This window comes from Bufo bufo, chromosome 5, assembly GCF_905171765.1.
Source record: "Bufo bufo chromosome 5, aBufBuf1.1, whole genome shotgun sequence".
NCBI classification, from domain to species: domain Eukaryota; kingdom Metazoa; phylum Chordata; class Amphibia; order Anura; family Bufonidae; genus Bufo; species Bufo bufo.
Window position 1 is genome coordinate 232285725 of NC_053393.1, and position 144179 is coordinate 232429903.

A 144179-nucleotide genomic window follows, 5' to 3' on the forward strand; every position below is an offset into this window, starting at 1 on the left:
AAAACAAACAAGACCCACCATACCAACCAGAAATAGGTTTGAGACATTGGCGCAGCAGCCTTTTTTAGACGGGACTCCACCACACCATTCACCAAGATTAAAACCCAGACATCCACGATCACCAGAGCACAACAGGAGAGCACAAACACCTCAGAGACACCAATACAATTTGAGACATCACAACCGTCACTAAGACAGGAGGAGTCATATTATTCACCTCACCAGACACGTTCACTAGGACAGAGAGATCACCAGAGAACACCACCAACATACACTCAAAGGGAAACTCAGAAACAATCACATCACAACCATCAATTAGGAACAATAAGACACGAAGGGGAAGGAAAAAGAAGGATTCACAGATAAACACAGACAATACGGAACAAGATAATATCATTAATTTAAGTAACACTATACTAACACCAGCACAAAGTTCCCTGCTGAATAAAGGATTGAAATTTGCACCCAGTGCACAACTAAATAAATTCAACACCTATATTGGGATTCAGAAATTTATTAGGAATATATGCCTAAAAAAATACTTTATTAAAAACCCGACCTCTACAACTTTACAAAGAGAGGAAAGTTTTAAACATACAAATTTGAGAAACAAATCGAAGAAATTCCCCAGAAATGAAATTGGCCCAGAAATGGGGAGCTTTCAGAAGAGTGTAGAAGCCGATCTCAGGAAAATAAAAGAAAAACAATTTAATAGAAAAAAATCTATCAAACAAAGAAGTGTCTGCGATTAGGGAACTACAAAAAAATTATACCATTACGATTCGCCCCGCAGACAAAGGGGGGGGGGGGGGCATCGTAGTTTTGGATACCGCAAAATATACACAGGAGTGCTTTAGACAACTCTCTGACAGTATGACATATAAAAGACTTGAAACAGATCCAACAAAGAAATTTTGTGACAAGTTAGGAGAATACTGCCAGAGAGGAGCCCAGATGGGCATTTTGTCACAACAGGAATCTGATTACATTATGGGGACGCCTGGAAGACTCCCGGTCTTTTACTGCCTCCCTAAGGTACATAAGGACATGGAGAGTCCTCCGGGCCGCCCCATAGTGTCAGGTATTGGCTCCCTAACATCTAATCTCTCAAGGTATATAGATACGTGGCTACAACCTATAGTGAAAACCACGACATCGTACATGAGAGATACTACCCAAATTATTGAAGTATTGGAAGGATTGACCGTGGGAGAGGACTGGATTATGAACACTCTGGATGTCCAGTCCCTCTACACGGTAATAGACCATGAAGCTGGGATAAGAGCTATTAAAGCACAACTAGAGAGTAACAAAGAAATGAAGACGCAGCAATTAGATTTTATTTTAGAGGGGATTGAACACATCTTGCAGCACAACTATTTTTATTTTGAAGGAAGTTTTTATCTACAGACTAGAGGAACCGCCATGGGCACCAGGTTTGCCCCCCACTATGCAAACCTGTTCCTACCACAATGGGAGCGGGAAGCTATCGATTTGCATAGAGGGGGCGACCTGGTGCTCTGGCGGCGATATATAGACGATGTCATCTTAATTTGGAAAGGAGATCATGTAAGTCTCAATAGGTTCATATTAAAACTAAACAAAAATAACCTAAATTTGGTTTTTATCCAAAGTACTAACATTACAGAAACCGAATTTTTAGATTTGTTAATTACGAAAGTAGGTGAAAAATATATATGCAAGACATATCAGAAACTCTCTGCCAGGAATTCATTCATTTTACACTCAAGCTGCCACTTGCCAAACTGGTTATTGAATGTACCCTTCGGACAGTTCCGTAGATTAAAACGGAACTGTACCGAAGAGTCTCAGTTTGAAGTGGAAGCTATGCATCTGAGAGATAAATTCCTGGCCAAACAATATCCGACAAAATACTAGAAGGTTCATTAGAAAAGGTAAGGAAATTACCAAGGAGCTCACTACTGACCGTAAAAACAGCGCAGAATAATGATACAGAATCTCAATTTAGGATAATTCTTCCCTATATAGCACAAAGGAGAAAAGTGGAAGAGATTATCAAACGCCATTGGCACCACCTACTGCAGGACAAAGTCATAGGTAGAATAATACCTTCGAGACCACAAATAATATACACGAGGGTGCCTAATCTGGGTATAAAAGTGGCCCCTTCTATCAAGATTACAAAGACGAAAATATCAAATGCTGGTAGGTTGACTAATCTAAAAGGTTTCTACAAGTGTGGACAGTGCATCTGTTGTAAAACCACTAAAATCCCAAGAAATACTAAGAAGGTGCCCTCTACCCAAAATTCCTTCATGTGGGAGATAGAGCACTTTCTCACATGTAACTCAGTTAGTGTGATTTACCTAGTCCAATGTCCGTGTTCAAGACAATATAGTGGACGGACTAAAAGAGCCTTGAGAGTGAGGATATCAGAACATATTTCTAATATTAAGAAAGGATACTTAAAACACTCACTCTCAAGGCACTTTAAAGAAGTCCACGGGCAAGACCCCACAGGATTGTTTTTCGTGGCCCTAGAAAAGATCGACAAACACTGGAGAGGTGGAAACCACATTGAACGGATGTCAAGGGCAGAATCCAAGCAAATTTATAATTTTGGAAGCTTGATGCCAGCCGGTTTGAATGCGGAACTGGAAATTTTTGGCTTTTTATAGATCTGGGCGGTGTGCCCCTCACTCAATCGGGGATCACATGCTTGGCCGTTTATCGGCGCTGTGACCCCCTCTTGATGATGGGCCCACCTCCCCATTCGCTATCCATATTATATCTAATTGCTCTGAATAAATAGAATAACACGAGATGAGATTGAAGATGATGTCTTTTATGAATTAATATTTACTTCCGTCTTATACATAGAATTTTACATGGGAATTTTTATATTTTTTTATATTTTGTATATAATTTGCATATTTTAGAATTAAAAGCAATCAAGTAGTCTCTTATCTTTTAGCACTAGTACTTATTATAGCACTGTGGTGAGAATGCAGCAAAAAACGCATGTGCAGTTTAAAAACCGCATCTAAAACGCACAAAAACCGCAACGTATGAAAAAGACATTCCAGTCCAGATCTTGCAGACTACCTGTGGAGATATAAAAGGAGGTGACGTATTAGCAGGGATGCAGCCACTGAGGAAGGGGAGTGAAGTCCCCGAAACGGGTCTGGCGTTATATCCCTGTTTGCAGCAAGAATCCAGACATGATCGAGATTATATAGATCATTTTTCAAATTTGGAGCGCTCCATTCTTTCATCTAACGTGAGTACCTCTCACTGGAATACCGGAACAAAGTTACCTAGTCCCGCGATATCTCTGGGAGACCACGTGACAAACACCAGAGAGCGAGGACGCCGGAAGCGAATACATCTGAGCGGTGCAGTAAGCGGTTCAACGGGACTGCCGGAGACGTACATACACCGGTAAGCGATACTTCCCTGCAACATTTAACACCAAAAGCCACTGAAGGTCGTAGTGCAGTAAGCTGTTCAACGGGACTGCCGGAGACAAACATACACCGGTAAGCGACATTTCCCTGCAGCCTCTAATACCAAAAACCATTGAAGTTCGCTTAATCCCACTGGGTCCGGACTAACATATATTACACACTGCGGACATTGGTACAGGTACAAACGGACTTTGTGATATCTCTCACTTCTACCTAAAGGGACAGTATCCCCAATACGAATTATTTGGACATATATTGCCGTGTTGCAAAGGAACATTGTTGCCAAGTAGATTATTGAGAATATAGTTAGGAGATTTCTCACTTACCATACTGCGTCATATTTAGAGGATCCTTTTTCTGCATATAGGGTCTATTACCAGTGCATTGTACTTTTTATATTTTATCTTTTTTAGGGGTATTTTAATGGTCCAACCGGAGACCGTGTTGTTTTAATTTTATGTTGTATTCATTTTGCTGCTTATACTCCATTGCTGAGCTGGCGGCTAATAAATGTTGTTTGATGTGACCCACATAGTGAGTGCCAGTCGTTTTTCTATTTTATCTACTATTTCTCTGGACTGATTGGGTGATCAGTTTTCGACTAGAGCACCCTTACCTTAAAGAGGAGGGTGGTGAGCTATCCACAATTTTCCAATTTAACACATTTGTTTATTTAGTGTTATATATGGTGGGCTTCTTTATGGGTTCATTGGGGGTATCATTAGGGATCCATTATATTCATCTTTATTTTCATATATTATATTCATATTATTATTTATAGAGTGAGTCACATGGTGCTAGTTGCATAGCTGCTTAGCTGGTCCTCCACCATTCATCATGTGGCTGGTACACTCACCTAAAGAATTATTAGGAACACCTGTTCTATTTCTCATTAATGCAATTATCTAGTCAACCAATCACATGGCAGTTTCTTCAATGCATTTAGGGGTGTGGTCCTGGTCAAGACAATCTCCTGAACTCCAAACTGAATGTCAGAATGGGAAAAAAAGGTGATTTAAGCAATTTTGAGCGTGGCATGGTTGTTGGTGCCAGACGGGCCGGTCTGAGTATTTCACAATCTGCTCAGTTACTGGGATTTTCACGCACAACCATTTCTAGGGTTTACAAAGAATGGTGTGAAAAGGGAAAAACATCCAGTATGCGGCAGTCCTGTGGGCAAAAATGCCTTGTGGATGCTAGAGGTCAGAGGAGAATGGGCCGACTGATTCAAGCTGATAGAAGAGCCACGTTGACTGAAATAACCACTCGTTACAACCGAGGTATGCAGCAAAGCATTTGTGAAGCCACAACACGCACAACCTTGAGGCGGATGGGCTACAACAGCAGAAGACCCCACCGGGTACCACTCATCTCCACTACAAATAGGAAAAAGAGGCTACAATTTGCACAAGCTCACCAAAATTGGGCTGTTGAAGACTGGAAAAATGTTGCCTGGTCTGATGAGTCTCGATTTCTGTTGAGACATTCAAATGGTAGAGTCCGAATTTGGCGTAAACAAAATGAGAACATGTATCCATCCTCTGATGGCTACTTCCAGCAGGATAATGCACCATATCACAAAGCTCGAATCATTTCAAATTGGTTTCTTGAACATGACAATGAGTTCACTGTACTAAAATGGCCCCCACAGTCACCAGATCTCAACCCAATAGAGCATCTTTGGGATGTGGTGGAACGGGAGCTTCGTGCCCTGGATGTGCATCCCTCAAATCTCCATCAACTGCAAGATGCTATCCTATCAATATGGGCCAACATTTCTAAAGAATGCTATCAGCACCTTGTTGAATCAATGCCACGTAGAATTAAGGCAGTTCTGAAGGCAAAAGGGGGTCCAACACCATATTAGTATGGTGTTCCTAATAATTCTTTAGGTGAGTGTATATAGACCTAGTGCTCCGGGCAGGGTCATCCAGTCCTTGGTTGCCATTCATTCTTGGGGGACTTAAAAGAACGGGGGGCTACAGTCCATTGACTGGATGAGCCCTCCCCTTTCCATTTGTTCCTCCTAATAATTTGTGGATAGAACTGCTACTTTTATATTCAGCTTAATCACCATATCACTCCTTTCAAATATATTTTATCCTTGGATGCCACCAATGAATCCCCCATATTTACAGACCCCTCCTTTATTCGCAGCTATTATATCCATCATTTTAGTACATACCGGGGTGGCTGCATATCCCCGTCCAGAGACTCCTGTGGTTAATTCTCTCACTCCGCAAATTCCCTAAGGGTCTCCCATTTGGAGTCTTATTCTATAGTCCAGGTACAGCTCTCCCACAGCATGTACACAGCTGCATCTAAAAAATAAAAATAAAGATAAAAAAATGAGGGTACATAAAAGATGAGGTTACATAAGACATGAGGATACATAAACAAGGGGGTTAAAAAATTTTATATATAAAAGAGCACACACTGCTATTAGCCTGGTGCTTAAGTTACATTAACACACATCCTGATCTAAATTTGGGTTCAGAAGAGAGAGCCCACCTTGAATTCCCTATTAAGGCCTTTTGGCTCCATGGTCTCTAGTTCATAGATCCATCTCAGTTCTTTCCTTTTTAGTAATTTTTCCCTATCTCCACCTCTCCTGAGCGCAGGGACACTATCTATAATTCTGTATCTTAATTGTGAGACGTTATGTCTATATCTCCAAAAATGCTCTGGTACCGGTAACTCTACCTCATCCCCATTATCTTGGTTTTGTTGGCTCTCTTTTTTAGCTAATAGCTTACGTATTGTATATCTATGTTGGTTTATTCTGTTTTTGCAGGGCTGTGTCGTCTCTCCAATATAGAGAAGGCCACACGGGCACTGCAAACTATAGATAACAAAATCCGTATTGCACGTGTAGTAGCCTTTAATGTCATATTTTTTCCCAGTTCTTGGATGGCAGAAGGAGTCGCCCCTGATTAGGCTGCCGCAATTGCAGCAGCCCAAGCATGGGTAACATCCCCTTCTCCCATCCTCTTTCTTCTTAATTTTAACATCAGCTGATGTCAAACTATCACTTAGGTTTTTTGGTCTTTTGTAAGACATTAATGGAGGGGATTGGAACTCTACTACTTCTGGGAAGGACTGTGTCAGGATGTGCCAGTTGTGTCTCAATATATCAGATATCTTTTTGCTCATTTTCGTGTACGTTGACACAAATTGGATTCTACTAACCTTCTGCTCCTCTCTCCTCACCGTTGTAGATAGTAGTAGTTGTTGTCGTTCACTATTTCTAGCTTTCTCAAGGTGACGATCTACCAACTTCCTGGGGTACTTCCTGTCCCTAAATCTTTGTCGCTATTTTTTAGTGTTCATCTGACACTATCCTTCTAGCCCGTAGAAATTGGCTATATGGTAAGGATTCCAAAGTCCTCCTAGGATGTGCATCAAAGCATAGCTTGCTCTCACATTAGTTTGGACATCTGAGACCAATCTTGTTTCCGAATAACTCAATTTCTGACAAAATTTATGTTTTTAGCAGATAGATTTTCCATGGATATGATGTTACTAAATATGGACTACTTTCAAAAAGATCTGTTGAATACAGAAATACAAGGAGAGGGGGACGAAAAAGCCAACACGGAGACAAAGGAGAAGAAGCGGTGAGAATCACACGATCAAAGAGGCCACAAATGGGAACCAGATACCCCAGGAAATGAATGAAGGACTGGACACTACTTTGGTGGTAAATCTCTCTTCCTATGAATTAACTAGGGAGGAGATGTCTCTATTGAACAGAGGACTATCCTTCAGTCCGGAGACTGAGATCGATTGGTGCCAGGTAGAAATGGACCTACATAATTTCTTTAGGCGGATTAAACTGAAAGTATATTTCAGTGAGAATGCATCAACAGGGAATGAGAATGTACATAAGGAAATGTTAACACTCAAAAATGTGGGCCTTTTTCTAAAAAGTGATTTTCAGCCTCGAATATATAATAAGGCTATTGAGACCTTTGTCTCCCTTGTCAGATCGGAAATAGAAAAACTCAAGAGATCCAAAGTGGGTCCGAATATCTCTATCTGACAAGAGGTGAGAAAGTGGCACTGGCGTCATTGAAAAACAGGAAGGAAATTACCATCAAAAGGGCAGACAAGGGAGGAGCCACTGTGGTGATGGATACTGAGAGGTATAAATTAGAAGTAATGAGACAGGTGGAAGACAGGGATGTCTACAAACCCCTTAGCCAAGACCCAAAGTGGGCTATTATACGCAAGATCAGGCTATTGGCGGATAATGCTTTCGCGAATGATCTGATTGACGCAAATTTACATACCTATCTCATACCACAAAACCCAGTGACTCCTCTCTTGTATATTCTCCCGAAAATACATAAAGGGCTAAGGGACTCGCCAGGACGCCCTATAGTGTCAGGCATAGGATCTGTCTTCTCTAATGCAGCTACATTCCTTGATAAAGTTCTAAGATCATATGCAGTGGAAACCAGATCCTATGTGAGGGACACCACAGATTTTTTATATAGAATTGGAACACCAGGATTTGAAGAGGGGGATATACTGGTATCATTTGATGTTACTAGCCTCCATACCAGTATAGACCATGAACTGGGGCTGGAGGCAGTTAAATGGGCCCTGGAAAGATCAGACTTTGGATCTGAAATTAAGTCCTTTTTGGTCTCTCTACTGGAAATTTTACTGTATAGTAATAATTTCTTGTTTGAGGACGTATTTTATGAGCAATGTCGGGGCACCGCGATGGGGTCCAACGTGGCCCCGACATATGCAAATATATACATGTCCAATTTGGAGGAAACATCCAAACTAATGTGAGAGGGTGGATGAGGTATATAGATGACATTTTCCTAATATGGAGTGGTACGGAGACAGATCTACATAACTTCCATGAATATGTCAATCAGCTACATGACCAGCTGAAATTTACAAAGGTTTACTCAGCAGAATCCCTACAATTCTTGGATACATCGGTTTATGTCAGGGAAGGTAAATTGGAAACCGACCTATTCATTAAGCCTACAGATAGGAATAGCATGCTATGCTTTGTGCACATCCTAGGAGGACTTTGGAATCCTTACCATATATCCAATTTCTACGGGCTAGAAGGATAGTGTCAGATGAAAACTTGATAGATGACAGATTGCAAAAAATGGGACAAAGATTTAGGGATAGGAAGTACCCCAGGAAGTTGGTAGATCGTCACCTTGAGAAAGCTAGAAATAGTGATCGACAACAACTACTATCTACAATGGTGAGGAAAGAGGAGCAGAAGGTTAGTAGAATCCCATTTGTGTCAACGTACACGAAAATGAGCAAAAAGATATCTGATATATTGAGACACAACTGGCACATCCTGACACAGTCCTTCCCAAAAGTAGTAGAGTTCCCTCCATTAATGTCTTACAAAAGACCAAAAAACCTAAGTGATAGTTTGACATCAGCTGATGTTAAAATTAAGAAGAAAGAGATGGGAGAAGGGGATGTTACCCATGCTTGGGCTGCTGCAATTGCGGCAGCCTAATCAGGGGCGACTCCTTCTGCCATCCAAGAACTGGGAAAGAATATGACATTAAAGGCTACTACACGTGCAGTACGGATTTTGTTATCTATAGTTTGCAGTGCCCGTGTGGCCTTCTCTATATTGGAGAGACGACACAGCCCTGCAAAAACAGAATAAACCAACATAGATATACAATACGTAAGCTATTAGCTAAAAAAGAGAGCCAACAAAAGCAAGATAATGGGGATGAGGTAGAGCTACCGGTACCAGAGCATTTTTGGAGATATACACATAACGTCTCACAATTAAGATACAGAATTATAGATAGTGTGCATGCGCTCAGGAGGGGTGGAGATAGGGAAAAAATACTAAAAAGGAAAGAACTGAGATGGATCTATGAACTAGAGATCATGGAGCCAAAAGGCCTTAATAGGGAATTTAAGGTGGGCTCTCTCTTCTGAACCCAAATTTAGATCAGGATGTGTGTTAATGTAACTTAAGCACCAGGCTAATAGCCGCGTGTGCTCTTTTATATATAAAATTTTTTAACCCCCTTGTTTATGTATCCTCATGTCTTATGTAACCTTATCTTTTATGTACCCTCATTTTTTTATCTTTATTTTTATTTTTAGAGCTGTAGGGAGAGCTGTACCTGGACTATAGAATAAGACTCCAAATGGGAGACCCTTAGGGAATTTGCGGAGTGAGAGAATTGACCACAGGAGTCTCTGGACGGGGATATGTGGCCACCCCGGTATATACTAAAATGATGGAAATAATAGCTGCGAATAAAGGAGGGGTCTGTAAATATGGGGGATTCATTGGTGGCATCCAAGGATAAAATATATTTGAAAGGAGTGATATGGTGATTAAGCTGAATATAAAAGTAGCAGGTCTATCCACAAATTATTAGGAGGGACAAATTGAAAGAGGAGGGCTCATCCAGTCAATGGACTGTAGCCCCCTGTTCTTTTAAGTCCCCCAACAATAAATGGCAACCAAGGACTGGATGAACCTGTGAGCTGGGGGCTGACCCCCCCGGAGCACTAGGTCTATATACCAGCCACATGATGAATGGTGGAGGACCAGCTAAGCAGCTATGCAACTAGCACCATGTGACTCACTCTATAAATATTAATATGAATATAATATATGAAAATAAAGATGAATATAATGGATCCCTAATGATGCCCCCAATGAACCCATAAAGAAGCCCGCCATATATAACACTAAATAAACAAAAGTCCCATTTGATGATGTACCGGGGGGTCCGCATTATTCCTCTAAGAGATTCCATTAAGAGATCGCTCTGGAACTAAATGAATATCTGATCGCCAGCCTCTATGACGATCTGGCGTCATGTAACCTAGTATCTGGAAGTCAGGTGATAACATGTGACGTGTAACGTCACTAAGAGACCAAGTCACGTGATCGGAAGTACTGGGACATGACAGTATGATTGGATCCGGCTGAAGTGTCGACCAGAAGGGCGGAAGTGATGACATGGCGCATGCGCAAATTGAATAGAGGGACGCCAGTGGCTAAAGAACTAGCGAGAAAGAACGCAGATAAACCCTGGAGATGTAAGTCCAGCGAAGGCTCCTACAGCATGGGGACATGGTATGCAAGGGTTCGAATGTCCATATATGTTTGGAAGGTAAATGAGGATGTAAGATACGGATTGAGGTCTCTAGGAGGTACACAGGGGGTTAATGGGATGGGCCAAGCTGTAACCAATGTGAGGCCTTGGGGTGGTATTTAAATGTTCTCTGTGTCATTGTTATAATGTGAGCTTGATAAAGACCGTTTGGTCGAAACGTCGCTACTGATTTATGTGTAATAAAGTAACTGGAATATATCCATTGGAGTGCCGTGGCTTTACTATTCATTGCTGGCAACTACAGGAACCTCTGGATCGGGATCCAACGCTGTAGGCACCACCACAAACTGGAACTACTTGATAGTGCTGTCTTACTGCTACAGATGTAATTGGATCATCTGGTATTTGTTGATAGACTTGTGTTTGACCACAACAAATGGTTTTTTAAGAGATTTTATCATTTGAACCAATTTGGCTGACATTTTCTGCTCTGGGACACATATGTCCCTATGGTCCTCAACGGACCATACTTTAAAGAAACTCTGCCACTATGCAGAGTTGTTTATCAAATAACTTTGGACAGGTATAGAAGTCATTCAGCCTGTTCTTTATCTGAGCTCTGTGGAACTTTAGGGACCGTGGATAAAAAGCTGTTTTCCAGTTACTGTACAGTTTTACCTCTTGGGACTAAACAGCAACTGATAAAACTGTCATTCAGCATGACACTTAAGATGTACACAGGCATACAGCTAATGCCATGCTAAGCAATAGCAGTGTTAGAAAGTAAAAGATAATTTGTACAGAATAAGTGGGACAAGATAATGTGCTTTACTCCCTTCTGTAACCATCTGAGAAGAAGGGAGGGGGGAGTGAGGAGATGCAGCACAAAGAAATTCTGTATAACTGAAGTCAGTCAGCCATCAGTGAGAAAGGTATGTTTGTTGGACAGTGCTGTCCCATTGCTGTATTATTGAAGTGTGCTATATAGGAGACATTTTCATTACACAAGTATTATTATCTAATTTACAGCAGTACATCAGGAGGCAGCTGAAGGAAAGCATTCACTTCTTCAGCTACATGAAGTGGCAGAGTCACTAACTGTCATAACCCATTTTATTCGCTATTGTTCATCTGTTCTTAGCAAGGCCTCAAACACAATGGCACAGGGTGAACGCTTGTTTACAATACATGAAGAGGATATACAACGGCTGTTGTTTGCCGACCACAGTGATGAAGAGGACCTCACTCTTGATGATGAAGATCAGAGTTTCTTGCTTGAAGCTGTTGACAGTGTTACCCAGGAAGTGATCATAGAGCATCCTGATACTTCATCATCAACTGAACCCAGCTGTAGCACAAACCTAGCTTGTACAGCTCGACCTGTCAAACCTTTGATGTTCTATGGCTTACCGAAACGTAAATGTACACTCCAGACTTCAGCAGTGAACTCAGAAGAAGGAGAGCAACTGCCTCTGCCGAAAAAGTCGCAATCTAGTTCAAAAACTCAGTCAGTGATCACTGGTTTTGACTTTAGGTGGAAAAGGGGAGCAACTAAAGTCATAACAAACACTACTGAATATGACTATGGACAAGTGAACTTGAAATTAGATGACTCTGCAGATATTGATGCTGTTGAAGTCTTTGAACAAGCATCTGATTTCAGCACTTTAGTCTCACTCGTTGTGGAGCAAAGTGAGCTTTATATGAAACAGAAGGGCATTCCATTACAGACAAATGCAGATGAGCTTCGAGCCTTCTTTGGAATATGTCTTGTTATGGGGTATCATGTTCTGCCATCGATCAGAGACTATTGGTCTACTCAGCCAGATCTTCAGGTACCATTTATAGCAAATACAATGAGTCGTGCTCAATTTGAAGCAATTCGCTCTTCTTTGCACTTTGCAAATAATGAGGACATGTTACCTAGAACTCATCCCCAGTGTGATAGAGCTTTCAAAGTTAGTCCATTGATTGAGCACTTCGATGCTTCCAGGTCTGCGAGAAATCCAAGCAAGCAACAGTCGATTGATGAGCACATGATAAAATATAAAGGTCAAAACATCATGAAGCAGTATATCAGAAGCAAGCCTGTGAAATGGGGATTCAAGCTATGGTGCAGATGTGATGCTATCTCAGGCTACCTTTATCAGTTTGACATCTATACTGGACGAAAAACAGACACAGAACATGGCCTTGAAGAGAGTGTCATTGTTATGCTGACAAAACAACTAGAACAGCTATGCTGTCAGGTTTTCATCGACAATTTTTTAAATTCTCCACTGCTGCAATACGAGATGTTGCAGAAAAAGATCTACCTTTGTGGCACAGTTTGTGTGGACAGAAAAAATATTCCCAAAAACTTGAAAGCTGACAAAGAAATGAAACGAGGAGATGTGGATACTGTGAGTGCAAATGGCATCACATGTGTAAAATGAATGGACAATAGATCAGTGACACTGTTGTCAAATTCCCTTACATGCAAAAAGGATGATATGACGCATGCGCTGAGAAGGCAGGCAGGATGTGCAGAAAAGCTGCATATTCCATGTCCAACCATTGTTACTATTTACAACAAGTACATGGGGGGTGTGGACCTGATGGATCAGAAGAAAGTGTCCTATGAGACAGACCGGTAGTCAAAAATAAAGTTGTATTTGAGGATTTTCTTTGACCTCCTAGATTTATATACTAGCAAATGAAGAGAGGCACCCAGAGTACAAAGCAAATACACCACTGGAATATCGGCAGATGATAGCAAGGAGTCTGGTGGGTGGATACTCTAACAGACAAAGAAAAGCTCCGTGAGCGCCAGTCAGAAGTTCACGAAGTGTCCTTCCAGCACCAAAGCCGAAACATTCCATGATTAGAAGCGATAGACGCAAACGATGTGCTCAATGTGCCAAACATGGGAATGAAAATCGCACGGACAGCCTCTGCAACACATGTAACGTGCACCTTTGTTAAACAAAGACACGCAACTGCTTTGCTGACTATCATAGCCTGAACTGTTAGGCTATCACATATTGATATTTTGCATCTTTGCATTTTGAGACAGTTACAGTACCTTGATGCATACGCTTTTGGTTTTGGCTGTTAGCATATGTACATAAATACATGTTATTGTTGAAATTGTTTTGAGCAAGTATCGGGAATAAATGTCAAAATAGTTTAAAAGTAGCAGAATTTGACTCAATTTATTATGACCTTCTTTAGAATTCATTGTAAAATAAATTTCAAGTTCCAGAAACAGACAATGCTTGTAAACCTTGTCTCCCTTGAGGACCATAGGGACACATTTGTCCCGTGTCATAACTCCTCCCCCAAAAATGACACAACTGTGGAAATGGTTTTATTTATTGTTCAAATACATTCTTAAATGGAAAAAAATATAATTATTTTTATATTGATGACAGTAATCTTATGGTCCTCAAACACACATCATCTTGTGAGTGTGAAGGCTCTAGAGGTTGAGAATCAGGGCACAGGATCTCATGTCCCTCTTCAAGAGTGCTTGGGGAGAGGGCCAAATTAAGTGATGGGGGAGAAAATAGCTCCTCGGAACATCCGAGTACCGGATCGCTTGTTTGGCCAGACTCTACATGGTGGGAGGAAGGATGATCAGGGTGAGGATTGTGTTGTTGACCAGACTGTTGGCTACTGAGACTGGACTTGGTGGAAGACAGGGTGGTGCTTAACCCAGTGGAAGCATTATCTGCTGCAATCCAACCGACCACCTGGTCGCACTGGTCTGAATTCAGGAGTGTTGTCTTGCGACGCCCTGCAAACTGAGACATGAAGCTAGGTATCGTGGATGACTGTTTTCCTTGGGGAGTTGCAACGCGCCCTGAGCCGCGGCATTTGCGTGAACCATCAGAATCACGTCCACTTCCCCGTCCCTTAATACTCGCCTTCTTCATATTGACACTGGATGTCACTGATATTTGGATTAAATATAGGCCTCACACACTGTCTAGAAATAAGTGTAGATTTGCTTCTCACTAGTCACAGCAAGCAGAGTTTGAACAATACAGAAACTGACTGTAACTGCAATTTAGATTAAATATAGGCGTCACACACGGCCTAGATATCAGTGCTGATTTGCTTCTCACTGGTCACAGCAAGCAGAGTTTGTATAATAAAGAAACTGACTGCAACTGCAATTTGGATTAAATATAGGCGTCACACACGAAAGAAATCTTGCGTTCGAACAATGTTAGATACTCGATGATGTTCCCGGCGAAACTCAGGATTGAGTGGAAAAGTAAAAACTGGGTTTTCGATAAAGCAGATGCGGTCCAAAGTTGGATTAAAGAAAATATAAGGAGTTGAGGGGCAATTGGGCTGGAGGCCGGCGGGGAGGGGGAAATGCTAAGAGAGAGAACCAGGAGAGAAATCAACCTGGCTCATTCAGGAGGGAATGGGGGAGGGTATTTTCTGTGTTGGGTTAAAGGATAACTGTCACATTTAGACCCTAATTTCAATTTTCATATATGTAGTTACTAATAACATGATATTCCATAATCAGTTACTATTAGACTGACTTACCCCATATTTAATAAGATTCAGCCCTTAGCAACCAGTCTGCATAAAACTGCAATTTCACTATTCAGTTAAGATGGCCGCCACTGCCCTAACTCTGAGGCTAATCCCGCCTGCCCTCACTAGCCATTAACAATAGCCCCCCAAAAGTGTCAGTAACCAGAGCCCTCCCTATAAAGGGTTAATCTCCTGCAGTACAAAGGGGTCCTCTTACCACATGTTGCTTTCATTTATACACTAAGCAGATGGCAGATCTCCCTTCCCTGGTCTGCGCTGGTTCAACTCTGCATTCTCCAAGTCTGCTGAGTGAGGGAGCGTCTGCCAAGCGCAGGGACAGGGAGAAGTGCACACAGCCCAGGCACTGTTATCAGCTGCTGGGGAGGACCTGGCTTTAATCATTTATTTAAAGTCCCTGGCTGTCAGTAATCTGACCTTGCACGCTGCGTGCTTCTGCGTCCTCCGTCCTTCAACAGATAGACGGACCATGCCTAGCAACCCTATTTTAAGCATAGGTAAAAGTAGGCAGTACAGGGAACAAAAATGTGGAATTAAGGGGTAATTGAAAACACAGTGAAAAGTTGAAATAGGGCCACCAAGGTGATATTAATCACCACAATCCAATATTCCAAAAAAAAATAATACAACAGTTATCCTTTAAGTTTTTATTTATTTTTTCTCCTTCCCTGCCTTTCCTCCCCCCCTCCCCCCCCACCCCGCGGGGTATCTTGCTATGTTAGAAGACCGGATGGGCAATTATATAGGTCTTTATGAGAATAATTTCTTGGAATATTAGGGGGTTGAGCAGGGGAGCAAAGAGGGTGGCGGTTTTCGATGCAATACATAGATTTTTACCTGCTATACAAGAGACGCATCTGACAAGCGAAACGATAAAGGGGCTGTGTAGACCATGGATACAGCACTCTTTTCACTCAGTGTATTCATCATACGCAAGAGGCATGAGTGTTTTGATACATCGGGATATTGATATTAAAAGAAGGGAAATAGTTCAAGATCAGGAGGGTCGATATGTTCTGATTGATTGTTTGCTGGAAGGAAGACCATGGATTATAGCTAATGTATATATACCACCACCTTTCAAAATTGAAGTCCTTTTAAAAGCTATGTTATATTGAAATTTCTTTGAAAATTCTAATAAAAAATGATTTTGTTCTAAAAAGCTATGACTTTGTGCTTAAGGTAGGAGAAAAACCACTACTAGTTATAGGAGACTTTAATAATATTATGGATAGTAAAATAGATAGATGTAGGGTTGGTAAGGTTCAAAATGTTTGCACGGGTTCTAAATTAAAAAATATCACGGAAGAAATGGGTTGGATAGATATCTGGAGGGTATTGCATCCTAAATTAAAAAAATACTCATGTTTTTCAAAGACACATAAGAGTTTATCACGGATTGATTTAGTTTTCACAAATAACACAGGTGTATTGGAAATTGAAGGGGTTAAATATGGTCAACGTGGGATCTCGGACCATAACCCAATTATTACAAATATAAAAAATTTTTTTTTACGAGGATGCACATAAATATAGGGTGGATAAATATAATAGGGATACATGTTAAGATTTCAAGAGAGATAGGCATTTTTTTTTAGTTGAATGATGATTCAGCAGCAGTTAAAGGGCTTCTGTCACCCCTCAAAAGTCATTTTAAATTTTTGGGCTAATTAAAATCCTTATAGTGCGATTATTCAATATATAGTGCTCTTACCTCTTTCTGTGGCTTAGTTTCTTTAAAAACCGCACTTTTATAATATGTTAATTACCTCGCTACCTCAAAAAAACGCCCCCTCCTCCTGTTGATTGCGTTCCAAATCTCGCGCCTGCGCCGTAAAGCTCTTCAGTCGGCGCAGGCGCACTGAGAGGAGGCCGCTCGCTCGGCCGCTCCTTCCTCAGTGCGCCTGCGTCGATGACGTCACATCTACACCCGGCGCAGGCGCACTGAGGAAGGAGCGGCCGAGTGAGCGTCCTCCTCTCAGTGCGCCAGCGCCGACTGAAGACCGGTACGGCGCAGGCGTGAGATTTAGAACGCAGACAGAGCCAGCCGGAGGAGGAGAACGCTCGCTGGCCCTGTCAATCAACAGGAGGAGGGGGCGTATTTTTGAAAGGAGGATGCAGCCGCTACCAGCAAGTAACCGCCCTACTTGCTGGTAGCGAGGTAATTAACATATTATAAAAGTGCGGTTTTTAAAGAAACTAAGCCACAGATAAAGGTAAGAGCACTATATATTGAATAATCGCACTATAAGGATTTTAATTAGCCCAAAAATGAAAAATTAATTTTGGGGGGTGACAGAAGCCCTTTAACCACTTAAGGACCACAGGTTTATACCCCCCTAGTGACCAGGCCCTTTTTTACAAATCGGCACTTCACAACTTTAACGGTTTATTGCTCGGTCATGCAACTTGGCATGCAACTTGTGACAAAAATTTTTTTTTTACATGAACTCGCCATGCCCCTCACGGAATACCTTGGGGTTTCTTCTTTCCAAAATGGGGTCACTTGTGGGGTATTTATACTGCCCTGGAATTTTAGGGGCCCTAAAGCGTGAGAAGTAGTTTGGAATTCAAATGCGTAAAAATGCCCTGTGAAATCCTAAAGGTACTCATTGGAATTTGGGTCCCTTTGTGCACCTAGTCTGCAAAAAAGTGTCACACATGTGGTATCGCCGTACTCAGAAGAAGTAGGGCAATGTGTTTTGGGGTGTATTTTTACATATACCCATGCTGGGTGAGAGAAATATCTCTGGAAATTGACAACTTTGTATAAACATTTTTAAAAAGTTGTCATTTACAGAGATATTTCTCACACATAGGATGGGTATTTTTGAAAAGACACCCCAAAACACATTGCCCTACTTCTCCTGAGTACGGAGATACCACATGTGTGACACTTTTTTGCAGCCTAGGTGCGCAAAGGGGCCCAAATTCCAATGAGTACCTTTTAGGAGGGCATTTTTAGACATTTGGATTCCAGACTTTTTCTCACGCTTTAGGACCCCTAAAATGCCAGGGCAGTATAAATATCCCACATGTGACCCCATTTTGGAAAGAAGACACCCCAAGGTATTCCGTGAGGGGCATGGCGAGTTCATAGAAGATTTTTTTTTTTGGCACAAGTTAGCGGAAATAGTTTTTTTATAATTTTTTTCTCACAAAGTCTTCCTTTCCGCTAACTTGTGACAAAAAGTTCAATCTTTCATGGACTCAATATGCCCCTCAGCAAATACCTTAGGGTGTCTTCTTTCCAAAATAGGGTCATTTGTGGGGTGTTTGTACTGCCCTGGCATTTGAGGGTCTCCACAATCATTACATGTATGGCCAGCATTAGGATTTTCTGTTATTCTCCTTATATTGAGCATACAGGTAATGAGATTTTTTTTTCCGTTCAGCCTCTGGGCTGAAAGAAAAAATGAACGGCACAGATTTCTTCATTCGCATCGATCAATGTGGATGAAAAAATCTCTGCCAAAAAATGTGAAAAAAAAAAAAAGAGGCGAAAGGCGTCTGCCAGGACATAGGAGCTCCGCCCAACATCCAAACCCACTTCAACTAGTATGCCCTGGCAAACCCGATTTCTCCATTCACATCAATCGATGTGGATGAATAAATCATTGCCAGAATTTATTTATTTTTTATACAAAGTGTTTGCCAAAGCATATGAACACCACCCCTCAGCTCATAAGCCTCGGCAAACGTATCTTTTTTACTGCAGAGGAGAAATCTTGTCTTGCAGCGCCGCATACACCGACTTTGTGTAATCTGACAGCAGCGCAATGCTTCTGTCAGAATGCACATCAGTGCTGCAGCTGGTTGATCGCTTGGTCCACCTAGAAGCTAAAAAAAAAAAAAAAAAAAACATGCAGCAACGCAATAAATTTATTAACATCAATGTTTATAAACTTTATATAACATTTGAAACAGAACATTAACTTTTTTGCTTACCTGTGATTTTTTAATTTTTTTTTACCTTTAGAGGACAAACCTCTCCTTCCCCATGGGACAATGTGCAAAGCGCAAATTGCCCAGAGAGGTGGCGAAGTACATTATGCACTTTGTCCCAGGTGAAAGGAGAGGTTTGTAGCAGCTCTGTGTGAAAGGGCCCTAAGACCCCTGTGTGCCTGTCCTGTGTCACGCGATCCCTACACTAATAGTGTACCTGTCTGTGGTACTTGCGGAAACACTCCCCTATGCATAGGGCAGGCTGGTCAGGACAGTCAGGACAAAAAACGGTGGTGTCACGCCTTATTCCAGCCCTGCTACAGACACAACATCTTTTTCTTGGGGATTGCTGAGTTGGGGTACCAGGTTAGACACTCGGGAAGTGTCTGTCATGTAGCCGGCTAACTACATCAGGAACTTGGGGCACGGACCCTCCTGGATACAGGAGTTCCGAAATTATCTCTTCCTGGAATTTTAGGAAGGATCCCGTTCTCCCAGCCTTACTGTAGAGAACAAAACTATTATAGACAGCCAATTATATTAAATAAACTGACACCTTCTTATACTAGCGTCTGGTGCGGCGGGACACTAAATAGGGAGCCAACATCTGGTCATTGAAGTCCACCCCTCCAATGTGAAGGTTATAGTCATGGACAGAGAGGGGTTTCTCAATGACTCCAGTTGCCCTTTCAATTTGTACTGTCGTGTCTGCGTGAATGGTGGACAGAAAGTAAACGTCCCTCTTGTCCCCCCACTTCACCGCAAGCAGTTCTTGGTCACACAAGGCAGCCCTCTCCCCCCGTGCAAGTCGGGTATTAACGAGCCGTTGGGGGAAGCCCCGGTGACTAGGTCGCGCGGTGCCACAGCATTGAATTCCGACTATATGTAAGTGCCGAAAGAGGGCCACGCTTGTGTAAAATTTGTCCACCTATAAGTGGTACCCCTTGTGGAGTAAGGGTGACACCAAGTCCCAGACAATCTTGCCACCGCTCCCCAGGTAGTCAGGGCATCCAACCGGCTCCAGTTTTGAGTCTTTTCCCTCATAGACCCTAAAACGATATGTATAGCCTGTGGCCCTTTCACAGAGCTTATACAGTTTGACCCCATACCGGGCGCGCTTGCTGGGGATGTACTGTTTGATGCCAAGGCGCCCGGTAAAATGTACAAGGGACTCGTCTATGCAGATGTTCTGATTGGGGGTATACACATCTGCAAACCTGGATGACAAACGGTCTATGAGGGGCCGAATTTTGTGGAGCCGGTCATAAGCAGGGTGGCCTCTTGGATGACAGGTTTTATTGTCAGTGAAATGCATAAAGCGCATGATGCCCTCAAAACTTGCCCTGGACATAGCAGCAGAGAACATGGGCATGTAATGTATTGGGTCTTTAGACCAATAGGACCGCAATACATTTTTTTTTGTTAGACCCATTGTCACCGCCAGCTCTCTGAGAAGATCTGGCAGACGTTCTTCTGTACCTCTTGCATAATGTTCTTTGTTTTGGTTTCACTTTGTCATCTCCTTTCCTTCTCCCAGCTGTCACCTATTTACACTAATTGCCTCCCTTTATATTCCCTCCCATACTGCCTCACTTTGCAGTTTATACTACTTCCTGGATTGAAGAGTGTTCACTGCTGGAGACTTCGGTTACTGCTTGTTCAGATAAGTCCTTTCATGTATTGTGTTTCCTTGCTGGCTTGATTCTAGGTGACCCTGACTCCCTCCGTATTAAGTGCAGGGAGCCGGTGGTCGTGTCCCCTCACTATTATAGGGTTTTCAGGTGTCACACAGTCTAGGTACGAGGGCATGCAATCGTCTACCTCTGAGACCCTTGTATGTGCTTAGCAGTCAGGGTGAGCTCTTAGGGTTTTATAGGGGTCACCTTTATGCTCCTTAGTTTGGGATCAAGCCAGTCGGATGTTTATCCATAACTTCCAGCTATCTGCAACATCATCCGTGACACTCATGCTGAGGATAAGGCCCAAAAATATTTTACATTCGGAAACTGTGACTGGTTTCCACTGGAAAGGCTGGGCATAGAAGCTTTTCGGATTGGCGGTTATATACTGTGTGGCGTAGCGGTTGGTTTCTGCCACAACAAAGTCATAGAGATCCGCGGTGAAGAACAGCTCAAAAAACTCAAGGGCTGATCCTAAATTAGCTTTCTCCACGCGAACTCCAGACTGGGCGGTGAAAGGGGGCAATACGGGTGTGGCGGAAGCAGGGGATTGCCAATTTGGGTTTGCAAGCACCTCTGGGAGACTAAGGGCTCTACGGGCCTGTGAACATGGTGGCTGCAACGGGGGAGTTACTGCACGTGCCACCGTACCAGCTTGAACTGCCCTTCTGGTGCTTGCCACTTCACCAGGTAATACGGCAGTGCTGGTAGAAGGTACAGGATGTGCTGCGCTGCTGGTGTATGCTGCACCATAAAAAATATCAGCTCTAGCACCACTCTGCTGCAAATAAGGCTCATCACGCGGGGTATGCAGAACACTGACATTAGGTCAGGTACGCCTGACCATAGCAGTGACCTTAACCTCGTCATCTTCACTAGCGGTTAGAGTGCCACTGCTGTCTACAGGTTCATATTCTGAACCACTGGATTCAGCGGGTGAGGCGTCCATCGCTTTCATCCATCACGGCCAGAATCCTGTAGGCCTCTTCAGCCGAATACCCATTTTTTGACATTTTGGGCTAACAAAATTTAGGGGGTATTCCTCTGAGACTACCCTGGAAAAAGAGCACACCTGCTTAGTAAAAAGGAGTGCTTGCGAAGTAAAGCTGCGATCGCTAATAAAGATCCAAAAAGCTCAAAAGTGATCTTTATAGCGCCGCAGTGATTTTACGGTGTTTTTGCCGTGATCAGAAAAAAAATATTCTGTCACTGCGGTGGGGCGGACTGAACGCAAGTGTGGGCACAAGATCAGGCCTGATCGGGCGAACACTGCGTTTTTTGTAGAGCCTAAGGTGACCTTAATGTACTGATATAGACCTTATTGCGATCAGTATTGATCACTTACAGATACTATATAGTACTAGTGCTGATTAGCGACAGCGATGACGCTAATCAGCGACTAATCAGTGACTGCAGTGCGGTGGGCTGGGCGCTAACTACCTAACAAGTAGCTAAGTAACTGGCGGTGATAAGGGACCCTTACAGGGGGGTGATCAATGACAGGGGGGTGACAGAGGGGTGATCAGGGAGTCTGTATGGGGTGATCAGGGGTTAATAAGGGGTTAATAAGTGACAGGGGGGTGTAATGTGTGTGTGTGTGTGGTGTTTGGTGCTACTTACAGAGCTGCCTGTGTCCTCTGGTGGTCGATCCAAGCAAAAGGGACCACCAGAGGAGCAGGTAGAAGGTATATCAGACGCTATTTACAAAATAGCGTCTGATATACCTATTTGATTGGTTATTTTAAAAATCTACAGCCTGCCAGCCAATGATCAGCGCTGGCAGACTGTAGTTCAACTTGTGAACTGCGCAATCCTGTGAAAACGCGCTCCTGTGAGCGCGCGTTCACAGGAAATCTCAGGTCTCACGATATGACGCCAATAGGCATCGCTGAGACCTGAGAGCGCTGCCGTCCGGACGCCTATCGGCGTTACAGTGGCGGCAAGTGGTTAATATAGTTTGGGAGGCTGCGAAGGCCTATATGAGAGGGATTTTTATAAAGAACACGGCAATATACAAGAACGGGATAAGGGAAAAAATAATTTAACTGCAACAAGAGGTGGAAAAGTATGAGGATAATTATATTAAAAATCCTACAGAAAGTACCGTATTTTTCGCCCTATAAGACGCACCGGCCCATAAGACGCACCTAGGTTTTTGGGGAGGAAAATAAGATTTTTTTTTTTTAACCAAAAGGTGGGTTTGGAACTAATGGTGGTCTGTGGATGGCACTATTACTGGGGATCTGTGGATGGCACTATTTTGGGGGATCTGTGAAGGACACTGTTATGAGGGATCTGTGGATGACGCACTGTTATGGGGGGATCTGTGGATGACGCACTGTTATGGGGGATCTGTGGATGATGCACTGGTATGGGGGGATCTGTGGACGACGCACTGGTATGGGGGATCTGTGGATGACGCATTGTTATGGGGGATCTGTGACGGACACTTACGGGGGGGGGATCTGTGACAGACACTGTTACAGGGGGGATCTGTGGCTGACACTGTTATGGGGGATCTGTGGATGGCACTGTTATGGGGGATCTGTGGATGGCACTGTTATGGGGGATCTGTGGATGGCACTGTTATGGGGGATCTGTGGGTGGCACTGCTATGGGGGATCTGTGGGTGGCACTGTAACATATGTACCATCAACAGACACCCCACCTCATAACAGTGCCATCCACAGACCATAACAGTGCCATCCACAGACCACCCAGCCCTTAACAGTGCCTTCCACAGATGTTCCCCATAAAACTGTCATCCACAGATTCCCCCCGCCTTTCCCCTTCCCCCCCCCCCCCCGGCTCCAGTGCTGCAGTATACAAATAAAAGTGATTAAACATGCCCCCTCCCTCCTAATATTACCGTACATCCTTACAGCTTCTGTACAACACAGGCAGGCAGGCCGGGCGGCCGGCGCGTCACTCACTGACGTCATGTGCCTGCGCCGCCTGCTTCATTCATAAAGTAGGCGGCGCAGGCACGTGACATCAGGGAGTTACGCTGCCGCCGGCCCAGCCTGCCTGCCTGCATTCTACAGAAGCTGTTAGGGTGTACGGTAATATTAAAAGTGGGGGGGCATGTTTAATCACTTTTAATTGAATTACACATTTTATATTTGTATAGTGCAGCACTGGAGCGGCGGGGCCGGAGTACAGTGACTGCACCGCCCCGCCGCAATTGCCGGCCCCCAGCTCTTCCTCCCAGTCCCTCCCCGCTTGCTCATACATCGCACCCTGCGATGTAAAAAATTTCAGCATTCGCCCCATAAGATGCAGGGGCATTTCCCCCCATTTTAGGGGGGAAAAAAGTGTGTCTTATGGGGCGAAAAATACGGTAACTATGAGGTCTGGATAGAGAAAGCTTCAAAACTGGAAGATGAGTGACTTTTAATAGCAGAACAACAGAAAGAAAATTATGTGAGGGACAACTATATTTATGCGCATATACCAGGTAAAAAGTTAGTGGCCCTAGTAGCGACGCAGAAAAAAAAAAATATTATATACATTGCCTAGTAGACAATTTAGGAAATAAAATTACTGAACACATGCCGAAAAGAGAATTGCTTCAAGAATACTTTAAAGGTATATACAATACAAAGATAAATAAGAACTCGGCGCAAATTCAACAGTTTTTGGAGTTAATAACTACCTCTATGCTAACAGCAGAGCAAAGTGAGAAACTAGAGAACCCCTTGAATGCCCTGGAAGTGGACAAAATACTATCTAGTATCACGAAAAATAAATTCCCAGGAACAGACGGCATTCCGTTTGAGGTCTATGCTCAATATAAAGAAATATTAATTCCGAAATTATTGACAATGTGGAACAATTTGAGAAAGATAGGGAAATTGCCAGACTCACTGAGAGAGGCATTAATTACATTGATTTTAAAACCGGGGAAACCCTTCCGGACTCATATCGCCCCATTTCATTAATTAATACTGACAATAAGATATTGGCAAAAATTTGGGCAACTAGACTTAGAAGTGTGGTGTCGGGTCTGGTACATGAGGATCAGAGGGGCTTCATGTCGGGCAAGACCACAACGGATAATGTCATGTGTTATTTTGTGAACACCCAGCTTGAGCCCGAAAATTGTAGTGAACGACTGATTGTTACATTGGATGCCTCAAAGGCGTTTGATACTGCAGAATGGCCCTTCTTGATGGCAACACTGAAAAAGAGGGGACTTTCAGCAAAAGTGATATTGAATCGGGAATATTCTGATAACATACACATCCGTAGGGGGGTTAGACAGCGATGCCCTCTCTCCCCCCTGCTCTTTGCTATAGCTATGGAGGCGTTAGCGGATATGATCAGGCAAGATGCAGCAATTGAGGGCTTCAGGTTTGGTGAACATGAGTAAAAAATTTCTTTATATGCGGATGACATTTGTAGGCTCACACAGATCTTTGACAAAGATTTTTCAGGTCTTTGACCAATATGGAGAATATTCAGGGCTTAGGATAAATTGGGCTAAGTCAGCATGCGTCCCGATTGATCCTCTGAATGATTTTATTCCAGGTCCACTGGAAATTGTGAAGAATAACAAACCATTTAAATATTTAGGTATTCAAATAACCCCGAACCCCAAGGATTATATTCAACTGAATGTGACCCCAAAGATAAAAGAAATAAAGAAAAAGATAGAGGTATGGAAAAGATTGTATGTCTCGATGGCAGGTCGTATCTCTCTGGTGAAAATGTGCCTGCTACCATCCCTTAACTATGTCCTATGGAATTCACCGATAATAATCCCCCAAAAAATATTTAAAATAATAACTAGCATATTAATTGATTTGATCTGGCGAGGAAAAAAACCAAGGATAAAAGCACAAATATTGTGTAGTCATGAGAGGGAGGGCGGACTATCAGTTCCAGATGTGGAACTTTATTTTATTTCCAGCCAAATAAAAAGATATCTATGGTTGCAGGAATAAATAAAAGACTAGAGAAATGTAATATATTTCAATTAATTGAAGCTGGAATCTTGGGACAACAGAGTAGTAACAAGATACTGCTCTTTGAGCTGATGGACATGGTATGGAGACAGGCAAGGAAATTGTGGAACCAGGTGGGACTCCATGTGGAAACCATACTGTGGGGTAATATCCATTTTACCGATCTGATGCTAATTGAGCAGTCAGTGTGGTGGAAACATGGAGTCTATAAACTGGGCCAGATATGGAAGCAAGGTGACATAATAACATATGAAGATTTCAAAAAGGAGTATAAATTGGGTAATCTAGAAGTGAGCTTTTTCTATTTACAGTTAAAATGTGCATTACACAGGTTGGTAGGGAAAACCACGCAAATAAAGACCCTTTCGCAGCTGTTGCTTAATATATCTAGATTAACGGCAGGGGGGAAGCTAGTGTCAAAAATTTATGAATGTTTGTTGCATCAAAATACTTAGGGAAGAGCAACTTCTAGTCTATTGCAAAAATGGAGAGAGGTTATAAATCCCCAGCAAAAAGAGTTCTGGGTATCAGCAATACAGCAAAAAAACAGGGTCTCAAAGAACTTTTCACATAGGATCACCCAATTTTATATACTAAACCGTCTCTATTATTCCCCCGAGAAACTTATGAAATATTATAAACACAAAGTATTTAGTTGTTTAAAATGTGGGGAAATAGGGGTGGATGATGTCCACATACTATGGATGTGAGAGGGGACCCTGTGGCCACTGCCACCAATAATTAAAACTGGGGGGGCTTGGGTGGGGGGGGCGCACTGCGCCACCAATGTTTTTAATACTGGGGTGGGGGGCACACTGCGCCACCAATGTTTTTAATACTGGGGTGGGGGTGGGGGGCGCACTGCGCCACCAATGATTAATACTGGGGGGCTTGGGGGGGCACACTGCGCCACCAATGAACATAAATCTCTCATTTATTCATATACAGGAGACGGGAGCTGGCTGCAGAATCACATAGCCGGCTCCCGACCTCTATGAGCAGTAGCTGCGATCCGCGGCACCTGAGGGGTTAACTACCGCGGATTGCAGCTACCGCTATGTCATTCTGCAGCCAGCTCCCGCCTCCTGTTCAATTTGAATGAATGAGTAAGTTAACATCATTGGTGGCGCAGTGACCAAAGTCCCTCCCCTCCTCTTCCCATCCGTCTCTTCATTGGCGGCAGCGGCAGCAGCATCATACGTTATCGGAATATCGGCAAAATAGATGCCGATACCGATAACGGTCAAAATCCTGAATATCGGCCGATAATATCGGTAAAACCGATAATCGGTCGATCCCTAGCTTATAATACCTAATAAGTTTGAGTTCTGTGTATTGGGAGTGATGGATAAAATGGATACCCCTCAACATCAAGAAATTGCATCCAAACTCCTTTTTCAGGCAAGGAAATGTATTATGGGACATTGGGAAAATAAAGCTACCCCCTCGCTTAAAGAATGGGAGAGGCGCACTAAAAATTTACTTACTAGAGAAGAATTCCATCTGGTAAATATCCAAAAGAAAAATAGATTTGCAAAACTATGGAAGTTATGGTTAATGCAAGCCTTTTTTCTGATATTCTCAGTTTTTTTCTGGTTACATTCCTCATCTGAGTGTTGGGTCCCCGGGGGGTGGCGAGTGAGAGAACGCAGGGAGATATTATAGAGGTTTTTTTTGTTTTTTTGTTTTCTACAGAAAATAATAAAATGGGGAGGGGGGGGGGTGATATATATATACTTGCAATTTTAAATGTGATACAATGTTTTGTAAAATGTAAGAAAATATATAATAAAGATTATAAAAAAATAAAAAAAAGAAGTTGGAGAGTAAGGGCTCTTTCACACTTGCGTTGTCCGGATCCGGCGTGTACTCCATTTGCCGGAATTACACGCTGGATCCGGAAAAACGCAAGTGAACTGAAAGCATTTGAAGACGGATCCGTCTTCAAAATGCGTTCAGTGTTACTATGGCACCCAGGACGCTATTAAAGTCCTGGTGTCCATAGTAGTAGTGGGGAGCGGGGGAGCAGTATACTTACAGTCCGTGCGGCTCCCGGGGCGCTCCAGAATGACGTCAGAGCGCCCCATGTGCATGGATGACGTGTCCATGCGATCACGTCATCCATGAGCGTGGGGCGCCCTGACGTCACTCTGGAGCGCCCGGGGAGCCGCACGGACGGTAAGTATACTGCTCCCCCGCTCCCCACTACACTTTACCATGGCTGCCAGGACTTTAGCGTCTTGGCAGCCATGGTAACTATTCAGAAAAAGCTAAACGTCGGATCCGGCAATGCGCCAAAACGACGTTTAGCTTAAGGCCGGATCCGGATTAATGCCTTTCAATGGGCATTAATTCCGGATCCGGCCTTGTGGCAAGTGTTCCGGATTTTTGGCCGGAGCAAAAAGCTCAGCATGCTGCGGTATTTTCTCCGGCCAAAAAAACTTTCCATTCCGGAACTGAAGGCATCCTGAGGCATCCTGATGCATCCTGAACGGATTTCTCTCTATTCAGAATGCATGGGGATAATCCTGATCAGGATACTTCCGGCATAGAGCCCTGACGACGGAACTCTATGCCGGAAGAAAAGAACGCAAGTGTGAAAGGGCCCTAATCCGTTCAGGATGCATCAGGATGTCTTCAGTTCAGTCTTTTTGACTGATCAGGCTTTACAGAAAACCGTAGCATGTTGTATTTTTACCTCCAGCCAAAAATCCTGAACACTTTGACTGAACGCTGGATCCGGCCTTTTTTCCTATTGACTTGCATTAACGCCGGATCCAGCGCTGTGTGTTCCGTCAAACCGGATCCGGCTTTTGCATGTTAAACCCGAAAAATGTGAAAAAAAATTTAAAGTCCATAAATGGCGGATCCGTTTTTTCCAATGCATTTTTTCATTTTGAGCAAAATCCTGATCAGGATTCAAATGTAATACGTTTTCACACGTTTTTCCGGATCCGGCGGGCAGTTCCGGTGTCGGAATTGAACGCCGGATTCAAACAACGCTAGTGTGAAAGTAGCCTAACTCTACAGCTAAGAGAATGGATTACCTATGACTCTTGGTGCGCTGCAAAGTTATTTACACGGTGCTAAATTGTAACAGTCTGTAGTTCAGCAGTCTTCTACGCTGTCCCTTCACTCTTCCTGCAATCTCCCCGCACTCTCCCTCTCCAATATTGTCCTAAACTCTATGTTAAGAGTTTGCAGCAACACTGTCCCTAGTGCATGTGTAACACCCCAGAGTGGTGTTACCACTCCTGCACCATGCTACTGTCTTTAATTGGGCTAACACAGTGTCATCTTATGTATTGCTGCTCAGGTCCCATACACTGTGAATTCCTAATCTGTTTGCAACTGTTATGTTCATGTAAAATGCCTGGCTCACCAGCAGGTGGCAGCAAATAGTGCAGAGCTATTGTTAGAGAAAATGGAACTTACCATTCCATTCTAACCCCCCTCTGTACGGAAGTGGGCTAGCCCTACTTCCTAAAAGAAGGGTGGGGACCAGTTAGTTCCAGTTTAGATCTTCGCTAGACATGGTAAGGGTGTGCAGGGGCACATCTCTGCTGGACATGCACACACCAGCCAGAGCACCATAAGCTCTGCTGGCCATGGAGGCCAAAGCTTGAAGCTTTAGGAGCCAGGTGGAAAGTTTCCTTGGCATAACCTAGAGTCAGACTATGGGTAAGAAGTGCAGCATACAGAAGAAGCTGAGTTATACAGCCAGCCTGTCAATACAGCAGAGTCAGAGAGAAACAGTTATAGCAGAGTTGAGTTTGCCTGCCAGTTTAATGCTAAAGCCTGCTGGAACCAAGACAAAGCCTGTAAACTGTTTGATGAAACATTTATTCAAGTAAAGCTGCCATTGAACTTCATCTCAAGGTCTGGACTCTGGCCATTGGTCTGGCCATTTTAGGCCGAAACATACCACTCGGCATTTCCTACACCGGGGACGCGACATAAAGAGCCCTGGGGCGCGGCGGCCAGTTGCACATGAGCATTTTGTCACGTCTCTCCCTATGCTCAAATTACAGGGAAATGGTGGTGACCACACTGGATCACGGTTTTATAGGGCTCTTCCTAGCAGAGGATGGCTACCTGAGGATTGGCTGGCTGCACGGCATTATGGGTAATATTACGTTCCCCACCTTGTCTCCTCTACACTTACTTTCACTTTCTAACATGTGAAGCCGCTATTTTAGGAAAACTGATTTGTTACCGAAGCGCGAAGAAATTCGGATTGATTTAGAATTGAAGTTTTCCTAAACTTAAGACCGAATTCAGCTTCAGAAGCTTCGGTTCACTCAACACTAGTTATGTCTCCTAATACAGTTCTATACCTAATGATTTCAAATATTAGTTTTGATCTAATGATTGCAGATAAATTACATGGAGCACCTTTTAGTCCAAGCATATACAGTATAAACTACAACAAGGTGTAGCTTTATTTTATACAATGGCTTTTTGATGAGGGATAAGAACAAATGCTACACTTAAAGTGCTACTGAGCTTTCACAAAAGTTTTGATATGTCATAGAGATATGTGAAAGGTTTTGATTGGTGAGAGTTTGAGTGTTGAGACCCCCATCAATCGTTAGAACGAGGAGAGAGAAGCACTCACATAGTACGTTGCCTCTCCTTGCTGCAGGAGACAGCCTCAAAAGAAAGTCAATGGGCCTGTCTTGATTCCATTTTCTGCAGTGAATATAGAGAGAAAATTATGTGAGCTTGCAGTGTCCTGAAACACACTGCTTAATGCTGTGATTGTGTTTCATGTAAACTGTCCTTGTAAATATGCTCTCATAAAGTTGCATAGGGAGGGGAAGTTCTAACAAGCCTCCCAGGGCTAACTCCGCCCTACACAGAGTGTGTTCAGAAAGCAGGAAGAAGAAGGTCGGTGTGTGATGCCTGAGGACAACCTGCACCTCAGTTTCCATCTTGGAGGGTTACAAAACCTCCATAGTTATTTCTATGTACCAGCCCATAGAAGGGAAAAGATCACAGTATCTCCAGACAACTCAGAGAGGTAATGAAGATATTGACAAAGGAAGGTAACTGTTGTGTATATGACTCCAGCCTCCTTTGCATTAGGTGGAGATATCTCAAGCTATCAGCTACCCACCATACTTAAAGACAAAAGGATCATTTGTCTGAATATAGTATTCCTATGAAAGAAAACTGAAGTATAGCATTATACAGTAGAATAAAAACAGCATTAACCGCCAATTTGGAGCATTAAGAGAGAGAAAGACTAATTGTCATAAAGGACTTTGCACCATGCAACTTCGGAGAACTAATGAGAATCATTGTAAAAGCTGCTCTGATGTGAATGACTTTTCATACATTGATAACCTGTGGATCAGCTTCAGTAAAATACCAGGAGTTTATTTAAGATTCTAGTCTCTTTATTCCATATCATCTTAACTACTACTCTCAACATTTGCACCTAACGGTGCTGGCGTCACGAACCAGGGGCCCAGCCACAAGCACCCAAAACATCACCACCATCAAGGGCACCTTAACCAACATCTAACTGGTTTTCCCTGCAACAGAGAGTGCCCCTGAAGATATCGTGCTGTCTTCGCATCCACTGCGCTGCCGACCCCAAGGGACAACGAAACCGTGAGTACTACTATCCTCTGCACCTCATTCACTATGCTCACGCCCGAAATAATCCTTAGGGAGCCATGGCACGCTGCATGATTTGGTGGATAATCCTTAGGGAGCCCTGGCACGCTGCAAGCTCTTCTGTCTTCTAGCAATTGTTGGGAGTCTCAGCACTCAGATCACCACCAATGTCACTATGACATATCCAGTTTTTTGGAAAACTCAGTGACCTCTTAAAAGGAGACAACACATGGTATCTTCCTGCAAAAAAGAACTGAGTGTTACTTACTAGACAGAGCCCGACTGGAAGAACTTCAGTGGCCGCGCGGGATCTGTCAGGTAAGTAACGTTCACTTATTTTTTGGATGAAACCAGGCAACCTCTTTAAGCATCATACACATTATATAATATTAATGTCAGCCAAACCTGTCAATTTCAGCAGGACCAGCTAACAGTCTAAAATGCATGGGGGACCTCGTGAATCTCCCACGACAATTGCAAGGATTTCAACATCCTTGATACTATTGATCTCAGAGCAGATAAGCCAACAACAGAAGTGTATGGCAGCAGCTTATTCCTCTCTCCCTATTCAGAACACATGCACACTTAGCCAGGTATCAGGAAGAATAGCTGTCGGTCGATCAAACATTCATCTGACAATTATGTAATGTGCATGGCCAGAGTTAGACAAAAAAAATGAGAAGTGACATAGCTTTGTGTATGTAGGCTGAGGAAACAGGTGTTAGAGTAGTTCCCCTTTAAATAAATATTCGAGCCTGTTTATCTCGTGTTCCAAATCCACAAAGATTTACAGTGAATTGATAACTGTATGACGAGAAGCAGATACACCACAAAGATATCCTCCCCCCACCGGGCCCAGTCACAGTCGGTGTGATCTGCGACCGCGATTGTTACGCCCCTGTCTCCTGCTCATTATCCCCCACCACTGAACTATCGCACAAACTGGCCCTAACTGACCTAATCCACCCTTCTGCGAGATAGAATGTACTGGCGTAACCCTCTCTCTGGTTGATTAGAAACAATGGTTTGTACGAATACAAATGGCTTTTCTACCAGGTAGCTTGCGACCCATTTATTTTATGAAAACATGCAAAAAGGTAGCAAATTATCATTATTCACATCATGCAGTGACAAAACATTGCCAATCAATATAAAATGTGTGCATATATTATTTACGTAAACAAACTGGAAGTAACTCCCTTATATAGCTTATCTCCTACAAGTGGCGTAACTAGAGTGTTATGGGCCCCTGTGCAAACTTGCAAACTTTGTATTGCCCCCCCCCCCATTTATGCAAAGAGGCGGCAATTTATTTATTTTTTTACACTAAGTCCAATGCATGGCAACACTCACCCAGTCCTAACTAATAAAATCTGGTCCTACCTAATTCCAGTGTGTCGTTGGCGTTGGTGTGATGTCCACTAGATCCATCAAAAGGTCCCTGTGGTGATAGAGAAAATAATAATAATCACATAAGGAAGGGATGGCGACTGCCCCTGTGAAATCACCAGCAGGGGGCGCTGTGCTGGCCTGTAAGACTGAGCCATGCGAATGTATAGCAGGGTAAGTGCTACCACACAGTACTAATGCTCACAATGTGGCCCTTCACAGTAATTAAGCCCACCTTGTGGCCCCTTCACAAAAGTTATGTCCTCCTTGTGGCCCTTTACAGCAGTTATACCCACCTTTGTTCCTGTCACAGTAGTTATGCCCACTTTTGTGCCCCCTCACAGTAGTTATGCCCACTTTTGTGCCCCCTCACAGTAGTTATGCCCAGATATGTGTCCCCTCACAGTAGTAATGCCCAGATATGTGCCCCCTCACAGTAGTAATGCCCAGATATGTGCCCACTCACAGTCGTTATGCCAGATATGTGCCCCCTCACAGTGGTTATGACCAGATATGTGCCCCCCTCACAGTAGTTATGCCAGATTATGTGGCCCCTCACAGTAGCTATGCCCAGTTATGTGCTCCCTTAGTAAAGATGCCCACTTTTGTGCCCCCTCACTCTAGTTGTGGCCTCCCTTTTGCCTCCAGTCTGCAGCTTTATGAAAAAAACAACAACACATGCTTACCTTCTTCCCTGATGATGCGCTCCCACACTCACATCGCGCTCCTGGCTGTGCTGGAGGCCGATTCCCGGGCTTCCAGCGCTCCTCCCACAGCCAGCAGCGCGATGTGTAGATTCTCAGAAGAAAAGTGAAGCAGGGAGCGGAGAGGGCTCCCTTCTTCACTCTGGAGACAACAGCCCGGCAGTGACAAGAACTGCTGGGTGAGTACACTCGCCCCCCCCCCTTACCTCTGCACTCCCTCTTGTCTCTGCGCCCGGGATGCATATTATACATGTTTGAAGAGTGCTCTTAAGGGGCCTGGCATTGTCACTGACTTCATCCCGGGCCCCATCAGAGCGCACCCATTACATGCGAGTGCAGAGGGCCTCCTCCCCCCACCGGGCCCAGTCGCAATCGCACCCTCTGCGACCGCGATCATTACGCCCCTGTCTCCTGCTCATTATCCCCCACCACTGAACTATCGCACTAACTGACCTAATCCACCCTTCTGCGAGATAGGGTTACGCCAGTACATTCTTTCTCTGGTTCATTAGAAACAATGGTTTTCATAGCCTTTAAAGGAATAGGTAGATTACATTTCAAAGAGAAGGAAATAAAACGGGTTTATTCATTTTGGGAAAAAAAGATGGCTTAGGGGAGATCTAATTAAAATGTACATGAATATGCAGCTGTCCGCAGGGGAGGCATGTGGCAGGACGCATGGGAGCTGGTATACTCACGGTAGATTTGGTCCTCAGTGAAGGGAGGGTGCACCCTGACTCCCTTGGGGCACACCCTGATTTTGGGGGGTTCTTCTGCCTGGTGATGGTTTGCGGTGCCTTTGGTGGGTGTCAGGGGTGCAAGGAAGAATACCTGAGTGGAGCGTGATGCAAGGCAATGCTGTACTGTGACAATGCAAGTGAGGCCACTTTTGCAACGAATAACAATTCTTTACTGAAGGTGGCAGCAAAATGCAAATGTACATACTCACAGTAATTATCACAAGTTCAAATGATGCATGATGCCTTACACCGGCTGCAATTTCTACAGTTCACAGTTCTGTCAGCTGCAAAGATGGAGTCAACGTTCGAGTATCTGTACTTTCTCTCTTTCAGCAGGCCACAACTGGATGGCAGTCCCTGCATAACTAAGTGCTGGGGCTTAAAGCGGTTGTCCGGGTTCAGAGCTAAACTGGGACATACCTCCATTTTCACCCAGGCAGCCCCCCTGACTTGAGCATCAAGGCAGTTCATGCTGCGATGCTCTCCTTTGGCCTGCGCTAAATCGCGCAGGGAAAAGGCAGGAAGCCCGGTGACGTCACCTGCACTGATGGGCGGGCTTTAGCGCTACCCTAGCCAGTAAAACGGCTAGGGCAGCGCTAAAGCACGCCCATCAGAGCATGTGACGTCACCGAACACACTGCCGGGCGGAAGCCTCTGCCCGGCAGTGTGTTATTGTAAACAAAAGAGCCAGTGACCTACATGATGTAGCGCAGGGCAAGGGAGCGCATCGGAGCATGAGATGCTCTGATGCTAACATCAGGGGGGCTGCCTGGGTGAAAATATGGGTATGTCCGGGTTTAAAACTGAACCCGGACAACCCCTTCAAGAGGCAAAAGCTGAGGAGAAAACAATAAACGTATACACGGTTAAAACACTAGGGTACAAAAAGTAAGGTAAAACAAAGTCAGGTTAGAAGCTGAGGTCAGGAATACCAGATTAGAGGAGGGGAGTAAATACCAAGCCGAGGTCAACACTAGGAGAGTACGTCAGAAGCCAAATCATAATCCACAAACAAAGTGAGATTTCCAAGCCATGTCCGAATATAAAATCGGAATGAGTAGCAAGTGAGGTTCAGAGAAACACTAATCTCAGGGGGTCCAGCGTGCCATGTGACCTGGCGCTGATGTCATCATGCCCGGGTCACTAGCACTAGATTCTCACATGGCCCGATGTTGACGTCACCATGCATGGGATGCATTACACCTAGCCATGTCCTATGGGGAGGGTGTATTAGCCCCACCTAGCAGCTATAACTATGACCAATTAACTCCTTTGTAGCTTAGCTTCTAGAAAGAAAATGCATGTGCCACATATGAAAGCAAATTTTTTATCCTTTTAGCAGTGTAGCACTGCCATATTGAAAATGTACAGTACACAGATCGGTCTAATGCTATTTTTATTCCTGGTTCTATAATGATAAAAGGGGCCTCCTCTATGTCTAGAGAAAATATGTTTTTATCCATCATCATCATAGCCAGGAAATCAGAGCAGGGAGACTATAGAACTGTCTATTTTTCCAAAACAAAAAAACACTCACCACTTTGAGCAGATCACTCTACATCACTCGACACATTAAAGCTGGTGGCCGTCGGCAGGCACTACATCCAGATACATAAAGAATTCCAGCACTTCATAAAATCATAGATCCTTTGTTCAGTATCCTTAAAACACCAGAAATTGTGGACTGTTTCTTACTTTTAGTGTAGTGTTGGAATTTTTTTTATACTTTTTGAACATAGGGTTTTTCCTACCTCAGGATCATCACAACAGGATTACAAGTTGGACTTGATGTCACGGCTGAGGATGGGGGAAATCCTCAGCCGTGCGATGCCAGATGATGTTATGGCTGCTAGGCCAGGACAACAGGATTAGGGAGCAGGTCACCTCCTACAGCATCCCTAACCTGACCCTAACTCCTATCTGCATGGGCCGACCTTAATGGTAGGAGGACCCATGCGCAGGAACCTCGGATCCCTGACTTACCCTCCGTCCGGTCCCTGGGCTAAGGAGCAGGGTAAGACAACCCACTCCTCCTAGGCACGGAGGAGCAGGAGTCTCAATGGCCAAGCGGCTGGAAAAGGGGGAACATAAACAGCTCTATGGATATGGCAGGTGAACAGGGAGTTCCACCTACCTGCCACAGCCTTGCTGACTGGATCCCTGTGCTGGCAGGGTGCAGATCACAACGCATCCCCACACAGGGACCCAGATCCATAGCTGCACAAAATCACAAGGAAACATCAAATAGACATCACACATAACTAGACATAAACTTAAATGTGACATTATGGTTATGACCACAGGGGTGGCTCTCACTGGCAGGTATAAAACACAGGAGGCTGCTACAGCTAAGCATGGCTGAAGCAACCAGCAGCCCTGGGAAAACAGTGAGGCTATATAGGCCAAGAAGCCACACCCCACAGTCGGACACACCCAGTGAAACACAAACACACTGGGAAGGGAGTTAACCCTTCCAGCACCAAAGAAGGGAAACACACACTTAAAAGGAGAAGTGTCCAAACAACACCCACACTGTGGCTGTTGCCGCAGGCAACGACATGGGTGGCAACCGTGTCCTGGGAGTCAGCCCGAAGGCTGGGACACTGCCACCACATGTACACATCACCAAACGTTGCCACGGGCAACCACAGTGCAGGAAAGAATGTCAGTGCACAGCACACATAACTCAGAGTGTACACAGACATACAACGGGCATAACATACACACACACACCTAACATAGAGGTTGCTAGGTGTAACCGCATGAAGATTGCCGCCAGCTGCCTAGCACCAGCTCAGGCTGCTCTACAGCGGCAATACCAAAACTACAACGTGTTGCCCGCGGCAACCACAAGTGAGGCAGCACACAAGCGGCCCTCACCTGTGGTTGAACACCAGAACCAAACCGCAGGCAACCGCTTGCGGTAGAGGAGTCGCGGTCATAGCCATGGCCGTGACACTTGATGGATCTGTGACTTTTTTTTTTGACATGATCAATTTTTTTAACTATGTAACTATTTTCTGCAAGAAATCTGACATGAGTGAACATACCCATAAAGCACAAACTTTGTACGTTCATCACTATTGACATTATTTATGTACTCCATAGAACTGCAATATGTTTTAGTATAGGAGCAATGGTGGTATTGCCGTTACACCTAGAAACTAAGCTTTCTCTGCAACTGCTGTGCCCTCTCCACTTTGATTGAAAGGGCCAGACAATAGTGATCACAGTTCAAAGTGATCACTCAGTTGCAGAGACAGCAGAGCCTCTAGGAATAATGGCAACGCCCCCGTTGCTCCTAGAGGGTCATTTGCATATATTAAAACTTCATTTTTCTCAGCAATACAGACGCATATGAACATGGGACCAACCCAAATGCCTTTGGCTGCTAAGCGCACATGCAATAGGTCAGCCAGTTTCATAGGTACAAAGCTACTGACAGATGCACTTTAAACAAGCCAAGGCTGGGGGGCCTGCAGCTAATTAGAGCTAGACCCAGCTGGAGCAGGAACAAGTAGCCACAGCCCTGAGTGAGACACTGAGAGGGGTCATGAAGTTGAGAGGCTTGTGTAAAGCCTGCTGAAGTGATGCCTCTCCCATTGGTTTAAACAACGTACTGCTCCCAACGTGAACACCACGATGAGCTGCTTGCTATTGCTATGTTCACATAGATCCGTTCAGAGATCCGGCAGGCTGTTCCAGCACAGAGCTGCCTGCTGGATCCTCTTCGTCCACGCCAGATCCCCATTGACTGTAATCAGGTCAGGTGGTGATCCGTTCGATTTGTGGCATGAATGCCCGGTTTCGGCCAGACAAAAACCATTGCATGCAATGTTTTATGTCCAGCAGACAGCCAGCATTTGCGCCGGATCTCCAAAACAGAGTTGTGAAGACAGCCTATGCCTCCATGCTTTATCTCTCTTTATATTACCTATGCTGTAATTGCAGATGATGACTACATGTATTTCGTACTACTAATAAACAATAAGGGGCATAATCATGGTCTGCACGTTCTTAAGAAGAATGTTTCCTTGAAAGTTCACCGTTATTGCCTGCATTCTAATTGATACAATGATTGTTCTGTTCCTTTTAGCCTGTGATCAAGGAGTATTACATCACCGCATTCACTGAGTGCCCCTCCTCTTGCAGATACTCAGCAAAACCCAAAGAGGGAGGGGAATGGGTAAAGCAGCTGACTGAGAGAGGTGGTGATGATGGAGAGCGGACAAGTGCAAGGCTTATGCAGCTTCATAATGCAGGCCCTACTGCTGCTGTTAGCTATCAATCAAGCAACTACTAAAGGTATTTTTGTATCAATACCATCTACTCCATGCCAGGCACCCTTGCAGTGGGAAGGCAGGACAGTAGTGTATGATCATAACACTGGTAAAAACACCAGGGCAACTGTCAGTTATGATGCCCAAATGCAAAGAATCCGGATCTTGGAGGAGAGAAAGAGCCTTGTGCCCTGCAAACGGTAGGTTTTATTACAACACAGCAACCTACAATAGCAGGTTTAACTGCTCCTAAAATTATGGTTGTCTTTTTATTGTTATCTGTATAATTCCTAATTTTTGACTGGTTTTAGTCAGCAGTTTATCAGTTGTCACAGTCATTATTCCATTGGTTGACACATTAACCAGTTCCACTATAAAATGTAGATATCATGTGCTAATGTACTTGTAATGTAAAACTCTCTGTGCTTTACTGTTGTCGAGATTTTTTATAGATGTTAGGCCTGTGATGACTGGAGCTGTCTTGAAAGCAAAACTGGCATCAAATGCTCAAATGACAGTGGGCTAATTCCCCTAATAGGACATTTTCAAGTAATGTAAGAAGGTTCTTCTTTTCTTCTTGACAAAAAAGAGTGCCATGGAATCAACCCTTTTAAATGGATCTCTGTGTTCCAACAGGTCCGTATTACCTAAAAGTACTCCATGTGAGAAACTTTATTCTCTCCTGCCATGAAGCATGATTTATTTGTCCTCTTGGTGAAAATTCATAGGAACATAGAGATGAGCAAATCAATTCTACACAAGTCAAATCTGTTTTAAATTTTCCCAAAAATTCCAGTGAATCCAAACTGTGTGATTCATTTGGTAGGAACAGATCAAAATGGCAGCCACCATTTTACAGATCAGAAGACAGAGAAGGCATCTGCCACCAAAAAGGGATCATTTTTGGACCATTCATGTGTTTACCCATAGCCATATGTGTCACTTTGACATTACTAAGGGTACTTTCACGCTAGCGTTTAAGTTTTCCGGTATTGGGTTCCTTCACGGGGGCTCAATACTGGAAAAAATGCTTCAGTTTTGTCCCCATTCATTGTCAATGGGGACAAAACTGAACAGAACGGAACGCTCCAAAATGCATTCCGTTCCGTTTAGTTGCGTTCCCAGACCGGAGAGCAAACGGCAACATGTTTTATTTTGCTTTCTGTCCTGGGATGCGGAGCAAGACGGATCCGGCATTACCCCCCAATGCAAGTCAATGGGGACGGATCCATTTTCTCTTCCACAATCTGCCACAATAAAAAACGGTTCCGTCCCCCATTGACTTTCAATGGAGTTAATGACGGAATCCGTCTTGGCAATGTTAAAGATATGTTAAACATAATAGAACCGGATCCGTTCATAACGGATGCAGATGGTTGTATTATCAGTAACGGAAGCGTTTTTTCTGGACACTGCCGGATCCAGCAAAAACGCTAGTGTGAAAATAGCCTAATGCTGTCTTGGCGTCAAAGAGCTTGAAAGGGCTTGGATTCAGTCCTACGAGCCCTAAAAGTGTCATACATGACTTTTTAGGGCAACTGGGGCACTTTCAAATCAGACTAAATTTATTCAGACCGAATTAAATCTGAAGGCCGATTCAATTTAGTCAGACCAAAAACCAATTTTGGGAAATTCACTCATCTCTACACACAGTTTATAGAAAACTATCATACCATATTATGGATTACACAATACAGTCATTTTTATAAATCCTTACACTTAGTTTATGAGGTCTAGCGTCACAAAAGAGTTGTTCTCCTATTCTAATTTCTGTCTATGTGGGCCTTCATTATTCTGATTGTGCTTACTTAATGGAGCTGTACAATCCTCCCAGAAAATGAGCTAAGACCAGGAAACTGTCCAGGTCACCATGCTTCAACTCCCCCCTTACCGCAATATCAGCTGTTTAAAGGGAGTCTTTTACCTAAACTGACCATTATAGAACATTTACACCATGATCTGCATTATAGTCCCCATATTGGAATGCTACTTACCGTATAGCTGTCCGTCAATTATTTTCGCAAAAAAACACTTTTATTCAATATGTTAAATAGGTTCTGAAGGTGCCCAGGGGCGGCGTTCAAGCGGCCGGTCCCCAGGCACCTTGTCGCTTTTCATATAAAACCCCTCCCCTTTCACCCCTCTGGCCCGCCCTAGGTTCTTCAGAAATCCAGCGCCAGCACCGTTCACAAGATTCGCCGCGCCTGCGCACTTCATTCCCCATTATGGTCAGAGGCACAAGAGCGTTTAATGCGCATGTGCCGGCCCGTACATACCGGCCTTGTGCCTCTGCCCATAATGGGGAATGAAGTGCACAGGCGCGGCGAATCTTGTGAACAGCGCTGGCGCTGGATTTCTGAAGAATCTAGGGCGGGCCAGAGGGGTGAAAGGTGAGGGGTTTCATATGAAAAGCGACGAGGGGCCTGGGCACCGGCCTCTTGAACGCCACCGCTGGGCACCTTTAGAACCTAATTAACATATTGAATAAAAGTGTTTTTTTTGCGAAAATAAGCAACGGACAGCTATATGGTAAGTAGCATTCAAATATGGGGACTATAATGCAGATCATGGTGTTAGTGTTTTATAATGGTCAGTTTAGGTGAAAGACTCCCTTTAAAGAGGACCTTTCATCGGTCCAAACATTGTGAACTAAGTATCATGATATATACAGCGGCACCCAGGGATCTCACTGCACTTACTATTATCCCTGGTATCTTCGGTCACTTGGTTATAGTAGGAGGAGACTGCCCTTGTTCTCCTGGGCGTCTTCTTCTCCCAGGCTGTAGCGCTAGCCAATCGCAGCGCAGAGCTCACAGCATGGGAGAAAAAAACCTCCCGCTACAGCCTGGGAGAAGAAGACGCCCAGGAGAACAAGGGCAGTCTCCTCCTACTATAACCAAGTCCCCTAAGTCTACTATAACCAAGTGACCGAAGATACCGGAGGGCACAGCGGGAGAACGGAGCGGCGCCCAGGGATAATAGTAAGTGCAGTGAGATCCCTGGGCGCCGCTGTACAGATCATGACACTTAGTTCACAATGTTTGGACCTATGAAAGGTCCTCTTTAAGTGTTGCTCCGGTGCTGAATGTCAGTGCCAAAGCTAGAACTAAACAGTTGATTGACAGAGGTGCGGTGTGTCAAATCCTCACCATTTAGATATTGATGGCCTATCTAGAGTATCAGCCATCAAATAAAAATCCAGAAATCCCCCTTTAGGAATGTTACCCAAGGTACAACAAACCATGCAACTGTATGATGACACCAAGCCATTTAAAATACAAAAAGATTTCAAAGACTGCTACCATGAAATACAGTGCATTCTATAGGCAGCAGCCAAAAGATTCAACAAAACCTTTAATGTAATTATTTAAAGGGAATGTGTCATGAGAAAATGACCTATTGTATAAACCATGTTTTTATGTTAAGCATATTTTTTTATGACTTTTTTTTTTTTTTTGTTATTTTTCATGTCCTTATACTTAAAAAAAATGTATATTATCCTGCAATTTTCACATTAGCCACTAGTAGTGTTGAGCAAATCGAGCTTCGGATCGTAGCTCCGAAGTCAATTTGTTCTAACACTTTGTTTTAAAGGGGTTGTTCGGGATTTGGGACCTTTGTCCTATAGTACTGCAGTGTCACACACATCAACAACACCCATGTCCTACCTGATGAACTTACTTCTAATGCCCCCTTTTGCTCCAATAAATTCTCTGCCGGAAGTGAAGGTTTTCTTTTACTCAGTGACGTACCGGGTCCCTTGCAGAGGAGGAAAAATTCCTCTTTCGCTGCTCAGGGAGCCCGGTGACATCACTGCCAGCCTAGCAAATTATGCAAAAGTGTTGGAGGGGCGGTAACTAGCCTGGCCGAGATCCCGCTAAGCTCCGCCCCCTCCAGTGTGGTGACGTCACCGGGTGCCGACAAGGGACCAATCAGAGTGGTCCCTTGTCCACGCTCACTCCAATTGGTTGGTCTGTGCAGACCAACCAATTGGAGCGCGGTACTGTGAAAATGCTGGTTTCAGGCTGCAATCTCCACTCAGAGTGTAGATTGCTGCCTGAAAGCGAGTAAGTGCCCCCAGTTCCCTTTATAAAATAAAAGGCCCCCTCATATGTGCCCCAGTGCCGGTCATCAAATAAATCCCCCCTCATGTATGGGCCCCCATTGTCCTCGATCGCCCCCATGTTCCTCCTCTCCTGCTCCTGCTGCCCTGGAGCCGCTGACATTTGCAGAGAGAGTGTTAGCTGTAATTTACAGCTAACACTCGTCTCCAACACCCCAAATCCATGGTGGCACTGATCTGTGGTCTTTAACCCTGTAGATGCCGTGGTCGGCAACCGAACCCGAACCTTTTTGTAAAAGTTCGAGTTTGGTGTTCGGGTAATATTAATATACCATTGGATCAGAGTTTTCTCCAATCCGATAGTATATTTTAACTACAAGCGTCCCCATCACCAAGGGAACGCCTCTATGTTAGAATATACCATCGGATTTGAGTTAGATTGTGAAAACTCAGATCCGACAGTATATTCTAACACATAGGCGTTCCCATAGTGATGGGGACGCTTCAAGTTAGAATATACTGAGAACTGTGAACATAATGGCCCCCTGCTGCCTGGCAGCACCTGATCTCTTACAGGGGGTTGTGATCCGCACAATTAACCCCTCAGGTGTGTTAATTGTGCGTATCACAGCCCCCTGTAAGAGATCAGGTGCTCCCTCCTCAGGTGCTCCCTCCTCAGTATTAAAATCATTGGTGGCCAGTGCGGCCCCCCCTCCCTCCCCAGTATTAAATTCATTGGTGGCCAGTGCGGCTTCCCCTCCATTGCTTATAGCACAGACCTTTCACTTACCAGTAAGAGGAGCGCCCGGCCGGCCACAGACAGCGCATGTAAGTATAATGCTGCTAAAAGTGCTAAGTAACCATGGCAGCCAGGACTGCAGTAGCGTCCTGGCTGCCATGGTAACCGATCGGAGCCCCAGCGATTAAACTCCGATCGGAACTGCCGCTCCACTGCCACAATGATGGAGGGAGAGGGGGGTTGTTAACCTGTGGCCACTGCCACCAATGATTTTAATACTGGGGAGGGAGGGAGGGAGGGAGGGGGGGCCGCACTGGCCACCAATAAATTTAATACTGGGGAAGGAGGGGGGGCCGCACTGGCCACCAATGAATTTAATACAGGGGAGGGAGGGAGGGAGGGGGGGCCGCTCTGGCCACCAATGAATTTAATACTGGGGAGGGAGGGGGCCGCCCTGGCCACCAATGAATTTAATACTGGGGAGGGAGGGAGGGAGGGGGGCCGCCCTGGCCACCAATGAATTTAATACTGGGGAGGGAGGGGGGCCGCACTGGCCACCAATGAATTTAATACTGGGGAGGGAGGCCGCACTGGACACCAATGATTTTAATAGGGGGGGGCGCACTAACCACCAATAATTTTAATAGGGGGGTGTGTGGGTGGGGGGGCTGCACTGGCCACCAATTATTTTAATACTGGGGAGGGAGGGAGGGAGGGGGGCCGCACTGGCCACCAATGATTTTAATAGGGGGGCCGCACTAACCACCAATGATTTTAATAGGGGGGGTGGAGGTGGGGGGCCGCACTGGCCACCAATTATTTTAATACTGGGGAGGGAGGGAGGGAGGGGGGGCCGCACTGGCCACCAATGAATTTAATACTGGGGAGGGAGGGGGGCCGCACTGGCCACCAATGATTTTAATACTGGGGAGGGAGGGGGGCCGCACTGGCCACCAATGAATTTAATACTGGGGAGGGAGGGAGGTGGGGTGCACTGGCCACCAATGATTTTAATAGGGGGGGCCGCACTAACCACTAATGATTTTAATAGGGGGGGTGGAGGTGGGGGGTTGCACTGGCCACCAATGAATTTAATACTGGGGCGGGAGGCCGCACTGGCCACCAATGATTTTAATACTGTGGAGGGAGGGGGGTCTGGCACACGGAACGGTGCGCGTATATTGCAGATCCGCCAATGCGGACAGTTGTTTTTCCAGGAGTCCGTTCTGTTTTCATTTCGGATAGGATGGGGACCCATTCAATTCAATGGGTCAGTAAAAAAGTAATGATAGGTGTTCTGCATTGTCCGTGGTTTCCATAAGAAAAAAAAATTAATAGTGTATGTCCAACTTTTTTCTCATTTGCGGACAGGGATAGGCATTTATTAAAAGGGATCTGTGAAAAAAACGGATCCTACGAAAAAAAAAACTGGCATCATTTTTTTTTTTTGCTGATCCCCGATTTGCGGACAGCAACAAGCAACTGTTGTGTGCATGTAGCCTAAGGCTACTTTCACACTAGCGATTTGGTTTCCGTTTGTGAGATCTGTTTTGGGGATCACACAAGCAGTCCAAAACGGATCAGTTTTGCCCTAATGCATTTTGAATAGATAAGGAGTCGCTCAGAATGCATCAGTTTGCCTACAATCAGACCATTCTGCTCTGCAGGCTGATTGCAGCGTTTTGGTGTCCGTCTGACGAAACTGAGCCAAACGGATCCGTCCTGACACACAATGTACACAATGTACACTGACACAATATGGCACAATAAAAAAAGGATCCGTCCTCCATTGACTTTCAATGGTGTTCGAGAGGGATCCGTATTGGCTAAGGTAAAGATAATACAAACGGATCCATTCTGAGCAGATGCAGACGGTTGAATTATAGATGCGGATCAGTCCATGATGGATCCACACCAAACGCAAGTGTGAAAGTAGCCTTATCTGTGTAGCAGAGCAAAATTGGGGACATTGTAAAACAACTTTATCATTGCTTGTTGCTTGGATAGATTACTATAAATTGGTTATTGTAATGATGAATGTAAACATAAAAGGAATGCAGTATAAATGATGTACCATTCTGGATGTGGATTCACTGTCTGCCTCTCTGCTCTGCAAGCACTGAGCACATGACATGTGCAAGGAGGAGTTTATGGGGGAGGAATATGTAAGAGGGGGCGGATCTATGGAGGAGTGAATAATGTGCAGGAGGCTGAATATGTATGAGGGGGGCGGATGCAGGGAGGTGATCTTACACTGTAGAAACCGCCTGCTGCTGAGCTGCACTGGGACACACTATGCTTTGCAGCAGGAAGTGATGGCATACATAAACAGATATGTAAACAGTCTGTTGGGGACTGTAGGAGCAATGCAGCAGTCTCAAAGCTACCTAAAAACATCTTGGCTACTAATGGTGAGTAAGCTACTTTAAAAAAAATGAGTTTGATCCCGGACAACCCCTTTAATGCTATACAGAGACCTGTATTGGCTTCCTGGAGGCAACATTTTTTCACCCAAAGTTGCGTGAGACTCGGTATTCACTTCTACAGTCGTGGCCAAAAGTTTTGAGAATTACATAAATATTAAGTTTAAGTTTTTATAATAGCAATTTGCATATACTCCAGAATTTTATGAAGAGTGATCAGATGAATTGCATAGTCCTTCTTTGCCATGAAAATTAACTTAATCCCCCAAAAAACTTTCCACTGCATTTCATTGCTGTCATTAAAGGACCTGCTGAGATAATTTCAGTAATCGTCTTGTTAACTCAGGTGAGAATGTTGACGAGCACAAGGTTGGAGATCATTATGTCAGGCTGATTGGGTTAAAATGGCAGACTTGACATGTTAAAAGGAGGGTGATGCTTGAAATCATTGTTCTTCCATTGTTAACCATGGTGACCTGCAAAGAAACGCGTGCAGCCATCATTGCATTGCATAAAAATTGCTTCACAGGCAAGGATATTGTGGCTACTAAGATTGCACCTCAATCAACAATTTATAGGATCATCAAGGAAAGAGGTTCAATTCTTGTTAAGAAGGCTTCAGGGCGTCCAAGAAAGTCCAGCAAGCGCCAGGATCGTCTCCTAAAGAGGATTCAGTTGCGGGATCGGAGTGCCACCAGTGCAGAGCTTGCTCAGGAATGGCAGCAGGCAGGTGTGAGCGCATCTGCATGCACAGTGAGGCGAAGACTTTTGGAAGATGGCCTGGTGTCAAGAAGGGCAGCAAAGAAGCCACTTCTCTCCAAAAAAAACATCAGGGACAGATTGATCTTCTGCAGAAAGTATGGTGAATGGACTGCTGAGGACTGGGGCAAAGTCATATTCTCTGATGAAGCCTCTTTCCGATTGTTTGGGGCATCTGGAAAAAGGCTTGTCCGGAGAAGAAAAGGTGAGCGCTACCATCAGTCCTGTGTCATGCCAACAGTAAAGCATCCTGAGACCATTCATGTGTGGGGTTGCTTCTCATCCAAGGGAGTGGGCTCACTCACAATTTTGCCCAAAAACACAGCCATGAATAAAGAATGGTACCAAAACACCCTCCAACAGCAACTTCTTCCAACAATCCAACAACAGTTTGGTGAAGAACAATGCATTTTCCAGCACGATGGAGCACCGTGCCATAAGGCAAAAGTGATAACTAAGTGGCTCGGGGACCAAAACTTTGACATTTTGGGTCCATGGCCTGGAAACTCCCCAGATCTTAATCCCATTGAGAACTTGTGGTCAATCCTCAAGAAGCGGGTGGACAAACAAAAACCCACTAATTCTGACAAACTCCAAGAAGTGATTTTGAAAGAATGGGTTGCTATCAGTCAGGAATTGGCCCAGAAGTTGATTGAGAGCATGCCCAGTCGATTTGCAGAGGTCCTGAAAAAGAAGGTGTCACGAGTTGGAGGTCCCAGGAGAGACCTCTGCGTCGTCAAGCAATAAACGGAAATCAGGTACAGACACATAAGAGTTTATTGCACAAACATACATGGAAGGCAGCACAGACAAAACATGAGCTCTATGTACCGTCAACACAGTGGGAGAAAACCCCCACTGCGCCACTGTCTAGTAATACTCCAGAGGGGCGTAACTAAGCAACTCCTGGTTTTCACTAGAGCCCTAGATGGTAGGGTTAGACTTAGCCACAGAAAGTTGCCAGGGTCCACTCTGGAGCGTGACCTAGACAGTGACAGCAGGAGCAAATGGACAACAGGTACCAGAAGGTACCGACGGCACATAGGCAAACATAACAGACAGGTAAATACAAAACAGGGCAAATAATAACACAAGCAGGGGTTCATGCAAGGGAGCAGGAGTGGCAATGAGCAGAGAAGGACTTGCTCCACCAGTAGTAAACTGCATGGCCTTGTCATGCCACTCTGCTGCAAAGGCTTGCTGAACACAGACATATGAATACAAAACAGGGCAACTAATAATACAAACAGGAGTTCACACAAGGGAGCAGGAGTGGCAATGAGCAGAGAAGGACTTGCTCCACCAGTAGTAATCTGCATGGCCTTGTCATGCCACTCTGCTGCAAAGGCTTGCTGAACACAGACATCAGAATAAACACAAAGTAACTAAAACATAACTGGCAGAACAGAAAGACAGGAAAAAGGACGCAAATGAACAAGTAGGGAAACTCACAGAGCACTGACAGACAGACACAGATCCCATGGGTCAGCAGCATGGCAGAGAGTACAAACCAGGAACAGGACAGACAACACACACCAGGAGAGCTGACACAGAACTGAGGAAACCTCAGCCTTATATACAGGTTCCATGGGTGCAGCAGAGAGACCACACCCATGGAGCAGACAGAGGATTAACTCCTAATAGGCACACAGGGGAGTTAACCCATAAAGAACCACAAATGACACAGGAACAGAACTTCAGCGAGGAGCGCCGAACAAGCAATGACGGAAGGTCACAGCCAGAGGTAACGACTGTGACAGAAGGGCCAACACTTCAAATACTGACTCTTTGCATAAATGTCATGTAATTGTCGATAAAAGCCTTTGAAACATATGAAGTGCGTGTAATTATATTTCACTACATCACAGAAACAACTGAAACAAAGATCTAAAAGCAGTTTAGCAGCAAACTTTGTGAAAACTAATATTTGTGTCATTCTCAAAACTTTTGGCCACGACTGTACATCTTTAAAAACATTTCAAATTAGCAATCTAAAGTCGGGTTTGGTAACAAGGTACCAGCTGGTACCAAACCCGATTTTTGGATTCTGAAGCATTAAAATGAAGTGTTAGAACAAATCAACTTCGATCTATGATCCGAAGCTCGATTTGCTCAACACTAGCCAGTAGCCCTAATAATGGGTCATGATTTCCTGTTATGCACAGGAAAGTTTACAGTAGCTATTATCATTATCACCATAGGCAGAATTACAATAACAAGTAACACTGTAACCTCTGTATAGATAACACAGTATCCACTATTCACATTAGGTGATATCACAGCTTGTTAGCTCCATTCTAACCTCCGCACAGGCACAAATCATACCTAGAAAACTCTCCCATAGAAGACAGTGATGTCAGCTCCTGTCCATTGTGTCTATGGCCAATGTAGCTGCTCTCACACAGGAAGTCAACATATTGTAGGCCTAAAAATATATGTAGTGGACCAGAGGGACACTACCATTCCTACATTCCTATTGCTAACCATTGTATTGGTTTGCATGACCAACTATACAACGAGCAGCAAAGTGTTCTTTTGTTATATGCAAAAACTGTTATGTTCATGTACTGTGCTTGGTTCACCAGCAGGTGGCAGTGTATCTGGCATGGAATACCTTTAGATAGAATGGAACTTACCATTCCATTCTCCCCTCTTTTGGGCAGAAATGGGCTAGTCCCGCTTCCTACCAAGGGGTAGGTTGCAGGTGACTGTAGGGAGTTGAGAGTTGGAGTGAGAGAGTGAGGGTGCCTTCACACACGGCAGATTTTGTGACAGAAAATTCCTTGACTGAAAATCAGTTCCATTCATTTGAATGGGGCAGCAAGCACATGGATTTCTGCAAGCCCCATTAAGGTGAATGGAACTAATTTTCATGTTGCTTAATCTTCTGCCACAAAATCTGCAGCCTGAAGGCACCCTAAAGCATCATGGTGTGGTCAGGAAGCATTTTCCCCTCACTGCTGCAGGAGCTTTGGGAAAGTTGCTCAGAGAGCAGCGCATTCCTGCTATATAAAAGAACTTAGTACTAGTGTTGAGCGTGCATGCTTGGCCGAACTGCTGTTTGGCTTGAACATCGCTATGCTCGGCACATCCGAGTGCTCGGCTGAATACTGCGGGTGCTCGAGTACAATTTAATACAATGAAAGTCAATGGGAGACCTGAGCATCAAACCAGGCACTCCCTGCTTTGAAGAGGAGAGGGTGTCTGGTTCACAAAAAAGGTTAGAAATTGATGGAAACCCCATCAAAATGGTTTGGAAACAGCATTAAGAGGATGGATGGATGCGTCTTGGACTTCTATTATCTACAACATACAATAGACAACCACACAAAGGCTATATGCCAAAAGCCAGGTATATGCAAGCCATCAATCTATCCATGAGACAGATGACAGGCTTAATCAGCATTCCTTGCAATGGCAGCCTTGTGCACTATGAGCCATTCCAAACCAGCTCTCATCTGACTGAGAGCCAGTAAGCCTCAAAGTTACTTCAGATCTCTTGGAAGGCTTGGGTAGACCTGTGCACCTAGATCAATAGCATTAGGGAGACAAAAGGTTTTCTGATTGTCCTAATATAATATTCAATAACCTTTCTATACAGTTTTGCATAAACATAGGCATATAGGAAAGACATGCAAATAAGCAGAATCTGCCTTGTTTTTCAGCTTAAAAACCATTTGCATGGAAAATTCGCGATCTACACTACTCATGAACAGCGCCATCTATTGGTTTCATAGTTTCATGGTCTTATGATAAGACGATTACTCTTGTCATAAGCAGATGAAACCAATAGATGACGCTGTTCTTCTTGTTTGGGGGCTAGTAAGTCGGGCACACTGCTCAACAGCGTCCACACACCGTGTAGGACTCAGCCTATAATAGCCTGCGCTAACACTGAGGTGTATATCGGATTGTTGCTGTCATTCACACATCTATTAGAACTTTATCTGCGGTAATATAAGCTTGCTAGGGTGTATCTGAGGACTATTGCCCTGCTTGTAATGACTCATGAACAGCTCTATCTATTGGTTTCATAGTCTTATGACAAGACTATGTATCCAATAGATGGAGCTGTTCATGAGTAGTGTAGATCGCGAATATTCTAATCGCGGATTTTTATCGCAAATTTTCCATGCAAAAGGCTACACTAATAATCTTGTCATAAGACTATGAAGACAATAGATGGCGCTGTTTATGACTCATGAACAGCGCCATCTATTGGTTTCATATTCTTCTGACAAGACTATTACTCCTGTCATATGACTATGAAACCAATAGATAGTGCTGTTCATGAGTAGTGTAGATCGCAAATTTTCATGCATGTCTTTCCCATATGCCCATGTTTATGCAAATGAGTTTTTACATGACAAAACTGTATAGAAAGGTTATTGAATATTATCTTAGGACAATCAGAAAACTTTTTGTCTCACTAATGATATTGATCTACGAGCGTTAGTCCACCCAAGCCATCCAACAGATCTGAAGTAACTTCGAGGCTTACTGGCTCTCAGTCAGATGAGATAGTTTGGAATGTCTCATAGTGCACAAAGGCTGCCATTGTAAGGTATGCTGACTAAGCCTGTTATCTGTCTCATGGATACATTGATGGCTTGCACATATGTGGCTTTTGGCATATAGCCTTTGTGTGGTTGTCTATTGTATGTCGTAGATAATAGGAGTCCAAGACGCATCCAGCTATCCTCTTAATACTGTTTCCAAACCATTTTGATGGGGTTTCCATCAATTTCTAACCGTTTTTGTGAACCAGACACCCTCTTCTCTTCCGAGCAGGGGGTGCCTAGGGTTCTCCCATTGACTTCTATTGTGCACGGTAGAGCACACGAGCATACCGATGTGTTCGGCCCGAGCACACGAGCACTTTGGTGCTCAATCAACACTACTTAGTACGTCTGAGAGGGAAAACGATGTTAAAGACACCCTACTCAGCAAAACGGGTCACAGTAACCTTACTCTCATAAGAAACAGTAACAGTAAAGCTAATAGGAACCAGACTGAAGCCAGAGATTAGCTCAGCAGCAGAGAGATAAAGCAAAATATTCAAGTTTACCTGCCAGTTTACCCTTAGCCTGCTGGAGCCAAGAGATAGATCAAGTATTGTTTGGATGACACAAGTTTATTGCAAGTGTATTCGAGTAGAAATCATTGAACTTTACCAAGTCTGGACTTTACTTACTCCACCAACTACAACTTCTTTGTGCTACGGAGCCTAACCCCGGGGAGGGTCAGTATCCACGTAAGATCACTGTGACACAAGCTATTAAGGCTGCATCACCACTCTGAATTCCTAACACTGGGACCCGATCACCCCTGGGGGGTCGCCCGTAACATATAGAGTGAGATGGGGAAAAAAAACACCAAAAATTCTACAAAATATGTTTAACATAAAAACATAATTTAAACAATAGGTAATTTACTGATGTCGCATTCCCTTTAAATCTCCACTCTTTCTGAGCTTAGTAGCCAAAGTAAGCATTCTTATCAGCGAAAGAGAGCTATCTATGTATACACACTTATACAGAGAAGGTTGTCAATCACTGATAAAATTATTCACTTGGACAATTGTGCTCAGAAAGAGCAGAGATTTAGGGTGGCTGTACACATTGCAGATCATGTGCGTTTTTTCCATACAGAAGCAGAAACATTTTGCCAAAACATGATACAGAGAGTGGTCAAAGGTAAGCCGAGGTCAATAACAATACTAGCAATCCCACGCACACAAAACCAGAACCAGGAGTACAGCTGAAGCTATCACTGGCAAAGTGGAGGCCAAGAAAAGGTCTAAATAGGGCACTGAGTCCCAGGATCAGAACCTGATAGGTCTATGACTTGGTGCTTCATTAGTCAGACACAGCACACAGGAACAGAACGGCTGAATAATCCAGCACATGCCGCTGTGGAGAGAAACAGAGCATTGCATCCTGTTTATAGGGATGCTACTGTGTCACAAGGGGGAGTGGCTTTTCAGTGCATCTCTCCAACCGCCATTGGGCCGAAGCAGGAGATCTCGCCGCTGGAACCTGGACAGGTAAGTTTGTGACAGTAGGGAGGACAAAGCTGCTGCCGGAAATCTCTGGTAGTGGTTTATCTCCAAAAGATTTGCCATTGAAATTGAATACACACATCATCTGTTAGTGGAGAGTTCTCCAAACATGTGTGAAGACCTTTATATTTTTCATATCTTAAACCATAGATACCTCCGGGAGATAAAATATATAACAAGTAGAATTTAGCGTTAGGTTCCCGTCTTACATAGATCGCCTTGACGTTTGGCAGACGGGACCAAATAATTTTGTACAAAGTGTATTTGCCAAGAATCTCAAATTTACTAAATAAGCGTAGCATTTGCATCAGAATACTTTCTTGTACTTTGTTTGGTTTGCAGATTGCTGTTGCATTGTATTTTTATTTCTTTGTGTTTCTAGCCATGGCAACGTGCACCTGTGCATTGGGATGTGCTGACTGACCCCATTTTTCTTTGCAGTTTGAACCGGAGGTGTGGCTGACTCTTTAGTTGTGCACTCCTGACTAGCCTATCTGCCCCATAGGCTGATTCTAATTAGTGTAAGTATAAAGCTGTAGCCTGCACTCCCTGCACTCACTGAAAGCCTTTTGGCATCAGGAGAGGTATAGAGTGGACTCTCATTGCATTCATTGGAGGCCATCTTGCACAAGGAGATGGATGGAGTGGGCTTGGCAAGCATGTTGGCACCTGCATTCCCTGGATTTAATGGAGGCCATTTTGGCACCAAAAATGATAAAAATCAGAGTGGGCTCAGCATGCATGTGGAACCTGCACTTCCTGAATTTTATGGTGGCCGTTATGGCACATAACAGGTAGAATTTAGTGTAAGGTTCCCATCTTACAGAGATCGCATTGACGTTTGGCAGACGGGCCCAAATAATTTTGTACAAAGTGTATTTGCCAAGAATATCAAATTTACTAAATAAGCGTAGCTAGCATTAGCATCAGAATACTTTCTTGCACTTTCTTGGTTTGCAGAGTGCTGTTGCATTGAATTTTTTTTTCTTTGTGTTTGTACCCATGGCAACGTGCACCTGCACATTGGGATGTGTTGACTGGCCCCTTTTTTCTTTGCACTTCATAATTTGTTGCCTTGGATAGAACAAAATATTTTGCATTTTAAAGAATTGAAAGATTATTTCTTACATTAAGGGCCAACAGAAAAGGATTTTTGCTACGTATGGCAAGTAGTGTTGAGGAAAGTGAAGCAGAATTTGGTCTAAAGTTTAGGAAAACTTCGAGTCACATCGAAGCCGAATTTCCTTGCGCTTTGTTGTGACAAATCAGGTTTTCCTAAAATGATGGCTGCATGTGTTACAAAGCAAAAACAAGAAACACGGGAACGCGAGATCATCCATAATGCCGTGAAGCCAGCCAGTCTGCAGATCATCCCGTGATGTCACAGCCTTGCCGCCATTTCACTGTGATCTGGGCATAGGGAGAGATAAGGCAATCGCTCATGTGATAGGGACAGTGTTACTGAAAACTGTTTTAAAAAGGAATATTGGAGAGGGAGAGTGCAGGGAGATTGTAAAGAGAGTTTTTTGAGACTGTAGGGAGAATATAGGGAGACTGCAGGTTGAGTGTAATCGCCGTGTGCAACACATTCTAGTGCACCCACATTCAGAGTTAATCACTTATTTTAGTGATACAGTTATGATGCGTCCATATTCCAGGACAGGGTAATTTTTTCGCCCCGAAACATGTGTGCAGTGGAGTGAAATTTATCATAGTGAATTCCTTCTGTGTGCAATGGAACAAATTTTATCAAAGCAAATGCCTTCCGGTAACAATACAGTTGTTACACACTACAGCCAAAGGAACAGGCAGTGGGAAAATTAAGTTCTCTGGCATACAATACTTATCATGTATACAAAGCAGTCTCTAAGCCTTTATGATTCCTAATGATGGTGGTCTCTTAATGACAAAAAGCACCCCAAGAGAACCCCTAAGGCCATGCAGTGAACAGTTTTCTTCTGAGAAACTCAGTACTCTTGTCCTTTTGGAAGAAACTGACTTTTATGTCTCACTCAGAAAAGTATTGTACCATATGTGAGTCTTTCTCTTTTGTCTTCCATTACATGTATTTATTTATATGATTCTTAGAAGACTAGAGACTGTTATATACCAATATTCAGAGAAATTGGGGCATATTAAATTTGGGTAGAATCAATTCAGACTCTAATCAAATTTTTTTTCAAATGTGCTGAATCGGACATGAAATTAAATTCGCTCATCTCTAATCCAAATCAAAAGCAAAATATTGCTGGTAAAAACACATTTTCACCACAGCCTCTGAGTGTTGCTATCCATTAAATCTGTGGAAATTCTAAATAAAACCTTGGCAAATTGGGCATTCATGCATATGGTCCACTCTGAACAATCATTTAACAGATAATTGTTGATTACACTATGAAGTGGATTTTACATTTTTGATCTCACAGATTGTATTGTAGCAGTAAATACAATTTTAACAACTATTCAGTAATGATTAATGATACGATTTCTCTCAACCCTGGCTGTTCTACTTTTATAATTTAAGATGAAGCTCTTTTTGGAACCCATTGAGAGCTCTGCATTTTATTTCAAGTCGTTTTTCACTATAACTGAATAGAAATAGTTCAGCATAAAACCTAGCAACTCTCAAAATACAAAAGTTTATTTGCAATCTGCTCCGTATACCCACTGCCTAAATATTTAGAATGTGTAAAACAACTATGTCCCTTGGGCTGATGGAAGTCTGGTTTACCGTTATTACAGATTTGAGTATTTCAATATTTCAGATGTCAAGTTCTATCAATACATATCCTTGAATGCTGGCTGCATGACCAAGGAAAATTTAATATCAGTTCCTGGAAAATTCATATCGACATTGATTTCAAAATTAACTTTTAATCACCCATCCTAGTTTTTTGCTGAGGTCCAAAACAAATATTGTTATTTCTTTGAAGACTACACTGCGTGCAGAATTATTAGGCAAATGAGTATTTTGACCACATCATCCTCTTTATGCATGTTGTCTTACTCCAAGCTGTATAGGCTCGAAAGCCTACTACCAATTAAGCATATTAGGTGATGTGCATCTCTGTAATGAGAAGGGGTGTGGTCTAATGACATCAACACCCTATATTAGGTGTGCATAATTATTAGGCAACTTCCTTTCCTTTGGCAAAATGGGTCAAAAGAAGGACTTGACAGGCTCAGAAAAGTCAAAAATAGTGAGATATCTTGCAGAGGGATGCAGCACTCTTAAAATTGCAAAGCTTCTGAAGCGTGATCATCGAACAATCAAGCGTTTCATTCAAAATAGTCAACAGGGTCGCAGGAAGCGTGTGGAAAAACCAAGGCGCAAAATAACTGCCCATGAACTGAGAAAAGTCAAGCGTGCAGCTGCCAAGATGCCACTTGCCACCAGTTTGGCCATATTTCAGAGCTGCAACATCACTGGAGTGCCCAAAAGCACAAGGTGTGCAATACTCAGAGACATGGCCAAGGTAAGAAAGGCTGAAAGACGACCACCACTGAACAAGACACACAAGCTGAAACGTCAAGACTGGGCCAAGAAATATCTCAAGACTGATTTTTCTAAGGTTTTATGGACTGATGAAATGAGAGTGAGTCTTGATGGGCCAGATGGATGGGCCCGTGGCTGGATTGGTAAAGGGCAGAGAGCTCCAGTCCGACTCAGACGCCAGCAAGGTGGAGGTGGAGTACTGGTTTGGGCTGGTATCATCAAAGATGAGCTTGTGGGGCCTTTTCGGGTTGAGGATGGAGTCAAGCTCAACTCCCAGTCCTACTGCCAGTTTCTGGAAGACACCTTCTTCAAGCAGTGGTACAGGAAGAAGTCTGCATCCTTCAAGAAAAACATGATTTTCATGCAGGACAATGCTCCATCACACGCGTCCAAGTACTCCACAGCGTGGCTGGCAAGAAAGGGTATAAAAGAAGAAAATCTAATGACATGGCCTCCTTGTTCACCTGATCTGAACCCCATTGAGAACCTGTGGTCCATCATCAAATGTGAGATTTACAAGGAGGGAAAACAGTACACCTCTCTGAACAGTGTCTGGGAGGCTGTGGTTGCTGCTGCACGCAATGTTGATGGTGAACAGATCAAAACACTGACAGAATCCATGGATGGCAGGCTTTTGAGTGTCCTTGCAAAGAAAGGTGGCTATATTGGTCACTGATTTGTTTTTGTTTTGTTTTTGAATGTCAGAAATGTATATTTGTGAATGTTGAGATGTTATATTGGTTTCACTGGTAAAAATAAATAATTGAAATGGGTATATATTTGTTTTTTGTTAAGTTGCCTAATAATTATGCACAGTAATAGTAACCTGCACACACAGATATCCCCCTAAAATAGCTAAAACTAAAAACAAACTAAAAACTACTTCCAAAAATATTCAGCTTTGATATTAATGAGTTTTTTGGGTTCATTGAGAACATGGTTGTTGTTCAATAATAAAATTAATCCTCAAAAATACAACTTGCCTAATAATTCTGCACTCCCTGTATATTCCTGTTCCATGATTTACTCCAATCTCATATTTGCAAAAGATATGCTTCATCTGCTGTTTTCCTTTTCAGCTGGAAAAAATTATAGAAGCCAGGGAAGATTTTGTGCAATTGACTGAGGTGTCAAATTGTTCACATTTATTAAAAGGTCAAATAATGGTGAATCTATTTGTCATTCTGTCAGTACAGAACTTGAAGTTCCTTGCTTCAGTGCAAAATCTGTTAGACGGCACCCTTATCCTGCCGCTAGTGACCGTGTGCTCCCGGACTGCCGCTCCGTCCCCATTGACTATAATGGGGGCAGGGGCAGAGTTCCGGCAGAGGCACGGTAGCTCACGTCGAGAGGCTGCCGGAATAAAACTACGACATGTCCGACCTTTATTCTGGCAGCCTCTCGCCATGCGCTGCCGTGCCTCCGCCGGAACTCCGCACCGCCCCCATTATAGTCAATGGGGACGGAGCTCCAGTCTGGGGGCACACGATCACTAGCGGCAGGACGGATCCGACAGGCTGTTCACCCGATGAAACAGCCTGCCAGAGGTCCGTGCTTCTAGTGTGAAAGTAGCCTTAAAGACATTGCATCATCAGAAAATGACATTGTGGGAGAATTATGAAACCGGGCGCAAAAGAAAATTGACTTAGCTGCCCATAGCAACCAATCAGATTCTATCTTTCATTTTTCACAGCTTCTTTGGAAAATGAAAGGATCAATCTGATTGTTTGCTATGTGCAACTAAGTGGATTTTCTTTTGCACCAGTTTTGATAAATCTTCCCCATTGTTTCTTTCACATTTTTATGTTAACCAAGTCCTAAAATCCTGCAGTTTTCACACAGGCCATTAAGCATAATAATAGGCTGACTCTTCCTGTTCTGTAGGTGGTAGCACTTCTCAGCAATCGCCTCCTTATTATTAGTGGCGTAATAACAATGAAAAATATTACCTACAGTACAGACCAAAAGTTTGGACACACCTTCTCATTCAAAGAGTTTTCTTTATTTTCATGACAATGAAAATTGTAGATTCAAACTGAAGGCATCAAAACTATGAATTGACACATGTGGAATTATATAAATAACAAACAAGTGTGAACCAATTGAAAATATGTCATATTCTAGGTTCTTCAAAGTAGCCACCTTTTGCTTTGATTACTGCTTTGCACACTCTTGGCATTCCCTTGATGAACTGTCAGGTTTAATAAGTGGGATTTCTTGCCTTTTAAATGGGGTTGGGACCATCAGTGGCGTTGAGGAGAAGTCAGGTGGATACACAGCTGATAGTCCTACTGAATAGACTGTTAGAATTTGTATTATGGCAAGAATAAAGCAGCTAAGTAAAGAAAAACGAGTGGCCATCATTACTTTAAGAAATGAAGGTCAATCAGTCAGCCGAAAAATTGGGAAAACTTTGAAAGTAAGGGCTATTTGACCATGAAGGAGAGTGATGGGGTGCTGCGCCAGATGACCTGGCCTCCACAGTCACCAGACCTGAACCCAATCGAGATGGTTTGGGGTGAGCTGGACCGCAGAGTGAAGGCAAAAGGGCCAACAAGTGCTAAGCATCTCTGGGAACTCCTTCAAGACTGTTGGAAGACCATTTCAGGGGACTACCTCTTGAAGCTCATCAAGAGAATGCCAAAAGTGTGCAAAGCAGTAATCAAAGCAAAAGGTGGCTACTTTGAAGAACCTAGAATATGACATATTTTCAGTTGTTTCACACTTGTTTGTTATGAATATAATTCCACATGTGTTAATTCATAGTTTTGATGCCTTCATAGTCATGAAAATAAAGAAAACTCTTTGAATGAGAATGTGTGTCCAAACTTTTGGTCTGTACTGTATATCAAGATAAACAGGATCAACCATACACAATAGGTGATTGTCACATCTTATGTATCTCTTCCCTGCACACTGACCTCTGCACAGGTCACAAAACATGTCTAGAAAACTCTCCCATATACACTCATACTGTAAGTCTATTGTGTCTATTCATCATGTGTCTACTGTAAAGCATATCTCTAAATCAGGCATGCTCAACCTGCAGCCCTCCAGCTGTTGTAAAACTACAACTCCCACAATGCCCTGCTGTAGGCTGATAGCTGTAGGCTGTTCGGGCATGCTGGGAGTTGTAGTTTTTCAACACCTGGAGGGCCGCAGTTGAGCATGCCTGCTCTAAATGCTGTTAATAGTTCTGGTAGTTCAGGCAAGATGGATGCCCTCATATTCATACTTTACTTTTGAGTGTCAGCTTTCTGTCCTTCAGGGAAATGTACATTTTTCTCTAGATTACATATATAGTTTCTGAGATTCACACAATTTACAGTATATTACAATCATAGGTATTTTGTGAGGATCTCTTTCCAAACATTTCCAGCATTTAAAAAGTGTATAACAGCATCACTGACCTACAGTATTTGTTATTGGAACTGTTTTGTTATTAGAGGATCTACCTACTATAAGGGTGTTGCCACATGTGATTTTTGAAATCAGGAGTTGATCATAAAAGGAGAAAAAGTATAAAGGACAGATTTTGGCTTCAAAAGCTGCATTAAAAAAAAAACTGAATGTGTGACAGCACCCTAGGTTTAGGCATCAAGTAGTATATTGGGAGAAGACAAATTCATAGATCCTGATTCATCAAAACTGGCATCTGCTACACTAGTCTGCCAGAGGAGCCATGTAATGTATGATCAGGTGCAGGAGATCCATGCGCTAAAATTAAATCTATGGCAGCTCGGAGCTGCTGTAGATTTCAGTAATTATTTATGCCAGTTTCTGGCATAAATAATTATGAATGAGCCAGGGCCAATGGCCCAACCCACACTCTTTCTTGGCCACACCCAATTTTTGTAAAATTGGCAAAGGCAGAGTAAGATGCCAGTTATGACTAGAAAAGTCACAAATCTGGTGAATTTGAGACTTTCCGACCCCACAAACAGTTGTAGGGGGAATAATACATTTCCCCCATAGTTTTTTTTAAGCTGAGAAGTGTGGCCAATAATGAGTCATCAAGTAGTGGGTTTGCTATCACTCACAAATTGCAAGAAACCATTGAATTATTCAATCATTTCTTTATTTTGGAGGAGGGGAGAGAAGAATGAATCTCTACAAACTGCAGCTTGTAATATCAGTGCTCTCTAAAAATTAACATATATAACTTGTTTAAAAATATGTTTTAGAATATGTAATATAAACCATACATATATACACTGTTTGTACTGCATCTGATAATACAGCAGTAACACTCACCTTTAAAAACCAATGAATACAGTATATATAAAGGAAGGGACAAAAAACATTTGCCTTCCCAACACAGAACCAGGAGTCACTGTAAATAAGCTGGTACATTAACATCTACTAATGCTCAGATTGATAAGCAGGAGCATATGATCAGACTTACAGTAAAGTGAACGCTTACCAGGATAGAGCTGTGATGGATAAAAATTGTGGTTAAAATATTATGTGACCTCTATTTATTGTAACCTATATGGAGAAGATGGATGACGTATGATGTAAACACTCAAATGGCAAAAGCATAAGGGGATTAGAGAAGGGTAGTTTATGATGCCTACGCTGTTTCACTTTAAATTGGTTGTCCAGTTCGAGGACGTTTTTTTATCAGATCCATGCACCATGCTGTACCTGTTAAAAACTCATATTGCTCCCTGCCACTCTATTCCCAGCTCCCTTCAGTGGTCTTCTGGTACCCATCCTGAAAACTTCTGGGTGGATGAGATCATGTGCGCCACTGAAGGGAATGAATGACTTCAGTGGTGATATGTCCCCATGTAGCACGCAACCCAGCAGGAGGATGCTCTTTTCAGATACCAAACATTTGTTTTAAAGTACACTTTTACTTTTGTTATTTCGTGTTGAGAAGATGCAGATGTGCATGAAAATTAGAAAAACTTCCTTCTGTTCAGTGGCTTTTATGCAGTCCTTTCAGAATTTTATTTTTTTTAAAGAGCCATCCTCAATACAATTATGGGAAAGTATCCACAACTGTGGAATTAAATTAGATATGCCAAGTAAGGCTGGGTTCACATCATGTTTTTGTCTCATGTTTAGAATATACATTGGGGGAGAAAAGGATGCAAAAGCGTAGTATACAAAATTGTTCCATTCAGCAGAGTCCAGCAGGGGAACTCTATGGTGAAGGATGGCACTTTATGGCATCGATAGGAGGAATCTGTTTAACGTATACGCTTTTTGCATACATTAAACTTAAGACAAAAACATCATGTGAGCCCTCCCTAACTCTAATGCTAAGGGCAAAGAGTCCATAGTACCTTCAATTGAGTTAGAACTGATGCTGTTATGGAATAAAGCCAAAGGGACTTCAGTGATTGCATTGAATTTTTTATATATATATATCGTGGGGGTCCCAGTGGCCAGACCTCCACTAATCGGGCATTGATGACATCATGAATCAATATGCTTTTCTGAAAATTTCAAAAGATATGACTTTATAGAATAATCTATTTCTACTTCCTGTGCTCAACTTTTTGGACCTGTCAATATTGTGCAGAAAGTCAAGTTCTGAATGTTTGAAAATGTTTACTAGTATGGGGACGTGAAGTGAAGAGTGGATGGATTGTGTTTGGTGTCCATGGTGTTTGGAGATTTCATCAAATTATGGTAAAATCATTTGTGTTTAATGGGTCACAGAGTTCATGTGACGTATATCAACATTCATGATGGGAAATTTAGAGGGCTAAGTGAACTTATCAATCCCTTGATTCCAAAAACATGAACTATAACTATTCAGGTCAGGCCCTTAAAGAAGAAACATTTGATAAGCCAAAAAGTGCAATCTCCCTTCAGTGTTCAACCACCTAGTATTTCCCTTGGAGTAAAACTTTTATATTAGAGACTGTGGTTTTTAGAAAGGGAAGAAATATGACCAAAATAAAGAGAGCAGGACTGTAAGATAACAATGAAAAGTAAGGAATAGACACTGTCTTTCTTTGTTTCCTTGAAGAATAAAGTGAAATATTCATTGATAGCATACTGTAAAATCTTGCCAGAATAAGCATCATACCAGTTCAAAACACTAAGGAGGGAATTTATCAAGACCCGTACTCCAGAATTCTGGCTTCCAAAAGTCACAAAGCTGGGGCTTTATGACTTGTTGGCTTACTTGTGCAAATATTTAGTGATTTTTGCATTTTGACACCACATACTCCAGTTTTGCAAAGTGAGCTGGAGAGTTGGCCTGGTTAGTTATGTTAACTAGTTTCACTCCAGATTTATCACTGCGACTTATTTAAAATCGCAAACTCGCTCCACTAGGAAAATGGCATAAAAAAACCTGGAGCAGCATTTTTAGACAAAAGTGTAAGGTTTAGAAAATGCACCAAATTTAACAAGGAACATACAGTAAGACCTTTGATAAATTTGGTGCTAAGTACGCCAATGCAGACTTAAGCAAAACTGACTTCAAATATTACTCTCATGGTAAATCTCCCTGTTTGTAAAATTTGTTGCATTTTTGTCTATAACTATGACTCTAGTTTTTCTATGCCATCCACCTTCTGGAGAGACTAATACTTTTTAAAAAAAAGTTGCAGAGATAAATCTGGAGTGAAGCTAAATATTGTAGCTAACCACACACACTTCCTCAACTACTGTTCAAAAGTGAAGTGAATGTGGTATAAAATGCAAAAAGTCACAAACTTTTTGTGCAAGTAACTTCAAAAATTCACAAAGCCCTATTTAGTGCAGGGCTTGATAAATTCACCTCAAAGTGTAACGTTTGATGAATATTGCAAAAACTATGGCAATGTAGACTTGAAACATACTTCCAATATTATCCTCATGATAAATTTTCCCCCAAATATTTATAGCTACCTCAACTTGGCTATTCGGGTGCAGAAGTAGTGGATGCACTTGGGTCTGGGGCACTGTTGGATTTTTATGCTTTGTAAAATTAGGAAATAGTCCAAAAATTATGCCTTTTTTGGGGCAGATGCCTGCCGGTGTTTATACACACATTGTGGTATCAGAAGAAGCAATAGCTTGTAGTTTTTCAAAAGTTATTTAAAAAGTATTCCTTTATGGAGAATAACAGTATTGTTGTCATTTTAACCCAATCCCAACATCCGCCATACATGTTCAGCAAATTTCAAGTCTTTAAAGATGGTGCTGCTCAAGAGCTGAGTGGGCACCATAGCTGCTAGGTGCCTGCTGTTTTACACAGTAAACACCCTGTTTCAGTATCCATGATCAGAGACAACTCTGATCATGGATTTTAACCCCTCAGATGCCATAGTCAATTTCAAACACATCATCTGAGTGGTCATTTACAGGAGTGCTCCCACACAATCTCATTGCTATGGGGCTGGGGACTTCTGAAGGGTCTCAGGCCTGCCGTCGCAAAGTTCCTATCAAGCCCTGTCTGTTGCGGTGCTTGATAGAAGTGCACAGATTGGAATGGTAAATCATTGCAGACTGTTAGAAGCAATCAGACAATCACTATGAAGTCCCCTAGAGGAACTAAAAATAAATGTAAAAAAAAAAGTAAGAACAGATGTTAAAAATTAAAAAAAATATATAAAAAAGCAAATCAGCCTCTTTTACCATTTTATGTAGAGATGAGCAAATTGAAGCTGACAACGTGGTATTCGTTCGAATGTGAATTTAATTGCGCTTTGTGGTAACAAATCGCATTTTTCCTAAAATGGCGGCAACACGTGTGAGGACTGAGGACATGGGGCAAGGAACTCTAGGAAGGCAGGATCACCCAGATTGACATGCATGCATGCAGCCAATCAGCAGCCAGCCAGCACTGTGATGTCACAGCCCTATAAATACAGCAACCATTTTAGATTCTGCCATTTTCCAGCGTTCTGAGTGCAGGGACAAACGTGAGAAGGTGCCAGGGACAGCGATTGGAAAAACCTTATTGTGGAAAAAAAAAGACAGACAAAACGATTTATAAGTGCAGGGAAAGGATAGGGAGGAATCATTTCACAGCATCTTAGTGCAGGGAGAGACGTCAGAAGGCGCTAGGGATAGGGATACGAAAGCGATTTGCAAATGCAGGGAAAGATTATTTGGGGATCCAAATAGCCATTAGACAGCTCTGTCATTCCAGCTATTTGTTGTTGGGGTGCAAGTGCTATGTTGGAAAGCCTTTAGTGGCTTATATCTGTGGAAAAATAAAAATATATACGCACTTCACTGCTGCAGGTATTTCTTGTGAAAGCGTATAGGGGCGTATTTCAGTAAAAAAAGAAAAATATATACACACTGCACTGTTGCAGTGATTTCTGTTGAAAGCGTATAGGGGCGGATTTCGGTCCTAAAAAAAATTAGATCCGCACTTCACTGTTTAAGATTTTTCCGGTGAAAGCGTATAGGGGCGTATTTCATTTTAAAAAGAATAATATATACGTACTGCACTTTTGCAGTGATTTCTGGTGAAATCGTATAGGGGTGTATTTCATTAACATCAAGAAAAATCTATATGCACTTCACCGCTTAATTTTTACCTGTTGAAAGCGTTTGCTTGCCTATTTCAGTAACAAAGAAAAATCTATACACACTTCAGTGGTCAATTTTTCCTGGTGAAATCATATAGGGGAATTTTTCTTTAAGCAAAATAAAAATATATATGCACCTCACTGTTTAATTTTTACTGGTTGAAAGCATTTGCTGGCCTATTTCAGTAACAGAAAGAAAAATCCATACGCACTTCACTGCTTAATTTTTACCTGCTGAAAGCGTATAGGGGCATTTTTCAGTAACAGAAAGAAAAATCTATGCACACTTCACTGCTTAATACATATGCACCTCACTGCTTAATTTTTACCTGTTGAAAGCATTTGCTGGCCTATTTCAGTAACAGAAAGAAAAATCTATACACACTTCACTGCTTAATTTTTCCTGGTGAAATCCTATAGGGGCAGTTTTCTTTAACCACAGGAAAAATCTATACACACTTCGCTGCTTAATTTTTCCCCGGTGAACGCTTATAGGGGCGTATTTCAGTAACACCAAGAAAAATATATTATCTATTCTCTTCTACAATTATTTTTAGGTGAAATCATATAATGCCCTATTTGAGTACAACAAGAAAAATATATTTGTCTCTTTTAGGGTTGTTTTAATTTGCTTTTCATTTATTTAGTTCAGCTAAAAGTATGTCAGGCAGAGAAGTGCCAGGCCATGCACAGAGGAGTGGCAGAGGCCTAAATGTTTCAGGCGCAGGCAGAGGTCGCAGCAGAGTAAGGGGTCGTGGCAGCAGGAGTCGCAGCGAGTGGCCTGAGCTCCCGGTGTCATCTAGCGGGCGTGTCTTGACCAGCAACCCAGCGGTTCTTGATTGGTTTACTCGGTCATCCACATCATCACAAGTGACCTCAGACACCCCCAGCCAACAGTCGGTGGGTTCGTCAGACACAACCCTTCGTTGGCATGGCCCTGGAGCCCTCACCTGTCCTCAACCAACAGAACTATTGCTGTTCCATCACCCACAGAACTATTGCATGCTGTGGGCTCAGCTCCACTATACAGCGAGGACGAGCTAATAGAGGGCGGTCAGCAACTACTGCCCAGCCAAGATCTGGAGGTGACATCCGCCGCCTCCTCCGCTAGGCGGGCTAGTAGTGATGAGGAGAGCGGTGTGGGAGGTGGTGTTTCGAGCGGTAAGGCTCCTGACCCAGAGAGTGTTGAGGAGGACATCAGTAACGTGCAGACACTACTCGATGATGATGAAGCCGATCGCACTTGGGAGCCGGTTGCAGAAGGGGCTTCATCATCATCAGGAGAAGAGGGTGGCAGATTGCCTGTGAGCCAGCAAGTCGATAGGGTGGCCGTGAGTAAGCAGGGTGGCAGCAGTGTGAGGTTGGGAGCCAAACGGGCACGGGGTAGACCACCTGCTGTGCAGAAGCCTACCTGCCCGGGTAGTCGTGGTGCAGGGGTTCACGGAGGCAGCGGTGGTAGCAGTCAGTCTGTGCGGACTGTTGGGGGGGAAAATCACCTACTCGGCGGTGTGGCAGTTTTTTGTGAAGCCGCCGGAGGAGGTGAACGTGGCCATATGTAGAATCTGAGGGCAGAAAGTGAATCATGGCCAGGGGGCCAATGTTGATACTACGGCCCTGCATCAACATATTCAGCGTCGCCATCCAGTGGCCTGGGAGAACCGTGGCTCCAATATGGTGGTCCAGCTTGCCGCAGCAACCGCTGCGTCACCCACTGGCATGCACCCGGTTTCAGCCAGTCAAGGCTCCACCACCTCAGCCGAAGGGAGCTGTCTGTAATTCCCATCTTCTGCTGGTCCAGATGCTCCTGCTCCTCCTACTCCTCATCATGCATTCCGTCAGCAATCGAACACCGAAGCGATTGCCAAGAGACAGCAGTATGCATGGACGCATCCAACGGCGCAGAAGCTGAACGTGCTCCTGTCCAATTTGCTGGTGCTGCACTCCCCCCCCTTTCCAAGTGGTGGACTCTGCACCTTTCAGAGAACTGATGGCTTGTGCCGAGCCCGAGGTGGACAGTCCCAAGCCGTCATTTCTTTGCCAAAAAGGCAGTGCCAGCCCTGCACAAACATGTAGAACAGAAGGTGGGCCAGTCCTTGACCCTGTTGGTGTTTGACAAAGTGCACGGCAGCACCGACGTGTGGAGCTGTAACTATGGTCAGGGACTGTACATGACTTTTACAGCACACTGGGTAAATGTGGTTCCTGCACAGCCACACCAGCAACTTGGACAGGTAAGCCGCTTCCGCCTCGATGTTCTCATGCCGTTGGTCCTGCGACAATGTTCACCTCTGCTTCCTCATACTCCACCGTGTCCTCAGCCTCCACTGCTGGGACAAGTCACAGTGCCCGACCAGCATACCACATGTGCAGGGCACAGCGGTGTCACGCTGTTCTGCACCTGGTTTGCCTGGGCGAACGGAGTCACACAGGGGAGGAACTGCTCCGTGTCCTTCATCAAGAAATTGAATCCTGGCTTTCTCCGCGACAACTGAAAATTTTAACCATGTTGACCGACAACGGGAAGAACATGGTGTCGGCGCTGTGTCAAGGAAGGCTGAGCCATGCGCCATGGATGGCACACGTGTTTAATCTGGTTGTCAAGCGGTTCCTGAAGTCTTCCACCCATCTGCAAGACATCCTAAAAATAGCCAGGAAACTTTGCATGCACTTGTACACCGCAAAGCACACCTTCCTTGAGCTGCAGCGGCAGAACGACATCCCCCAACATAGGCTGATATGCAACGTTTCCAACCGTTGGAATTCCACCCTCCATATGTTAGACCGACTGTATGAGCAGAGAAAGGCCATCAACGATTTCTTGAGGATCCAAGCGGATAGGAGTACTCCCCTGTGTAAGGCCTCATGCACATGACTGTGCCGTTTTTTGCGGTCCGCATCCGGCGACTCGGATGCGGACCTAAACAACGGCTGTGTGCATGAGGGCTAACTTCGATGTCAGTCAGTGGCAGCTCATGTGTGACACCTGCCGTTTGCTCAGGCCCTTTGAGGATGCCATGTTATTTGTCAGTCGCCAGGACTACGGGATGAATGACGTCATTCCACTGCTTCATGTCCTGGAACAGATGCTGGTAACAATGGCTGGTCAGGGGACTGGAGATGTGGTGCCTAGATCTCACGACCACATGAGCCTTGTTGGGGCTTAACTGGAAGAGAAGGAGGAGGAGGAAATTGGAGCACAGGCACTGTTTAGCGAAATGGGTGGTTTTTCTACTCAGGTGACAGGAGAGAAGGAGCAGGATCAGCCAGAGGAGCTACATGGCGATGAGGAAACGAGACAGAGGACCCAGACACACCGTGGCAGTATGCAGTGGAGATGGAGGCAGAGAGTCCCTCCAAGTCACTTGTCATGCCCTGCTCAGGTTATGTGCGGAGGTCTGCCAGGTTAGCAGCACGTGTGTAGTTTTTTGTTTGTTTTAGGTTTGGAGTTGAGCTGTATCCGCCTCCCTTCAGGTGCACTGGATGGGGTCGTTTGTGTGAGTTTAAATTACGCCCCTTCCCAGTGTCCTGTGTGGGTTATAGCTTCTGTATTGCTCTGTGGAAAGGTGGATCTGCTGTTTCTGCTCTGCTACAAGATAAGTTGGTTTTGGTTTCCTTTTTGTGTTCTGTCTAGGCTGTTAGCGAGACACCTGCCTCCTCCAGAACCTGAGGAAGCAGGCTGCCTCTTTCCCCCTTTCCACCATCTCAGGGACTTTAGGGAATCTTCAGCCTTAGGAACGGGGGCATGTTGATTCCCACCTTTAGGGTCTTAACAAGGGCACAGAAGTCCAGGGAGAGCTGGTAGGGAATTTTCAGGAGGTGACCTTTATCCCCAGCTTCTGGCCTAGACGCTTGTTTTGAGGTTTTCTGTGTGTTTATTGTATCTTGTATCCTACCCATCGTGACATCATTAGCACAAATGGCCCAATGCATGCTCACTTGCTTGTGTAGTGACAGCCTAATTGTCACCATTCGGCAGAAGGAGGACTTCTGGCTCTCTACCTTGTTGGACCCTCGCTACCGGTCCAGAATGGGTGCTTTTTTTACACCCACTGAGAGGGGAGGACCAACTAAACTACTACAGAGACTTCCTATGTAGTCAGTTGGCTGCTGCCTATCTGCGTCATCGTCCATCCGCTCGCAGATCTGACTGGCGGGCCCTCTGTGCTCATGTTCCACTGGGGAGGGGTGGGGTGGCAGGAGCAGTACCAGCTCCATCAGCAGCAGCCTGAGTCTACAGTCGCTGATGAGTAGCTTTCTTCACCCGCATAGTGAAGAAACTACTCACCAGCAGCATCAGGTAGACCTGGAGCAGGACCTGAACCAGCAGGTGGCGGCATACTTGGACAGCACCCTGCCAACGCACATTGAAGATCCACTGGACTACTGGGCAGCCAAACTGGATTTGAGGCTGCAACTAGCAGAGTTTGCCCTGGAAAAGCTGTCCTGCCCGGCCAGTAGTGTGGCATCAGAGCGGGTGTTTAGTGCGACGGGGGCCATAGTTACCCCAAGGAGAACTTGCTTATACACCCAAAATGTGGAGAGACTGACCTTTGTCAAGATGAATCAGGTGTGGATCAGCCAGGATTTCCACCCACCAGTCCAGATACATCAGACTAGATCATCCATGGCGCCACACCACTTTGACAAAAGATTCTGGTTTCTTCTTTCTACCTGACTCAGCTATTACTCTGATGCTGCCACCCACCTGATGCCACAGATCTGATGCCAAGTGCTCCTTCTTTCACCCACCTTCATCAGCGGGTACTGGTAATGCCACACACCGCCCCACTCTGTCACTGGGTCACTTTGTGGTGTCGTATTTACACTATGTCACCTTGCTACTGTTAAGTATCCTGATGCTGCTGCTACTTTATCCACACTATGTCACCTTGTCATTCTGTGGTATCCTGATGCTGCTGCTACTGCCATCTCCACACTATGTCACCTTTCCACTCTGTGGTATCTTGATGATGATGCTGCTGCCGTATCCACACTGTCACCTTGCCACTCTGTGGTATCCTGATGCTGATGCTTCTGTATCCACACTATGTCACCTTGCAACTGTTTGGTATCCTGATGCGGCTGCTGCCTTATCCACACTATATCACCTTGCCACTCTGTGGTATCCTGATGCTGCTGCTACTGCCATCTCCACACTGTCACCTTTCCACTCTGTGGTATCTTGATGATGATGCTGCTGCCGTATCCACACTATGTCACCTTGTCACTCTATGGCCTCCTCCTAATGCTGCTGCCGCCACCTCCATACTCTGTTGTTGTGCCACTCTGTGGCCTCCTACTGATGCTGCTGCCACAACCTCCAGACTCTGTAATTGTGACACTCTGTGTTCTCCTCATGCTGCTGCCAACTCTATACTCTGTCATTGTGTCACTCTGTGGCCTCCTACTGATGCTGCTGCCGCCACCTCCACACTCTGTCATTGTGCCACTCGTAGGCCTCCTCATACTGTTGCCACCTCCAGACTCGGTCATTGTGCCACTCTGTGGCCTCCTACTGATACTGCTGCTGCTGCAACCTCCATTCTTGGTAATTGTGACACTCGCAGGCCTCCTCATACTGCTGCCAGCTCCATACTCTGTCGTTGTGCCACTCTTTGGCCTCCTCCTGATGCTGCTGCTGCTGCCGCCACCTCCAGACTTGGTCATTTTGCCACTCTGCTGCCAACTCCATACTCTGTTGTTGTGCCACGCTGTGGCCTCCCGCTGATGCTGCTGCCACCTCCACACTCTGTCATTGTGCCACTTGTAGGCCTCCTCCTACTGCTGCCAACTCCATACTCTGTCGTTGTGCCACTCGTAGGCCTCCTCATACTGCTGCCAAATCAAGACTCTGTCATTGTGCTACTCTGTGTTCTCCTCATGCTGTTGCCAACTCCATACTTTGTTATTGTGCCATTCTGTGGCTTCCTTCTGATGCTGCTGCTGCCACCTCCACACTCTGTCATTGTGCCCCTCGTAGGCCTCCTCCTACTGCTGCCAAGTCAAGACTTTCATTGTGCCACTCTGTGTTCTCCTTATGCTGCTGCCAACTCCACACTGTCATTGTGCCTCTTGTAGGCCTCCTCATACTGCTGCCAAGTCAAGACTCTGTCGTTGTTCCACTCTGTGGCCTCCTACTGATGCTGTCAACTCCATACTTTGTCGTTGTGCCATGCTGTGGCCTCCTCCTGATGCTGCTGCTGCCACCTCCAGACTCAGTCATTGTGCCACTCTGTGGCCTCCTCATACTGCTGCCAACTCCAGACTGTGTCATTGGGCCACTTTATGGCCTCCTCCTGGTGATTCCACCTCACCACTATTCCATAGGTCCACTCTGTGGACTTCTCTTGCTGTTCCCACCCTCCCCACTTCATGCCACTATTTTGCCTTTCGGCCTAGCTGACATCATCATTTATTTGACCCTTCTTGTGATCTGTCACACAATGGATCCTGCCTCTGTAACAGCTGTAAGGCCTGTATGGTCCCATCAGAATTGGGATTTGGTAGCCAAAAGAGTGGGTACAAAACACAGAAGACTTGCAAATATTCCATTCACGTGTCATCTCTGTTTTAGATCCACTCCTATTTTTTTGGGCATTAGCAATATTAATGGATTATTGAGCAAATGCTGACTGAGTGAAGGCATATGCTCCACAGACAGGATCTATCTTTGTGGGTTATTGTTCTGACGGATCAGAGGAAGGGCAAATTTTTGGTCAGTTTTGGCCCTGTGACTGCCCAAATAAGTGAAGTATGCAGTGATCCTGAGAGCGACCCCTGTCATCTGCATGTCACACTGACTCACAGTATTATTTCACTACCACAGCATACTCCCTATGCATGTTACTGCAAGGCACAGTGTTCTACACCCCTATAAAGGCTCTCTGCAGCCTGGAAATAGAAGTTTTTTAACTGAATTCACCGTGAATAAATTCGGATCGAAGCAAATTTTTCCGAAACATTCGGCAAACAGGACGAATCAAATTTTTTAAACATTTGCTCATCTCTAATTTTATGCATAAAAATAAGTAAACAATAAAAAATGATTAATATCGCCACATCTGAAAATGACTGCATGGGGAATAATTTAAAATGAAACTCATAAAAGTATGACAGAATTGCATATTTTTCCAATTTCAACCTATTTACAATTTTTTTTTCTAGCTTCCCACTATGCAACATTAAATAGTGCCATTAGAAGTCAAACTTATCCCTCAAACTACAAAGCCTGTTATGGCTATGTGAATGAAAAAATAAAAAAAAGTTATGGCAGACAGTAAAAAATGAAAAAATGAAATATCACTGCATCACAAAGAAAATATATTTAATCATGAAATAAAAAAATTATTCCTTTTTTGGGAGCGGTTTCAGATTTGTTAAACAGTGTAGGGTGGTATTTTCAGCAGCAGCAGTACAGTATAAAAAATTATGAACAAGGCAGGAGATGTGCAGCTGTGCAGGTAACATAGCTTATGAGGCTGAAAAAAGACATCTGTTCATCCAGTTCAGCCTGTTATCCTGCAAGTTGATCCAGAGGAAGACAAAAAACCCTATGAGGTAGAAGCCAATTTTCCCCACTTTAGGTGAAAAAAAATTCTTTCCGACTTCAATCAGGCAATCAGATAACTCCCTGGATCAACGACCCCTCTCTAGTAGCTATAGCCTGTAATACACTGCCTGTCCAAAAAGAAAGTCACCACCTGGATTTAACTTTGGGTACTTTCACACTTGCGGCAGGATGGATCCGACAGGCTGTTCACCCTGTCGGATCCGTCCTTCCGCTATTTTGCCGTGCCGCCGGACCACCGCTCTGTCCCCATTGACTATAATGGGGATGGGGCGTAGCTCCGGCGCAGTACGGCAGTTCGCGGTAAGAGGCCGCCGGACTAAAAAGTCGGACATGCAGGACTTTTAGTCCGGCGACCTTTCGCCGTGCACTTCTGTGCGGCATGGCGAAATAGCGGAAGGACGGATCCGACAGGGTGGAAAGCCTGTCGGATCAGTCCTGCCTCAAGTGTGAAAGTAGCCTAAGCAAATAGTTATGAGCCTCCTATTGGATAATTACTGCATGGGCAATAGGTTATTTAACCCCAACTGGTGCAATGAGTTGCTTTTCATTTCTTAAACAACCATGTCAAAAGACACATCTCGTGGTCGTGGAAAAGATGTTAGTCTGTTTGAGAAAGGTCAAATCATTGGCATGCATCAAGCAGAGAAAACATCTAAGGAGATTGCAGAAACTACTAAAATTGGGTTAAGAACTGTTCAACGCATTATTAAAAACTGGAAGGATAGTGGGGACCCATCGTATTCAAGGAAGAAATGTGGCGGGAAAAATATCCTGAATGATTGTGATCAGCGATCACTTAAACGTTTGGTGAAATCAAATCGAAGAAAAACAACAGTAGAACTCAGGGCTATGTTTAATAGTGAAAGTAAGAGCATTTCCACACGCACAATGTGAAGGAAACTCAAGGGATTGGGACTGAACAGCTGTGTAGCCATAAGAAAACAACTAATCAGTGAGGCAAAGCAGAAAAAAAGGCTTCAATTTTATAGGGAGCATAAAGATTGGACTCTGGAGCAATGGAAGAAGGTCATGTGGTCTGATGAGTCCAGATTTACCCTGTTCCAGATTGATGGGCGCATCAGGGTAAGAAGAAAGGCAGATGAAGTGATGCACCCATCATGCCTAGTGCCTACTGTACAAGCCTGTGGGGGCAGTGCTATGATCTGTGGTTGCTGCAGTTGGTCAGGTCTAGGTTCAGCAACAGTATGTGCTCCAAGAATGAGGTCATCTGACTACCTGAACATACAGAATGACCAGGTTATTCCATCAATAGATTTTTTCTTCCCTGATGGCATGGGCATATTCCAAGATGACAATGCCAGGATTCATCGGGCTCAAATTGTGAAAGAGGGGTTCAAGGAGCATGAGACATCATTTTCACACATGGATTGGCCACCACAGTGTCCATAACTTAACCCAATTGAGAATCTTTGGGATGTGCTGGAGAAGGCTTTGCGCAGCAGTCAGACTCTACCATCATCAATGCAATATCTTGGTGAAAAATTAATGCAACATTGGATGGAAATAAATCTTGTGACATTGCAGAAGCTTATCGAAACAATGCCACAGTGAATGCGTGCCGTAATTAAAGCTAAAGGCTTTTTTTTGGGATAGGCAGTGTATTATTACACCTCAGAAATACATCCAGGCCCCTCTTGAACTCTTTTAGTGAACTCACCATCACCATCGAGTTTCATAGTCTCACTGCTCTTACCTTAAAGAATCCTCTTCTATGTTTGTGTACAAACCTTCTTTCCTCCAGACGCAGAGGATGTCCCCTTGTCACAGTCACAGTCCTGGGGATAAATAGATGATGGGAGAGATCTCTGTACTGACCTCTGATGTATTTATACATAGTTATTAGATCTCTTTGAGTCGTCTTTTTTCTTAAGTGAATAACCCTAATTTTGATAATCTTTCAGGATATTGTAGTCTACCTATTCCAGTTATTACTTTAGTTGCCCTCCTCTGAGCCCTCTCCAGCTCTGCTATGTCTGCCTTGTTCACAGGAGCCCAGAACTGTACACAGTAGTCCATGTGTGGTCTGACTAGTGATTTGTAAAGTGGCAGGACTATGTTCTCATCACGGGCATCTATGCCCCTTTTGATGCAACCCATTAGCTTATTGGCCATGGCAGCAGCTGCCTGACACTGGTTTCTACATATTACTTTGCTGTTCACTAAAATTCCTAGGTCCTTTTCCATGTCAGTGTTACCCAGTGTTTTACCTTTTTGTATGTACGGGTGACTTGCATTATTCCTTCCCATGTGCATAACCTTACATTTGTCAGTGTTAAACCTCATCTGCCACTTATCTGCCCAAGCCTCCAATCTATCCAGATCCATCTGTAGCAATATACTGTCCTCTTCAGTGTTAATTACTTTACGCAGTTTAGTGTCATCTGAAAAAAATTATGTTTTACTGGGCAAAACTTCTAAAAGATCATGAATACATATATTGAAGAGAATAGGGCCCAATACTGACCCCTGAGGTACCCCACTAGTGACAGTGACCCAATCTGAGTGTGTACCATTAATAACCACCCTCTGTTCTCTATTACTGGGCCAGTTACTTACCCAAATACAGACATTTTTTCCCAATCCAAGCATTCTCATTTTATATACCATATTTTTCGCCCTATAAGACGCACCGGCCCATAAGACGCACCTAGGCATTTGGGGAGGAAAATAAGAAAAAAAATATTTTTAACCAAAAGGTGTGCTGTGTGTTTGGTGGGTTTGGAACTAATGGTGGTCTGTGGATGGCACTATTACTGGAGATCTGTGGATGACGGACACTGTTATGGGGGGATCTGTGGATGACGGACACTGTTATGAGGGAATCTGTGGATGACGGACACTGTTATGAGGGGATCTGTGGATGACTGGCACTGTTATGGGGGGATCTGTGGATGACTGACACTGTTATGGGGGGATCTGTGGATGACTGACACTGTTATGGGGGATCTGTGGATGACTGACACTGTTATGGGGGGGAACTGTGGCTTACACTGTTACAGGGGGAATCTGTGGATGGCACTGTTACAGGGGGGATCTGTGGATGGCACTGTTACAGGGGGGATCTGTGGATGGCACTGTTACAGGGGGGATCTGTGGATGGCACTGTTACAGGGGGGATCTGTGGATGGCACTGTTACAGGGGGGATCTGTGGGTGGCACTGTTACAGGGGGATCTGTGGATGGCACTGTTACAGGGGGGATCTGTGGATGCCACTGTTACAGGGGGGATCTGTGGATGCCACTGTTACAGGGGGGATCTGTGGATGCCACTGTTACAGGGGGGATCTGTGGATGGCACTGTTACAGGGGGGATCTGTGGATGGCACTGTTACAGGGGGATCTGTGGATGGCACTGTTACAGGGGGATCTGTGGATGGCACTGTTACAGGGGGGATCTGTGGATGGCACTGTTATATATGTGCCATCCACAGACCCCCCCACCCCATAACTGTGCCATCCACAGATGTCCCCCATAAAAATGTCATCCACAGACCCCCCCCCCCCCCCCCCCGCCGCTCCGGTATACTAATATAAGATGAAAAAAGAAGAGGTTTGTCCAGCTTGTAGTTGTGGTAATCCAAAAAGGCTCTTTATTCAATATTCAATATAAAATCCAGGTACAGGAAAGCAGAGTCTACATGTTTCGGGCACAATACAATCTTAGCCCTTACTCATGAGTCATGAGTAAGGGCTAAGATTGTATTGTGCCCGAAACATGTAGACTCTGCTTTCCTGTACCTGGATTTTATATTGAATATTGAATAAAGAGCCTTTCTGGATTACCACAACTACAAGCTGGACAAACCTCTTCTTTTTTCATATTTGATTCCTGCTCCTGATTCGGGTGAAGGAGTTGTTCCGTGCTACAACAGTGGAATCCTCGGCAGGTGAGAGCTGCTCAAACCTTTGATTTTTTCACTAATATAAGATGTCTTATTCAATTAATAGTTATTAAACATGCCCCCCAACTCCTAATAGTACCTTACATCCTAACAGCTTCTGTACAATGCCGGCAGGCAGGCCGGGCGGCCGGCGTGTCCCTCACTGACGTCACTTGCCTGCGCCGCCTGCTTCATTCATAAAGTAGGCGGCGCAGCCACGTGACATCAGGGAGTTACGCTGCCGACCGCCCAGCCTGCCTGCCTGCATTCTACTAAAGCGGTTAGGATGTAAGGTACTATTAGGAGTTGGGGGGCATGTTTAATAACTATTAATTGAATAAGATATCTTATATTAGTATACCGGAGCGGCGGGGCTATACTACACTGACTGCACCGTCCCACCGCTATTGCCGACCCCCAGCTCCTCCTCCCAGTCCCTCCCCAAGTCCCCGCTTGCTTGTACATCGCAGCTTGCGATGTAAAACTGCAAGCATTCGCCCCATAAAACGCAGGGGCATTTTCCCCCCATTTTGGGTGGAGAAAAAGTGTGTCTTATGGGGCGAAAAATACGGTACTAACCTTTTATGTGGTACAGTGTCAAATGCTTTGGAGAGTTGTAGTAGTTGTGGCAGCAAAGCATGGAACATAATGAACAAAACAGAAGATGTACTGCTGTGTAGGTGTTGTAGGAGCAGGAGTTACATATTTTGGACCATGATGGACAGACAGGCACTGGCATCATTTGGATAGTGTTAAATAGCTAGTCCCCACTGACGGCAATCGCAGGTCTACTCATTGGCATATTTTTTAAATGTTAAAAATAAATGACCAATTTGTGCGGAACGAATCCCCAAAACATTGGATTCACTAGAAACCGAAGTTTTTAGGAAATTAATAATGACTTCAGTTAATGTTGAATGGAATTGCTCATTTCTAATGAGTCTCTATTTCTTTATTACCTGGTAGTGTTGTGATACATGCTTCATATTATTATCCTGGTGGCTATCTGCCTGTTCCACAATTAAACCAGTACTCTATGGTCTTCTGGCAAACAAAAGTCACTTTAATTGTGTGGTGTATAGCACCAACAAGGATGGGGGAGATTAAGCAATTCAGAAACTGGCAAAGAGTTGTGCAGAAACAAATGCAGGACCAGTGGTGGGTGAGATGTAAGTGTAGTCAGAAAGCCATGGGCAAGGAAACCAAAGACAAGCAGAGTTAAGTATGTGGCAGTAGTCAGGTGTCACGGCTGTATGTGGGCAACAATAGTAATACACAGTACAGAGCTACTGACTGGACCCAGAACTAGGGAGGATAACGGGTGACCCCTGTCCGACCCTCAACGCTCTCCCTATTCTGCTAAAGCACATGCCCGGATCCAAATGGCGGAAAGAGGCATGCCCACGTGCCTAAGACTAATGACCACTGTAACCCCTACAATAGTGGAAGGGGCACGGCCACCAGTGCCCTACTCAGTATATGGAGGGAACCGTGGCCACCTCAGATCCAGTCAGAAAATAAACAGGAACACAACAATGTCTGCACACTTAGCTGACGGTGTTGCAGCCGCAGAGAAGACGGATCCAAGGACAGGCTGGCAATATCCGGAGTGCTAGCTGCAGCAGAACACAGGTCCAGTGAACTGATAGCTACAAGTGAAGAAACTAAAGCCAGAGCTACAACTGAAGTGAGAACTATAATCCACATCCTATCATAGGAGGAGGGGTGATATAAAGAGAGGAAAATCAAACACATGAAGGACAGCTGTGGTGAAAGAAACCAAAAGTAAACAGAGTAGTGAGAACTCCTCCCAGCTATAGTAGTGACATCATCACAGGGGTGGAGAAACAGAGCTGTGAGAACGTCCCAAAGCTCTGGTAGTGACAGTACCCCCCCCTCTACGGGTGGACTCCGGACACCCAGGACCCACCTTCTCAGGATGAGCCCTATGAAATGCCCTGATGAGGCGAGTGGCTTTAATGTCCGACACCGGAACCCACATCCTCTCCTCAGGACCATAACCCTTCCAATGAACGAGGTACTGAAGAGAACCGCGGACCATGCGAGAGTCCACAATTCTGGAAACCTCAAACTCCAGATTGCCATCAACCAAAATCGGAGGAGGAGGCAAAGAGGAGGGTACTGTGGGCTGGACATATGGTTTTAAGAGAGATCTGTGAAATACATTATGTATCTTCCAAACCCGTGGAAGATCAAGACGGAAGGCAACAGGATTGATGACTGACAAGATTTTATAAGGCCCAATAAACTTGGGACCCAATTTCCAGGAGGGAACCTTCAACTTAATGTTTCTAGTAGACAACCACACCAGATCACCCACATTCAGGTCCGGACCAGGCACACGTCTCTTATCAGCCACACGCTTATACCTCTCACTCATCTTTTTAAGATTACCCTGAATCTTTTGCCAAATGGTAGACAAAGACGAGGAAAATCTCTCCTCCTCAGGTAAACCAGAAAGAGCCCCTCCCGAGAATGTCCCAAACTGTGGATGGAACCCATATGCACCAAAGAATGGTGACTTATCAGAAGATTCCTGACGACGGTTGTTCAGAGCAAACTCAGCAAGAGGGAGAAATGAACACCAATCCTCCTGGTTCTCTGAAACAAAACAGCGCAAATATGTCTCCAGATTCTGATTGAGGCGCTCAGTCTGACCATTCGACTGTGGATGAAAAGCAGAAGAGAAGGACAGCCGAACCCCCAGGCGAGAACAGAAAGCCTTCCAGAACCTGGACACAAACTGCGTGCCTCTATCGGAAACAATATCAGAGGGAATGCCGTGCAATTTAACAATATGGTCGACAAAAGCTTGCGCCAACGTTTTAGCATTAGGTAAACCAGGGAAAGGTACGAAATGAGCCATCTTGCTAAAACGGTCCACCACCACCAGGATCACCGACTTCCCCGAGGAACGAGGAAGATCCGTGATAAAGTCCATGGACAGGTGTGTCCAAGGACGGGAAGGAATGGGTAACGGGAGAAGGGAACCTGAAGGCCGTGAACGAGGGACCTTAGCGCGAGCGCACGTCTCACAAGCAGCCACAAAACCCTCCACCGACTTACGAAGAGCCGGCCACCAAAATCTCCGAGCAATGAGATCCACCGTGGCTCTACTCCCGGGGTGACCAGCAAGAACCGTATCATGATGCTCCTTAAAGAGTTTGTGACGTAGCTCAGGAGGCACGAACAACTTCCCAGAAGGACAACGGGCAGGTGTCTCAGTCTGGGCAGCCTGGACCTCGGCCTCCAAATCGGAATATAGAGCAGAAACAACTACCCCCTCCGCCAAAATGGGACCCGGGTCCTCGGAGTTTCCTCCTCCCGGAAAACAGCGAGAGAGAGCATCAGCCTTCACATTTTTTATCCCAGGTCGGAATGTAACAACAAAATTGAATCTGGAGAAGAACAGAGACCATCTGGCCTGTCTCGGATTCATACGCCTGGCCGACTCCAAGTATGCCAGATTCTTATGGTCGGTAAAAACGGTGATAGGGTGCCTGGCCCCCTCCAACCAATGGCGCCATTCCTCGAAAGCCAACTTGATGGCCAACAACTCCCTATCGCCCACATCATAGTTTCTCTCTGCCGGGGAGAGTTTTTTAGAGAAAAAGGCACAGGGTCGCCACTTGGCAGGGGAAGGGCCCTGGGACAAAACCGCACCCACACCCACCTCGGAAGCATCCACCTCAACAATAAAAGGTAAGGAAACATCGGGATGCACCAAGACGGGAGCAGACGCAAAATTCTCTTTAATCTTAGAAAAGGCTGCAAGCGCCTCCTCCGACCAAGAGGAAAAATCCGCCCCCTTTTTTGTCATGTCAGTGAGGGGTTTGACAACAGAGGAATAATTCAAAATGAACTTTCTGTAATAGTTCGCAAAACCCAGAAAGCGCATCAATGCCTTCTGATTCTCAGGAAGCTCCCACTCAAGTACAGCACGGACCTTCTCGGGATCCATGCGAAAACCAGAAGCAGAGAGGAGAAAACCCAGAAATTGAATCTCCGATACCATAAAAAGACATTTCTCCAGCTTGGCGTACAATTTATTTTCCCGCAGAATCTGCAGAACCTGAAAAAGATGATCCTGATGGGTCTGAACATCAGGGGAAAAAATCAAAATATCATCAAGATACACCAATACAAATTTCCCCATTAAATGATAGAAAATACTATTAACAAAATGCTGAAAGACGGCCGGAGCATTCATCAGGCCGAAAGGCATAACGAGATTCTCGAAATGCCCGTCAGGGGTATTAAAGGCCGTTTTCCATTCATTCCCCTCTCTGACCCTGACCAGGTTGTACGCGCCTCTCAAATCCAATTTGGAAAACACCTTGGCCCCAACAATTTGATTGAAGAGGTCCGGGATCAGAGGAAGGGGATAGGGATCGCGAATCGTGATACGGTTCAGCTCCCTAAAATCTAGGCAAGGTCTCAGAGAGCCATCTTTTTTTTTAACAAAAAAAAAACCCGCGGCCACAGGTGACTTTGAGGGACGAATATGCCCCTTTTCAAGACTCTCGGAGATGTAAGTTCGCATAGCGATTCTTTCCGGTTGTGAGAGATTGTAGAGGCGTGCTTTTGGCAGCTTGGCGCCGGGAATGAGGTTAATGGGACAGTCAAACTCCCGGTGAGGAGGTAGCTCCTGAACACCGCTCTCGGAAAACACGTCCGAGAAATCAGAGAGAAATGATGGCACCGTTTTAGTAGACACCTCTGCAAAAGTCGCTGTGAGACAATTCTCTCTACAAAAGTCACTCCACTCATTTATTTGCCTTCCTTGCCAATCAATAGTGGGGTTATGTCTAGTGAGCCAGGGTAACCCCAAAACTAGAGGAGACGGCAATCCGTTAAGGACAAAACAAGATATATCCTCCACATGAGTGTCACCTACAGCTAGCCGGATATTGTGAACAATGCCTTTCAGAGATCTCTGTGAGAGTGGAGCAGAGTCAATAGCAAAAACAGGTATATCTTTATCTAATGTGCAAACCTGAAAACCATGCATGGCTACAAATTGAGTGTCAATAAGATTGACGGCCGCTCCACTATCGACAAAAATCTCACAAGAAATGACTTTGCTCTCTAGCGCCACCCTGGCAGACAGGAGAAAACGGGAACTGCAGGTCAGAGGAAAAGCATCATATCCTACATCAACTTTGCCCAAAGTAGCAGATGAAGCAGAACTTGATGATTTACCTTTTGAGATTTTTCTCTTATTATCGCTCTTAGTACGGTTCAAGAATCTCCTAGATGGACAAACATTTGCCAAATGACCTATGCCCCCACAACAAAAACAGACCATACTCTGAGGACTAAATCCTCTTTTATCAGGGGCAAGTCGAGCTAGCTGCATGGGCTCCTCCTCAGAGGGGAGCGAGACAGGATGAGGCCCCTGCACACTGAATGAGTCCGCACCACTTCCCCTAGACTGACAATGGCTGGACAGAGAGGTCTCGTTTCTTTCTCTTAGACGCCTGTCAAGGCGTACCGCCAATGACATGGCAGACTCTAAGGACGTTGGTCTCTCATGGAAAGCAAACGCATCTTTTAATCTCTCCGAGAGACCATGACAGAACTGACTCCGGAGTGCAGCATCATTCCAACCCGAATCAGCTGCCCATCTCCGAAATTCAGAACAATAAAGCTCCGCAGACCGTTTGTTCTGGCATAAAACACGTAGGTTAGATTCGGCCAGAGCAACACGATCCGGGTCATCATAAATCTGCCCCAGGGCCACAAAAAATCCCTCCACGGATCGAAGGGAGGGATCCCCTGATGGCAGCGAAAAAGCCCAAGTCTGAGCATTACCCCTGAGCAGGGAGATGACAATCCTCACCCTCTGCTCTTGATTACCAGAAGAGTGAGGACACAAGCAAAAATGGAGTTTGCATGCCTCTCTGAAACAAACAAAATTCTCACTGCCCCCGGAGAACGTCTCCGGAAGTGAGACCTTTGGCTCGCAACAGACTCCATGAGCCGGAGCAGGGCCCAATGCTTGAAGCTGAGTCATAGATTGACGGAGATCCGCTACTTCCAAAGAAAGACCCTGCATGCGGTCAACCAGGCCAGAAAGCGGATCCATGTCAAAAAAGGACGGTTTTGGTGGATTATAATGTCACGGCTGTATGTGGGCAACAATAGTAATACACAGTACAGAGCTACTGACTGGACCCAGAACTAGGGAGGATAACGGGTGACCCCTGTCCGACCCTCAACGCTCTCCCTATTCTGCTAAAGCACATGCCCGGATCCAAATGGCGGAAAGAGGCATGCCCACGTGCCTAAGACTAATGACCACTGTAACCCCTACAATAGTGGAAGGGGCACGGCCACCAGTGCCCTACTCAGTATATGGAGGGAACCGTGGCCACCTCAGATCCAGTCAGAAAATAAACAGGAACACAACAATGTCTGCACACTTAGCTGACGGTGTTGCAGCCGCAGAGAAGACGGATCCAAGGACAGGCTGGCAATATCCGGAGTGCTAGCTGCAGCAGAACACAGGTCCAGTGAACTGATAGCTACAAGTGAAGAAACTAAAGCCAGAGCTACAACTGAAGTGAGAACTATAATCCACATCCTATCATAGGAGGAGGGGTGATATAAAGAGAGGAAAATCAAACACATGAAGGACAGCTGTGGTGAAAGAAACCAAAAGTAAACAGAGTAGTGAGAACTCCTCCCAGCTATAGTAGTGACATCATCACAGGGGTGGAGAAACAGAGCTGTGAGAACGTCCCAAAGCTCTGGTAGTGACATCAGGAGAGCAATCAAATTAGCCAAAGTTTAGTAAGGTCATAAAGCAGAGGCAGATTTGTGGTAAACCAGCAGTAATCAGGAGGGTAGTCAGATGAGGTAGGGTTCAGTAAAAATGATGTGCTGAGTCAGGTATGCAGTACAGAAGAGTAAAACAGAGTAGCTAAATGGGCCACGTCAATGATCAGTCACATAACAATGCACCAACAGTAGCAGGAATGCACTAGACAAGCTAGAAATAGGGTAACTTAGATCAGTACATTGCCATTTTAAACATAACATTTTTAATGGTTGGCTGGGTGAACATGTGGTATATGCGTCCCACGTACATTATTTCAGTGACCTTGTGACCAAACTGTTTAAGTTGCATACCAGTTCACATGTGAACTCTTAAGTGGGTTAAAGAGTTTGTGCAGGGGTTTTATATTGATGACCTATCCTCAGGATAGGTTATCAATATCTGATCGGCGGGGGTCCGACACCCAGCACCCCATGCAAGTGCTACTTCCTCTTCCTGTCTACCCCATAGGCTGATTTTAATTAGTGCAAGTATAAAGCTGTAGTTTGCTCTCCCTGTATTTTTTGGAAGCCCTCTGGTTCCAGGAAAGGTAAGGTTTAGAGTTGGCTCAGCATGCATGTTGGACCTGCATTCCCCGGATTTAATGGTGTCCATTTTTGTCACCAAAAGCGGCAAAAGGCAAAGTAGACCCAGCATGCATGTGGAACCTGCATTCCCTGTATTTTGTGGCAGCCAGTATGGCACTCAACAGGTAGTATTTGGAGGTTAGGTTCCTGTCCTAGAGAGATCGCCTTGACACCGATGGATAATTTTGTACCAAATTTATTTGTCAAGAATTTTATATTTATATAGTATTAGCACCATAATATTTCTTATAATTATGGCATTATTGTATATTATTTGTGTTTTGCAGAGAGCTGTTGCATTGGTTTTTTTGGCTTTGTGTTTACAGTCATGATGATGTGCACCTGCGCATTAGGATGTGCTGACTGACCCCCTTTTTATTTGCATGGGTCTTAAGACCGGCATCTTAACCGCCATTCTTAATAAATTACCCCCTAAATCTTTGCCCTTGGTGAAGGAAAGTCTAGCTACAACAAAATACTGCTACGGTCTGTGTGGTACAGTAAGTTACCTAATTACTTTTCTATTAAGATTATTTATTTTTAAATGTTTGCTACTTCTTTGACTTCTCACAGAAGAAATATATTACTGCATATTCAGTCAAAATGTATGATCTTTTCAGACTATGAAATTCTGAAGAAAGGAAAACCAAGGACACATTGCATAAAAACATTATATATAATAATGCAAAAATTAATAATAATAATGCATAGCATTACACAACCCAGAGAGCCGTGCATGACATGAAATGTTTCAAATAGGCATAGTCTACAGGTGAAAAAAAGTCTTGCTGTAAAAGTCTAGACAGTGATGGCATTATCCTTTATCTTTAGACTCAGAATCTATGAAAGAAAACAGGGACATTTGAAATTCTTTTGTAGATATACAGGGCACATGAACGTTTTCAGGTCATTAAGAATGTTTCAGACTACAGATGACGTGTCCTTGTTCTATACATTGTGTATCTATAAGAAGTCATCAATGGGTTTAGGTGTGTGCGTATGAGGAATAAACTAAGATTCTTATATTAAAGGGAATCTGTCCCCAGTGACTTCCTTTTCAAACTTTCTGCCTAGACATGTAGCTGTGGTTCACCTGATTAAAGCGGTTCTGCAGTTTGTTTAAACTGATGATCTAACCTCTGGATAGATCATCAGCATCTGATCGGCAGGGATCCGACACCCGGGACCCCGCTGATCAGATGCTGATGATCTATCCAGAGGATAGATCATCAGTTTAAACAAACTGCAGAACCCCTTTAAAATGCTGTTTTACTTCTGTAAATCCGAGGCCCTGTTTCTGAGTTATGATACCTTTTCTTAATATGTAAATAAGGCATTTGGCGCTATGAGGACATCACCATTGATCTTGTTGCACCAAAGATCCACACTTTTCTGTGGGAAGCCTCTCCCTCGCTGCTTTGCTACTGCCTAGACCTATCAATAAAAGTAGCCAGGGTGGTGCTGGTCACATAAAGGAGTGGAGCTTTGGTGCAATGAGAGCAATGGTGGCACTGTCATTGCACCAAAAGCTTAATTTGCATTTTAAGAAAAAGTAGCATAACTTGGGAATGGAGTCTTGGATCAACAAAAGAAAAACAGTGTTTTCATTAAGTGAACTACAGCTATGTGTCTATGCAAACAGTTGAATAGGGAGGTCACTGGTGACAAATTCCCTTGAACTGGAACAAGCTTAGAATTGTGTTTACCTGCTCAATTATGTGGTTGTAAGCCGAAAGCTACAGGAAAATCTTTAATTACAAATCAATTGGGATTCCTAAGGAAACCTTTGATAGCAGCTCGGACTGGCCCACAGGAGAGCAGGTACATTCTCAGGTGGGCCCATAGTCCCCCTATGATACAAGTCACAGTACACTGACTGCACTACATACAGATAATCCGTGTACAGCGTCTGATTACCCAACTTATCACCATACATGTATCAGGTAGCTGAGATGACTTTTAGGTACAGAGACAGGGTCTCCAGGACAGAACAATCTGAGGCACATGCTAGGGAAGCAGTTTACTATTGAAAGTAAGTTTGTGTTTTAGCACAGTTTTAGGGATTTGTGAATAGGGGTCAGGTGATGTTTGCATGAAGCTGTAGTGTGGGCACCCAGAATTCAATTTACTCGTGGGCTGTAGGCACCCCAGTCTGACACTGTTTGATGCTAAGCTTAATTGGGAAGATTAGTTGGTACCTTAAATTAGCACTGGGATTATGTACTGCAATTTAGTTACTGGAATATACAAGTGGCCCCTTGGGTTAGAATATTTTTGACATACAATGGTCTTTCCTGGGCCATCATAACTGGAAACCACATTCAAAATACAGTTCCACAAATACTGGTGATCTGCAGCCAGCCAGCTGGGTATTCCTTTGGTAAGACATGTGTACTACTAAAGTGCATAAACAGATTGGCTGTCTGTTTGCACCTCTCTGCATTACAGTATGGCACTGCATGTCTTGTACTGCTCTCGACCTGTACCGGGATGAGTTGCTCCTTCAACACTGCACACTGGATGAGGGTAGCTTTATTCTACAGGGTGAGTTAAAAGTCACAGAAGACCCTTTTATTTCAGAAACAAAAGGGAAAATTTAATCTCTGAATACCCCAATAAGTAATGGGTGAGGGGGCCTATATTTTAGGCTATATCTGGAACATGGCCGCTAGTGATGAGCGAAGCGAGCTTCGTATGTTACATCCTAAGTCGCTTTGTTCAAGGCTTTGGATTAATACTGTATGGAGATCTGTCTCCATACAGTATTAGAATGTATGGACTTTGATGAGCCGAAGTTAGTTATTCACGAAGTCGCTCGTGACTTTGTTGAATAACTTCAGTAATTGATTTTTAAAGTGGAAAACCACTTTAAAACTTGAAAGTTTTAAAGTTGTTTTCCCTTTAAAAATCAATTACCGAAGTTGTTCAACGAAGTCACGCGCAACTTCGTGAATAACTAACTTCGGCTCATCGGAACCCATACGTTCTAATACTGTGCAATATTAATTTGAAGTTTTGAACAAAGCGACTTTGCTCATCTCTAATGGCCACCATCTTGAAAGCCGCCATATTGGATCAAGGGCAAGTTTTTCCAAAGGGAAGGCAGTCATGTAGCATATCAAAGAAGATGAGAATTTTCTCAGAAATCGATTGCCGCAATGAGATTGGCAATATCTCTGGTGGTTCAAAAGAAACTTGCAACAACAACTGGGAACATTCCTTATTTGACGTTTTCAATGTGTTGTCCCTGGTGCTGAACACAGAACTTTGTTTTGATAACTTTTGAACGACAAGAGATATTGAAAATCTAAATGTGGCAATCATTTTCTGAGAAAATTCTGGTCTTCTTCGATATGCTACATGACCTCTTCCCTTTGGAAAAATTTGCCCTTGATCCAATATAGCAGCTTTCAAGATGGCTGCCATGTTCCAGACGACATAGCCTAAAAGATAGGCCCCCTCACCCATTACTTGCTGGGGTATTCAGATATTTCATTTTCTGAAATAAAAGGGTGTCCTGAGAGTTTTGACTCACCCTGTATTTTTCTTATGTTTGTGTGTATTGTACAGGACCCTGAGGAAGCTGTTACGATATTTTCAATAATAAAAATTATTGACAGCTTCCAGTAATTACTTATGACTTTTATTCCCTTAGTGGCCTCCAATATGCCTTTTTACGGCGATCACTAAAGGGCCTTAGACGGCATAGTCTAAACACTGCATTGATCTCTGGTGCAGCGGAGATTGGGGGCTCAGCTCTCATATGAGAGCCAAGCTCCTTCTCTAAAGACCTGGATCAGCAGAAGCATAAATAGTGATGTTTAAAATTTTCACTACTATAAATATAAAACAAGTATAAGGGTGGTATCTGCGGTGGGTAATGCAATGGTTTATGTCTTCCTGTGTCTCAAGTGTAAAAGGGGTCTGAAGAGAACCATATACCAATTACAGGTATGCTTGCAGGTTCAGCTGACAGCCAATTAGATGTCGTAGCTGAGTCAGGCTAAAGAGACAGCAATAGGCATCTAAATACAAGATGATACTTGGGACCAAGGAAAAGAGAGTTGTTGATACCCTGTTTAGCGTGGCTCATCCTGACCAGAGAGTAGAAATTCATTGCCCAGTCACATCTTTTTAACATGAGTGGTTGTCAGAGATAGTGTCCAGTGTATCCTGAAGTAGAGCCCCAAAATAGGGTCAAGGGTCACATGTACAACTGACCCTCTTACAAAAATATGGCCATCAAGTAATAAAAATAGCATGAATTGATCAACATTGTAAATAACAATTAAGTCTTATCTCTTTCTAGCAATATCAAATATTTTGACTTCCTTAGTATTTTCTTTAATATTGCTATGTAGTCCAAATCAACGTGTATTTCTCTGTCAATGTAGAAAACAGATATATATTTCAAAGCATCCATACCGTGGGAAGAGGAAAGATATCAGGCAGAGGAGAAGGAGAGGCTAGACTGTCTGAATACCAGGACTAATTTCTTAAAAGGGTTTTGGAGAATGAAGAGAGACTGTAAGAAATTTGAAATCCATAAGACAAGAAGAAATACACAAGAAAATTACAAAATTGCTTAGTTCAGTTGAAGGACACTATCCTTAAACTGATATTTTTGATATTTGACTCAACTTGAAACTTGTTCCGTGCTACATTAGCCCTAGCAAGAGCTGCTATTATGTTCAGAAACCACAGCAATGTGTGGCTATATCCTTTCATGGCAGAGAATGGACATTTTCCACTTGGAGATTTCAGGGTATGCATTAATAACTATGGCTGAGTGTTTTGGTAATTGATCCTGATGGATGACACAAAGTAGCTGTTAAGATAATTGAAAGAGCATGTTCACTTGCACTGTGGTTGGTTTTCCTGTATCTATTGACAATATAAATATATGAGGGGAAAAAATCTGAGTTCCCATACACAAGAGTATACACTTTAATTGCCAGAGATTTACACTCATTTCACACCTCTGGTATTTACTGTGCTATTTTTTTACTTGACTTCAAAACAGAAAATATACAGGGAAAAATGTGTCATATCTCACCATCCTAATTGTGTGCACCTACTGCCACCTTAAAGAGAGACTATCACCATAAAATGCATTGCAATCTGCAGCATGTTACAGACCAGGAGGAGCAGATTGATATATACCGTATATACTCGAGTATAAGACGAGTTTTTTGGCACATATTTTTGTGCTCAAAAAGCCTCCTCGTCTTATACTCGAGTCTAGGTCTTAGCTCCGGTAATAGCAGGCAGTGCGGGGGGCGGCGCTCACTCACTGACGTCACGCGCCTGCACCGCCTAGTGGGAGCAGGCGCGTGACGTCAGTGAGTGAGCGCCGCTCCCCGCACTGCCTGTATTACCGAAGCAAAGACAAAGTAAGATAGCCACAGTTAAAGGTTACTGATTAGTTTAAATATACTGCTGTGAGCGTCGGGGAGGGGGATCTGTGGATGGCACTGTAGGGGGATCTGTGGATGGCACTGTAGGGGGATCTGTGGATGGCAGTGTTTAGGGGGGATCTGTGGATGGCACTGTTTAGGGGGGATCTGTGGATGGCACTGTTTAGGGGGGAGATCTGTGAATGGCACTGTTTAGGGGGGAGATCTGTGGATGGCTCCCTGTATTTAATGCAGAGTGTGTGTGTATATAATGCACACACTCTGCATTAAATACAGGGAGTCACCCTCTTGCAGATGTGTGTATATAATGTAGAGTGTGTGCATTATATACACATACACTCTGCATTATAGCTGCATTTCCCACCCTAGTCTTATACTCGAGTCAATAATTTTTCCCATTTTTTGGGGGTAAAATTAGGGGCTCGGCTTATACTCGGGTCGGCTTATACTCGAGTATATACGGTAGTTTTGTGGGAAAAGATTTAGTAAAACTTGTAATTTATATACATTTAAATCTCTTTTCTTTCTGACTTCAGTTGTACACGTGAACCATCTTATCAATAATTGAGCATTCTCTGCATAAGTGTGTACACGGAGACAGCTGTCAGTCGCTGATAGTTATGCACAGGGCGGTCTTAAATTCTGAAAGAGCAAATCTTTAAATGTATAAATTATTAATCGTTTCCCACAAAACTATCTCCCTGATTTATTAAGACCAGTATGTGCTACCAGAAGAGGCATGTAATTTACGATGAGGCACCGGCGTTGTCATAAATTACCTGCCTCCTCTGCCTCTCCGTGTGCTGTAATGAAATCTACAGTAACTCAGAGCTACCATAGATTTGATTCATTATTCACTCCAGTTTCTGATGTAAATAATGATGAAACAGCCAGGGGTGATGTCCCGTTTTTGTAGACTTGGCAAGGGTAGCGTAAATGCAGATTTCAACAAGAAAAGTTGCAATTGTATTGATTTGCGACTTTTGTACGCCAAAAAGAGGCATAACGGAAATTATAAATTCAACCCTATATATTTATCTGATCAGCTCCTACTCTATATAATGCTGCCAGCAGATTCTCTATAAAGGGAACGTATCACTTATGTTATTTTTACTAATTAATAACAGCTAGTGAAACATATAATTTTTTCCAATTTGCTTTTATTTTCTGTTTGTAGAATATTCTATTCAACTTTTTTTTTAAATGTAATTATGTGGGAAGCCATCTTGCCTGGGATACTGTTAAGCATAGAGATATGCTTTGCAGCAGATGCATGGACCGTAAGACTATAGAGGGAGGGGGAGAAGGTGATCTGCGACCATCACCTATTGTCAGTGGTGGAACCTGTGTTATGCATATAACATTTCATTGCAATCCTACCTGAGATGATAATGAGATGACTACTGAAAAGTGATCTCTACAGACCAGGAAGTGTCAGCCCATTATTAGCATTTTTTTTATCCAGACGTAGAAAATTATAGAAAACATTTCTTTAAAACCTGTTTAACATAAAAACTTGATTTTAAACAATAGTTCATTTTCTGATGACACATTCTATTTTGCTTCCATCCTTTTAACGTATAACAATAACCAGCTCTAGACATCCTCAAATAATATAGTTTATTGAACAAATATTCTGCAATGTGCAATTGTAGTGCAAATAAAGGTAAAACTATAAAATAAAAATACCTTGATAGTATTGAATGATGTTCTAGAAGTTTACTAAGACAGTATACGGGCAGAAATGTGACAATCCGGGACTTTTGTTATTAAAGCAATAATCGGAAGAAGACATGCCACAGTGGAGGAGTGTATGAACATACACATTTATGGTATGCATGTAATATATGCAGTGGGATGCGAAAGTTTGGGCAACCTTGTTAATCGTCATGATTTTCCTGTATAAATCGTTGGTTGTTACGATAAAAAATGTCAGTTATAATAGGTGTATATAATGTTTAAATTGTTAAACACTTTTTAAATTTGCATATGTCTTTATTTTGGCTGTACCGAAAAATTTCAATAAAAATCTTAATTTGAAAAAATGTCAGTTAAATATATCATATAGGAGACACACACCGTGATATTTGAGAAGTGAAATGAAGTTTATTGGATTTACAGAAAGTGTGCTAGAATTGTTTTAACAAAATTAGGCAGGTGCATAAATTTGGGCACCGCAAAAAAAAATGAAATCAATATTTAGTAGATCCTCCTTTTGCAGAAATTACAGCCTCTAAATGCTTCCTGTAGGTTCCAATGAGAGTCTGGATTCTGGTTGAATGTATTTTGGACCATTCCTCTTTACAAAACATCTTTAGTTCATTCCGGTTTGATGGTTTCCGAGCATGGACAGCTCTCTTTAAGTCACACCACAGATTTTCAATTATATTCAGGTCTGGGGACTGAGATGGCCATTCCAGAACGTTGTACTTGTTCCTCTGCATAAATGCCTTAGTGGATTTTAAGCAGTTTAGGGTCGTTGTTTTGTTAAAAGATCCAGTCCCGACGCAGCTCCGGCTTTGTCACTGATTCCTGGACATTGGTCTCCAGAATCTGCTGATACTGAGTGGAATCCATGCGTCCCTCAACTTTGACAAGATTCCCAGTCCCTGCACGGGCCACACAGCCCCACAGCATGATGGAACCACCACCATATTTTACTGTAGGTAGCAGGTGTTTTTCTTGGAATGCTGTGTTCTTTTTCCTCCATGCATAACGCCCCTTGTTATGGCCGAATAACTCAATTTTAGTTTCATCAGTCCACAGCACCTTATTCCAAAATGAAGCTGGCTTGTCCAAATATGCTTTAGCCCACCTCAAGCGGCACTTTGTGTGCTGTGGGTGGAGAAAAGGCTTCCTCTGCATCACTCTCGCATACAGCATCTCCTTGTGTAAAGTGCGCCGAATGGTTGAACGATGCACAGTGACTCCATCTGCAGCAAGATGATGTTGTAGGTCTTTGGTGCTGGTCTGTGGGTTGACTCTGACTGTTCTCACCATTCGTCGCTTCTGTCTATCCGAGATTTTTCTTGGTCTGCCACTTCGAGCCTTAACTTGAACTGAGCCTGTGGTCTTCCATTTCCTCAATATGTTCCTAACTGTGAAAACAGACAGCTGAAATCTCTGAGACAGCTTTCTGTATCCTTCCCCTAAACCATGATGGAGAACAATCTTTGTCTTCAGGTCATTTGAGAGTTGTTTTGAGACCCCCATGTTGCTACTCTTCAGAGAAAATTAAAAGAGGAGGGAAACTTACAATTGACCCCCTTAAATACTCTTTCTCATAATTGGATTCACCTGTGTATGTAGGTCAGGGGTCACTGAGCTTACCAAGCCAATTTGAGTTCCAATAATTAGTTCTAAAGGTTTTGGAATCAATAAAATGACAACAGTGCCCAAATACATGCACCTGCCTAATTTTGTTAAAACAATTCTAGCACACTTTCTGTAAATCCAATAAACTTCATTTCACTTTCCAAATATCACTGTGTGTGTCTCCTATATGATATATTTAACTGACATTTTTTATCGTAACAATTAACGATTTATACAGGAAAATCATGACGATTAACAAGGTTGCCCAAACTTTCGCATTCCACAGTACATTATAAATATACTATAAAAATAACATAAAAAGCAAACAATATAAAATGAAAAACTGTCACTAGTGACATGAACAATCCAAATCAAGAAATAATAATAAGTACCCTTGCATTATGAAAATATGATTATTGGTGTAACCTATATATAGATGTTATATGAGAGAGGCTGTCATATAATACAACACACATCGAATCACACAGGGTTTTTTACCCATGTGGGTGAATAAGTAGTGAATGATATGCATATGCATTGGTGCCAATAAAGTATACATCATTTTGGATAATGGCAAACTTTTGTACATTACATACTTTGGATCTGTGTTACAACCTTCTCTGGCTTTCTGTGCATGGCAGAATTCTTCACGTGGCACTAGGAAATAAATGATCTGGTGTGCATTTGAACAAATGGAACTTCAGGTTACAAAAAAACTGTGCAACTAGCCCTATTTGATCCTATGCTTCATTTTAACCATAGGCTGATTAAACCAATTCAGCAATGTACTGTGTTTTTCAACTTAGGTTTTTTGAATACATCTATCTATATAAAGATGCAGTGATGTTCCAAATTGAGCAAGTTACAAAAATATGCGTGAAAAATTCTCTGACTGAACCATGGGATCCATATGATATACCAGACAATTCAACATACGAAGATCAATACTACATTGGAGGACCTGGTGATCAGATATTGGTCCAGGAGTGGTCTGACAGAAAGCCTGCCAGGAAGTGTAAGTTTTTTTGAGACTGTGTTACTAATTCAAAAATGCAGTAAACACTCTAATTACTTACTGTACAAATTTTAGATATAGCAATTCTAGAGAGGAAGAGTATATCCAGTATATTGTTGCTAGGGCTGCTGTAACCATAGGAGAAATGGTGCGGCTCCACCGGATCCCCTTAGTAGCTACTTAATAAGGTTGTCCCACGAAAAATATTCAGCATTTTTCAAACCAGCACCTATATCTGAATACTTATGTAATTGCATGTGATTAAAAATGTAAAGCTACTGAGTTACTCACTGAAATCCATCTGTATAGCACCACCTGCTGTTTGCTTTTTCTAATGTCTTTGTCCTGCTCACTTAGAGGGAAGCACATCTTCAGTTCCATCCAACAACTGCCACCAGCAGCAGTAGAAAGGACACACTTCCTGAATGTGCATGCTCCCTAAGCTGATAGCAGAGCAATTTTGGAGCAATGAGTAGGGAGATCTCTGGTTCCATTTGAGGTACAGAGCTGGTTCTAAGTTTGTTAGAAAGAGACTATATTGTACTGGATTTCCATTTTTTTTTTACATTACTCATGGGATAACCCATTTATTGTTCATGTTTTGAGCCATCAGCATGTGACTGCTGATGTATCTTAAAGCTGCTCAGTGGTACCACTCTGACAGCATTAACTATGCATCCTCTATTGGCCTGAGTCTCTACTGCCATAATCATGGCAGAATTATCACAATTTTTGATGAGGTACCATAGTTTGTCTGTCTATATATTTAGTTTAAATTTAGTTGCAGACTGAGTTCCTTTGCCTCCAGAATTCTGTTTCAAATTGTAACAGTCACGTACACACACACACAGGGGGGAGGGAAGTGACCACTGCACTCCACCCTCACCCCTGGCCCTGCCTACTTGCCTCGCGAGTCCTAATGACAGGGGACAACTGGACGGCAATCCCTAGCTTGGAATAAGTGCAGGGATGACAGACAGACAAACAACAGAACGTGAACGGACAGAGTCAATACCAGGAAATCTACAAAGTACAAATGAAGCAAGCAGAGAATAGTCAGGAGAAGCCGGGGTCATAAATACCAGAAGAGTCGTAAAGTACCAAAGGAGTCAGCAGAGGATCGTCAGGAGTTCAGCAGGGGGTCAGTACGCCAGGAAAGACAAAATCGCAGGTGGAACCTAAATAACAGGCAATCTGTGGCCAGCAGATTGCCTGTTTAAATAGGAAGCTAGAGGGGTCATGTGACGTGGCCAGCGTCACATGACCTCACACAGACTGCACAGCTGAGCACCGAGTGATCAGCTCGGTGCTCAGCCCTAAAACCATTAGCATGAATGCAGATAGATGCACACATAGTATTATCAGGAGCGCGGGTGACGCTGGACACACTGATGATGCGCGCGCGCTCTGGACGTGCCCGCCTCCTAGACGGCGCCGTGACACAAATGGTATAGTATATGAAAACATTTAGAAAGATGGTGTGTGGGTGTATGTGTGGAAGGGTGGATGGCACATATGACATTTTTGTACTGGCCCATCAATGTGTTAGAACTGCCCTGTTTTACCAACCTGCTGATAATTCACAAGTGATTAAATTGCAAATGTGGTTTAGGATCCAAATAATGCAGGAACCATTCCTCTTCTCTACAGTATTCTTGTTTAGCAGATACAAAAAGTGCAGAAGCATGGAATGCATTTTTTTAAACTACAGGAACACATGTAGCCTGGATATTCTGAAAAACATATTACAAGTTTTTTTAAACTAAAGTGATATCTGTACTGTTTCTCAACCTTGAGAAAGAGAACTTCCTTAGTTTATCTTAGTGATTTTCCTGTTGCTAGGATCAACACTGCCTGTTCATTTACTTCCAATGCCAATGTTCCCAAGAGCATACCTAAACACTAGTGTTGGATATAGTGGAAACTTGTTCAGTATACTGAAAGGTAGACAATATGGTTCCCATGGGCAGTCTTCAAACCTGTGCTATGAATAGGTTCACATGCTGCTGTGAGATAGTACTCCAATTCATATTGTGAAAATACATTTTTTTAAGGTTTCAGGCTTTATTTTAAAGTCTACATGGAGAACCTTTCCCTTGGTACACTGCGTGCAGAATTATTAGGCAAATGAGTATTTTGACCACATCATCCTCTTTATGCATGTTGTCTTATTCCAAGCTGTATAGGCTCGAAAGGCTACTACCAATTAAGCATATTAGGTGATGTGCATCTCTGTAATGAGAAGGGGTGTGGTCTAATGACATCAACACCCTATATTAGGTGTGCATAATTATTAGGCAACTTCCTTTCCTTTGGCAAAATGGGTCAAAATAAGCACTTGACAGGCTCAGAAAAGTCAAAAATAGTGAGATATCTTGCAGAGGGATGCAGCACTCTTAAAATTGCAAAGCTTCTGAAGCGTGATCATCGAACAATCAAGCGTTTCATTCAAAATAGTCAACAGGGTCGCAAGAAGCGTGTGGAAAAACCAAGGCGCAAAATAACTGCCCATGAACTGAGAAAAGTCAAGCGTGCAGCTGCCAAGATGCCACTTGCCACCAGTTTGGCCATATTTCAGAGCTGCAACATCACTGGAGTGCCCAAAAGCACAAGGTGTGCAATACTCAGAGACATGGCCAAGGTAAGAATGGCTGAAAGACGACCACCACTGAACAAGACACACAAGCTGAAACGTCAAGACTGGGCCAAGAAATATCTCAAGACTGATTTTTCTAAGGTTTTATGGACTGATGAAATGAGAGTGAGTCTTGATGGGCCAGATGGATGGGCCCGTGGCTGGATTGGTAAAGGGCAGAGAGCTCCAGTCCGACTCAGACGTCAGCAAGGTGGAGGTGGAGTACTGGTTTGGGCTGGTATCATCAAAGATGAGCTTGTGGGGCCTTTTCGGGTTGAGGATGGAGTCAAGCTCAACTCCCAGTCCTACTGCCAGTTTCTGGAAGACACCTTCTTCAAGCAGTGGTACAGGAAGAAGTCTGCATCCTTCAAGAAAAACATGATTTTCATGCAGGACAATGCTCCATCACACGCGTCCAAGTACTCCACAGCGTGGCTGGCAAGAAAGGGTATAAAAGAAGAAAATCTAATGACATGGCCTCCTTGTTCACCTGATCTGAACCCCATTGAGAACCTGTGGTCCATCATCAAATGTGAGATTTACAAGGAGGGAAAACAGTACACCTCTCTGAACAGTGTCTGGGAGGCTGTGGTTGCTGCTGCACGCAATGTTGATGGTGAACAGATCAAAATACTGACAGAATCCATGGATGGCAGGCTTTTGAGTGTCCTTGCAAAGAAAGGTGGCTATATTGGTCACTGATTTGTTTTTGTTTTGTTTTTGAATGTCAGAAATGTATATTTGTGAATGTTGAGATGTTATATTGGTTTCACTGGTAAAAATAAATAATTGAAATGGGTATATATTTGTTTTTTGTTAAGTTGCCTAATAATTATGCACAGTAATAGTCACCTGCACACACAGATATCCCCCTAAAATAGCTAAAACTAAAAACAAACTAAAAACTACTTCCAAAAATATTCAGCTTTGATATTAATGAGTTTTTTGGGTTCATTGAGAACATGGTTGTTGTTCAATAATAAAATTAATCCTTAAAAATACAACTTGCCTAATAATTCTGCACTCCCTGTAGATTTTCACACTAAACAGCTGTGAAATGTCTGATCTATTGACCATGTTGAATGTGTGGGAACTAGGGATGAAACATCTGAAGTCGATTCGCATAATACTTTGTTTCAATACTGTACGGAGCGAGCGCTCCGTACAGTATCAGAATGTATTGGCTCCGATGAGCTGAAGTCATTACTTTGCGAAGTCTCGCGAGACTTCGCATAATAACTTCAGAAATTGATTTATACTGTAAAAAACTATTTCCCCGATCTCAGGTTCAGTTTCAAGTGGTACCTTGGAACCTAACCCGAGTTCGGGAAATGTTTTTTTACAGTAAAAATTCATTTATTAAGTTATTGCGCGAAGTCTCGCGAGACTTTGCGAAGCAATAACTTCGGCTTATCGGAGCCAATACATTCTGATACTGTACGGAGCGCTCGCTCCGTACAGTATTGAAACAATGTATTATGCGAATCGACTTCAGATGTTTCATCCCTAGCACTTGCTCCGTACAGTATTGAAACAAAGTTTTATGCGAATCGACTTTGGATGTTTCATCCGAAGTCGATACGCTCATCCCTAGTGGAAACCTACAATTTTACCCCAAAATGAAATGGAATAAATAACATTGAAGACACCTGTTTTCATCCACTATGACAAGCCATAAGTTAACTTTATGATTTACATTTTCATTTGTTAATAAATAATACCATACATTTTAAATAATGAAAGTAAATTAATAAATGAAAAATAAAAAAGTAATCATTATGGTTCATGAATTTTCCAAGACTAAAGACAGATTATTCTCCACACGGCTGTGGGAGGGAGTGATTTTATTTACATGGGACTGAATGATTTCAGCAGGCACTCTGTTCCGATCACCGCGTGCCGCGAGGCGGTGATCGTAAATACATATGACGTACCGGTACGTCATGTGTCCTTAAGTACCAAGGCATCATGACGTACTGGTACGTCATGTGTCCCCAACAGGTTAAAGACTATGTACACATTTGGGGGCAATTTTTTTTTCATTATTGCATTATACTTATTTTAGTCTAAAAATCATTTTTTTCTGTACAGAGCTACCATTCTCTATCAGCTGCCTGTGGATTATTTGTCCTTTCTGTCATCTGAGGAGAAGACTGACTTCTTATCTCTGCTCTCTCGCATCATATCTTACTGATAAGAATGTGGCTTAAATAATTGTTTATGACCTCTCAGTAGTTTAGAAATAAGGGTAATTAGATGACCAGCACAAAGTGAAAGTGAGAGTACCAGTCACACAGTTAGAAAAACAGTTAACCCTTTGTGAATGAACAGCTCAATATTTTTAATAAAGGCCAATTGAAAATTTGATTTTTAGCCAAAAATAAGTTAAATGCAATCATAAAAAAATTACTCCAAAGGTGTACATAGCCTTGAAGAAGAAAAAAGACTTTTCATAAGCTTACAGTTAAAATTCTGTGCATCTTGCTGGAGATATCTGGATCCGACACTGCCACTTGTTAACTGACACCCATCGGCCCCATTCACTATAATGGGGACCAGCAGAGATCAGACCGCGACCCGGCAAACATGCCGAGAAGCAGACGTATGAAAACTGATGCACACAGTGGTTATTTGCCTAGCTGATTATCTGCATATTTGCAGTGTTCTCTCCGCAGGTCCCCATTATTTGCCAGACGGAGATGTGGTTGCTTCTGGCAATGCCGGAATGCAGAGAGATTTGGCTGGTTATGCCAGAACAGCCTGCTGGATCTCTTTACCGCAAGTGTGAAACAGGCCTAAAATGATATATAACCTGACAATTGTTATTTCCACCTGAAGTTGTGTTGTCAAAATATATGCCACCATGTTCCTGTGTACACATAGTTCCAGCAAAGTACATGAACACCATTGGTGTTGGAACGATGAGGTATTTTAACTGTGAGCATTTTAAGGTTGTCAAAAAATTCCTGCCACTGGAGAACCCTTTTAATTAACTTTGTGAATAGAGCATAGTCCACAGATCAAATCATGATTTGGTTACTTCATGGTTAGCATGGTTTCCTTACAGCATTGGATGCAAACGTGTAAAATCTGCATGTAATTTTTATGTTTTTTCCCACGTTTTCCACTTTTTCAGCTCTCAAAATGTGAACACTGGTATTAAAATATGCTCCTAGGCCTCAATTTGGTAAAAAATAAAATAAAATTAATTTGTATTATCAATGTACATATATATTGTATTCAAATATTTCACGAATTTCCTAATTTTCATTTTTACATTTTGTTTTGCTTTTAACAGATGAAACTTGGGTCGGCGCTTATACAGACAAGGATTGCTATCCAGTGCAAGAAACCTACACAAAGAATGACAGCATGACTACTTCCACACGCTTCTTTGACTTACAGCTAGGCATAAAAGATCCATCTGTATTCAATCCTCCAGGCAGCTGCATGGCAGCACTAGAAGAGTTAATGGGAGAAGGGTGCTGATTTATTCCATCGATTTCTATGTTTTACTTATATAGTATGCTTTAGAAGACAATGTGACTATCTAGGAAGCAATGACAAAAACAATTCATGCAGCAGATGAAGTTGTAACTCGGTAAAGAGGCATAACCATCATAATATCTGCAGCAAGGGTAAAGATTTTTTTCATGTGAAAAAATGCTTGCCATAGGGTTTCTCATATAATAATTGATTAAAACCTACAATCTTAACCTTAGGACTCATATATAGTACACATATATTACTGGTTTGTTTGGTACCCATGAGATAGTACTGACAGCATTCTAAAGGCCAATACAAGAAGGTTCTTATCTAATGATTACTGTAGAATCCATGAGTAAATTTGCTCTACCATATGCTGTATTATGAGGAGATCTCCCGTAGAAGCATTAATTTTAGAATATGGTGCCTCATAGAGTCTATGAATGGCTGTACCATATACCTCCAAACAGGGTCGGTGCATACAGGTGCATGACCTCTTTGTCAATTGCAACCTAGAACAATTTACTGTTGTGAACAATGAAACAAACTTGCATAATTCAAGACTATTTTACAGAGTCCTGTTTTTTAGAACAGTGTGCTACACAAATGGCATTGCACCCCATAGTATGATAATCAAGTAGAATAGGCCACCGTCTATAAACATGATGCATGCTACAAATTTGAAGTACTACGGTCCATTCACACGTCCGTATGTGTTTTGCGGATCCGCAAATTGTAGATCCGCAAAACACGGACACCTGCAATGTGCGTTCCGCATTTTGCGGACCACACATCGCCGGCACTTTCATAGAAAATGCCTTTTCTTGTCCGCACTTGCGGACAAGAATAGGACATGTTCTATCTTTTTGCGGAACGGAAGTACGGATCCGCAAATGCGTATGCAGACAGCACATTCCGGCCCCATTGAAAATGAATGGATCCGCACCTGATTCGCTAATTTGCGGAACGGATGCAGACCCATTTTGCGGACGTGTGAATGGACCCTTAGGAATCATTTAACTCAACATGGTAAACCCTAACAGGCAGTATACCTGGTATAATAGGGTTGATCATGCTGACATGTTCCTTAAAAATGCTGTAAAGGGAATAAATATAAATATTTTTAGAATGATTGTGGTGCCAGTTCACAAGAACTCAGTAATATGACTCACAAGAACTCAGTAATACCCCTGTAGACACGTCTTCAGACAAGTTAAAATACAAGCTATAAGACCTTTATGTCACTTGACAGCTTAGGCTACTTTCACACCTGCGTTTAGGTCGGATCCGTCTGGTATGTGCCCAGACGGATCCGCACCTATAATGCAAACGCTTAGATCCGTTCAGAACGGATCCGTTTGCATTACCAACGGATCCGTTTGCATTTTTTTTTGTTCATGATAATGCAAACGGATCCGTTTTGACTTTACATTGAAAGTCAATGGGAGACGGATCCGTTTGAAAATTGAGCCATACTGTGTCAACTTCAAACGGATCCGTCCCCATTGACTTACATTGTAAGTCTGGACGGATCCGTTTGCCTCCGCACGGCCAGGCGGACACCTGAACGCTGCAAGCTGCGTTCAGGGGTCCGCCTGCTGAGCGGAGCGGAGGACAAACGGAGCCAGACTGATGCATTCTGAGCGGATCCGCATCCATTCAGAATGCATTAGGGCTGGACGGATCCGTTCGGGGCCGCTTGTGAGCCCCTTCAAACGGAACTCACAAGCGGAGCCCCGAACGCTAGTGTGAAAGTAGCCTTATCAAGGATCCATTCACAAATACATTAGTTGTGTGGCCAGGTTAGTTTCTTAAAATAGTTGATTTCACCTACAGTAGTCTTTTCTTTTTGCAACCACTATTACAGTATATCCATATTAAATAAATATTATTTTGTACTGTAATTGCTGTTCTGTTGAGTCTTATTCCTTGGAAGTTCACCCTAAGTCTACTTTTTAACTCTAGCTCACTGAGATTTCATTTCATTCATTCACTAGGATGCTTGTGCTGGCTATTTTCATATGATTACTATATACAATATACTTTATATGACTTTCAGAATGTCTCTGTACATTTAACTATCTTTGTTTTTGCCGATATATATCTAATCTTTAAAATTTATTTTAAACTGTTCAATAAAAATGGATTACGCATGATACTTAACTATAAAGCTTTTAATTATAAGAGACCTTTTATCCCATTTAATAATCTAGACAGGGGATATGATAGAAACCTTTAAATACATAAAGGGAATCAACAAGGTAACAGAGGAGAAAATATTTAAAAGAAGAAAAACTGCTACAAGAGGACATAGTTTTAAATTAGAGGGGCAAAGGTTTAAAAGTAATTTCAGGAAGTATTACTTTACTGAGAGAGTAGTGGATGCATGGAATAGCCTTCCTGCAGAAGTGGTAGCTGCAAATACAGTGAAGGAGTTTAAGCATGCATGGGATAGGCATAAGGCCATCCTTCATATAAGTGCTATTCATAGTATTCAGTTAGAGGTGGGATGATGAATCCGTCGAATCCACGAATCCCTCGAATCTTGCTGGATTCAAAGGATTAGTGGACTCGAATCCCGACCTCATTTACAAAATTCGAATCCGACGAATCCCGGGCATAGTCATCTGTATCGCTGTCCACTGACTGAAAAAATATGAGACTTCTACTGTAGACTCTGTTAGCTGTTATAGCCAGTGTACATCTATACACATGACAGCTGCCCCAACACACCCAGCTCTGCTATATCTCTATATGACAGCTGCCCCAGCACACTCAGCTATGCTACATCTATACACATGACAGCTGCCCCAGCACACTCAGCTCTGCTATATCTGTATAGATGTAGCAGAGCTGGGTGTGCTGGGGCAGCTATCATATAGCGATATAGCAGAGCTGAGTGTGCTGGGGCAGCTGTCATGTGTATAGATGTAGCAGAGCTGAGTGTGCTGGGGCAGCTGTTATGTGTATAGATGTAGCAGTGCTGAGTGTGCTGGGGCAGCTGTCATATAGAGATATAGCAGAGATGAGTGTGCTGGGGCAGCTGTCATGTGTATGGATGTACACTGGCTATCAAAGCTATGACAGAGTCTACAGTAGAAGTCTCATATTTTTTCATGCCGTGGCTATGCAGCTCTTGTAGCTGTGTGGTTAGGTGCCTTGCCTCTAATGCAGAAGGTCGGAGGTACGAGTCCCAGCAGAAACGTTTCTGAAATACACAAGCACTGACTCCATATATGGACATACAGGCCGGAAGAGGCTGCATCGCATCGCTGACATGGAGGTAAGTATAAGTGTTTTTTTGTTTTTTTTTATACCGGACTGTTACTGCCACACGGGGGGAGCAGGAGGCACTTGATACTGGCACAGGGGGGGGGGGGGAGATAGCACTATGATACTGGCACATTGGGGGGAGATGGCACTATGATACTGGCACATTAGGGGGGAGATAGCACTATGATACTGGCACATTGGGAGGTGGGTGGGAAGGAGAGAGGCACTTGATATTGGCACATTGGGGGGGAGATGGCACTATGATACTGGCACATAGGGGGGAGGAGAGAGGCACTTAATACTGGCACATTGGGGGGGAGATGGCACTATGATACTGGCACATGGGGGGGTTTGGCACTATGATACTGGCACATGGGGGGAGATGGCACTATGATACTGCCACATTGGGGGGAGATGGCTCTATGATACTGGCATATGGGGAGGTGGGTGGGAAGGAGAGAGGCACTTGATTCTGGCACATTGGGGGTGGAGATGGCACTATGATACTGGCACATAGTGGGGGGGAAGGAGAGAGGCACTTGATACTGGCACTTTGGGGGGGCGAGATGGCACTATGATACTGGGACATAGGGGGGGGGGAGGAGAGAGGCACTTCATACTGGCTCATGGGGGGGTTTGGCACTTGATACTGGCACATGGGGGGCATCTATGGGGACACTTACTGGCACATTATTGGGGGCATTATGGGGGTCCCTTTTTACTGGCACAATATTGGGGGACACTATGGGGGCATCTACTGAGGCCACAAAGAAGGGGTATTTTATATGAGGGGGCTCTGTGTGGTACTAGTATTATCAGGGGGTTTATCTGTTTCTGCAGTATTGTATTGGGGAGCACAGCGGCACAGTATTGTGGTAGGATGATTCATCCAAAAGATGAGAGATTGATGGAAAAGTAGTAAACTAAGATTTTTTTTTTGTCAAACTGCAGAGACTAAAAATGGCTGAAAACTGGAGGTCTGATCTGAAGGTCTGAAAGGAGAACATCTACGTCAAAGAGACATCACTGGATGTAAGAGGTATGTGCGCTGTATTACCCTGTATTTCCAATTTTTTTCGAATCCAAATCCGAATAGTTTGTTAAAAAAGTAGGACTCTTTATTTTTTCATATTAAAAGAATATTGATTTTGGATCACTTTGTTTCTTACACCGTTCACACAATTCTTATGTACAGGATTCGAGATTCGAAAGATTCGAGAGATTCGAGAACCTTTTCGGATTCGAATTCTAAAAAAATTGGATTCGTCCCACCTCTATATTCAGTATATTGGGCAGACTAGATGGGCTAAATGGTTCTTATCTGCCGACACATTCTATGTTTCTAGTCACCCGCTTTGAATTCTCTCTAGCTCTTCTATATTTTTTTTTTAGAATGTGGAGCCCAAAAGTGAATCCCATTTTCAAGATTTGTCCTTACAAGGGATTATAGAGAAGTAATATAACTTTGGGAACAGGTGTTTTATATTCCCTATATTCTGCTTTTGCAGCTGCTGCCTGACATTGAGTATTTCTGCTTAGCCTACTTATAACCAAAATACCCAAGTCCTTCTTTTGTTCTGTTGTCCCTAACGTTATTTAATTTAACATATATGCAGTAATATGATTAATGCAACCTAGGTACGTTACTTAACACCTAGAGTCCCGGAGAATTTTTGGTTTTTGCGTTTTCATTTTCCCTCCCAGTTTTCCCGGTGCCATAACTTTTATATATTTCTGTTCACATAGCTGTATGAGGGCGTGTTTTTTGCAGGAAAAGTTGTACTTTCTAATGGCACCACTTAATATTGCTTATGATATTGGTAAGTGGGAAAAGAATTCCAAATGGGGTGGAATTGGAAAAACAGTGTGAAACTTGGCTTAGAAGATGATATTACCTGCCTTGTAAATAATTAATTTGATCTATACCATGTAACCAGAAAATCATTTGCTACACAGTGAGAAATGATGAATTACTCTATTACATGGCCATAAAATATACAATAAAATAGTACAAATATGTTTTAACAGTTAAGCTTAAAGACTTAAAATTAATTTTTCTGTGGTAAGAAAGATTCATAACATGATGATCTGTAAAATCCACAGAGCCACTACACTGCAGTTAACATTGCATTCCCATGGCTATTTTAAAAGAATGTTAACCTACATGAGTATCTATATTTCTTTGTGGTTAATCTTTTATTTTGTGTTACTTTTTCTGATTCCAAATCAGTAACTCAAGGCAGCAAGAGAAAATCCTTCAACCTTCTACAAATATTGTTCTTTGGCTTTGCCTGGAAAATATTATTTTGATTCCAACAGCAGGAACAACATTTTCTTCTTTTTGTTTTGTTACTTAACCTGAATTTGGTAGCATCAAAAAACAATTTAATGTGCAGGGGTGTGTTCCAACTCTACTGTGACCACATTGATCATTGAGGTAAGGAGAATCGAGCATGTTGGATTTAAACATGCCCAATCTTTGGTTTCTGCTAAAGAACCTAACTGAATAGGCAACTAAATGAAAAGGCAGTGGCTTATTGTATTTCTCCATTTAAAATATATGCATGCACATGTGAGGCAGACTCATGAAGAATAACTGATTTTCTTAATGAACATTCATAGTTTAAAGGCCCTAGAAAAGATTTGCAAGGTCCCTACTGATGAAAATATGGCCTTTGCACCCCTGATTAATACTATGATAAGTGATGCTGAAGGAGACATAGTACAGAAATACAGGCACAAACCATTACTTCTGAAGCGACCTTTTGAATTATCTTTTAACTGTAGTCTATGGCTATGAAGAGAAAGACAGATGTCAGCAGGCTAGAAATTGGGAATCTGTTTGCTATGGAAAGTTATTAGTTGGATCAACACCATCAACACTGAAGACAGCCAGTTTGGCTAGTGCAGGGATACCCAACCTGCGAACCTCCAGCTGTCCATGTCTGGACAGCCTACATCTATTAGGGCATGCTGGGAGTTGTAATTTGGAAATAGCTAGAGGGCCGCAGGTTGTGCATCCCTGGGCTAGTGCATTTGATTGTCATATGAAAAGGTCCTTTCTGATAAACAGATTTACTGTCCATAAGGAACGTGGATTGACAAAAGTAGATCAGCGCTCGTTTAGCTCTATTTACCTGGAGCAATCATCATTAATGAAAGTGACCAAACAATCTTTAATGCAATGGTTAATTTACATACCATTTAATTTGCATCAGCGATGTGCTGCAAACAAAAGATTTTAACATCCTGTGGCAATGTGAACATTGAGGTGTTTGCACCAGGAGCGTGTCACCAAGGGGCCCGGCCTTGGTGGAGTAAAAGCCCTAGTCCAGGTGTCCACTAAAGTAGTTGGGGGACACCATATAGATAGTGTAGCTGGTTCAGCTATTTCAGGGCGGACTTATACTGGGAACAGGCAATGTGTTGGGTGGGTGACTGTTCCCCATTCTCCAGTCCGGGATTTAGGGCATGCTCACGTCCAGGGATTCCATTTAATCTGGTTTCTGGAATTGGGTGTGTCTCACTCTGGAGAGTGTGCAGACAGAGGCCTGGTGAGGCTCTGTCAGTGTGGTCTCAGCTAGGCAAGGCTGAGGGGACACAAGGCTATGCAATAGCCTGGACTTTGGGGGACTCAGCGACGCTCGGGAACAAGCATTGAAAGGTCAGGGTCGAGAGGACTGCTAGACCACAACCCCCTCCAAAGGTACTGCATTTGTTACAGCCTGAGGGCTGGTGCACTGTATGTCTGGGGTAAGCCGCACCTGGTTCCATGTGGGAACGCTATCGTATAGCCGAGTTAGGGATACAATGTTTATTATGTTTAGGTAGAGCCCAGACGGGCAGGCTTTTGTTTTATGCCATGTTGTGTATAAAGAGTGTAAAATAAATTGCACTGTTTGGACCTGAAACCCAGTGGTTATGAAGATAATTCTGTGAGCATGACCCCCGAATAAGAGACGATCCCTTACACACCCGTATAAATAAATAAAAATCTATGAAAAAGGAATTTTTGCTTGCCTGATAATCGGCATGGTGATACTGTAATTTCACATAAAGCAAAAATTGGGAACAATGGTTGCAAATAGACTATAAGTACAACCCAGAGTAGAGATTAGTTATCCAGAGGGCCAAAATAAATTTATATGGAACTTCTTTAAACGCAGATTTATTTGTTCATTTATTCAAGTTGTTAAATTACAAAACTAAGGGAGGAAGCCAGAAAATATGGAACAGGATTTGAGGAGTGGGAAAGGACATAAAAGATTAAATACTTTTGAAAAATAGCAACAAGCAAACACTTCACTTATTAATTGAACCTTCTAGTATAAAGATGTTACTGTTTGAGAGCATTACGGCTTTCCAGTGGACATTAAAAGACCTTCTAACCTTAGAAAAGAGGAAAGACATGTCAAATCTCTAAATATGGAATATCCCAGCCTCCAGCTGTTGTTAAACTTCAATTCTCAACATGCACACTTGCTCTGCTTTTATTAAAACTCCCATAGAAGTGAATGCAGCATGTTAGGAGAGTTGTAGTCTAAGAACAGCTGGAGTGGAAGAGGTTGCTGATCCCTGGAATACCATGCAATCTATTAAGCTATGGTACTGTAGCCACAACTAAATTTTACAGATAATATTGCAGGATGTGTTTCTAAAAGGTTGAAAATAATATGTACTGTACCATCCAAATGATCACAGCAGGAGGTTATGCTTATGTAGGGTCAATAATTGTCTGTGTCTCAAAACCAGGAGACTGATAATTAGGGATGAGCGAACCCGAACTGTATAGTTCGGGTTCGTACCGAATTTTGGGGTGTCCGTGACACGGACCCGAACATTTTCGTAAAAGTCCGGGTTCGGGTTCGGTGTTCGGCGCTTTCTTGGCGCTTTTTGAAAGGCTGCAAAGCAGCCAATCAACAAGCGTCATACTACTTGCCCCATAAGGCCATCACAGCCATGCCTACTATTGGCATGGCTGTGATTGGCCAGTGCACCATGTGACCCAGCCTCTATTTAAGCTGGAGTCACGTAGCGCCGCACGTCACTCTGCTATGATCAGTATAGGGAGAGGTTGCAGCTGCGACGTTAGGGCGAGATTAGGCAGATTAACTCCTCCAAAAGACTTCATTCTGTGATCGATCTGCAGCTGTGGATCATTGAAGTGCTATTATTGACTTGCTCACTTTTTTAAAGGCTGCCCACAGCGTTTTTAGATCACTTTTTTTCTGGGGTGATCGGTGGCCAGTTTGTGACTTGTGGTGCGCCAGCACAAGCTATCACCAAGTGTATTTAACCATCGATAGTGTGGTTATTTTGTGCTATATCCTACATCAGCTGCAGGCTGAGCCTGTGTCACCGAAGTGCATTTAACCATCAACAGTCTGGTTATTTTTTGGCCATATACTACATCAGCTGCAGGCTGAGCCTGTGTCACCGAAGTGCATTTAACCATCGACAGTCTGATTATTTTTTGGCCATATACTACATCTGGTGCAGGCTGAGCCTGTGTCACCCAAGTGCATTTAACCATCAACAGTGTGGTTATTTTTTGGCCATATATTACATCAGGGGCAACTTGAGCCTGTCACCCAGCGCCTACAAAAATAGACCTGACATTTCTATTCAACCAAATCTGTACTGTTTTAGCTGGTCAAGTTATTTGTAGTGACCGTAAAAGCACACTTTTTTTTCTGGGTTGAAAAACCATTCCCAAATTTGCCATTCTCAAAATAACTAGTTTCTGGTATTTGAGGCCTACTTGAAATCTATCCCAAACAGAATATCTTACATTGAAGCTAGTGATAGTGTCATTCAGAAAAACCTAAGACACACGCTAGCGTGCTGATAGAAATCTGATTCTGTGATTAAACCTATACCTGTCACACAGCGCAAAAAAAAAAAACAGGCCTCCCATCTCTATTTAACCAAATCTCTACTGTTTTAGCTGGTCAAGTTATTTGTAGTGACCATAAAGGCACACTTTTTTTTCTGAGTTGAAAAACCATTCCCAAATTTGCCATTCGCAAAATGACTAGTTTCTGGTATTTGAGGCCTACTTGAAATCTATCCCAAAAAGAATATCTTACATTGAAGCTAGTGATAGTGTCATTCAGAAAAACCTAAGACACACGCTAGCGTGCTGATAGAAATCTGATTCTGTGATTAAACCTATACCTGTCACACAGCGCAAAAAAAAAACAGGCCTCACATCTCTATTTAACCAAATCTCTACTGTTTTAGCTGGTGAAGTTATTTGTAGTGACCGTAAAAGCACACTTTTTTTTTTCTGGGTTGAAAAACCATTCCCAAATTTGCCATTCTCAAAATTGTGGTGAACGGGAACAATGAGGAAAACATCTAATAAGGGACGTGGACATGGTTGTGGTGGTGTTAGTGGACCCTCTGGTGCTGGGAGAGGACGTGGCCGTTCTGCCACAGCCACACGTCCTAGTGAACCAACTACCTCAGGTCCCAGTAGCCAGCAGAATTTACAGCGATATTTGGTGGGGCCCAATGCCGTTCTAAGGATGGTAAGGCCTGAGCAGGTGCAGGCATTAGTCAATTGGGTGGCCGACAGTGGATCCAGCACGTTCACATTATCTCCCAGCCAGTTTTCTGCAGAAAGCGCACAGATGGCGCATGAAAACCAAGCCCATCAGTCTGTCACATCACCCCCATGCATATCAGGGAAACTGTCTGAGCCTCAAGTTATGCAGCAGTCTCTTATGCTGTTTGAAGACTCTGCTGCCAGGGTTTCCCAAGGGCATCCACCTAGCCCTTCACCAGGGGTGGAAGAGATAGAATGCACTAAAGCACAACCACTTATGTTTCCTGATGATGAGGACATGGGAATACCACCTCAGCACGTCTCTGATGATGACGAAACACAGGTGCCAACTGCTGCGTCTTTCTGCAGTGTGCAGACTGAACAGGAGGTCAGGGGTCAAGACTGGGTGGAAGACGATGCAGGGGACGATGAGGTCCTAGACCCCACATGGAATGAAGGTCGTGCCACTGACTTTCACAGTTCGGAGGAAGAGGCAGTGGTGAGACCGAGCCAACAGCGTAGCAAAAGAGGGAGCAGTGGGCAAAATCAGAACACCCGCCGCCAAGAGACTCCGCCTGCTACTGACCGCCGCCATCTGGGACCGAGCACCCCAAAGGCAGCTTCAAGGAGTTCCCTGGCATGGCACTTCTTCAAACAATGTGCTGACGACAAGACCCGAGTGGTTTGCACGCTGTGCCATCAGAGCCTGAAGCGAGGCATTAACGTTCTGAACCTTAGCACAACCTGCATGACCAGGCACCTGCATGCAAAGCATGAACTGCAGTGGAGTAAACACCTTAAAAACAAAGAAGTCACTCAGGCTCCCCCTGCTACCTCTTCTGCTGCTGCTGCCTCGGCCTCTTCTGCTGCTGCCGCCGCCTCGGCCTCTTCCTCCGCCTCTGGAGGAACGTTGGCACCTGCCGCCCAGCAAACATGGGATGTACCACCAACACCACCACCTGCGTCACCAAGCATCTCAACCATGTCACACGGCAGCGTTCAGCTCTCCATCTCACAAACATTTGAGAGAAAGCGTAAATTCCCACCTAGCCACCCTCGATCCCTGGCCCTGAATGCCAGCATTTCTAAACTACTGGCCTATGAAATGCTGTCATTTAGGCTGGTGGACACACACAGCTTCAAACAGCTCATGTCACTTGCTGTCCCACAGTATGTTGTTCCCAGCCGCCACTACTTCTCCAAGAGAGCCGTGCCTTCCCTGCACAAACAAGTGTCCGATAAAATCAAGTGTGCACTGCGCAACGCCATCTGTGGCAAGGTCCACCTAACCACAGATACGTGGACCAGTAAGCACGGCCAGGGACGCTATATCTCCCTAACTGCACACTGGGTAAATGTAGTGGCGGCTGGGCCCCAGGCGGAGAGCTGTTTGGCGCACGTCCTTCCGCCGCCAAGGATCGCAGGGCAACATTCTTTGCCTCCTGTCTCCTCCTCCTCCTACTCAGCTTCCTCCTCCTCTTCTTCCACCTGCTCATCCAGTCAGCCACACACCTTCACCACCAACTTCAGCACAGCACGGGGTAAACGTCAGCAGGCCATTCTAAGAACTCATATGTTTGGGGGACAGGCCCCACACCGCACAGGAGTTGTGGCGGGGTATAGAACAACAGACCGACGAGTGGTTGCTGCCGGTGAGCCTCAAGCCCGGCCTGGTGGTGTGCGATAATGGGCGAAATCTCGTTGCAGCTCTGGGACTAGCCGGTTTGACGCACATCCCTTGCCTGGCGCATGTGCTGAATTTGGTGGTGCAGAAGTTCATTCGCAACTACCCTGACATGTCAGAGCTGCTGCATAAAGTGCGGGCCGTCTGTTCGTGCTTCCGGCGTTCACACCCTGCCGCTGCTCGCCTGTCTGCGCTACAGCGTAACTTCGGCCTTCCCGCTCACCGCCTCATATGCGACGTACCCACCAGGTGGAACTCCACCTTGCATATGCTGGACAGACTGTGCGAGCAGCAGCAGGCCATAGTGGAGTTTCAGCTGCAGCACGCACGGGTCAGTCGCACTGCGGATCAGACACACTTCACCACCAATGACTGGGCTTCCATGCGAGACCTGTGTGCCCTGTTGCGCTGTTTCGAGTACTCCACCAACATGGCCAGTGGCGATGACGCCGTTATCAGCGTTACAATACCACTTCTATGTCTCCTTGAGAAAACACTTAGGGCGATGATGGAAGAGGAGGTGGCCCAGGAGGAAGAGGGGTCATTTTTAGCACTTTCAGGCCAGTCTCTTCAAAGTGACTCAGAGGGAGGTTTTTTGCAACACCAGAGGCCAGGTACAAATGTGGCCAGACAGGGCCCACTACTGGAGGACGAGGATGAGGAGGAGGTGGAGGAGGATGAGGATGAAGCATGTTCACAGCGGGGTGGCACCCAAAGCAGCTCGGGCCCATCACTGGTGCGTGGCTGGGGGGAAACACAGGACGATGACGATACGCCTCCCACAGAGGACAGCTTGACCTTACCTCTGGGCAGCCTGGCACACATGAGCGACTACATGCTGCAGTGCCTGCGCAACGACAGCAGAGTTGCCCACATTTTAACGTGTGCGGAATACTGGGTTGCCACCCTGCTGGATCCCCGGTACAAAGACAATGTGCCCACCTTACTTCCTACACTGGAGCGTGATAGGAAGATACGCGAGTACAAGCGCACGTTGGTAGACGCGCTACTGAGAGCATTCCCAAATGTCACAGGGGAACCAGTGGAAGCCCAAGGCGAAGGCAGAGGAGGAGCAAGAGGTCGCCAACGCAGCTGTGTCACGGCCAGCTCCTCTGAGGGCAGGGTTAGCATGGCAGAGATGTGGAAAAGTTTTGTCACCACGCCACAGCTAACTGCACCACCACCTGATACGGAACGTGTTAGCAGGAGGCAACATTTCACTAACATGGTGGAACAGTACCTGTGCACACCCCTCCACGTACTGACTGATGGTTCGGCCCCATTCAACTTCTGGGTCTCCAAATTGTCCACGTGGCCAGAGCTAGCCTTTTATGCCTTGGAGGTGCTGGCCTGCCTGGCGGCCAGCGTTTTGTCTGAATGTGTATTCAGCACGGCAGGGGGCGTCATTACAGACAAACGCAGCCGCCTGTCTACAGCCAATGTGGACAAGCTGACGTTCATAAAAATGAACCAGGCATGGATCCCACAGGACCTGTCCATCCCTTGTGCAGATTAGATATTAACTACCTCCCCTTAACAATATATTATTCTACTCCAGGGCACTTCCTCATTCAATACTATTTTTAATTTCATTTTACCATTATATTGCGGGGCAACCCAAAGTTGAATGAACCTCTCCTCTGTCTGGGTGCCGGGGCCTAAATGTGTGACAGTGGCCTGTTCCAGTGGTGGGTGACGTGAAGCCTGATTCTCTGCTATGACATGAATACAGATTCTGCGCTGACATAAGGCCAGATTCTCTGTTACGGGACCGCTCTCCTCTGTCTGGGTGCCGGGGCCTAAATGTGTGACAGTGGCCTGTTCCAGTGGTGGGTGACGTGAAGCCTGATTCTCTGCTATGACATGAATACAGATTCTGCGCTGACATAAGGCCAGATTCTCTGTTACGGGACCTCTCTCCTCTGCCTGGATGCCTGGGTTTAAATGTGTGACAGTGGCCTGTTCCAGTGGTGGGTGACGTGAAGCCTGATTCTCTGCTATGACATGAAGACAGATTCTGCGCTGACATAAGGCCAGATTCTCTGTTACGGGACCGCTCTCCTCTGTCTGGGTGCCGGGGCCTAAATGTGTGACAGTGGCCTGTTCCAGTGGTGGGTGACGTGAAGCCTGATTCTCTGCTATGACATGAATACAGATTCTGCGCTGACATAAGGCCAGATTCTCTGTTACGGGACCTCTCTCCTTTGCCTGGGTGCCTGGGCCTAAATGTGTGACAGTGGCCTGTTCCAGTGGTGGGTGACGTGAAGCCTGATTCTCTGCTATGACATGAAGACAGATTCTGCGCTGACATAAGGCCAGATTCTCTGTTACGGGACCGCTCTCCTCTGTCTGGGTGCCGGGGCCTAAATGTGTGACAGTGGCCTGTTCCAGTGGTGGGTGACGTGAAGCCTGATTCTCTGCTATGACATGAAGACAGATTCTGCGCTGACATAAGGCCAGATTCTCTGTTACGGGACCTCTGCTCTGCCTGGGTGCCTGGGCCTAAATGTGTGACAGTGGCCTGTTCCAGTGGTGGGTGACGTGAAGCCTGATTCTCTGCTATGACATGAAGACTGATTCTGCGCTGACATGAAGCCAGATTCTCTGCTATGGCATGAAGAGACTGATTCTCTGCTGACGTGAAGCCAGATTCTCTGCTATGGGACCTCTGTCCAATTGATATTGGTTCATTTTTATTTTTTACATTTTAATTTTAATTAATTTCCCTATCCACATTTGTTTGCAGGGGATTTACCTACATGTTGCCGCCTTTTGCAGCCCTCTAGCTCTTTCCTGGGCTGTTTTACAGCTTTTTAGTGCCCAAAAGTTCGGGTCCCCATTGACTTCAATGGGGTTCGGGACGAAGTTCGGATCGGGTTCGGATCCCGAACCCGAACATTTCCGGGAAGTTCGGCCGAACTTCTCTAACCCGAACATCCAGGTGTTCGCTCAACTCTACTGATCATAGATTTTTAGAAACTAGTAGTTTTAAGTAAGACCATTGAAAATTCAACTACAATATTACTACGGGATCCAATTCCTCAGCACAAAGCAAAGCATGTGAATACTAAATGCCACTTTCTGGTCTCCTCGAATTTCTAACACATAAACACCTGTGTAGTTGATTAGGGGGTGCACTGTACATACAAACAAAACCTATTGTCTTCCTGCACTCCCACTACTTCCCCAAGGTTGTGCAAGAAGATATAGGGGGAGGGGGGATTTATGAAGACTAGAAATTCTAACACCGGTCTTGATTTAGTTGTTTGATCCAGTATAAATTTCAGGTTATACATTACTTGCAACGGAAATCTTCCAGAAGCAATCATAAATGTGTCGGCCCACGTAGGTCCTGGGTTCTCCTGCCCAATTTTTTCAAAAAGTTGTGAGTGCAGCGTAAAAAAGGGCAAAAAGCCAAAAAGTCAAGCTTATGCATAACTTTGCAACTTCTTGGTTCCACTATTAATAATACATCTCCACCACTGGTTATAAGAAGGAAATGGCTACAAACTTCAGCTATAAATTCTTAAAATTACAATTACAACAGATTAGATAGATAGATAGATAGATAGATAGATAGATAGATAGATAGATAGATAGATAGACAGACGGATGAGAAAACTACTAGAAATGATGATGTGGGAATGTAGCTTGTTATATACTTCCCTCTGATGACAAACTAGGAAAACACGGATTGTTGATGGACCGAGGTTTCTTGTATCAGTATTGATGTGGTTACTGACCACTTCTGAGAAATATGTTCAACATTGAGAAATAGGAAATCAAGAATGAAGTATAGGCCAAATCTGGTGCCTTTACCTTGACTTAACCTCTCCAAGTTTTTGAATAAGAAACATGCGGGGAAGCAATGTGTGACGCATACAACCACATTAACTTGGAACACCAGACAAACTAACATGAAACCCCTTTTGTGGGGAGGTCTACAATATGACACAGACATTTTGGCTCCAACTGCATATGATTGATATGCAATATTAAACTCCCATATGAAGAAACTATTAAACTTCGAAGACAGCAAAGCAAAATTCTTTCTTGACTTGCTTTCCGATTAATCTGTTTGAAAATATATTTAATGGTAAACTATATTTCTAAACTACATTGCATGTTGGAGTGAAACGTGGTGGTATGGAACTAGGAACCTTGCAGTCTTTAGCGTAAAATTAAAGTACTGATGGGGCTATGCCGACACATTTGAATAGTCTGCTTTGTTATTCTTTGCAATAAAAACGTGACAATGATGGACCTACAGTAATAAAAGAGGATCTGTGAGGATCTGTTAGTGTTTATTCAACAAAGCATTTGTCATATCTGTGATGGCTCCTTAATTTTGAAAGCTATGATGCTAATGTGAACTGAGCCTCAGACCATAGTTATTTTCTTTACAATACAATAGTGTAGCATGCAGTGTAATTTTATCCAGTTTAAAAAAACTAAAACAAACACAGAAACCTCAAAGATCCATTGTGGGTATCCGTTATGGATCATGTAAAATAGAAGCTGTAATGCAGTATGAAAAGATCCTTAGAAATGGCAGAGTAAATTAAAGTTACAGTAATTACACTGAACAAAAATATAAACACAACACTTTCGGTTTTGCTCACATTTTGCATTAGCTGAACTCAAAGATCTGAAACATTTTCTACATACACGAAAGACCCATCACTCTCAAATATTGTTCACAAATCTGTGTTAGTGAGCACTTTTTCTTTGCCGGGATAATCCAACCCACCTCACAAGTGGGGCATATCAAGGTGCTGATTAGACAGCATTAATATTGCACAGGTGTGCCTCAGACTTCTCACAATAAAAGACCACTCTGAAATGTGCAGTTTGATCACACAGCACAATGCCACAGATGTTGCATTGTTTAAGGGAGCTTGCAATTGGCATGCTGACTGCAGGAATGTCTACCAGAGCTGCTGCCCGTGCAATGAATGTTCATTTCTCTACCATAAGCTGTCTCCAAAGGCGTTTCAGAGAATTTGGCAGTACATCCAATCGGCCTCACAACCGCAGACCACGTGTAACCACACCAGCCCAGGACCTCCACATCCAGCATGTTCACCTCCATGATCGTCTGAGACCAGCCACCCGGACAGCTGCAGCAACAATTGGTTTGCATAACCAAAGAACTGCTCGTCATCCTCATCGGGGTCTGGACCTGACTGCAGTTCGTCGTCGTAACCAACTTGAGTGGGGAAAGTGCTCACATTCAATGGTGTATGGCACATTGAAGAGGCGTTCTGTTCACGGATGAGTCCCAGTTTTCACTGTTCAGGGCAGATGGCAGACAGCATGTGTGGCGTCATGTGGGTGAGCGGTTTGCTAAAGACAACATTGTGGATTGAGTGGGCCATGGTGGTGGGGTTATGGTATGGGCATGCGTATGTTATGGACAACGAACATAGGTGCGTTTTATTGATGGAATTTTGAATGCACAGAGATACCGTGACGAGATCCTGATGACCATTGTTGTGCCATTCATCCACGACCATAACCTCATGTTGCAGCATGATAATGCACGGCCCAATATTGCAAGGATCTGTACACAATTCCTGGAAGCTGAAAACATCCCAGTTCTTGCATGGCCAGCATACTCGCCGGACATGTCACCATGTCACCCATTGAGCATGTTTGGGATCCTCTGGATTGGTGTATACAGCAGTGTGTTCCAGTTCCTGCCAATATTCTGCAACTTTGCACAGCTATTGAAGAGGAGTGGACCAACATTCCACAGGCCACAATCAACAACCTGATCAACTCAATGCGACGGAGATGTGTTGCACTGCATGAGGCAAATGGTGGCCACACCAGATACTGACTGATTTTCTGACCCCCCCCCCTTTCCCCCCCCCCCCCCAAGTAAGGCAAAACTGTGCACATTTCAGAGTGTCTTTTTATTATGGGAAGTCTAAGGCACACCTGTGCAATATTCATGCTGTCTAATCAGCACCTTGATATGCCACACCTGTGCAGTGGGATTGATTATCTCGTCAAAGGAAAAGTGCTCACTAATAAGGCTACTTTCACACTAGCGTTCGGAGCGTTTCATCAGACGGATCCGCTCCGATAATGCAGACGTTCGCATCCGTTCAGAAAGGATCCGTCTGCATTAAAACTTAGAAAATTTTCTAAGTATGAAAGTAGCCTGAGCGGATCCGTTCAGACTTTACATTGTAAGTCAATGGGGAACGGATCCGCTTGAAGATTGAGCCATATGGTGTCATCTTCAAGCGGATCCGTCCCCATTGACTTACATTGTAAGTCTGGACGGATCCGCTCGCCTCCGCACGGCCAGGCGGACACCCGAACGCTGCAAGCAGCGTTCAGGTGTCCGCTCACTGAGCGGAGCGGAGGCTGAGCGCTGGCAGGCGGATGCATTCTCAGTGGATCCGCCTCCACTGAGAATGCATTAGGGCCAGACGGATGCGTTCGGGGCCGCTCGTGAGCCCCTTCAAACGGAGCGCACGAGCGGACACCCGAACGCTAGTGTGAAAGTAGCCTAACACAGATTTAGACAAATTTGTGAACAATATTTGAGAGTAATGGGTCTTTTGTGTATGTAGAAAATGTTTCAGATCTTTGAGATCAGCTCATGCAAAATGGGAGCAAAACCGAAAGTATTGCGTTTATATTTTTGTTCAGTGTAGATATGCCATAGTGTAATCACTTTGAGAAGTAGAACTTTTTAGCTATTGAGTTATTGGGTTCAATTAAAATCTTGTACATGTCAGTGACAAGAAACATATTCATGTATGTTAGTCTTAGAAGAAATAATAATGATTTAAAAAAAAATCTAAATATAGCATATCTTTTGCACAGAATGCAAAGCTATGTTTGGAGGACTGATGATTACTTGTTAAAAGCTATGGACACCTTTTACATGGAAAAAATACTTTTTACATACGTTAGTGGTAACCCTGAGTAAAAAATAAAAAAATAATTGTGTTTAAGCTTCAGTCTGCAAGCTTCAGTCCTTCATTCCTTTTTAGATTCCCTGATATTCAGTTTGCAATGTGCTCATAGTCTCAAACTACCGTATAACAGTTATATGACATCCAAAACATGATGTCACAGTAAAAAAAACTCTGCTTTTGTCTTTAACACATAAACATAGGAAAAGTATTAAGGCTATTGGTAGGTTTAGCTGTATACACATACAAGCTATACTAGCAACTTAGGACAGGTCTTAGTTGGCCAGCTACACTCCCACCAAAATTACCTATAATTCTATGTTCTTAGTGGTAGGACTTGAACATGAATTTGAGGAATTCTCCATCAGGTTCTGAACTTCCAAGTATCTTTTATCACTCTCAAGTAGAACAACTAACTTCTGTATAGGACGTTCCAAATTGAGTGGAGTAGCAAGATGTTTTACTTTTTTGTCAAGTTTTAAGTCTCCTATTTGTAACAATACTCTTCTTACTAGTTTGTCTTCATCCTTTTGAACTTCTAGAACTTTGGCCAATTTCCATTGACTTCTAGGTAAATCTTCTTCTTTTACTAACACTATGTCACCAACTTGGACATTTCTTCTGGGTGTTTGCCATTTACTTCTTAGCATAAGATTGGCTAAGTACTCTTTCCTCCATCTATTCCAAAACTGTTCTGATAGATATTGAACTCTTCGCCATCTCCTTTTAGCATATAAATCCTCTTTGGTGAACTTGCCAGGCGGTGGCTGTACGTAATCCGACTTAAGGTGAAGTAGATGGTTGGGAGTTAAAGGGTCCAAACTTGTTGGATCATTAATGTTATCAACTGTAAGTGGACGACTGTTAACAACAGACATTACTTCATAAAATAGGGCACTAAGTGAAGCATCTTCTATTCTTCCGGCGTTCTTTTTCAACACTGAACTTAACACATTTCTTACAGTTCTGATTTGTCTTTCCCAAACTCCTCCTGTATGGCTTGCATGTGGAGCATTTATGTGAAAATCACACTGTTTCTCTAACAAATACTCAGTTACTTTTTCTTTATCGATCTCTTTTAGAGCTTTCTTCAATTCATTCTTTGCTCCGACAAAATTAGATCCTTGGCCAGATCTAAGCTCTCTGACAGTACTTCTAATGGCTATGAAAAATCTCAAGGCGTTGATGAATGCGTCAATAGACATACTTTTAACATTTCCAGGTGAATCGCTCTGGAACTCAGACATGTAAATATTAGTCCATATCTCTTGTACGCCTTGCGGTTCTGTTTGGTGATGAATGGGCCAAAGTAATCCATTCCACTATAAAGAAATGGTGGTGATGGGTTTAGACGATCTGTCGGTAAATCTGCCATTCTTTGTTCTTCTGTAAGTCTACGAGCCTTTCTGCAGACTACACATTTACTTATATACTATAACTTTGCTTCCTTTCACAATCTAGCAACCACCTTCTCTCAAACAGCTTTGGGTAAAGCTTCTTCCTTTATGCAAGGATATGTTGTGGTAGTGATCAATAATCAATCTTGTGAAGGTAGAGTTTTTGGGTAGAAATGCTGGATGCTTCACTCTGCTAGATAACGATGCATTTTCCAGTCTCCCTCCCACCTTTAGTATACCATCCTGCAGAACAAGATTAAGCTTGTACAATGGGTGGTTGTTTGGAAGGCTTTTAGGTTCTTGTCTAAGTCTCTTCAACTCTTCACTGTAGAATCTCTGTTGAATGAGCCTTATGACTGTTTCTTCAGCTTTCATTCTTTCTTCTACATTCAACAATTCCTTCTTTCTGATTCCCTTTTGCCAAACGTTGATTTCGAGCTACTATGTTTATGACTGTATTCCATTTTTAACAACTGGCTAGTCTTTCAAGTACATCATTTTGACACTTGGCAGCAGTGCTCAATGTTTGTACAACTTTTACTTCTGGATCACCCAAAGACAATTCTGTGTAACCTTTACTGGGCGTGATTTCCTTTTCCCAAAGGAACTCTGAACCAGTTTGAATTTTCCAATCCTGTTACATTCAGGCCTCTTGAAGCATGATCTGCTGGGTTATGCTTTGTGTCAATGTAATGCCAATGTTCCGGATTTATTATTTCCCGAATTTTCTCAACTATGTTGGCGACAAAGATATGGAATAATTGAGCTCTGTTGTTTATGTATCCTGGGACAACTAGTGAGTCTGTCCAAAAATCTTCTTCATCTATTTTCAATTCCAATTCTTCTCTCAGAAACTTGCTTACTGATGCTGAAACTACAGCTGCTGTCAGTTCAAATCTTGGTATTGTCTGAATACTGGTAGGTGCAACTCTGGCCTTCCCCATAACCAGGGCGCAGTGTATCTTTTCTTTTCCTATTACTCTGATGTAGGAGCACTGACCATAAACATTTTTTCAGGTATGGGCTCATCTCATCCCAACTTCTGTCTGCATAATTCTTGCAGTATTTCTTTTGCTCTGAGGATTACTGGGGCCAAGAATCCCAATGGATCAAATATAGAAGTCACTGCGGAAAGAATGGTTCATCTAGTTGTAACTTTCTCTTCAATAGATACTTCAAAGAAGAACTTGTCGTTCTCTACATTCCATCCCAATCCAAGTACGTTCTGAAGTGGAAGATGATCATAATTGAGATCTACATTCTTCATTGTTGCTGTACGTTCAGAGTTACTGATGGATTCCAGTACCTCTCTGTTGTTTGAGATGAATTTGTGAAAGTGCAGGTTTCCTCTTGTACATAACTCTTGGCTTTCTTTCACTAGTTTGATAGCAGATTCTGTGGACTTTAGACTTATAAGAGCATCATCTACATAAAAGTTTTTCTTCAGAAAAATTGCAGCTGATGTGCAATCATTTTAATTCTGATTGGCCATAATTGGTGCAACCTGGAGAGGATGCTGTGTCAAACAAGTGTACTTTCATTCTGTATTCTGCTGGCTGGGTATCTGTATCTCCGTCCTCCCACCATAGAAACCTCAGGAAGTCTCTATCTTCATTTTTCACATGAAACTTGTGGAACATCTTTTAAATGTCACACATGATCGCTACGGGATACTTTCTGAATCTACAGAGTACTCCAGGCAGAGTGTTTGTAAAATCTGGTCCTTTTAGTAGATGATCATTCAATGCAACACCATTGTACTTTGCTGAACAATCAAATACTACTCTAATCTTATCTGGTTTCTTTGAGTGGTAAACACCTTGATGTGGGATGTACCACACTTCTCCTTCTTTAGGTTTGTTATTAACTTTGGAGGGAATACGGTGGCTCTCCTGTGTGGGCAATATGCAAGCTGACTCACCCAGTCAGAAAAGGCAGGCGTATAGGAACATAGGAAGACAGGCATTCTATATGAGGTCACCAGCAGATATCAACAAAGGACAAGGGATAGTGTGTATATGATAAAAAAAAACTATGTTTATTTGGGTAGTAATAAAAACGTTATCAATATAGGTCACTCCCAATGTACGGGGAGAGGAGTGGGTGGTGTAAAATAAATGAATGGATAAATGAATAAAGAAAAAGAAAAATAATGTGAAAATGTGATGATAAAACACCCTGTATTTGGCTACAAGTCCAGAATCATGGTATGTAGAACTTTAAATATTAGACAAATATAGTCAATAGTCTGAGATTGATTCAGTTGATTAAAATAGGTAAAAAGTTAGTACAAAGATCTAAATTGTGACAGGTTTAAAAGAACATATCAGCAGCATACCAAATCCGATGTATGTGTATACAAAACTATGCGAAAGTTATTTTCAGCGAACCAGTGCCTGGTGGCGTCCCACCTAAAATTGCCTATCTGGTCGCTGTTACCTTTCTGGAGGATTGTCGGTTCTTCTATATGGGTGTCTCCACGCAGGATCCTCTGTGTGCTGTGGATGCTTAGCGCGGTTATGGATAGACGGGGCCGGCAGCGCGGTTGCAGATGGATAGAATGAACGCGAAGGGCTGCTGTTTGTGGATCGGTCTGTCGGTGCGAATGTTGCTGTCTTTTCCTCTGGTCAGAGGGCTGCTGACTGTGTCTGGCATTCTTGCCACATGCGGCAGTTTAGCGCGCGCTTTAATTCCCGGTGTTGTCAATGGATGGAGGCAGCCTGATGGTGCAGGGGAGTTTGGAAGCGCTTCCCAGGGCTTGGATAACCATACGCGTTTTGAAGGATTGCAGCCTTCTTCATCAGTGGTAGCCCGTGTAACAGCCTGCCAGGGTTTAAATGTCCTCATCAGGTTGCATCATAAAACCGGGATGGATTGAAAAGGGCGGGGAAAAAAGGGCGGGGGAAAAAGGGCGGGAAAAAAAGGGGGCGGAAATTTTTTTACTTTCTCTGCATGTCCTACTTCGAGGATGCATTCCATGAATTTAAAATAATTATTGTTTAAAATAATTATTGTTGAGTTTGGGATCTCTTCCCATGTTTTTCTTCAAACATTTCAATCTTGCTAAGGCAAGATTTCTGTTATTTGGCAGACGAGGACGTTCTCTAAAAGGTAAGGGCATTTCAAGATGACCTTGTTGATTCTGCTGAATATTTTCTTCTAGAGTGTGTACAAACTTTATGTCTTCTTGGGATACACTCTTTTCTTTAGAAATTATATCTGCAAAGTCGGATTCATGATTACTTTTGCTGGATTTACAGTTGGTAACTCTTGGACAGATATTCAATGACACAATCCTTTCACCTGTCTTGAGTTTGCCATCTGCTGTTTTCCTCCAACAACACCCCATCCTAGATCAGTTTGAACAGTATAGGGTTTACCCTTTCCACCTGTGATTGCCTTTCATGGTACGAAGTCTTCAGGACAATCGTAGCCTGTCAACAGTCCAACACCAAACTCCTTCAGCGGGGACATTTCATGAAATATGACAAATAGGTGCTCCCATTCATTGGCTGTTTCACAGGTAGGTATGCGATCTCGATCTAGAGGTATTTTGTCTTTTGTATAAGCTGGAGGTAGATCTAATGTGCAGTTTGAATGAAGTCCTCTATCTCTCAGTCCTTTGACCCTTTGACTGTTCACTAATGAGTCGCTCTCCCTGTCATTGTAGTGAGTTTGAGCTTCACTGGTTCTGTAGCCAATTTTAATTTCTTGCAGATTTCTTGATCACTGAAGGTGACATCACTCTGGGCATCCAGTAGCGCATAGGTGCATACCTTCTTGTTCCTCCATTTAGGATTTAATATGTACACTGGTACAACCATTGATGTGCCATTGCTTTCTCCTTCCCTCACTCTGCAAGAGAATACCGATACTTTCTTTCCTTCATCAGTATCTTTAGGTATTGAGGATTTATCTTTCTTTGGACGTCCTTCATGTAGTGGTGTAGGATGGCGTCCTTTGCAAATGCTGCATGTGGCCTTTTTCTTACACTCCTTAGTAACATGGCCTTTTCTTAGGCATCCGAAACACAGTTGGTTATCCAGCACAAATTTTTTCTTTTCTTCTGGGGACTTTGCCTTCATTTGTTGACACTTATGTATGGAGTGGTTCTCACCACAAAACATACACTTAAAGGTAGTCTGAAGATTTGTCGGTTCTGTCTCTCTATTGATCCCAGTAGGTATCTGGACCTTTAGCTGCTGTGTTGGTTGCAAAGCTAGTTGCTCTTGCACGTCTTATCTCTCTTGCAGACTTTTCTTCTAAGGATTTTAAGACGTAAGATGATGCTACTGGATTACATGCTATCCGTGCTTCCTCGTTGAAGAACTCAGAGAACTCTTTAAAACTTGGGAAATTCTTACCTAGATCTAACTGTTTAATCACATAGCGATTCTATCTAGAAGCCACTTCTTCAGGTACTGTAGCTTAGTTAGCATCCTGTGGTTTTCTAGATAATCGTTCAGTACTTCCAGTCCTTGAACATGTGGGATGGCATTACATAGAAACATAGAATGTGTCGGCAGATAAGAACCATTTGACCCATCTAGTCTGCCCAATATACTAAATACTATGGATAGCCCCTGGCCCTATCTTATATGAAGGATGGCCTTATGCCTATCCCATGCATGCTTAAACTCCTCCACTGTATTTGCAGCTACCACTTCTGCAGAAAGGCTATTCCATGCATCCACTACTCTCTCAGTAAAGTAATACTTCCTGATATTACTTTTAAACCTTTGCCCCTCTAATTTAAAACTATGTCCTCTTGTAGCAGTTTTTCTTCTTTTAAATATTCTCTCCTCTTTTACATTGTTGATTCCCTTTATGTATTTAAAAGTTTCTATCATATCCCCTCTGTCTCGTCTTTCTTCCAAGCTATACATGTTAAGGTCCTTTAATCTTTCCTGGTAAGTTTTATCCTGCAATCCATGTACCAGTTTAGTAGCTCTTCTCTGAACTCTCTCCAAAGTATCAATATCCTTCTGGAGATATGGTCTCCAGTACTGAGCACAATACTCCAAATGAGGTCTCACTAGTGCTCTGTAGAGCGGCATGAGCACCTCCCTCTTTCTACTGGTAATTCCTCTCCCTATACACCCAAGCATTCTGCTAGCATTTCCTGCTGCTCTATGACATTGTCTGCCTACCTTTAAGTCTTCTGAAATAATGACCCCTAAATCCCTTTCCTCAGATACTGAGGTTAGGACTGTATCACTGATTTTATATTCTGCTCTTGGGTTTTTACGTCCCAGGTGCATTATCTTGCACTTATCAACATTATATTTTAGTTGCTAGATTTTTGACCATTCTTCTAGTTTTCCTAAGTCCTTTTCCATTTGGTGTATCCCTCCAGGAACATCAACCCTGTTACAAATCTTTGTGTCATCAGCAAAAAGACACACCTTACCATCGAGGCCTTCTGCAATTTCGCTGATAAAGATATTAAACAATATGGGTCCCAGAACAGATCCCTGAGGTACCCCACTGGTAACAAGACCTTGGTCTGAATATACTCCATTGACTACAACCCTCTGTTGCCTGTCCCTCAGCCACTGCCTAATCCATTCAACAATATGGGAGTCCAAGCCCAATGACTGCACTTTATTGATAAGCCTTCTATGTGGGACAGTATCAAAAGCCTTACTAAAGTCTAGATAAGCGATGTCTACTGCACCTCCTCCATCTATTATTTTAGTCACCCAATAAAAAAAAATCAATAAGATTAGTTTGACATGATCTCCCTAAAGTAAACCCATGCTGTTTTTGATCTTTCAATCCATGGGATTTTAGATGTTCCACAATCCTCTCCTTAAGTATGGTTTCCATTAATTTCCCCACTATTGGTGTCAGGCTTACTGGCCTATAGTTGCCCGATTCCTCCCTACTACCTTTCTTGTGAATGGGCACAACATTTGCTAATTTCCAATCTTCTGGGATGACTCCTGTTGCCAGTGATTGGTTAAATAAATCTGTTAATGGTTTTGCTAGTTCACCGCTGAGCTCTTTTAATAGCTTTGGGTATATCCCATCAGGCCCCTGTGACTTATTTGTATTAATTTTAGACAGCTGACTTAGAACCTCTTCCTCTGTAAAGACACATTCATCAAAAGATTCATTAGTCTACTTTCCTAACTGAGGTCCTTCTCCTTCATTTTCCTTTGTAAACACTGAACTGGAGTATTCATTGAGGCAGTCAGCTAGTTCTTCATCTTCTTCCATATACCTTCCTTCTTTTGTTTTTAATTTGGTAATTCCTTGTTTTAGTTTCCTTTTTTCATTTCTGTATCTGAAGAATGCCTTCTCGCCTTTTTCCCCTGACTGAGCTAATTTCTCTTCTGCCTGTGCTTTAGAAGCTCTTATAACTTGTTTGGCCTCTCTCTGCCTAATCTTATAAATTTGTCTGTCATCGTCGTTTTTTTTATTTTTATAATTCCTAAATGCTATATTTTTGTTTTAATGATTTTGGCCACTTCTGCTGAGTACCAAAGTGGTCTCTTCCTTTTTTTGCTTTTACTGACAAGCCTAATGCAATTTTCTGTTGCCTTCAATAGTGCCACTTTTAAGTAGTCCCATTTCTCCTGGACTCCAATGAAACTGCTCCAGTCTGATAGGGACTCGTATACCACTAATCTAATTTTAGAAAAGTCAGTTTTTCTAAAATGTAAAACTTTTGTTTTTGTGTGGTGTGACTCAGTCACTGTACTTATAGTAAACCACACTGACTGGTGATCACTAAATCCCAAGCTTTCCCCTACAGTAATATCCGATACCAAATTCCCATTTGTGAATACTCAATCTAAAATGGCCTCCTTCCGGGTTGGCTCCTCCACTACTTGCTGTAGCGATAATCCCAGTAGGGAATTTAGAATATCTGTACTCCTCGCAGAACTAGCTATTTTGGTTTTCCAGTTTACATCTGGAAGATTGAAGTCTCCCATAATGATAACTTCCCCCTTCAATGTCATTTTAGCTATTTCCTCAACTAGTAGATCATCTAATTCTTTGACTTGGCTAGGTGGTCTATATATCATACCTACACGAGTTACCTTATGATTATCAAGCTGCACGGTAACCCAAACTGACTCTAAATTGTTCTCGCAAACTTGTATCAAATTAGATTTTATGCTATCTTTCACATACAGGGCCACCCCTCCCCCTTTCTTGCCTTCTCTGTCTTTCCTGTATAGAGAGAACCCTGGTATTGATATATCCCAGTCATTACTCCCCTTGAACCACATCTCAGTAACAGCCACTACATCTATATTCTCAGATGCCATTATAGCCTCAAGTTCGTTGATCTTATTCCCTAGACTGCGAGCATTTGTAGACAAGACTCCGAGCTTGTCATTTCTTAACCTTTGTGCTACTGGCCTCTTCTGGCATTGTTCCGGGGGGCAGTTGGACTGCTGGATTATCACTCTTTTGCCCCCCTTTCCTAGTTTAAATGCTTCTTAGCAAATACCTGGAACTGTTCACCGAGGACATTCGTTCCTTTGAGAGAAAGATGCAAACCATCTTTCTTGTACAGTTCTTTTCCATTCCAACAAGAGCTAACATGAGACACAAAGCCAAACCCTTGGTTCAGACACCATTCACCAAGCCATACATTGAATTCCTTAATGCGCATCTTCCTGTCATGCTGAAGGTTATGCACAAGCAAAACTGCAGAGAATGAAACAGTTAATGCAATCTCCCATATATCCTTTCCAAGTGTGTGAAAAGCTTCTTTCACCTTTGAAACCTCATTGCAAGCCAGATCGTTTGTCCCAAGATGGAGAATAACATCCACTTCCCTTTCCTGCTTTGCTTGCCTAACAATTAAGGATCCGTCGTCTATCCCTGCTAGCGGTAGCACCAGGGAGACATCTCACAACACCATTATCCTCAAACTTCACACCTCTTATGATGGAATTGCCCACCAACAGCTGCTTACTATCAATCCTCCCCTTCTCCTTTTTGTCTTTGGCGGCAGTCTTACATACTTTAGGCATGGGAGATGATTGTTTCTCACCCACTGTGCTTGAGCCATCCTCCATGTTGCTCTTGCACTCCAGTACTACAGTAACCCATCTTCCATGTCTAGGGGGCCTCTGTGGCAGTGGCATTGCAATGTTCCCAGCCTGAGTTTGTTTAGTGGTTAATTTAACAATCTCATATTTCAAAAAGGTAATTTCCTGCTGCATTATGGAGAGCTGTCTACAGATCAGACAGTATCCAAACCTCTGAAGAATGGAACCTGAAGTAAAAGCACAACAATTCCTGCACAGAACCAGGTCTGCCATTGTAAAGAGGGGCAAGATTTTAAACAAACAAATCTTACTTGTTTAGATTGTATCCACCTCCAGATTACCTCCTGAGTATCTCCTGAATATCTCCAATGCTCTTGTAGATCAGCTCTTGGTAAAGCAGTCTTGGAAAAGCAGCAAGCTATAATTAGCAAGCTAATACTGTGTGGGTATATATACACACACTCCCACAAAGGCTCCTCCCCCAACAGCAAATTAACACCTTACTTGCCTATGCTCATTTGCAATCAGACAATAGAGATACTGTGTCTAGCAAATTCCTTACCTGTCTTGAAACACAGTGTCTAAGTATTCACCAGAAACACCACTGAAGTTCTGCTACAGTGGAAAAACTCTGAGTTAGACTAAGTCTCCTGAATATCTCCAATGCTCTTGTAGATCAGCTCTTGGTAAAGCAGTCTTGGAAAAGCAGCAAGCTATAATTGCTGCATGCTTGCAGGAAGTCACCATACTTTTGGAATCTGAAGTGTTCTTTAGGACCTATTTTAGGCCAGTTATTCAGTTTCTCTCTAATGGCTCTTTGCAGTAAGAAAGGATGACCATATCTTGCATTAAATTTTTCCCAACTTGCTTGTAGGCTACTTTGTCTTTTCTATAGAAGTTACCATCAAGAACTTCCTTGGCTTCTCCACCAACATATCTCTGAAGGTAGAATAACTTGTCAACTGGACTGAAGCAATGATGCTCAATAATCATTAGTGTTGAACGCGAATATTCGAATTGCGAATTTTTTTCTCGAATATCGCAATTTCGAGAATTCGCAAATATTTTGAATATAGTGCTATATATTCGCTATATCGAATATTCGTAAATTTTAAACATCTGAAAAAACATTATCCCTCACTGCATCTTGCTTGTGGGCCAATGAGTCATTGGCCCACAAATAAGATTATACCACTATATTAGCTAAATCGATCGATTCAAAATAATTTTTTTCGAATATTCGCTATATTGCAAGAAGCAGGGTGGAATCGATCTTGTTATTCGAATTCCCGATTTTTACCCAAAAATCGGGAATGTTATGAATGATCGCGTGAGGAATCGATCTTATGAGTGAAATAATCGTGTCACGTGACCTGTGCCCTGGTTTCGGTTTCGGTTTTGCATTGCTTCCAGTGGAGTTTGGCGTTCATTCTGTCTTAAAATCGGCGATCGAAAATGGGCAAAATTCGATTTCAAAAGAAAAAATAATAAATTCTTCTCACTGTAAGTAATATTGTATTACAGCACTGTATTTTATTTCATATTGCATGCATGTCAGAACAATATTTAGCATAAGGCTACTTTCACACTTGCGTTCGGAGCGGATCCGTCTGGTGTCTGCACAGACGGATCCGCTCCTATAATGCAAATGATGGTATCCGTTCAGAACGGATCCGTCTGCATTATATTTCAGAAAAAATCTAAGTCTAAAAGTTAGTCAGACGGATCCGTCCTGACTTTGCATTGAAAGTCAATGGGGGACGGATCCGTTTGAAATTGCACCATATTGTGTCAATGTCAAACGGATCCGTCCCCATTGACTTACATTGTAAGTCTGGACGGATCCATTTGGCTCCGCACGGCCAGGCGGACACCCGAACGCTGCAAGTTGCGTTCTGGTGTCCGGCTGCTGAGCGGAACGGAGGCCAAACGGTGCCATACTGATGCATTCTGAGCGGATCCGCATCCACTCAGAATGCATTGGGGCTGTACGAATCTGTTCGGGGCCGCTTGTGAGAGCCTTCAAACTGAACTCACAAGCGGAAACCCGAACGCAAGTGTGAAAGTAGCCTTAGCAACACTCGATCTACATCTAAATTATTTAGTGATAATATGTAGATTGAGTGTTGCTAAATATTCGTTTATGCAAAAAAAAAAATTTCCTACGCTGACCGCCCGCCCCCCCCCCCTCCCAATAGCAAATACTACTGATTGGTGCACTGAGTATTCTTGTTACTTTGCAGCACTATGTCAGTCGCATGTATGTATGGACAACAGATAATGGTGCACATAGCACGTCCGTTTTCCTGCCATGCAATATATACCACAAACTACAGGGAGTGCAGAATTATTAGGCAAGTTGTATTTTTGAGGATTCATTTTATTATTGAACAACAACCATGTTCTCAATGAACCCCAAAAACTCATTAATATCAAAGCTGAATATTTTTGGAAGTAGTTTTTAGTTTGTTTTTAGTTTTAGCTATTTTAGGGGGATATCTGTGTGTGCAGGTGACTATTACTGTGCATAATTATTAGGCAACTTAACAAAAAACTAATATATACCCATTTCAATTATTTATTTTTACCAGTGAAACCAATATAACATCTCAACATTCACAAATATACATTTCTGACATTCAAAAACAAAACAAAAACAAATCAGTGACCAATATAGCCACCTTTCTTTGCAAGGACACTCAAAAGCCTGCCATCCATGGATTCTGTCAGTGTTTTGATCTGTTCACCATCAACATTGCGTGCAGCAGCAACCACAGCCTCCCAGACACTGGTCAGAGAGGTGTACTGTTTTCCCTCCTTGTAAATCTCACATTTGATGATGGACCACAGGTTCTCAATGGGGTTCAGATCAGGTGAACAAGGAGGCCATGTCATTAGATTTTCTTCTTTTATACCCTTTCTTGCCAGCCACGCTGTGGAGTACTTGGACGCGTGTGATGGAGCATTGTCCTGCATGAAAATCATGTTTTTCTTGAAGGATGCAGACTTCTTCCTGTACCACTGCTTGAAGAAGGTGTCTTCCAGAAACTGGCAGTAGGACTGGGAGTTGAGCTTGACTCCATCCTCAACCCGAATAGGCCCCACAAGCTCATCTTTGATGATACCAGCCCAAACCAGTACTCCACCTCCACCTTGCTGGCGTCTGAGTCGGACTGGAGCTCTCTGCCATTTACCAATCCAGCCACGGGCCCATCCATCTGGCCCATCAAGACTCACTCTCATTTCATCAGTCCATAAAACCTTAGAAGAATCAGTCTTGAGATATTTCTTGGCCCAGTCTTGACGTTTCAGCTTGTGTGTCTTGTTCAGTGGTGGTCGTCTTTCAGCCTTTCTTACCTTGGCCATGTCTCTGAGTATTGCACACCTTGTGCTTTTGGGCACTCCAGTGATGTTGCAGCTCTGAAATATGGCCAAACTGGTGGCAAGTGGCATCTTGGCAGCTGCACGCTTGAATTTTCTCAGTTCATGGCCATGGGCAGTTATTTTGCGCCTTGGTTTCTCCACACGCTTCTTGCGACCCTGTTGACTATTTTGAATGAAAAGCTTGATTGTTCGATGATCACGCTTCAGAAGCTTTGCAATTTTAAGAGTGCTGCATCCCTCTGCAAGATATCTCACTATTTTTGACTTTTCTGAGCCTGTCAAGTCCTTCTTTTGACCCATTTTGCCAAAGGAAAGGAAGTTGCCTAATAATTATGCACACCTAATATAGGGTGTTGATGTCATTAGACCACACCCCTTCTCATTACAGAGATGCACATCACCTAATATGCTTAATTGGTAGTAGGCTTTCGAGTAAGACAACATGCATAAAGAGGATGATGTGGTCAAATTACTCATTTGCCTAATAATTCTGCACGCAGCGTATATACCACACACTATATACCATACACACAATATATATAGATTAAAATTTATGTCCATGATCTTTTTTTTGTCAGACCGCCAGTATTTGCTGGTTCATTTAGCGTTACCCAACCTGCACCACGGGGATGCAAACCAGAGGTACACCCCATACCGTACCGTCACTTAACTAGACAGGTACATCGCAGCTTGGCTGGCCAATATCTAATTGCTCAGACCTCACATACATATAATCGCAATACAATCTGATCTTATATCGGTAACATTAAATCTAATATTTCCCCTTTAACCCCTTCAAGACCAGGCCTATTTTCATTTTTACATTATTGTTTTGTCCTCCGTCATGTTCCAAAAGCCATAACTTTTTTATTTTTCCGTTCACATAGCTATATGAGGCCTTCTTTTTTGCGGGACAAGATGCATTTTTTAATGCCATCATTTAATTTACCATGTTTTGTATTAGAAAAAATTGTTTTATATGTAAAATTGGGAAAGGGTGGCGATTCAAACTTTTAATATAGTGTTTATTGAAACTTTATGTAACTTTTTTTTTTTACAGCAATTAGCCCCCATAGGGGCCTCGTACATGGGATCTTTTGATCCCGTCTCCTATTCACGATAATAGAGATCTATTACGGTGAATAGGATTTTTACACACTCCATTCTGCGCTATGCCTCGTGCATAGCTCAGTATGGAGAAAGCCATGGCAGGCCTGAATAGCTTCAGCAGCGTCCATGCTGTCATGGCAACCGATCGGAGCCCCGCGATTTCACTGCAGGGGCTCTGATTGGAAGGAAGATGGAGGCGCATCACGTCACAGGTTACTGTCGCTTCCTGTTGGTGCGGCCGGATGCCGGCTGTATCACATAGCCGGCAGATCGTGCGTATGGAACAGGCTCACTGCAGAGGCCCGCTCCATACATCCCCTGTCACGCAATGACATACCTTTACGTCATAATGTGTGAAGGGGTTAAAGACGTAACTACTTTTTGATTTTATTTTTTTTTGTGGATATTTCTTTGAATATTTGTATAATAAAAAAATTGTGATTATATGCTTTCATCTTTATACTTCAGCGCTTTCTGGAGCGGGGATACCCTTGGACCAGCAAAAGGGTAGAAAAAGTGGCTATCGTACGGTCTGTCCGGGCCGAATTAAAATTAAAAAGTGGCATATGGCATAAGGCCATTCAAAAAAAGTACTGCGACCTGAAGCGCCTACACCCAGAAAAGGTTGATGAGTATAGTCGGCGATTATGCGCAGGTACAATGCTTACATGATTTTTGTATCTCTCTCTACAACACTCAGTAATGTATATATTCAGTTATGCTGCTCATCCGTACAGATGTAGTATGGTTAACACACAACCTCTTAACTCAAATTTCTTAACTCATCACGTAATCTTGAAACACAAGGTATTTTTAAAATATATTAACGTATTTAGGCCTCATGCACACGACCGTATTTTTTTGCGGTCCGCAAAACGGGGTTCCGTTTTTCCGTGATCCGTGACCGTTTTTTCGTCCGTGGGTCTTCCTTGATTTTTGGAGGATCCACGGACATGAAAAAAAAGTCGTTTTGGTGTCCGCCTGGCCGTGCGGAGCCAAACGTATCCGTCCTGAATTACAATGCAAGTCAATGGGGACGGATCCGTTTGACGTTGACACAATATGGTGCAATTTCAAACGGATCCGTCCCCCATTGACTTTCAATGTAAAGTCAGGAGTTAATATACCATTGGATCGGAGTTTTCTCCAATCCGATGGTATATTTTAACTTGAAGCGTCCCCATCACCATGGGAACGCCTCTTTGTTAGAATATACCGTCGGATTTGAGTTACATCGTGAAACTCAAATCCGACAGTATATTCTAACACAGAGGCGTTCCCATGGTGATGGGGACGCTTCAGGTTAGAATATACTAAATGAACTGTGTACATGACTGCCCCCTGCTGCCTGGCAGGTGCTGCCAGGCAGCAGGGGGCAGCCCCCCCCCTGTAGTTAAAAAATTGGTGGCCAGTGTGGCCGGCCCCCCCCTCCCTTGTAGTTAACTCATTGGTGGCCAGTGGGCCCCCCTCCCCTGTAGTTAACTCGTTGGTGGCCAGTGCAGCCGGCCCCCTCCCTCCCCTGTAGTTAACTCATTGGTGGCCAGTGGGCCCCCCCTCCCTCCCCTGTAGTTAACTCGTTGGTGGCCAGTGGGCCCCCCCTCCCTCCCCTGTAGTTAACTCGTTGGTGGCCAGTGGGCCCCCCCTCCCTCCCCTGTAGTTAACTCGTTGGTGGCCAGTGGGCCTTCTCCCTTCCCTCCCCCTCCTAATTAAAATCTCCACCCTATCATTGGTGGCAGCGGAGTGTACCGATCGGAGTCCCACAGGTCATGTCACTTACCAGTAGGAGGAGCTCCCGGCCGGACCTGTCACTTACCAGTAGGAGGAGCTCCCGACCGGACGCAGACATCGCAGCTCGCAGGTAAGTATAATGGTTCTACTAATTGCTAAGTAACCATGGCAACCGGGACTGCAGTAGCGTCCTGGTTGCCATGGTTACCGATCGGAGCCCCAGCGATTAAACTGGGACTCCGATCGGTACACTCCGCTGCCACCAATGATAGGGGGGAGATTTTAATTAGAAGGGGGAGGGAGGGGAGAAGGCCCACTGGCCACCAACGAGTTAACTACAGGGGAAGGGGGGGCCCACTGGCCACCAACGAGTTAACTACAGGGGAGGGAGGGGGGCCGGCCGCACTGGCCACCAATGAGTTAACTACAGGGGAGGGGGGGCCCACTGGCCACCAACGAGTTAACTACAGGGGAGGGGGGGGCGGCCGCACTGGCCACCAATGTGTTAACTACAGGGGGGGGCTGCCCCCTGCTGCCTGGCAGCACCTGCCAGGCAGCAGGGGGCAGTCATGTACACAGTTCTTTTAGTATGTTCTAACCTGAAGCGTCCCCATCACCATGGGAACGCCTCTGTGTTAGAATATACTGTCGGTTCTGAGTTTTCACGAAGTGAAAACTCAGCTCTGAAAAAGCTTTTATGCAGACGGATCTTCGGATCCGTCTGTATAAAAGTAACCTACGGCCACGGATCACAGACACGGATGCCAATCTTGTGTGCATCCGTGTTCTTTCACGGACCCATTGACTTGAATGGGTCCATGAACCGTTGTCCGTCAAAAAAATAGGACAGGTCATATTTTTTTGACGGACAGGATACACGGATCACGGTCTCGGCTGCAAAACGGTGCATTTTCCGATTTTTCCACGGACCCATTGAAAGTCAATGGGTCCGCGAAAAAAACCGGAAAACGGCACAACGGCCACGGATGCACACAACGGTCGTGTGCATGAGGCCTTAATTGCATTAAGTTTACATAACACGTCTCATAAAGTATGTGTGTTAACTCTATTACATCCGTATTTCATCCCTTTTCAAATGATTACTTAATACCTGTTGTGACATGTACAAAAGCTTCTGGTTACATCATACATCTCTACCTCGCTGAGATTGTATATACACTGCGTGCAGAATTATTAGGCAAATGAGTATTTTGACCACATCATCCTCTTTATGCATGTTGTCTTACTCCAAGCTGTATAGGCTCGAAAGCCTACTACCAATTAAGCATATTAGGTGATGTGCATCTCTGTAATGAGAAGGGGTGTGGTCTAATGACATCAACACCCTATATTAGGTGTGCATAATTATTAGGCAACTTCCTTTCCTTTGGCAAAATGGGTCAAAAGAAGGACTTGACAGGCTCAGAAAAGTCAAAAATAGTGAGATATCTTGCAGAGGGATGCAGCACTCTTAAAATTGCAAAGCTTCTGAAGCGTGATCATCGAACAATCAAGCGTTTCATTCAAAATAGTCAACAGGGTCGCAAGAAGCGTGTGGAAAAACCAAGGCGCAAAATAACTGCCCATGAACTGAGAAAAGTCAAGCGTGCAGCTGCCAAGATGCCACTTGCCACCAGTTTGGCCATATTTCAGAGCTGCAACATCACTGGAGTGCCCAAAAGCACAAGGTGTGCAATACTCAGAGACATGGCCAAGGTAAGAAAGGCTGAAAGACGACCACCACTGAACAAGACACACAAGCTGAAACGTCAAGACTGGGCCAAGAAATATCTCAAGACTGATTTTTCTAAGGTTTTATGGACTGGTGAAATGAGAGTGAGTCTTGATGGGCCAGATGGATGGGCCCGTGGCTGGATTGGTAAAGGGCAGAGAGCTCCAGTCCGACTCAGACGCCAGCAAGGTGGAGGTGGAGTACTGGTTTGGGCTGGTATCATCAAAGATGAGCTTGTGGGGCCTTTTCGGGTTGAGGATGGAGTCAAGCTCAACTCCCAGTCCTACTGCCAGTTTCTGGAAGACACCTTCTTCAAGCAGTGGTACAGGAAGAAGTCTGCATCCTTCAAGAAAAACATGATTTTCATGCAGGACAATGCTCCATCACACGCGTCCAAGTACTCCACAGCGTGGCTGGCAAGAAAGGGTATAAAAGAAGAAAATCTAATGACATGGCCTCCTTGTTCACCTGATCTGAACCCCATTGAGAACCTGTGGTCCATCATCAAATGTGAGATTTACAAGGAGGGAAAACAGTACACCTCTCTGAACAGTGTCTGGGAGGCTGTGGTTGCTGCTGCACGCAATGTTGATGGTGAACAGATCAAAACACTGACAGAATCCATGGATGGCAGGCTTTTGAGTGTCCTTTCAAAGAAAGGTGGCTATATTGGTCACTGATTTGTTTTTGTTTTGTTTTTGAATGTCAGAAATGTATATTTGTGAATGTTGAGATGTTATATTGGTTTCCCTGGTAAAAATAAATAATTGAAATGGGTATATATTTGTTTTTTGTTAAGTTGCCTAATAATTATGCACAGTAATAGTCACCTGCACACACAGATATCCCCCTAAAATAGCTAAAACTAAAAACAAACTAAAAACTACTTCCAAAAATATTCAGCTTTGATATTAATGAGTTTTTTGGGTTCATTGAGAACATGGTTGTTGTTCAATAATAAAATTAATCCTCAAAAATACAACTTGCCTAATAATTCTGCACTCCCTGTATATTGTTATACACACAGCGCGGTACAGATGTATGATGTCACCGAATGATTTCATACGTTTCACACGTTTATATCTACATAAACTGCAAACATCATTCAGCATTCCGGTCAACGTCCCCGACCATTACATACATCCCCCACTTAATTTGCATGGGATTCAAGATTTTATATATATATATATATATATATATATATACACTCACCTAAAGAATTATTAGGAACACCATACTAATACGGTGTTGGACCCCCTTTTGCCTTCAGAACTGCCTTAATTCTACTTGGCATTGATTCAACAAGGTGCTGATAGCATTCTTTAGAAATGTTGGCCCATATTGATAGGATAGCATCTTGCAGTTGATGGAGATTTGAGGGATGCACATCCAGGGCACGAAGCTCCCGTTCCACCACATCCCAAAGATGCTCTATTGGGTTGAGATCTGGTGACTGTGGGGGCCATTTTAGTACAGTGAACTCATTGTTATGTTCAAGAAACCAATTTGAAATGATTCGAGCTTTGTGACATGGTGCATTATCCTGCTGAAAGTAGCCATCAGAGGATGGATACATGTTCTCATTCTGTTTACGCCAAATTCGGACTCTACCATTTGAATGTCTCAACAGAAATCGAGACTCATCAGACCAGGCAACATTTTTCCAGTCTTCAACAGTCCAATTTTGGTGAGCTCGTGCAAATTGTAGCCTCTTTTTCCTATTTGTAGTGGAGATGAGTGGTACCCGGTGGGGTCTTCTGCTGTTGTAGCCCATCCGCCTCAAGGTTGTGCGTGTTGTGGCTTCACAAATGCTTTGCTGCATACCTCGGTTGTAACGAGTGGTTATTTCAGTCAACGTTGCTCTTCTATCAGCTTGAATCAGTCGGCCCATTCTCCTCTGACCTCTAGCATCCACAAGGCATTTTTGCCCACAGGACTGCCGCATACTGGATGTTTTTCCCTTTTCACACCATTCTTTGTAAACCCTAGAAATGGTTGTGCGTGAAAATCCCAGTAACTGAGCAGAATGTGAAATACTCAGACCGGCCCGTCTGGCACCAACAACCATGCCACGCTCAAAATTGCTTAAATCACCTTTCTTTCCCATTCTGACATTCAGTTTGGAGTTCAGGAGATTGTCTTGACCAGGACCACACCCCTAAATGCATTGAAGCAACTGCCATGTGATTGGTTGACTAGATAATTGCATTAATGAGAAATAGAACAGGTGTTCCTAATAATTCTTTAGGTGAGTGTATATATATATAAATGTATGTATGTATGTATGTTCCGCAAAAACTCAACCATCGATTTAAACGAAACTTGGTATACACATCCCTTGCTACCTGGAAAGAAATCTTGCAGGGTCTCGGCTCTCTACGACGTACACGAGATATTCCCAAAAAATGACCTGTATTATCTAATACAAGCCTGCCAGCCTTTCACTTAAATCCTAACTGCCAATTGACGGGAGCTGTGGCGTTCACAGTTAAAGGGGCGTTCACCGTGAAAGTCACTGTGTATTAGGGCCGGTCACCATCAAAGTCACTGTTAAAGGGGTGGTCACCGTCAAAGTGACACTTAAAGGGGAGACTTTAAGCCTCCTTCTAATTGTAAAGTTACCTTGACAACTAAATCAACAGGGAGGGCGGTTTGGCAGCAGATCTTCAAAATGCGACTTAGCAGACAGTCTAACGCTGGCAGCCACAAAAAAATTATATACCCAACATAACACCATCCAATAACCCCTTATCTAATTTCCGAACTGTTGTTTGGTTTACCTAAACATCCATTACCCAGTCACAATACCCTATAGGGCACCTTCCTAACAAATCCCATGTTACCTCATCTTACCTTGTAACTTAGACTATTTTTGTATTTATTTTTTTAAAAAGGTAAATCCACAATTGGTATAATTCATAATACCATGCAGATTCCACCATATAGGAATTTCTTGATCTTTACCTTGGTTATGGTTTATGAGTTGTTTGTGTAAATTCTTAACATTGTGTCATTATTACAGGTAAACCTGTTCCCTCGGTCCGCCACCACAAAAAAAAAAGAAAAAAAGAAAAAAGATGATCGAGAAGGAGGAAGAAAATGTGGAGGCGCCCATGGAGGATGCCGTTGAAAATGTGCAGGCCACTTCACCCCCAGATATAGGTGATACAGAGGCCACTGAGGAGGAGGCCGGACCTTCCCAGCCACCTGATTGTGCCCCCCTAGCTCCAGAAGAGGAGGAAGAGGTGGTCTACACCCCCCACCGGGAGGGTAAATATATGCACACATTACTATAATTTGATATACATAACATATTCACAAGCATCCCACGATCCCCACAACACCCTGCATCTCCGGAGCTGTAATGCACATGTGTAATGAATCTGACAAATAGCAGCCCTTAGTTAACATGGCTGCCTGTTTAGCTGAGTTGCATTTGCACCCCGGTTCACAAACGATTATGCCTGGGGGCAGGGTGTTTGTTGGTCCGTAATAGACTGTCCCTCTGCATCAAGTCACGTTCCGCTGAGGCCTACGCTTAATGGCCAATCGTGAAGTGGTTAAAAGTGGTAACAATGAGGGGACAACAGAAACTAGTGTTATATTAAAATAAAATAAAAATGCACTATTTGTCTTATAAGTAACCCTAATTTTAATTATAATATTTTTTTTTTCCAGTAGTGAACATGGCTATAAGGGATTTGGAGGCCACCAAAAAGGAATTCAGTAAAGATGTTGCCGAGCTTAAGAAAATGCAGCATCGCTTTAATAAGAGGATGCGGCAAATGGAGGAAAAAAACCTTCACCAGCTCCGAAAACTGAACAAAATATTATTGGAGCTGAAAAAGTTGCCATAGAGTCTTGCTTTATTATTTTTGTTATAATAAATACATTTTTTACAGTTTGATAACGTGTGTTGTTGTTGTTTTTTTTTTTATGTAATGTTACGGTGTAATTTTAGAAATTTGTTGTAAGGCCCCTTTATTCCAGGGTCAGGACAGACAGCAGAACAGACAGCATTAGGTACATGGTAACACTGTAGTATACGCCCCACACATAACTCAGCAGTGTCAGTAGCTACAACAGCAAGTATCGGTAACGGTGGAGTATAAGGCCCACACATAGGTAATCAGGGTCAGGACAGACTTCAGCATCAGCAGCAGGTAGATATTAAGGGTCTAGTATAAGGCCTACACATAGCTCGTCCTAACTCAGCACGACAGCCAGCAGCAGGTTCGAAGTGTGCAGCAGGAATTTGTTCCCAGGAATGGGCCCCTACCAGACCAGGACAACACCGAAAATAAACCAAGACACCTCTGACAGCATCATGTTGTAAGTGTGCAGCAGGAATGGGCTAACATGAAAAAAATTACACTATTTGACTTTCAAAAATTTTTGTTTAAATAAAAAATAATTTTTTTAAACAACAAGAAAAAGAAGTACAAAATTAGCTACACACGACATAACGCATTCCATTGACTGATAGAACTTTCAAGATTGGACACATCAAGTCTGTGGCAGATAAATGTTTTTAATAACATTTTAACAATAACAATATCAAACATTTTAACAATAACAGTCATTTTTGGCTTATTTAAATTTATTTTTCATGAAATGCATATGTTTTATTATTTTACGGTTCCTCTGATCCATCCTCCGAACCTTTTTTGAAACCCGCCGCAGAAGCTTATGTAGAGCCAATCGATCCTTTTCTTGCTCCTTCTAGTACTTGGCCATTAGTTTATGGCATTTATTGATTACTGTATGTTTAAAAGAAAAGAAAATATTAATGCAATTTAGTTTAGCAGAGAATTAGTGCATTGTGTGGAGTAGGTGTATAAACACTTAAGATTTACATCTAAATCCAAAAGTTACACATGTTTATGGTCATTATACTGTAGTGTTTTTTAGATTAGAGATAGTTCGGATATAGTTTAATGTTATTTTTTTGGGTAGTTTATATTTATTAGCTACTTTAGACACTTACGCCACTTGCACACGACCGTATGCCCTACGAGACATACAGTCCAAAAAATAAAATCGTATCAATATAGATAATAATCGCATCTACAAATATTTCAGAATTCGTGATCTACAGAACAATCATTGTGCTGCATGCAATATCTACACAAACAACATATATAATCTTTAAGAGAATATTACTTACAGTTAATATGATGTCGTCCTCATCTTTCTCAAATATGTGTCTGAACTTTGATGTACTTCCAGTAGCCATTGTAGTCATTCACTTGTAAAGTTCAAATAGTGATGATGAATGCTTTATAGACACTGGTCACAGTCACTGGGCGGTTCTAGTACTGTAAATTACGTCATACGCTTTTTCACGCACGTTTACGTTACCCGCTTTATTTAAATTAGGGACAGCGATAGCAAATAAAAAATAAAATAAATTCTTTCATTATTATTTGGAACAAAAAATCAAAATCAAGATTTCGATTATTTCACGATTATTCGACAAAACAAATACATAGCAATATAGTGAATATATTCGTTATTTAACTAACTTCGGCATACACCTCCCCGACAAGCGTCCCCATCACCATGGGAACGCCTGTGGGTTAGAAAATACCATCGGATCTGAGTTTTCCCTGAGCTCGTGAAAACTCAGAGCCGATGGTATATTCTAACCCACAGGCGTTCCCATGGGTACGGGGACGCTTGTCGGGAGCAGTATGCCAAAGTGGAATATTATTGCTCTAACTTCGTCTTTTAGAATATTCTTAATATTTCTCTAACTTCGTCTTTTAGTATATTACGAATATGCTAAAAGACGAAGTTAGAGCAATATTAAGAATATTCGTAAAATACACATATAGATTGTAAATTAGCTAATATACTGCTATAGTAATTTTTTTAATAGTGTACATATTTTCCAAAACTGAAGTTCAGAAGAGGCAAAAAAAAATTGACAAAAAAAAAATGGATTATAGCACTATATTAGCAAAATTACAATCTATATGTGTATTTTACTATTATTCGCGAAATCGAATATGGCACCTCCCGCTCATCACTAATGATCATTTCAAAACTTGCCGTCCACTCTATGAACTTCAGTACGTCCCCTGAAAATACAGGGTTCTGGAACGGGAAGTCTAGCTAGGACTGTTCTCTGTGGTATTGCTGGGACAATGGTTGTAACATTCTCCTGAGCATTGCCGTGGCATCTAGGAATAGAATCATCAGGTTCTATTTTCTCACTTAGTTCTGAATTAGGTGAGTCCTTTTCTTCATCTTTTAGAGATAGAGGATAAATTCACACACCTTTTTCCTAACACTGGACTAGGCCGCTTTTTGTTTTTATGAGCAGGGATGGAAGGATAATAACTTATTTCTTCACTACATACTGGAGATTTCCTTCCATTCTCCTGTGCATATGAAGGAAAGTAGGAGTCTTTTTCTTCACTTAGTACAGATTTGAACCTATGACTACTCTGACATCCTCTAATGTACTCTGAGTCTGGCTTCTATGATCTTAACTTCTTTCTTCCTTTCCAGACTTTTCAATTCAGCTTCCATTTGATGGCGCTCTGCCTCTATTTCAACTTCCATTTGATGGTGCTGTGCCTCCATTTCAGCTTCCATCTGATGGCGTTGTGCATCCATTTCAGCTTCCATATGATGGCATTGTGCATCCTTTTTAGCTTTCTTTTCAGCTATCAGTTGAGGCTGCGCCTCGATAGCAGCTTCCATCTCAATTTCTGCTTTCTTCACAGCAAGTTGTTCAGCTAATTCCTTTCTTTTGGCTGAAGTATTTGAGGACTCTGATATGTGGGTGGCACTTCTGCTGGTGAAGGAAGTAACACTTGAGATTGTGGTTCCCCCTAAGGACCTAGCATAGTCTCTCATAAAAAGCTCGTTCATTCTACTTGCTTTAACTTCATCATAGTTTGCTGCAGATTATAGTTCTCTCATGAGCTTTACTAAATCTTTAGTGACCGCAGTACATGTGTCCATGTTCCTTACAATATCCTGGGAAGGTGTCGTAAGTGACCGCAGGTTGACATATGCTGCCATAAGCTCTGATTCAGATTCTTCTACCGTCTCTACCATATCACTCAAGTTCCTTTTTTATACTTTCTTGCTTTAGCTTTCTACAAATGTCTTTAATGTATGATTTCCACTTTTCATACATTCTGGCAAACTTTTTTCCTTTTAATGCTGCTTCTTGCTCCAAATTTCCAGCATCTTTGGGGGTCAGTTTTCTGGCACATGGGTTTAGTTCATCTGCTTGGGTTATATTTGTTTGAGGCAAGACTAATGCTGCAAAAGAATCTTCTACCTCAGACAGGTTCCCTTGCTCTTCAACTTCTACTCTATTTATTTTTGTATCCTCTAACAGTGGCATGGTAATACTAGGCTCAGACATTTTACTTTAAATGCAGTACTGACAATCAATACGAATAATAAGATGCCTTTCACTTTAAATGCAATATCGACAAATGCAGAAATAAATGACTTTCACTTTAAATGTAACAGCGATAAATGGAGGCAATAAATAACTTTCACTTTAAATGCAATAGAGTCCGTGTAATACAAACTGTCCTTTGTTTTACTTTAAAGTCTTTATCTGAACACCGTATTGGGTGCTGTTTGATAATATATCAAGTCAATTTGTTTTTGTTTAATTGCATTTACAGATATGTAACAATATATATTTTTTTCTTATATATGATACATTTTTCTCTCTTTTCCCATGACAATGATGATTTTTAGGCTTTAAGGTCAGCATTAGGGATGAGCGAATCAACTTCGGATGAAACATCTGAAGTCGATTCGTATAAAGCTTAGTTTCAATACTGTACAAAGCAAGCGCTCCGTACAGTATTATAATGTATTAGCTCCGATGAGCCTTTGCGAAGTAATAACTTTAGCTCATCGGAGCCAATACATTCTAATACTGTATGGAGCGCTTGCTTCGTACAGTATTGAAACTAAGTTTTATGTGAATAGACTTTGGATGTTTCATCCAAAGTCGATTCGCTCATCCCTAGTCAGCATATAAGATGCAGGCATCAAAAATTAATGAATTAACATTAGGTATTGAATCACTGGACAATTTACATTGGTACATATTGTGAATGATCATTCGCACAAATAATCATTTTGGTGCCTCTGTAAATAGGCTTTAACTTTTCGAATACTTTACCTAATCGTGTATATGTTAGTCACCCTTTCTACAGCTTTACTGAAAATTTCTTAAAGCTTTTCTAAGCTTAAACAGCTTCTTGATACTGCATTCTGGGAAGTATAGTCTTTTTACTAGGTACTACCCAAAGGGAGACAAGGAAACTAAATCTGAAGCATTTTATTGTTTATTAAAAATGTATTTCATTTTATTAAATTATTTGACTTATTTGGCACTTAGTAGAATCAAAAGAATCACTTTCAATGAGCAAGTGTTATCCCTAATTTTCAATTTATGCCTTTTCTTGCAAAAACCTTGAGTCCATACTTTTTATGAGCTTTGATCGTTTCAGTGTGGTTGGCTAAGATCCTACACAAACTATGTCTATATTTTGCAAATGGTTTAAATATATTTTTATTGCTTACTTTGGTTTCATCATCAGGTGTAATCCCAAATTCTCAATTTTTCTTCCTGAGTTGTGAAGGTTTGAGTCACAACTGTTGACTTTGCTGTTTTTGGACTGTTAGTTTCTCAGTTTTTGAAATTGGAAAAATTTGGTCTTTTTAACAGTTACATTAAAGCGGGACTGAGCATTCAACAAACGTTGCATTAATTAATAGAACAGTATGTGTACATGAGGAATAACATTATTTCTGGCCATTATATGACTTCTATCTGGCATTTTTTCACCAGTTTTCTTCTGGGATTTCTGAATTTGCAGCTCTCTCAGACACAGTGGGTGGAGCGCAGCTGCCATCCACTGCACACTCAGAAAGTAGAGGAAAATCTCTTCCTAACTATCTCATAGTCATTAAAAAGCAGCCCCAGAATAATGCAGGACATTGCAGAAAGACAGTCACCTTTATTTTTCAGAATAAAGAACTTGTGATGAGCTGTAACCTTCCTATTTAGCCATGCAGTCAAGCTTGTCTGTGCCTGTCTCCTCTGTCTCTCTCATGCTGCTGCTCACTACCCCCCTCCTCTCTCTGTAGACTTGCATTGACATC

At 43.2% G+C, this 144179-nt stretch overlaps 1 protein-coding gene across 1 annotated transcript; it reads left to right on the plus strand.

Annotated features, from left to right (window-relative positions):
* Positions 1 to 38335: 38335 nt before the first annotated feature.
* EPDR1 (ependymin related 1) lies at positions 38336 to 99847 on the plus strand. Its single transcript, XM_040434163.1, has 3 exons — positions 38336 to 38623; positions 92892 to 93100; positions 99034 to 99847. Exons 1-3 carry the CDS (start codon positions 38358 to 38360, stop codon positions 99222 to 99224), a joined length of 666 nt encoding a protein of 221 aa, XP_040290097.1. The 5' UTR covers positions 38336 to 38357; the 3' UTR covers positions 99225 to 99847.
* Positions 99848 to 144179: the final 44332 nt, after the last annotated feature.

Excerpts from the sequence above, each read along its gene's own strand:
- EPDR1 (XM_040434163.1), top strand. The coding sequence starts at position 38,358 with ATGATGGAGAGCGGACAAGTGCAAGGCTTATGCAGCTTCATAATGCAG. Across the intron at positions 38,624-92,891 it reads AGCCTTGTGCCCTGCAAACG|GTTTTTTGAATACATCTATC; the intron begins GTAGGTTTTATT and ends TTTTCAACTTAG. Across the intron at positions 93,101-99,033 it reads CAGAAAGCCTGCCAGGAAGT|ATGAAACTTGGGTCGGCGCT; the intron begins GTAAGTTTTTTT and ends TGCTTTTAACAG.